Genomic DNA, 144,179 nt, shown 5'->3' with positions numbered 1-144,179 from the left:
TATACAGTTTGGGGTGGACAGCCTTGGAATGGTGTTGGGAGTAGGAATGGATTTCTAGAGGAAAAAAATTGCATACTATAGGAACCAGGAGCATCACTCAGGTGACCCTGAGGACACAGATAAACCTCCAAGTGGCCTCAATGACCCTCTAAAAGGACGCAAATGACCAGTTGTCTGCAAGGAATATAAATCCTTCCATTCCCCACTATCCTGTCGGAGCTGAAGAAGCTTCTTGGATGCGAAGAGAAACGCCCTCAAAGAAAAAAACAAGAAAGTCCAATTGCCTCCTGAAAAAGCAGCTTTGGGACAACCATGACCTGGATGACGGAGAATCTCTACAGATTTTCAAACGAAGAAAGAGGGGGGGGGGATCAGAAATATGTTTTCTTTTTTCCTCTCTGCATGCCATGATAATGGGAACCCAATTTCTTAGGCTGAGAAATATTTTACACGCTGTTGAGCCTGTTGTCATGACTTTCAGTGGGTTCTGGCACCTCTGCTTCCCGGAAAGATTCCTCGCCTTATTAAGTTGTCAGTTCACATACTCCAAAATCAGTTGATTTCCTGCTATATAGGCTGCTGATTTAAATGGTGGGAAAGATATTTTCCAATCTTTTGACCTTCACACCGGCTCTCTTTTCTACCTCTCCGCTTACTCTGTAGCATCTGTGAAACACTCACTGATGTTGTTTTTCGTTGTGGTATTTTTTTAATGACATTTGGCTTCTCCTGTAGTTTGCATTCGTTGTGTCTGAGCAACTGCCAAGCAGAAGTGTTGCTTCGTGTATCTTTGACCTTTCCTATTCGATCGGTAAACAACTGGAAAGAAGCCCAGAAATCAGTCAGTGCAGTAGCCTAGCCCTCACTGAAATCATACAGTATACAATAAATCGATATGTGATGATTTATAGGCCCCAACTCTCTGGGGCAGGAGGTTCCCTCAGAAAACTCCTGATGATGACAGAGGGATGACTAGCAAAAAAAAAAAAAACCTAATCCAGATCACATTGCCAGTTCTTCAATGCAGAATCTAGATCAACCGCTATCTTCTGTTGAGCCCTGCGTGACCTGGAATGTCATTTTTATTCTATTTTATATATTTAAGTATTTACCTTATTTTTTGGAGTATAAGACGCACCAGAGCATAAGACGCACCAAGGTTTTGAAGAGGCAAATGTAAAAAGAAAAGTTTTTGCACTCTACAAACCTCCCCAAAACAGCTCGTTTTTCACAAAAATGGACCCATTTTTGCCATAAAAAGGCATGAATAGAGTGCTCCTGGGAATGGCCCCCCCTAAAACGAGCAAAAAAAAGCCCATTTTTCACAAAACAGGCCTGTTTTTTGTTAAAAAATTGCATGTATAGCCTTTAAGAGGCTTACGGAGTGCTTCTGGGGGCTGGGGCAGGGGCAAAATTGAGCCAAAGCCGGCCTGTTTTTCACTCATTTCTGCCCTCCCCAGCTCCCAGGAGCTCTCTGAAAGCCTCCTACAGGTTCTGCATGGCCATTTTGGTGAAGGGGGCGGGGTTTTGGGAGGCAAAAAATGCTGCATTCAGTGTATAAGGCGCACTCAGATTTTCAGCCTCTTTTTTGAGGGAAAAAAGTGTGCCTTATACTCTGAAAAATACAGTAATTATTGTGTTTTATCCTATAACTATTGTATTGTACCCCACTCATATTTTAAATTGTTTGTTTAGAATTGTATTTGTACTATCGTATTTTTCAGAGTATAAGACGCACCTTGTTGGTGCGTCTTATACACTGAATAAAGCCATTTTTGATCTCCCAAAGCCCTGCCCCTGCATCCCATTTTTGCGGAAAAAATGGACCATTTTTTGCACAAATGGAGGCTTTTTTGCCTTCCCTCAGCCCCCAGCAGGCTGCAGCAGGGCTGGGGCAAGGTAAAAACTTTTTTTTCTTATTTACCGCTTCAAAATCTTGATGCGTCTTATACACCAGTGCATCTTATGGTCTTAAAAATACGATTTGTGTTTGAACCTGTACATTGATGTGACTCATGGTGAAATCTATTTTTTTGGCACCAGTTCTGTGGGCATAGCTTGGGGGTGTGGCTCATGTGACTGGGTGGGCGTGGTCATTCCACACACCCCCCCCCCTTTTAAAGCATTTTTCCTCCTGCCAGTTCGGATGAATAGGCAGGAAAAAAATGTTTTAAAAAGTGGGAGGGGGAAGCTTCCGATGATCGCACAGATCAGCTGTGAATTGCATGATTGTCGGAAGCTTCCCCCCCCCCATTTTTAAAGCATTTTTTTCCTGCCTATTTGCCCAAACTGGCAGGAAACAAAATGCTTTAAAAGTAGAGGAAACGCTTCTGACGATTGTGTGGCTCACAACTAAGCTGTGCAATCCTCAGAAGCTTTTTTTTTTTTTTACTAACGGTTCATCGAACCAATGATAATCGTTCCTACCGGTTCAGCCAAACCGGGCCGAACTGGGAGGATTTCACTCCTGATATGACCTATAGACAGTGGTGGGTTCCGGATCCCGTTGCAACCAGTATGGTGCAACGGGGCTCGGCGGCCACCACATAAATGTGTGCAATGCGCGTGCACTCGCACGCAACACGTGCATGCGTCCTTACCTCCTGCGATACTCCAGCGCACCTGAACGAAATAGTACTTGGTGCTCCCGGGAGGCACCGGTACACCTGTACCGGGGCGTACCACCTGCAACCCACCATGCCTATAGGCTGTATGGGGTAGGCCCATAACTGTCACCGAAGCCATGAAGTCTCACGCTACCTCACACAAGAAACAATGGATGGAAACTAATCAAGGAGAGAAGCAACCTAGAACTAAGGAGAAATTTCGTGACAGTGAGAACAATTAATCAGTGGAACCACTTGCCTCCAGATGTTGTAGATGTTTCAACCCTGGAGGTTTTTAAGAAGAGATTTGGACAACTCACTGTGGAAGATAAATTGAAGTCCATCAAGACAGGACTTCAAGGTTGGAAAAACCAATAGCAACCTGGTTATGGGGCCTTCCTCCTCCTCCTCCTCCTCCTCCTCCTCCTCCTCCTCTTCCTCTTCCTCCTCCTCCTTCCCCATCATCCTGCTTTTTTCTTCAGTAGCTTAAAGGTAATGAGAATGCCATAGCATACTCCTAACTTGCCAGATGCGATCAGCTGTACAAATTCACACAGGGAGGTTGCTATGCAGGAAGGAGGCTGGTACAGCAGCCACATTCCCAACCGATCCCTCTGTGAAAGGACAGGTTGTCTGCAAAATGAGCATCTCCTAGGCTGCGGGTGCCTTGTCCCTTTAAGGCTTCTCTTTTGTCAGCCCAGCAGCTGGAGGACTCCGGCAACTCATGGCTGCCAACTAGCAGCAGGGCAACTCACCGCAGGATAATTCAAACATGATAAATGTCACTTCAACATTAGTTCCATTTTTGTGGAAATTGACAAAAAAAACCCACAAAAGTAATGTCGAAGAAACAGCTCTGGATAATATTTAATGCGTTGAGTTACCCTGCATGGAATTGTCCTGTGGCGAGATGTCTCGCCAGCACGTTGGCTGTGGTCAGTTGTCCTGCAGAGAGTTGCTCATGAAGAAATGGCCATGCTGAGACGGCTATGGTGAGTTGGCCATGGCAGGTTGTCCTGTCTTGCAGCTGGTGGCTATAAAAGCTAAACAGAGCTGCAGTTGAGGATGGCAGTGTTAAGAGTTCCGGTGTTGGTGTGGGAGTAAGAGGGGAGGTGGTTTGTGTTAGTTTGGGAAGCTAAAACAGCTTGAAGCTGCCTCAATCAAATTTTTTAAAAAAAGATACTGTAGGGTGTACATAGAAAAGTAGTGGAAGAACAGAAGTTATAATAGAATTGAGGGAAGAGCAGTCTGGTAAACGGTACTATCCTTTGAGTGTTTTGAGTGTGTGTGTGTTGCCTAGAGACCTGTGTGGTTGTGTTGACCTGGGTATATGTGAAAGTACCCACGATAGCCTTGAACTCAACTTCTACAGAGAGTAGAAACAGTATAACTGTAATCTTAAATATAAGAGAGGAAGAAATACAGTGAAAAAGAAACAAGGAAAAAGAAAAGGAAAAAGAAAGAGAACAATATAGGGGCAGATACATCAAAGTTTTCTTTCTTTCCATTTATCCTTTCTAATCATCACACCCATAAATCATCAGGCCAATTTTTTTTTCCAGCAAAAAGTATGTAATAAATACAGTATTTTATCTCTTTCTAAGCAAACTAATTGTGGAATATCTACTAGTTCTGTCATCTTCATAAAGTATTCCTCAATTACAGGTATTTCAGAACTTGTCCATGTTTTTGTGTGTTTCTGTAGCATAGTAATCTTGCAGGAATAATCATATATAAACATTCTAGTTGTCCATTAATTCAATAAAATTATTTTGGTTTCAACTGAATCTTAGTCTTTAAAAATGTTGTATCAGTATATGTATTTGAATCCAAAGTTTTCTGTCTTTTTTTTAACCAAGCATAATAAAATACCCTTCATGTTGTCCACATTTGCAACATAAATTTGAGGTATCTTTACAGATTCTAGATAATTTTTCTGGTGACATATCAATTAGAATAGAACTGATAGGGACCTTGGAGGTCTTCTAGTCCCACCCCCTGTTCAAGCAGGAGACCCAATACCATTTCAGACCAGTGGCTGTCCAATCTCTTCTTAAAGTACATCTAGTCTAGTGAAAAGAAGGACTAGGGGGGCCTATGATAGCAGTGTTCCAATATTTGAGGGACTACCACAAAGGAGAGGGAGTCAAGCTATTCTCCAAAGCACCTGAGGAGGACAAGAAGCAATGGATGGAATACTGCATTCAATTTTGGTCGCCACGATGTAAAAAAGATGTGACTCTAGAAAGAGTACAGAGAAGAGCAACAAAGGTGATTAGGGGCAGTGGTGGGTTCCTGCCACTTCTAACCTCTTCTATAGAAGAGGTTCCACAAATCTACAGTGCCATTTAGAACCGGTTCCAGCTCTCTCCTCCTGCCTGTCCACACATCATCAAGATGAAGAGCAAGAGGAGGAATTCTGGGAGTTGAAGTCCACAAGTCTTAAAGCTGTCAACTCTGAACACCCCTGGAGTTTTTTTTCCTAAAGGGTTAGGGGTGCAAGGGTCTTGTAACTTGACAGCTTTAAGACTTGCGTGCTTCAAATGCCAGAGTTTCTGAGCCAACATTTTGGTTGCTAAGCAGGAGCGTTGTTAAGTGAGTTTCACCACATTTTACAAGTTGGCCATGCCCACCAAGTCACATGGCCGGCAAGCCACTCCCACCCGGTCACATGGCCGGCAAGCCACTCCCACCCGGTCACATGACCAGCAAGCCATTCCCACAAAGCAGGCCACACCTACAGAAGAGGTTCTAAAAAAGTTTGAAACCCACCACTGATTAGGGGACTGGAGGCTAAAACATAACATTCTATTATTCATATCAACATTAAAAAGCAGGCTTGACTTGAAGGAGATTCTACCAGTTTCTTAACATTGGATGATCCTTGTGTTCTTCATCCTGGTATTGTGGGTTTATTGTGGGTCTTGAGGATTATTGCTGATGTTTTGTGTTAGGGAGTCTGCTTCAGTCTTTGTTTCTGAAAGATTTGTCCTTCTTCCCTGACAGATGTTTGAAATTGTTCGGAAATGTTCCCACTGACTTCTTCATGCCATTGCTACTGAATTGGCTGAAATATTCAATTAGTTCCATCCCGAGACTTTCTAATTAATATGGCATTGTAGCTGTGGAATAGCATAATAACAGTGATCATTAGGATAATTTCTATCCTCAACTTGTTGACGTTCACAGCTGACAGCATATCTTTAATTATCACTTGAGATATAACTCCAAGATAAATCCTTCTTCTTTCAAGTGTATTTGATCTCTTTTTCTTGTGTGTATGTTTCTGTAGTATATGTAAGAAATAAACTGGGTTGGCCAGGATTTAGCCTCTGAATTGACCAGAGCTAAAGAAGCTTCTTGGATGAGAAGCGAAACGTCTTCAAAAGAAAAAACCAGAAAGTCCAGTTGCCTCTTGAAAAAAGCACCTTTGGAACAACCATGACCTGGATGACCAAGAATCTCCATAGACATCCTGAGTTTACTATATGGATTATTAATGTGTTTTTCTTGTTGTGTTCAATCAGACAGCAAATCAAAGAAACACTTAAGAAGGCTGAGGGATAACTGTAATATGTAACTGCAATTCTAGCAGTTTCCAACTATCTAGAAGTCTGGGTCCCTAAAGAGGAATGAATTGTATGTAACGGTGAGCCGTCATTTATTTTCAACCTCTGTGGTTTGTTTAGATCACGGCAGAAAAATTGGAACACCATTTCTAAGTGGTTTCTCAGCAAAAGGAATAAAAATAGAAATTGTTGTCTTAAGCTACCCTTAATACACATAAGGAAGGGGAGGGAATAGTAAGTCATCCAAGCAGCAGTGGGTCTCACATTTTGTTACCACCGCTTTGCTACGTGGGTGCATGCGCTCCTTCCACGCATGTGCCCGGCCTTCCACACATGCGCCTGGTCTCAAAAACGTGCCTAAATAGGATGGTATAGAGCCGGGGTGGGCCCACCTGTGATTTCCGCTACCAGTTTGGGCGAACCGGTCCGAACCAGCTGAATACCACCTCTGCATCCAAGGGAAGAAAAGGAGACCAGCCCCTGGCTAACATCATCATCAAAGAAAAGAGAAGATCAAGCCAGATTATAACAATGTGATTTTTGATCCTTTCAACCCCATGTTTTCCCATTGTTCCAATAATATGTTATGGAATGTCCTCTACTTATCACCACAGTTGAGTCCAACATTTCCATTGCTAAGCAAGAGAGTTGTTAAGTGAGTTGTGTCTCACTTTGGTATGCAGAGAGAGGGTGAAGGCGGACCCTCCTTAGTAATTCTCATAAGAATTATGTGGCTAAGTTGCTTTAGTGTGGCAAGATATCCGTCTATAGGCAAACAACAATAAATAAACTCCGAAGTTTGCAGTGTTCCAATATTTGAGGGGCTGCCACAACGAAGAGAAGGTCAACCTCCAAAGCACCTGAAGGCAGGCCAGGAAGCCACGGATGGATGGAAACTAAACAAGGTTAGAACCAACCTAGAACGAAGGAGAAATTTCCTGACAATGAGAACAATTAATCAACAGAACGGCTTGCTTCCAGAAGGTGTGGGTGCTCCAACACTGAAGGTTTTTTAGAAGAGATTGGACAACCATTTGTCTGAAATGTACAGGATGTCCTGCTTGAGCTGAACTAGAAGATCTCCAAGGTGGCCTCCAATTCTGTTATTTTGTGTTGCAATGCGATGACATTGCATCATCATCATCATCATGATATAAAATAAGATATAAGAGGAGAGGAGAGGTAAGTATGAAGAACAGTTCCAGGAACTGGGTATTTCTAGTTTAATGAAAAAAAGGACTAGGAGAGATGTGATAGCAGTGTTCCAATATCTCAGGGGCTGCCACAAAGAAGAGGGAATCAAACTATTCTCCAAGGCATCCGAGGGTAGGACAAGAAGCAATGGGTGGAAACTCATCAAGGAGAGAAGCAACTTAGAACTGAGCAGAAATTTCCTGACAGTTAAAACAATTAATCAGTGGAATGACTTGCCTCCAGAAGTTGTAGATGCTCCAACACTGGAAGTCTTTAAGAAGTTGTTGGATAACCATTTGTCTGAAGTGGTGTAGGGTTTCCTGCCTAAGCAGGGGGTTGGACTAGAAGACCTCCAAGGTCCCTTCCAACTCTGTTATTCTATTCTGTTCTATTCTATTCTATTAACATCTTCCCCAAAGTAAGATCTATGTTATTAGGATGAAATAGTTTCCCAGCTCCAAAGGCTCTATTGGCTGTGACTAACAGCCTGAGAAATAAAATAATGGTCAGATATTGTTTGAGAGGAAAGAAGGAAGGAAGGAGGGAGGAAAGGAGGGAAGGGGAGAAAGAAAGGAAGGATGGAGGGAAGGATGGAAGGAAGAAGAGGGAGGGAAGGAGGGAAGAGGAAGAGGAAAGAAAGAGGGGAAGGAAGGAAGGAAGGAAGGAAGGAAGGAAGGAAGAGACATTGCTACAGGAATTCAATATTAGTGCCATACATTATACTCTATATCCTTTTGTTTAATTTCCCACATTATAACTCTGCTAGTTAAGAACCCCCTGGGTGGATATATTTAACGCATACACATTCTATTGGACTGATGATGTTACTTCATTGGGAAATAAAACGTCTGCAGGCAAATAACCAAGCTGGGAGAGCACCGAGTGATAGAATGCATATGCATTGTATGCAAATCAATACTTTGTGCATATGATCACATAAAATGTGTTTTTGCAATGCTCAAGAGTAAAAAGCGTCATGGTGAAAAGGGGAAAAAATATGACTTTCTTTGCCTAAGGTGATAACTCATCTCTCCAACCACAAAAATTGTTCTAGGCTAGTATTTGTAAGATGTACATGAATTAACTGATATATGAGTCAAACTATGCACACTCCATTTCTGGAATTAATAAGTTGTGCCTTAAAAAAATGTTTTCAGGATAGTGTATTCATGAACCTAGTGGGGGGAAAATCAGGACTGTTACTTTGAAGTCCCTGCGAGGAAGGATGTTTCCATAGTGTGCCTTATTTACTGAATTGTAGGTGAAGATCATCTTGACAGCAGCTTGTCAATAATAATAATATGATTAAATATGCAAGACATAGGATGTAAGATGACTGCTATTCCCTCTGCTGAAAAATTAAAAAAGCGGAGATCCTTGCCTTAAATCTTAAAAAATAATTAAAAAGGGAACATTTCCTGCCTCTTCGACCCACTGCTATGATGGCACTGGAACGTTTTTCCAGAGGGCAATGAAGTTCTAATTAAACATTAAAAAGGCTAATAAAGTTAGAAATCAGGATGAGTGCAGTTCTGGGCTGAATCCATGTAACAAAAAGGAAATGGAATAGAAGAAAAAGAAAAAAATACAAAACCAGCTTCCCAATGCTAAGAAATGGTATAGTGTTACATGATATCTTTCTCCTCTCTATCATCCATCTTTTATTTCTTCTTTCTTTTTCTCCTTCCCTATCTTTTCCTTCCTTCCCTCTCTTCCTTTCCTTTCTTCTCCTCTCCTTTCCCCTTTCCTCCTCTCCTGCCCTCTCCTGCCCTCTCCTCTCCCTTCTCTCGTCGTCTCCCTCCCCTCTTTTCCTTCTCTTCCTTCTCTTCTTCCTTCCTTTTCCTCCCACTCTCCCTCCCTCCCTCTTTTTCCTGTTTTGCAAATCCTTAAAAAGGGCCAGAGCTCAGCTTTGCGACAGGCCTAATCCATCCCTCGTAGAGGAGGTTTGTTAATATTATTTTTTATTGAAGAATTTTATACAGAAGTAAAAAAAATGATATAAATTTAAGAAAAAGGAAAAAAAGAAAAGTGGTGAATAGAGAAAAAGAATAAAGAAGCAGCTTCCAATCTTCTTTATTAGCAGTTACAAATAAACTGATTATCATTCCTCTTCTTTAAAGTTATGTTGCAGAAAATGACAGGCTTAGACTTCTCAGGATACTGAGTTTATTTGGCAACCAGGTTCAGAAAGCTAACATGTAGCTAGCATTGGGAATTCTGAACAACCTTTATTATTGAAGCATGCATTCTTTCTCAAAGGCAGCGTAACACGGAAACACTTAACTCATTTCTTATTGGTTACCTTGAAGTAAAAGCCTTATAAGGAGATGGAGTCTTACTTCTCCTTTTGTCTTGGGACACAGGTACGGACTATGTGTCTTTATGCGAACTTTAATTGAACCTTGTGGTTTTGGGCTTTTGACTTAGGGACGTTTGCTGGAACATGTTGTGGTTGAAGGCTGATGACATTTCCCTGTCCCTTTGTAGGAAGTTATCACCCAGCCCTCTCCCAGAAAAATGAAATATCCTAGGAAATATTGAAAAGGCAGAATATTTATCTGGATGTGAAAAGGAAGAAACATGTTTTAAAAGACAGAATAGCTGCCTGCAGCTTCCTGCCCATCCCCACTTTGTCAATGGGCCATTAAGAAGCCTGAGCTAGTCCACTTTACATAATAAAGAGTTCTCCCCTTCAGCTCCAGAGTGATGGGATTAAGGCATGATAATATTAGCCCTTTACCCAACTCACCACATGGCATCTGAGAACTCAACCAAACCTGTATTCAAAACGCAGCCTATAGAGTTGCCCCTGCATGGCCCCATGGGAGTCTGACAACCAATCAGAATACAAGCTCAAGATCAAAGGCCAGAGAGGGCATAAAACCAGGGACTCAGCTTCTCTTTTTCCCTTCTCTTTTCTCCACCAACATTGAAGCATGTGATCCCCCTTTTCTGTTCAGGACTCAAGCCATGTGGTCCTGTCTACCATTAAACCATCTTTCCAAGCAGCCTCCATGTCTCCAGTGTCTTTTTTCCCACTTGGAGCCGAACCCAGAAGGACATTTCTTCCAACACTTTTAAGCAAGCTTCTAACTGTCCCTTTTATGCCATGTCTTCATTCTTATATTTTAATTCTACTTTAGTTAGATCATGGTTCCCTTCTGCCCGTATATTGTCTTTTCTAATCCTCAGATCCATAAATCACCAGTTGTTTTCCATTTTCAGCAAAAGTCCACAAAGGGGTTCCAGTGCAATAAATGTACTTATTGTTGAAATGTACTTGAACGTTAAGTGTTTAATCAGACAAGTCAAATTCTTCATTTCTGAAAATGCTGTCATCTTCAACAACCATAGGTCCCCCCCCCCCCTCTGAATCTTTCCCTCTTGGTGCCTCTAATAAATAGTCTTATTGCAATTGCCATATAAATAGAACTTTGTGAAGGACTTTTTAACATTAGAGTTGGTGTTTTGAAATGGTGGGCTTCAAAAATTTTAGCAAGGCTTCTCTGCCCAGTTGCTGGATGAGCGTGGCAATGGTGGGCGTGGCCTAGTCGGCTTCCTGCACTATGGTGGGGGGGTCGGGGTGTTTTTGCCCTCCCGGGGCTCCGGAGGCTTTCCTCCAATTGGCTGTGTGGAGACTCCTGGGAGGGGAGGGGCAGGATGGGTGGGGCCATCCAGGAGTGGGATTTTGGGATTCTCCGAACTGCACAGAATCTTAGCTAGAGGTTCTCCTGAATCCCTGTGAACCTCCAGCAGCCCACCCCTGGAAATGTTGTGTCCAGGTGGGACTTCTGTCCTTAGAAAATTATAGAAAACATTCTGTTCTGTCGAAATGATTTAGAGAAAATCAGCCATCAAATTTCTATATCTACAAATTTGGTTGAGAATTTCAGAAGACCATTGAGCCTTGCCTATCTAGACATTCACCCAAATGATCCCTGCCAAAAATCAAAGTATGAATTTCTTAACTTTCCCAATAGAAGGAGAGGAGGAGGAGGAGGAGGAAAAGGAAGAGGAAGAAGAGGAAGATGAGGAGGAGGAGGAGGAGGAGGAGGAAGAAGAAGAAGAAGAAGAAGAAGAAGAAGAAGAAGAAGAAGAAGAAGAAGAAGAAGAACAACAACAACAACAACAACAACAACAACAACATCTGGAAGAAGAAGCAATCCATTCAACAGTATTCATTCATTCATTCATTCATTCATTTTTATTTATCGAAGTTGCCCATCTCCTTCACAGAGTGGTTCTGTGACCAATTTAGCATATGTTCCAGGATGTGAGAATAAGTTCTCCATGCTAAGGTAGAAATTTGAACTCCAGACTTCTTCTCATAGGGCTTCCTGTTTAATCTTCATGATGATTTGGCCCTGCTTTATTAATTTCCCATTAAACCAATTCCTATGGAGATCTAATATTCACTCTAAAAGCAGAGCAATTCTAGGCCCATTAACCTCCACAAAATAGGACGGCCCCCCTCAGTGTCACCTCCCAAGAAACTAATATGTCTTTCACTGGCATGGAATATAATGAGATGTTCAAATATAGAAAACTGAGTTACTGCTCCTTTCACTTAGAACATTTATCTAGCCAGGTCCTTCCAACTCCTTAAGAGCATTGCTTATAATTTACTTTTGACCTTGTTTTACCGAGATCAATCTGTCAGGAGGGTATCTTTTCAAATCACCTTTATTTTATAAATGTTCAGTTACATTGCACATCTTCACATGTACAAATTACATATTACTGTAAGTTGTGTGTATTTGGGATATATGTATGTATGTCTCGTGTTGGTAGGTATGTGTAGTTAGTTGCAATATATAGAAGTTAATGTGTGTATGCATGTGTGTGTGTATGCACTATGTTTGCGTGCACTGTTTGTGTCTGTCTATCCATCTATCAATCTATCTATTACCATCCATCTATCTATCTATCTATCTATCTATCTATCTATCTATCTATCTATCTATCTATCTATCTATCTATCATCTATCTATCTATTTATCTATACATCTATATATCATCTATATATCATCTATTTATCTAACATTTATCTATCTATCTATCTATCTCTCTGTCTATCTCTACCTCTATTTATCTATCTGTCTATCTCTACCTATCTATAATTTATCTATCTATGTTTATCTATCGATCTATCGATCTATTTATCTATCTATCTACCTATCTATTATTATTATTATTATTATTAATCTATCTATCATCTATCTATCATCTATCTATCATCTATCTATCATCTATCTATCATCTATCTATCATCTATCATCTATTTATCTATCATTTATCTATCTATCTATCTATCTATCTGTCTGTCTGTCTGTCTGTCTGTCTGTCTGTCTATCTCTACCTCTATTTATCTATGTCTATCTCTACCTATCTATAATTTATCTATCTATGTTTATCTATCTATCAATCTGTCTGTCTGTCTATCCATCTATCAATCTATCTATTATCATCTATCTATCTATCATCTATCTATCTATCTATCTATCTATCTATCTATCTATCTATCTATCTATCTATCTATCTATCATCTATCATCTATTTATCTAACATTTCTCTCTCTATCTATCTATCTATCTCTATCTCTACCTCTATTTATCTATCTGTCTATCTCTACCTATCTATAATTTATCTATCTATGTTTATCTATCTGTCTGTCTGTCTGTCTATATGTCTGTCTGTCTGTCTATATGTCTGTCTGTCTGTCTGTCTGTCTGTCTGTCTGTCTATCTATCTATCTATCTATCTATCTATCTATCTATCTATCTATCTATCTATCTATCTATCTATCTATCTATCTATCTACCATCTATCTATGTCTATCTCTCTATATCCATCCATCTCTCTCTCTCTCTCTCTCTCTCTCATATATATATCTATGTCTGCCTGTATGTCTGTCTGTCTATCTACTGAATTCCCATTTAAGAGAAAAAAGGAAAAATTCCACTGCAAATGTGTAGATATTAATGAAATTTATTAATGAAATTTATTAATTATTAATTATTTCATAAATATTTGACCATATTGTTAGGATGATAATATTTGCCCAGTTTCAACGGCTGTGTTGAAGGAAGGAAGGAAGGAAGGAAGGAAGGAAGGAAGGAAGGAAGGAAGGAAGAAAGAAAGAAAGAAAGAAAGAAAGAAAGAAAGAAAGAAAGAAAGAAAGAAAGAAAGAAAGAAAGATGTTACTTGCTTTGGCTACTAGCTCATGGCTGGTTTAATACTCATCGGTTTAATAGTTTTCTGAAAAGCAACAGATCAGGGCTCCTTGGTTTCTCCTGCCTGAGCAAATAGGACGTCCCAAACATCCATTGTACCTTTAGCCTATAATCTGAAAAATTGTCAGGAGAATTCTTGTAAAACGGCCTCATTGGAACTTAGGGATAACGCAAGAAGCCAGAGAGTTTGTAGGTCCCCGGAGACCAATGAAAGTGGGGAAACTGTCTCATTGCAGTGAATGAAACTGCAGTCATTCACTTAACAAATGTAGCAAGAAAGGTCGTAAACCGGGGCAAAAGCTCACTTAACAAATGTCTCACTTAACATCAGAAATTTTGGGCACCATTGTGGTCTTAAGTCAAGGACTACCTGTATGCATGTAAGCTTAAACAGCCATAAATTCTTTTGGTGTTTTTTTTTAAAGGTCCCTTCTATCACATGTGGTGGACATGTCCCAAAACTAAGGAATTCTGGACAAAAATTCGAAAATGGTTGGAGGAAGTAACAGAACAAAAAATTGACACTTTCTTTTGGGAATAATAAAAGGAAATATAAGCAAAGAAATTCAATATATTATGCTTCATATAATTACCACAGCCAGAATCTCATTTGCCCAAAAGTGGAAACGAAAAACGATCCCCTCAAACACAAAGATCATAAAAAATGTGCTTGAATGAGCAGAAATGGATAAATTAATGATGGAACTAAGGGACAGAGAGGAAACAGAGTATTATAAGATATGGAATAGGGGGTATAATTGGCTCAAAAAGAGATGTAAAATTAATGCATAATGAGTGTTTAGAAAATATAACAAAAGGAGATGGTATATATTCAGAAATCAATAGAGATGTAAATGTATATATGTTGTATATATTCTAAAAATAATAATCATGAAACAAGGAGGTATATGTATGATACAATAGGCCATAGAATGCAAAAGTAGAAATTAGGAAAAAAAAATACTGATAGTGGAAAGCTGTAAAAGTGTAATTGTGATTTTAATGTTTAAAAATGCTGAATAAAAATGATATTAAAAAAGAAAGAAACTGCAGTCATTCACTTAACAACTGTAGCAAGAAAGGTTGTAAAACAGGGCAAAACTCACTTAACAAATGTCTCACTTAACATCAGAAAATTTGGGCACCATTGTGGTTGTAAGTCAAGGAGTACCTGTATGTATGTAAGATTAAGCAGCCATAAATTCTTTTGGTGTTTTTTTTTAAAGGTCCCAGCGTAGTTCTTTGTGTTCAATGTATGCCGACATTAATTTTTAAAAAATACATATGAAAATTACACATGTAAATGCACTGAGAGCATCTCAGCCGGTCTCGGCATTAGATTGGGAAATAATAATCGTAAAAAACAAATCACAGACAAAGACAGCAGTGAAATACTCTTGCATTTTTGGCCAAGAACACTATCGAGACATGTCCTCAAGTCACTAAAATTCAAGTTTGATTTAAAGGAGAGAGGTCTTTGTGTGCATAGCCAGATACACATCGTGTATTTAGTGGCATTTCAAAATGTCCCCTCTTTTCAGGGTGTTTTGGTTAAAATGGCAGATTGATGGGCGTTGAAATGGAACTGCATAATAAGCAAGCATTTGAGGGGAAACACTAAATAATTTGGGGGGGGGGCACATTCCTTAAAAGCTAAGCTGTGTTTTAACAAATAGAGCTTCCAGCACTTTTATAATGAAAGGGTCATCAATTGCTTTTCACAGATGTTTTTAGAATGCTAGCTGTTTTATATCTAAACCCTGTTGGAAGAAATGTCCTTCTGGGTTCACCTCCAAGTGGGGAAAAAGACACTGGAGACATGGAGGCTGCTTGGAAAGATGGTTTAATGGTGGACAGGACCACATGGCTTGAGGTCATGAAAACAAAAGGGAGATCACATGTGAGATTCCCGTGGGTCGACCATGAGGCCAATGTTGAGAAAAGACAGGACACGAACTTTCTCGAGATGGAGCGACCCAGATTGGGGTCTGAGAGCCCCTTTTATTGAGATAGGACAAAGGCAGGAGGAGCAATAGCATGTGAGTAAAAACAGCCTGTAAAAGTACAATTTGTAATCTACTGCTCAGTCTATATATGGTTAAATCCTGGACATCAATGGTAGGGCACATCTCAGAATGTTATGTTATGCATTATCAGGATGTTATGGGGTTTTAGGAGTTTGTTTTCTCCTGTGTGATTCAGTGTGACTCTGCAAGCCCTAGTATGAACTGGACAATGGGGGACACACACCTACACAAGGAACTATATTACAACAATCACATGCTTCCAGATGTTGGGTGAAGAAGAAAGAGAGAGAAGAAGGGGCTTGTTGGGATTTTTATACTTGGTTCGGCCCCACCTCTCTGTTTCCTGTTCCTGTGTAAGAAATGTATTCTGATTGGTTGTCATACTCCCATAGGGGCCATCCAGGGCAACTCTGTAGGCTGTCTTGGGTCCAAGTGTGGTTGAGCATTGCTTCTTCCCAGGTGTCTTGTGGTGAGATGGGCAAAGGGCTAATACTATCATGCCTTAATCCCATCATCCTGGAGCTGAAGGGGGATCTTTGTTATGTAGAATAGAAAGGTTTGTGCATTTTAATGGCTCATTAAGGAATGTGGGGGCTATTAAGAGTGAGTCTGTTTCCTACCTAAAAACATCTTTCTCCATTTCTGATCCAGGGAAATATAATATTCAGCATTTTCAATATTTCCCAGGATATTTCATTTTTCTAGGAGAGGGCTGGGTGCTAACTTCCTACAGTCCATTATAAGGAAAATCTCTGGGAGAGTTACTCCTATTCGTAGACTTTTGCTGTGAATTGATCTGGGATGAGGAGTGGGCTTCAAAAATTTCAGCAATGGGTTCTCTGCCTGGTTGCTGGGTGTGCCCTAGCCGGCCTCTTGCACCAGGGCGAGGTGGGGGGCGTTTTCACCTTCCCCAGACTCCGAAGGCTTTCCTTGAGCCTCTGGGAGAGTGAAAACTGCCTCACCAAGCTCCAGAGGCCTCTCGGAACCGGGAAACGGGCCCATTTTCCATCTTCCAGTTCCCCCCTCCCCATCTTCCCGTTTCCCCCCCTCCCTGAGCCTCCGCATGGCCCTTGTGACCTCTAGGCTGGAGTACTGCAATGTGCTCTACATGGGGCTGCCCTTGAAGAGTATTCGGCGACTTCAGCTGGTCCAGAATGCGGCCGCGCGAGCGATCGTGGGTGCACCTCGATTCACCCACGTAACACCTATCCTCCGCGAGCTGCACTGGCTGCCTGTTGATCTCCGGGTGCGCTTCAAGGTGCTACTTGTCACCTACAAAGCCCTTCATGGTATTGGATCTGGGTACTTGAGAGACCGCCTACTGCCAATTACCTCCACTAGACCGATAAGATCGCATAGATTAGGCCTCCTCCAAATTCCATCAGCCAGCCAGTGTAGACTGGCAACTACCCGGAGGAGAGCCTTCTCAGTGGCTGCTCCGACCCTCTGGAACGAACTCCCCGTGGAGATCCGGACCCTCACCACCCTCCAGACCTTCCGCGCCGCCCTTTAAATCTGGCTGTCCCGGCTGGCCTGGGGTTAAAGACTCTAACCCCTACTCGAATTGTATGATTGTTGAGTTCTTAAATGATGTAGTGCCCTTATGTTGTAAATTGTTTGTCCTTCCCCCCCCCCCTTTGAACTGTGAGCCGCCCTGAGTCCTCCCAGGGAAAAGGGCAGCATACAAATAAAGTGAAAACTAAACTAAACTAAACTAAACCCTGCACTTACCTCGCATCCAAAAGGGGCCATGTGGAGACTCCTGGGAGGGGAGGGGTGGGAGGGGAGATGTGGGAGGGGTGGGTTGGGCGGGGCCAGCTAGAGGTGAGATTTGGAGATTCTCTGAACTGGCCACACTGTGAGCTACGGATTCTCCCAAACTCGGGCAAACCCGTAGCAGCCCATCCCTGCCTGGGATCCTCAGTTCTCTGAGTTGCTCCAGGGGACAAAGTGCCAGAAGAGATGTTCAGAACACTTCTCACCCTCCTGGAGGCTCAAGGAAAGCCTCCATAGCTTGGAGAGGGCAAAAAATGGGTCTCCCAGAAATTCTGGAATTCCGTTAACGGGTCAGTTTCTGGCCTCCGGAGCCTGGGGAAACCCATTTTCATCCTCCCGGAGGCTCAAGGAAAGCCTCCTGAGCCTGGGGAGGGTGAAAACTCTCCCCAGGCTCAGGAGGCTGGAGGCTGACTAGGCCCAGTGGTGGGTTTCAAAAATTGTTCGAACCTACTCTGTGGGTGTGGCCTCCTTTGTGGGAGTGGCTTGCTGCCCATGTGACCGGATATGAAGATGCCGACGACACTTGTCAGAACCACCTTAAATTACCTCACACACAGCACTGGCATGAATAAGAATATGATGTAAACTTGTTTTTTAAAAGGCATCTTTGGTTTACGTTAAAACAACTTCAACACACGAAATGTTCTGATTGCACCACAAACACAGTAGTCATCCTTACCTTTCACAGAGGCACTGAGTTTTATAAACATGAGCATGATAGTGTAGAATAATTATATCCAAAGACCAGTGGTGGATTTCAAAAAAATTTGGAACCTCTTCTGTAGGTGTGGCCTGCTTTCCGGGTCCACTGGTGGAACCTCTTCTAACCGGTTTGGTAGATTTGACAAACCGGTTCTACCGAATAGGTGCGAACTGGTAGCAACCCACCTCTGACTAGGCCACACCCACCATGGCCACACCCACCCAGCAATGGGGCAGAGAACCGGTTGCTAAAACTTTTGAATCCCAGCCCTGGTCTGGCGTTAACCTTGGAGTTAATCTATGCTGATCTGGGTGTGTCCAATCTTATAATGACACTGAGAAAAGTGACTTACAATCAATTTCTGACTGCCACAGCACTTCCATGGTTGTGTGATCAAAATTCGGATGCCTTCCCGGTCAGCTTCCGACAAACTGAGTCAACTGGGGAAGCCAGATTGATTTAACAACCTTGTGACTCACTTAGCGACTGCAGTGACTCCCTTAACAACCATGGCAAAAAATGTAAAATCGGGTATGGCTCTCTTAATAACCACTTGCTTAGCAATGGAAATTGTGATAATAAGCTGAGGCCCAGCTGTACTGCATTATTTTAAACTGTTTTGCATTATATGGTATCCTAATTTGAGATAATGATCTGATAGCTTATTAAAGTAGTAAACTTTTCATGAGAGACATGCAACAGAAATAAACAGTGGCATATTCTGGTGGACTAATTAACTGACCCCACCTCCCCCCCTGTGCTTCCTACTCCCCCTCCATCCATCTTTCTAATTTCATATTATTGTACTCCCATTGTTTATTTTTATTATTTTATTCCTTTGCTATTATCTTTACCATTTTTTAATTAATTATTTCCCCATTTTCTTATTGTAAGCCATCCAGAGTATCCCCATGGCGAGATGGGCAGCAAATAAATTTAACAAATAAATTCTGCCTGAAAGCCGTAACATAAATTCAAAACACTGCCAGAGGAAATTCTCAAGAAATTCTCAAGCAATCCAGGGATGTGTGTGTGTGTGAGAGAGAGAGAGACAGAGACAGAGACAGAGAGATGGAGGGAGAGGGAGACAGACAGAGAGACAGAGACAGAGGGAGGGAAGGAGGGAGAGACACACAGACAGACAGAGAGACAGAGGGAGGGAGGGAGAGAGAGAGAGAGACAGACAGACAGACAGACAGAGACAGAGAGAGGGAGGGAGGGAGACACACACACACAGAGACAGAGACAGAGAGAGGGAGGGCGGGAGAGACAGACAGACAGAGAGACAGAGGGAGGGAGGGAGGGAGGGACACACACACACACACAGAGGGAGGGCGGGAGGGAGAGAGAGACAGACAGAGAGACAGAGACAGAGGGAGGGAGGGAGGGACACACACACACACACACAATAGACAGAGAGAGGGAGGGAGAGAGAGACACACATACATAGAGACAGAGAGAGGGAGAGAGGTGTGTTTTCTCCTCCATCGTTATCCTTCACGGGGGAAAAAATCATTCCAAACTTAAAAGTTGATTTTAACCTAGGTCAAGATTAAAAGGGGGCATAAGAAAAGCAGAGCTCATTGAAATGAATGTGAAAGAAATCAATGTTTTTTAAAAAATCGAACATTCTCCTTAACATTAGAGAAAGGAGGAAGATAATTCAGCCAATAAGTCTTTATTGCCTTTCTTTGTCTTCCTGTTGAACAAATCAATTGGAATTGTATAGTAGAAAGCATCTCCTTTAATGAGCATTTCTGTTATAAGGAAGTATTTCACAGTTTTTCGAAGGATTTTACAACTGCAGCCGTGACATTCGCTGAACTGAACAAGACTTAGGCAGAGGGGGGGACTAGCCAGATCTCAGGGGGAATCTGGGAATGAGTGCCCCCCCGCTCCCATTAGGATTGTTCTGTGCTGCTAGAATTGTATTTGCACAAAATTAGAAGAGTGAAGAGATACCTACAGATGAGAAGGTGATTAGGAAAATATTAGAAGGTGAGAAAATGAATAGATTTACGCTGGCCATTAAGGAGAAAGAGCAAACTGAAATCTATATGGTATGGGATCTATTTTACCAATGGTTAAATAATAAAGATGGAAGTTAGAAATAGGGAAACAGAAGTAACATTAGAAGAAGAAAAAGTTAAAGGTTGCATGATAGCGTGGGCCAAAAGCTTTGGTTACAACATAGATCTAGTGGATTGGGAAAGAATTTGGAACACAAATTATAAACTAACACAATCAGCAGCACTTAAAGAAAATATATACAAAATGTTTTATCGTTGGCATTTATCACCAACAAGATTGGCTAAAATGTACCCAAACATGAAGCCGACCTGCTGGAAGTGTAAAAAAGGACAAGGGACTTATTATCACATATTGTGGACCTGCCCGGAAACACAAAAATATTGGACAAAAATTTAGAAATGTGTGCAAGAAATTACAGGAGAACAGATAAAATACAAACCCTCGGATGAATTAGTGATAAAAAAACCTTTGGATTGTGCAGAGATGGACAAATTAACACTGAAATTAAAAGATAAAGAGGAGTCGGAATATTATGAAATTTGGAACAATTGGTACAAATGGCTACAAAACAAGAATAAAATTAATTAAGCCAGGTTTTTTTTATCACTAATTCATCCGAGGGGGTATTATTTTGTTTTCAGCATTGGGCAAATGCTATTCTAGCCGTAGTTAGCAGATGTGTTAATATGTACTTAATTTTCTTTGTATAGTGTCAGTAGAAAGATTTCGGGTTTGTATTTTATAAAGATGTGTAAATATAGAAGCGAAATATTATATACATGTACAGGTATGATGACATAACAATGTTGATGTAATGACTGTAAGGTGTTGTAGATGGGAAAAAATAATAAAAGAGACAAGTAAATATTATGACCAGTATGTTGAATATTATTATGTTAAAATTGTAGAATTAATATGTGAAATATTATTATGTTAAAGATTGCAGAATCAATATTAATTTAATATGTTGTAATTTTGATTATTGTTTAACAAAGATATTTGTACCCAGACAACACACTGTTCAACTGAAGATGGAATGATTATATTAAAAATAATTTTTTTAAAAAAAGATTGTTCTATGAGTAGAGATAATAGAGGTAGAAATTAGAAGTTGGAAGAATACCACTATGCACAAGATAATAATGTTATTATTACTATTACTATGTATAACTAAATTGATCCACAGTACACTGTTCATTAAGCACTTGTGTATGATAAGTTGGCTCAGTGGCTAAAATGCTGAGCTTGTCGATTAGAAAGGTTGACAGTTTGGTGGTTCGAATCCCTAGCGCCACGTAATGGAGTGAGCTCCCATTACTTGTCCCAGCTTCTGCCAACCTGGCAGTTCGAAAGCATGTAAAAATGCAAGTAGAAAAAATAGGAACCACCTTTAGTGGGAAGGTAACAGCGTTCTGTGCACCTTCGGCGGTTAGTCATGCTGGCCACATGACCACGGAGACGTCTTCGGACAGCGCTGGCTCTTCAGCCGTGAAACGGAGATGAGCACCACCCCCTAGAGTCGGGAATGACTAGCACACACGTGCAAGGGGAATCTTTACCTTTAACTTATGTTAAAGAAAAATGTATGAATGTTTTTTTTTTAAAGATTGTTCTGTGAGAATGAAGGAAAATGTCAAAAAATAGGAAGAGCTGATTTGCAATGAAATCTTGGAACACACTCACTGAGTTTCTTGGCTGTGGGGTCCCTAAGTTAGCTTCAATGGCACCACATGCCCACACACACACACCCCTCCCGCAATTTCTCTGGAATCCTCTTCTCCTTTTGAAAGGATTTCTAAAGCCAATTCTTTCCCATCGCATTGAATGAGAATTGATTGGGGCACGGATTTGAGTCTTTTGAGCGCTGTTGTTGCTGGAGATGTGTTGGACAGGCAAGCCAGTTCGTGATTTGACAGCACTATCTTTAAAGGAATTGATTAACACAGCAAAGATGAATAAAAAAGATAGGCTAGCGGAATAATTAAGTCAGCTCTTTCCTCTTTTGTGTTTCTGTTTTTTTTTTCTAAGTAGAAAAGTGGGTAAGAGTCCTAGCCTCTGACACGGCAAAATGCCCTGAAGGATGGCTTGCAATGGTTTCTAATGTTCCTTTTTGTGGAAAACAAAGACAAGTATTACTAAAGCAATAGCTAAATTTCAGTCTCCTGCATGAAAAAGCATGCAGAGGGCTATGTTTTGTCCTGGGTCACTGAGCTGGCTGATCATTTCACTTGCCAGTGTCTGCCGGATAATTTGGTTATACTGAGATTCATGCTTTTAACTTTGGCATCTCAGTGCTGGGAAATTTCTGAAGGCCTGTGATCTCCATAAAAGGATTGATTGCGCTAGAAACTGGTTGAAAATGTTAACACATTCAACCCCTGCAAAAAGCTGAAGGGGCCGTTAGAAAAAGGCTTTGTCTCCAGCATTTACCCCAGGGGTGGGCTGCTGCAGGCTCGCACAGGTTTGGGAGAATCTTTCCAGTTCGGAGAACCCACAAATCCCACTCCTGGCTGGCCCTACCCAACCTGCCATGTCCCTCCCATGAATCCCCTGTGGCCCATTTGGGATGCCAGGTAAGTACAGAATCTGTACAGGCTCAGGGAAGGCAAAAAATGGTTTCGAAAGGCCGGAAACAGGCCTGTTTCTGGCCTCCAGAGGCTTGAGGAATGCCTGGGGAGGGCGAAAACGCCGCCTGTGCATGGTGCAGGAGGCCGACTAGGCCACACCCACCATGGCCACTCCCACCCAGCAATTCCGGCAGGCCTGGGGCTGTTGACCTTATTGCTGAGGTCCGGCCACAATCAGATTGGGTGCATGTGTGATGTTTTTAAATTGTTTTCCTTTATTTTATTTTTAAATTTCTCTTCTTTTCGCTTTGTAAGCCGCCCAGAGTCCTTCGGGATTGGGCGGCCTATAAATTTACTAAATAAATAAATAAATAAATAAATAAATAAATAAATAAATAAATAAATAAATAAATAAATAAATAAATAAATAAATAAATAAATAAATAAATAAATAAATAAATAAATAAATAAATAAATAAATAAATAAATAAACAAACAAATAAATAAATAAATAAATAAATAAATAAATAAAATAAATAAACAAACAAACTCAACAGGGAACCCGTTGTTGAAATTTTTCAAGCCCACCCCTGCTCTACTCTAGATATTTTATTTATCTAGATCCTGGGTGTCAAACTCGATCGGGTAGCGTGACGTATTGCAACGTATCACAATCTTTTTTGCCTTTGCAGAGCCGGAGGGGGTGTAACTTGCACGTGACATATCTGGTCCACAGGCTACCAGTTTGACACCCCTGATGTAGATCATAGAATGTAGAATAATAGGGATGGAAGGGACCTTGGAGGTCTTCTAATCCAAACCCCTGCTCAAACAAGAGATCCTATGCCCATGATGGCAAACTTATGGAACACATGCCCCATGTGGCATGGGGAGCCCACTCTGCGGGCATGTGAGCCATCACCCAGCTCAGCTTCACCATGCATGTGTGCATGCCTCCTGGCAGCCAGCTGATTTTCGGGTCTCTGCCGTGCATGCAGTAGACACATGTGCATGTGTGGGGTTGCATGGGGGAGGCAGGGGGTTGCATGTGTGGGGGGTGGGGTATTTGGTTTCAGGAAGCTTCAGGGAGGAAGTCCAGGCCCAAAATGAGATGCAGGGGGAGTCATCGTGTGCGTGGGGATCACACAGGGGTCGTGCAATGCACGGGGGAGCAGGAGAGCGTGATGGGGTCATGCATGTATGTACAGGAGGTGGGGCAATTTTGGCACACGAGGACAAAAATGTTAGCCATCACTGCCCTATACCATTCCAGACAAATGGCTGTCCAGTCTCTCCTTAAAAGCTTCCAGTGATGGATCACCCACAACTTCTGGAAATAAGCCATTCCACTGATTAATTGTTCTGTCAGGAAATTTCTCCTTAGTTCTAGGTTGGGTCTCTCCTTGATAAGTTTCCATCTATTATTTCTTGTCTGGCTGGGGAATTCTGGGAGTTGAAGTCCACATGCCTTAAAGTCACCAATGTTTGGAGGCTCCTGTTACAGATAATTGAAAACCTATTTTTTTACTTCCATTTTCAGAACAGAAATAACTGCTCGGGCATATTTTATCTAGAAAATTCAAAGGGTCAAAACTCATAAAATCCACAAAGCCTCTTGAAAAAGCAGCTTTGGGACAGCCACTCAAATATTTTCTTGTTTGCAATCCAGATGTGGCAACTCTCTAAGCTGCTTCATACAACAACATAAGCATCTCAATCCGCAACCGTTTCCCAGACCAGTGCAAAGCCTCCATTGCTCTCCAGCAGTTCTAAATGTTGCAGGATATGCTTCTTTCATGTACCTTTCAAAAGCAGAAGCTTTTGAGCTGCTAGAACAGGCTAGATCCGTGATGGCGAACCTATGGCACGTAGGTCAGAGATGGCACGTGGAGCCATTTGTTAGGGCACGCGCATGCTCACTGATCAGCTGACTTCAGCCTTCTTTTAAGGCCATTTTTCACCCTCTAGAGGCTTCCCTTAGGAACAGACTTCCGGTTTGCCCATAGGGCCATTTTTTGCACTGTGGAGGGCCTCGGGGGGGCGGGCTGTTTTCGCCCTCCCCAGGCTCTTAAAAAGCCTCTGGAGCCTGGGGAAGGCGGAAAACAGGTCCATCATGCGCCAAAAGTGGGGGGGAGGGAGGGTTGCGTGTGCATGCACGTGGGGAGTCGTGCACATAGCATTATGGGTATGGGCATGCCTGCGCACGACCTCCTTGCGCTCCCCCACTTTTGGCACGCGATGGGAGAAAGGTTAGCCATCACTGGGCTAGATGGTGTTCCAAAAAAACCCGGGATCAATTGTACTACATTTTCACAGGACGAATCATGTTGCCTTTGGTATGCAAAGCAGCTTGTTCAAAAATATTGAAGCCCTCTTTCCTAAACCTAATAAGGATCAAAAGGATAGACAGTTTATAACAGTGTGTTGTTTATGCTGGCTGGGGAATTCTGGAATTGAAGTCCACGCATCTTAATGTTGGCTTCGTAATCAACGTTTCCTAAACCTTTATGGCAACACAAGAGCTGAGTTGAAAATTCCACTATATTTTGGATTATTGGTTTCCATAAGCATTGTCTACTGTTTGAACCACAGTTGTTTAAATAGTGAAAATACATTCTTCTTAATTTTTGTAAAAGATGTTGAATTATTTCTCCTTCTGATACATTGACAGTATGGTTTGTGTGGTCTATGGCAAGGATTTTGCATGCTCTGTTTTGCAAATGGCCATTGCCAATTAGGTGCTTCTTAATGTCTGCATCTTCTGCTTTTCATTTCTCTGTTATTTCTCAATGTAGAACTTAAGAGCCTAAGCCATGGGTGTCAAAGTTGCTGTGTCACATTGCCGTCATGTGGCGTTTGATGAAATTTTTCCCATTTGTGGAGCTGGGGTGGGCGTGGCCAGCATCTGGCCCAACGGCCAGCAGTTTGACACCCCTGGCCTAAGCAATTGGCAGTACTTAGCTATCCTTGATTGTTCTCAGAATAGAATTGGACCTAGTCTTTAGTTACAGCTTGGTCTCTTTTTTGGAGCATGCTGCTAGTTGTTACTCATGTTGTAATCATATACTATTTTTTTTTATTTTTTTTTACATTTTACCGGATCTTGCAGTGCTGAATAAAGTTTAGGTGGGAAATACTGTCTCCTTTACTGAATAGCAGGAAAGGTTAATTGCTCAGATAGCTTTCCATAGAGCCACAGGGTTACAAATTAGCGAATCCAAAGTATTCAAAAGTCCTTATTCAGTGTCATGATCCATGTCTCGTAAAATGAAAGCACTCCTCTTATTTAAGGGCCTGTGGGCTGGATGCGTCACAGGCTGGCCACGTCCACAGCCGGTTTAGCGAAAGTGGGGGGAAGTAGTGATATGTCACATGGTGCTGCCATAACAATGCTTGTTTGACACCTGTTATAAACCAATTAAAGTAAGTTTAGGAAAATAATTTCCACCAAATTAATTTCATTGCTAAGCCTGTAATCCCCAGCATACTTACCTGGGAGTAAATCCCATTGTACTTGTCAAGATTTACAGCTAAATTCACACATACAGGATTATCCTGTAAATAAGAAACAGCAAGAAGCAATGCAATATCTTCATGTATCATGTCCCATACTAGCTGGATTCCCATTGTCAGATCCCTAAAAGTGATACTGCCATTCAATTGGGAGGAGGGGGCCTCGGAATTAAATCACTAGCTGTATCTATAATGACCGAATTTTACAACTTTACAACTGGTTTCCTGTCACCGGAAAACTGAAGGTCCCACCACCTCTGAAGAGATGTTTATGATGGCCATGTGGGATATCTTACTTTAATGTCTAACTAGAGATAGCCGTGGGAACATGTGTTATTCGACTCTCAGGGCAGAAGAGTTAAGGAAACATCTTCACACTTGTGTATTGGTCGGAATCTGCATTCGGACAAAGGGGAGGGGTCATTATCAGTTTAATCCCACTTGTATTGCCTAAAAGGTTTCAGATGCTGCTTTGCCTCTAATGGTTTTTCATCCTGCTTGATTAAAGGTTCCTTTTGAAATAATCAATTTCAAGAGTCTTTACTTTCTTAAATTAGGAGGGGAGCTATTACACCTGTGCTCCACTACAAAACAATGTGATCGGGCTTGATAAATCAACACTTACAGCTTGAAAATTAATGAGTAGTTAACATTGGCCTCTCCTCTCCCTTTCTCTGCCTCAGGCTTGCCCCACAGAGACCTCTCCTATCTTATCCCCTTCTCTCCTTCAGGCTTGCCCCACAGAGGCCTCTCCTATCTTATCTCCTTCTTTCCATCAGTCTAACTTCTTAGCATCAGAGTGTTTTTGAGATGGGGAGAGGGAGTTAAATATCTAAACTCCCAGCCCGCAAGCTGGATGAGTCATGCGCTGGCCACGCCCACGTGGCAGTTGGGACAGAGCTTTTTTTAGGTGGGAAGTGGGAGTAGAAGATCTAACTTCTTAGCATCAGAGCATGTTAATAATAATAATAATATAAGAAATAATAATGATCTGATGGTCATTTTGAAAAATCCCTCCTTAGCGAGCACCTAGAAACCAAGAGGCACATACGTGCCAAATTTCACATTTGTAGGCTTTACAGTTCTGGAGATTTCCTGATGATGCATGAGTGGTATTTTGCTTTTATATATATAGATGAAACGGCGGGGAAAAAAAGACAAAGACGGTTATTGTTTTTTTCCCATTAACTTGCTTCACTAAAAATATTTATCAGGATGAGTTTTGAAACAAAAGAACCAACGAACCAAAAACCCAGGGGAAAAATACACATTTGAATTGCCAAAAAACTCTATAAAAATGTTTGATACTCTTGAGAAAATATTGCTAGTAGGCAGTAAGGATAAGAGAAAGGACACTGTTGCTTCCCGCCCCCAGCCACATTTCCCAGAATTAGCAGTGCACAAAAATGTTAAAATTCGTAGCCATTTATAGAGAAAAGGACACACACAGGCAGAGATGCTAATGGCTTTTGCCTCGGTTTATAACCTAATTTCCATCCTTCATTGCTTGCCTTTCATAGCACTTAGTACCCTGAAGACTGTCCAAGTCTTAAGAATTTGCATTCATCAGCAGACTCTGTGCAAATCTTGCTTTTAAATGCTATAAAATCCTGGCCTTTTCTTTAATTTCATTATTCGGTCTTTCCTTAACAATGCAGCAAGCTGGCTGCAGGGCATCATCTGCGCAAATACATTTTTGGCAGCCCCGTAAAGTTCCTCTCACGTAGGGCTTTGTCCACGATCACAATAAACTGATCTATCACTTCTTTCATTTCCTTTGTGAAGGGTTCAAACCCTTTCTGCTTGGCTCCCGACCGCTTGAAATTCCCATCTCGATTGTTTTCAACGCAGAGGAGCTGGTCGTAAGTCACTGTGACGTTCAGAAATTCAACCATTTCCCTCAGCTTGGGAAGAAGGGCTTCTTCTAAGTCTTCGTAATGAACCACGAGGAGATGCCTGCCGTATTTAAGCCAGTCGAGCACATGAGAGGCCCACCATGAAGCATAGCTGTTTACAAAATCCGGCCATTCTGCGGGGCAAGAAAGATAATAAAAGATGTTTTATATGGCTTTTTGGAACCCTGTGCAGGACATAAAATTGTTACATCTTCTTATATCTAGTCAACTAATGGTCAGCACTAAATGGACACTAGATAAGAATGAACAGAATTCAAGGGGGCTGGACTTGGGCCATTTCTGGCAACATAACGATTCTAAGCTAATTCCTCATTTGATTCTGCCCCAAGTTTTGCCTTCTCTTCTCCTAAAGTAGATAGCCATAGAAGAGTCAGAGTAGAAATAACATTTGAAATAAACGCTGGTTAACCTAAGAGAGAGGGCCCCACTTGTCTGGAAGGGTTTGCTTAAAGCAGGGCTATCAAACTCAAGGCCCATGGGCTGGATCCGGCCCACAGGATGCTTAGATCTGGCCTGAGGGGCTACCTGGGAAACAGCAAAGAACGGGCCAGTGGAGCCTCTGCCAGTGAAAATGGAGTCGCAGCCCTCCTGAGCTCCATTTTCACTGGCAGAGGGTTGCAGGAGGCTGTCCCAGCCAAAAATGAAGCTCGGGAGCCATTTTCTCTGGCAGAGCACTTGGGTCACCACAGGCGCCCCCAACACAAGTGACATCAAGATGGCCACAACTACCATGGCCACATACACCCCTGCCAGAGGTGGGTTCCTACTGGTTTGGACCGGTTCAATCAAACCAGTAGTAACTTCACTGCCTGAGTCGCTGGAACTGGCAATGACCCATGCCTGCCATGCCCCCGAACTCATTCTCCTATGGGGCTGCCATCTTGTTTTTCGGTTCTGCGCATGCACAGAACAATTTTCAGTGGATTTTTTTTTATTTTTTAAGGTTTTAGTGTACAAAATGATGTGCAAAAATTTTCAGGCACCGAACCGGAAGCAATGCCGGCAGCAACTCCACCTGACACCCCCCCCCCCCGGAGATCAAACACAACCCTGATGTGGCCCTCAACGAAATCAAGTTTGACACCCCTGGCTTAAAGGTTACTCATGGGAAGGATTCAATGAAGTCTAATCTATGTTAAAAGTGATAGCAGCTCTCAATTTATCTGTGGGCAAGAAACCCTTTACATTCTCGTTCCAGAATAAATCAATCATCTGAGGAAGTTGCAGAGAGATGCTATGGGTTGATTTGGCAGTGATTCTAATTGACCCTTCTCCGTTGCGATCCCAAACTGACCCCAATCCTTCCATGGCGGGAAGAAATATTCCCAGGGCCAAAATGATCACAAGAGACCTAGCTATCCTAGTTACCTTTACTTTTCCAGTTTTGGTCTGTGGCATATCCAAGATGGCCAGCACATTTCCTGTTGAATTCTGCCACCAGCGATTTGTACGGGTTGCGTATCAGTAAAATGGCCGCATCAAACATTTCAATTTCCTTTCTGCCACTCTCATGTGTTTTGACACAGAGAGTTCTTCTGCTTCTCCAGTGGTCCTTTTCTCCTTTGAAACCTGGGCAGGATGTAAAGACTGGGGTTACTATTTTCAGAGTCTTAAAAAGTCTTGGATATATGTTACGTGAGAAAATAGCTTCTTCTCTATAATTCCTCCCCATATAATGAAATCATCTGAAGAAATTCACCTATAAATGACATCATTGACATCAGGTGATGACCCAGGTCAAATATTTTCTGTAGTTATCCGAGTTTCCATTCACAGAGCAAAGTGAAGTTCTTATTGACATTAAAAATAACCATAAAAAGCTTGGTTATTAAAAATGGTGGGGTGTCTAATTGTCTATGATTTAAATTAATTTTCATTCTGAATTTATTTATTTACTAGCTGGATACCCGTGTTTCGCGATGAAACTATATGATTTGGCTATTGAGGAGAAATTCAGTTCGCAATCTGTTGGCTCAGTGATGGTTGGTGATTGAAACACATAAGGGAATATTGCTCCCACCAACTTGAGTCTGGAAGCAGTTCCATAGGTGAAAGGGGTAGACATTTTCATGAGGTACCAATGTTTAGTACTGTAAGGATCCCCAGGCCACTCCTTAGTGAAGGAGTGGAACGTCTGCCAGTTTGAACTGAGGTAATGGAATGTGAGATAATTGGCAGTTGGAACAGAGTTCTTTTCAGGAGGGGAGGGGGAGTAGAATGTCTAACTCCTTAGCATTAGAGCATGTTAATATGAGGCAACTGTCAGTTTGTACAGAGTTTTTTTCAGGTGGGGAGGGGGAGTAGAACTCCTTAGCATCAGAGGGTATTAATTATTGTATAAGAAATACTAATGATCTGATGGTCATTTCAAAAAAATCCTTTCTTAGTGAGCACCTAGAGCCTAGATGCCAAATTACAAGTTTGTAGGCTTTATGGTTCTGGAGATTTTGTGCTGAGTGAGTAGTTCTCAGTTTTTATATATATATAGTTTAAATGTATTTGCTGCCTATTGTGTGGCTAGGCTACAGCATAAAAATATTTAAATCACCAAAAATAAATATTCCTGATACAATAAAATGAAAACATCATCAAAGTCAAATCATAGTTACAAGTTGGGAATGTCAGCGTTCTGAGTAATGCATCGATTGAAAGCAGAACTCCAAGGTAGGTATATTCCTCAAAGAACATATTTATTTGATACATCATATAAGATATTCCAAAGGGCAGGAGCCATGGCAGAGAAGGCTCCCTTCTTGGATCCCACCAGCCAAAATTCCTTGGCTGATGAAATTTGCAGTATAGCCCCTCTGCCAGCGTGAGTAGGGCAAGCCAATCCCATCAGGGTGAGTCAGTTCCTCATATAACTTGCAGCCATGCCATGCAGGGCTTTAAAGGTAATAACCAACACCTTGAATTTGCACCCGGAATTGATATTTAAATATTTTCAGAGATTCTAATGATATGCTTGCATAGTATAATTGGTGAGCATTATTTAGCAATGTAAGCATGTGATGGCAAATGAGGAACTGAATAAATGTAGGCCTCCAAAATTGGAGCTAAAGAGAAGGGTGGTCACATTGAGAATACACAATCTTGGGTTTGATCGAAAGAGGGTTTGAAAGAGGCTTTTCAGAATGAGCGGAACGCAAGGATACATCTATTCAAACTGGAAACCTCACTAATTAGACAATTCATAAAAGCAACCATATCTTTATGTTATTATTTTATTTTATACATTTATTATTTTATTATTATTATACAATTGTATCACAGCGGCCAGTTGTTTCGCCGGATTTGGCATTGGTTACTAGTCTGGCCCCACCCAGGGGCCTAGGACGTCGTAACGTATTTTCGTAATATGCGTGCAGATCCAAGCAGTGCGGCTTTTTGCATTTGACTGATGGTGATTTTGTCAATTTTTAACTGTTTTAAATGTAATTCCAGTGCTTTTGGAATAGCACCCAGTGTGCCAATTACCACTGGAATTACCACTGCTGGTTTGTGCCATAGTCGTTGAATTTCGATTTTTAAGTCCTGATATCTTGCGATTTTTTCATGTTCCTTCTCGGCGACCCTGCTATCACCTGGTATTGCGATGTCTATGATTGTGACCTTATTTTTCTCAACCAGTGTGATGTCTGGTGTATTATGCGCCAGTATTTTGTCGGTTTGTATACGGAAATCCCACAAGATCTTGACCATCTGATTTTCGGTTACTTTTTCAGGCTGATGTTCCCACCAGTTTGTTGCTGTTTTAATATTATAATTTTTGCACAAATTCCAATGGATCATTTGTGCTACTGAATTGTGCCGCAATTTATAATCAGTCTGCGCGATTTTTTTACAGCAGCTGAGTATGTGATCAACAGTTTCATCAGCTTCTTTGCAAAGTCTGCATTTGGCATCATCAGAGGATTTTTCGATTTTGGCCTTAATGGCATTTGTGCGGATAGCTTGTTCTTGCGCAGCCAGGATTAGTGACTCTGTTTCTTTCTTTAATGTACCTGTTTTTAACCATAACCAAGTTTGTTCACTGTCCACTTTATCTTTTATTTTTTCCAGAAATTGGCCATGCAGTGCTTTGTTCTGCCAACTCTCCATTCTTGATTTTATCACATCTTTTCTGTATTCTTGTTTTGTCTGTTGGGCCTTCAGTAGATTTTTGTTCTTTACTTCGATTAATAGATGTTCTTGAGTGTCTTTTAAATAATCAGCCAGTGCATGTTTTTCTTCTTCAACTGTTTGCTTCACTTGTAATAATCCTCTGCCACCTGATTTTCGTGGCAGATACAGTCTATCAGTATCACCACGTGGATGTAAACTGTAGTGCATTGTCATTAGTTTCCTGGTTTTTCGGTCCAAAAGGTCCAAATCAGCTTGTGTCCAGTTAACTATGCCAGCTGTGTATCTTATAACTGGTATTGCCCAGGTATTTATGGCCTTGATTGTATTTCCACCATTCAATTTAGATTTCAAAATTTTCCTAACTCTGTTGGTGTACTCTTGCCTGACAATAGTTTTTACTTCTCCATGCTTGATGTTATCCAACTGCAGAATGCCTAAGTATTTGTAGGCTTCATTTTCTTTGCATTTAATTAGTTGGCCATTGGGCATTTCAATTCCCTCAGATGCAGTGATTTTGCCCCTTTTTATGGATACAGTGGCGCATTTTTCCATGCCAAACTGCATTGAAATATCGGTGCTGAATACTCGGACTGTATTTGTCAATGATTGGATTTCTATTTCTGACTTTCCATAGAGTTTCAAATCATCCATATATAGTAAATGCGAATTTTTTTCAGCTTTTTTGGCTGTTTGGTAGCCTAATTTCATTTTTTTTAAGATTACTGATAGTGGGATCATTGCGATGATGAAGAGAAGAGAATAATAATAATAATTATTATTATTATTATTATTATTATTATTTTAATTTATTTTATTTATTTTATATTTATTTATTATTTTATTTATTTTATTTATTTTGTTTTGTTTTATTTATTTATTTATTTTATTTATTTATTTTATTTTGTTTTATTTATTTTATTTATTATTTTATTTATTTTATTTATTTTATTTATTATTTTATTTATTTCATTTATTTTATTTATTTTATTTATTTCATTTATTTTATTTTATTTGTTTATTTATTTTATTTTATTTGTTTATTTATTTTATTTTATTTGTTTATTTATTTATTTATTTTATTTTTTATTTTATTTTATTTTTTATTTTTTTATTACCACAGGGACACCGCTCAGTGGCTAAGACACTGAGCTTGCCGATCAGAAAAGTCGGAAGTTTGGCGGTTCGAATCCCTAGCGCCACATAACAGAGTCAGCTCCTGTTACTTGTCCCAGCTTCTGCCAACCTAGCAGTTTGAAAGCCCATATAAATGCAAGTAGAAAAATAGGGACCACCGTTGGCGGGAAGGCAACAGCGTTCCGTGCGCCTTCGGCATTTACTCATGTCAGCCACATGACCACAGGGACGTCTTTGGACAATGCTCTTTGGCTTTGAAATGTGAAAGCACCGCCCCCTAGAATTGGGAACGACTAGCACATATGTGTGAGGGGAACCTTGACCTTTACCTTTAACTCACCACAGGCCAGATAAAAGCAACCTTGTCTTTAATATGATTCATTAATACAGCCATTCTTACTCCAGGCTCAGATATGGATTAAAATTTTTCTTCTTTTTTTTTTTATAATGCTTGATTGGATTGATTGGATGGTTTTTAACTCCATTTAAGGGTTATTTTCTTTCTTTCTTAAGCTTGGAATATAAAGAAGATAATAAGAAGGATTATAAAGAGGGTTGTAACAACAGGAGGAAAAGCACTGCCACTTAGAGGCTGGAGGCTGGATACATTGTTTTTTCTTCTTTCTCTTTGATCACTTGAGATTCAAGGTTCTTTCAGTTTGTTTACTGAGAGTGATAATAGGAAGAGCACAAGTTGTTTATACAGGTGCTTTTGGGAGTTGTATCACTAGCTTTTGGAGGAAAGACAACATTTTGACTTGAAAGATAATAAATGAACCTGTTTGAAGTTTATTAAAATAGCCTTGAATCCTATAGTGGCAGTGCCTGTAAAATTGGAACAATGGCGCAGCAGGAAAAAGAAACTGTAACATTGCAAATGATGTTTGAAATTCAAAATCTATTAGTTGTGACAGAGAGAATCGAAAAGAGATTGGAGAATATGGAATACAAAACAGAAAAATTTGATGGAAAAACTGAGGATGTTTATCAAATGAAGAATGTGGAGGACAGCATTCAAAAAAATGGAAGAAAAAAATGAGCAAAAAGATAAGAAATCTGTGGATACTGACAACAAAGTGAGTGTGGTTGGTAATGGCAAAAGCGGAATATGGAAAGGAGAGATAGAACTCTACCCCAGACTTCAAAGCACAGAAGAAGAAGAAAGTGTAGGCCGAGGTGGCGCAGTGGTTAGGGTGCAGTACTGCAGGCCACTTCAGCTGACTGTTATCTGCAGTTCAGCGGTTCTAATCTCACCGGCTCAAGGTGACTCAGCCTTCCATCCTTCTGAGGTGGGTAAAATGAGGACCCGGACTGTTGTTGGGGGTGATATGTTGACTCTGTAAACCACTTAGAGAGGGCTGAAAGCAGTATATAAGTCTAACTGCTATTGCTATTGCTATCCATTGACTTCCAATAGATTGCCTGCTTTTAATCCACAGCTTCAGTCTAGCGAAGAGTCAACACATACCTTTATTGTACAGAGTTCCATCAAAGTAATAGCTCCCTGTGTAGACTCCTGTGGCATGCTCTATCAAATGGCGAACCCACGTATTTCCTGCTCCTGGGAAGCTCGACAAAGCAACAAGGGCTTTTGATTTGGTAGGGAGAAAATTCCGGTCAATACAACGGGTATCTGCAAGCAAACATAGAAGACATATTTGACCACAGTCAAATCAATAACTGCCCCTCCCATTACTTCTTAAGTTGCTTCCACCACCCCCTAATACTTTATTTTTATTTATTTATTTATGTTGTCAAGTATGTATTAGATAACAGATATAAATATAAACATGATTATGAATACATGAAATGGATACGAATAAAAGGGAACATTAGGACAGGGACAGTAAGCACGTTGGTGTGCTTATGCACGCCCCTTACAGACCTCTTAGGAAAGGGGTGAGGTTGACTGTAGACAGTCTAAGGTTGAAGTTTTGGGGGTTTGGGGAAGAAACCACAGAGTCAGGTAGAGCATTCCAGGCATTGACCACTCTGTTGCTGAAGTCTCATTTTCTGCAATCGAGTTTGGAGCGGTTAACCTTGAGTTGTATCTATTGTGTCCTTATGTATTGTTGTAGCTGAAGTTGAAGTAGTCATTGACAGGTAGGACATTGTAGAAGTTATTTTATGTACTATGCTTCGGTCAGACTGAAGGCAGCATATTTTTAAGATGTCTAAGCCCAAAATTTCACGCCTGGTGGCATAAGGTATTCTGTTGCGAGCAGAGGAGTGGAGGACTCTTCTCGTGAAATATCTTGGACTCGTTCGATTGTATTAATGTCCGATATGCAGTGCGGGTTCCAGACAAAATGTCATTAAATAACAGAATGACAGAGCTGGAAGGAATTATGGAGGTCATCTAGTCTAACTCTATACACAAGCAGAAAACAACTATATCTTTTCAGACCAATGGTTATCCAATCTCTGTTTTAAAAACCTCCAGTGCTGGCACACCCACAACTTCTGAAAGCAAGCCTTTCCACAGGTTTATTGTTCTCACTGTCCGGCATTATAAAGTGGTAATAACACTTCACGTGATTTTGATTCTATCTCTCTCTGATTGCAACCTAGGACTGCATTGGCTTTTTTTGGCATCCGCAGCACACTGTTGAGTCATATGTTATCCATTAGGACTTCAAGGTCCCTTTTGCAGGTACTACTGTTGAGCCAGGTACTTGTGCATTTGGGTTTGTGGAGCCCAATTGCTGTCTTGAGATGCTGGATGAACCAAGCCAATATGTTAAGATGTGGTGTGTGTGTGTGTGTGTGTGTGTGTGTGTGTGTGTGTGTGTGTGTGTGTGTGTAGCATGCTATGTAAAGATAGCAGTTATGTGGTATAAAACCAGGTTAAATGCATTGCGTGAACCCAATTGGACTCTATAGGAAGTATTGTTTATTTTTAAAATGTTGACATTTATTTATATCTATTTACTATTTAGTAAATTTATAGCCTATCTTTCTTCAGGGGAATTGGCTTCCTTCCTTCCTTCCTTCCTTCCTTCCTTCCTTCCTTCCTTCCTTCCTTCCTTCCTTCCTTCCTTCCTTCCTTCCTCTCTCTCTTTCTGTCTCTCTCTTTTTCTTTTTCTCTGTCTCTCTCTCTCTTTCTCTGTCTCTCTCTGTCTCTCTCTCTCTTTCTTTCTCTCTCCCTCTCTTTCTCTGTCTCTATCTGTCTCTCTCTCTTTCTCTCTCTCTCTCTTTCATTCTCTCTCTCTCTTTCATTCTCTTTCTGTCTCTTTCTTTCTCTCTTTCTCTGTCTCTCTCTGTCTCTTTCTTTTTCTCTCTGTCTCTCTCTTTCTCTCTCTCTCTCTTTCTCTGTATCTCTGTCTGTCTCTCTGTCTGTCTCTCTCTCTCTCTCTCTCCATGATTTTTATTCTACTTGAGCCACCCAGAGTCACATGACAGCAAGATGGGTGGCCTATAAATCTCATAAATAAATAAATCATTTTGTTTCCGGGCTATTGGTCAAAGGGGCAGACGGCTGACATAACAATGGGAAAACTGGAATTTAAAAATCTTGGATTTTTTTTTTAAACAAAAGCAGTTGGAGATCTTTTTACAGATAAATGTGTTCACACCTGGACACACAGGGACTTACAGACTCTGGTTTATCTTTCCCTGCAAATGGCTTCCAGGCAACATTAAAGAAGATGAACATTGATAAGACACAGTTTCAAGGGGAAATGCTCAGAAGTTCTGAAACCATGAAATGAATGCAGTTCAACCAGAAAAAAAAAACAGTTCTGAAAACTGCATTAAAAACACAGAACAGGATGGAATACAGGATGAGCGATTATTTACTTATTAGATTTAGACTCTGCGTTTCCTCCAGAAGTTTGTCATGGGAAAAAACTAAAACCTTTTTTTCTTCAATGTTAAGCCCATAATTGTCAGGCATAAAGAACCGAACACGACACAATGAATGGATTGGAGAGAAATATTTATTGTTGCTCGCCTACAGACAGGAATCTTGCCAGACTAAAGCACACACTGCATAACTACTGCATAAATACTGCAAAGTTCTAGGAAGGATCTCCCTTCAGCCTCTTCCTCCTGACAAGGGAGTCATCTGTTTCATTTTCCACCTCTCCCCAATGCCAGATTCCATCACGACTTCACAAAGATAGTTGAGCTAAGAGAGGGAGAGACTGTCCCTATGTCATCCAATTTGACCTTTCTCTATCTCATGTCAGATTTGAAACTGGGTCCTCTGGTCCCTTTCAGTGTAGTAACTGCTACAACAGAGCAATTTCAATTCTGCCTCACTCTACCTTACCACATAGGCCCTTGGATACTTTTATAGTGGTATGTTAAATTGTACCCTAAAAAGAGGGTAGGACCCCTAGAAACAAACCATTCCTAACCATAAGGAGGTGAACATGATGAAATGTGTAGTGATGTCCACAATGCAAGGTCCACCTTTTTCTATTTGTGTTGCATATCTATCTATCTATCTATCTATCTATCTATCTATCTATCTATCTATCTATCTATCTATCTATCTCTTTATCATCCATCATCAAATCTATCTAGATCTATCTATCTATCTATCTATCTATCTATCTATCTATCTATCTATCTATCTATCTATCTATCTATTTATCTATCTATTTATCTACCTCTTTATCATCCATCATCAAATCTATCTATCTATCATCTATCTATCTATCTATCTATCTATCTATCTATCTATCTATCTATCTATCTATCTATCTATCTATCTATCTATCATCTATCTATCTCTTTATCATCCATCATCAAATCTATCTAGATCTATCTATCTATCTATCTATCTATCTATCTATCTATCTATCTATCTATCTATCTATCTATCTATCTATCTATCATCTATCTATCTATCATCTATCTATCTAACTATCTATCATCAACTACTTAACTTTCTCTTATATCTATCTATCTATCTATCTATCTATCTATCTATCTATCTATCTATCTATCTATCTATCTATCTATCTATCTATCCATCCATCCATCCATCCATCCATCCATCCATCCATCCATCTATCCATCTAATCTATCTCTCTATCTCTATCATCCATCATCAAATCTATCTAGATCTATCTATCTATCTATCTGTCTGTCTGTCTGTCTGTCTGTCTGTCTATCTATCTATCTATCTATCTATCTATCTATCTATCTATCTATCTATCTATCTATCTATCTATCATCTATCTATCATCTATCTATCTATCTATCTATCTATCTATCTATCTTCTCTCTCTCTCTCTCTCTCTCTCTCTCTCTCTCTCTCTCTCTCTCTCTCTCTCTCTCTCTCTCTCTCTCTCTATCTATCTATCTATCTATCATCTATCTATCCCTGTGTGTCTGCAAGAGTGGCAATAAGGGGAAATGACAAAAGTCAGGCAATCTCCAGAACTTTATTTCATGCAATTATCCTGCCAGGATGACCATTGGTGACAATTCTGGAAGCTGAAATGTGGAAGTGTTAGTCTAGATCAATGCTTCCCAACCTTAGCCATTTTAAGATGTATGGACTTCAAATCCCAGAATGACAATAGCAATAGCACTTAGTCTTATATACTGCTCCACAGTGCTTTACTGCATTCTCTGGATGGTTTATAATGTTAATATATTGCCCCCAATGATCTGGGTCCTCAATTTACCACCTCAGAAGGGTACAAGGCTGAATCTACCTTGATCCGGTCAGGATCAAACTGCTGGCAGAGGGCAAAGTTAGCCTGCAGTACTGCATTCTAATCACTGTGCCACTACAGCTCTTATTTAATGACATATTTCTTATTTAAGAACTTCAACAATGCTGACATACATCTCAAAATGGTTATGGTTGGGAAACATTGTTCTAGCATGTTTTTGAAACAAATCAAATTTCTGTCTTCCTTCCTCCATCCCTGGGTGTTTGTCTGTATGTGTATTTACTATATAAATATTAATATGATGATAGATGATATGAGTATGAGCAATGTAGGTCTCAATGCACTCTCTCCTACCTTGGACTGGAGTCTGATAAACAAAGCGATGGTCTCCTGCATTTAAAACTTCTGCCGTCGTGTTGACATTTTCAAGCCTGCTGCAAAACGATCTGTCAGAACCATTATGCAGTGGGAAATTAATTGTTGCAAACCCACAATGGCATTGAGGCCTTCTAATAACCGCCAAAGGGAATTCCTAATCAGGAAGAAAGTGAAGAAAATCAGGCTGTCATCCATAGTGGTAAACATCAGTAGATATTAACTACTTTAAAAAAAAAGTATTTATCCAACGTATATAGCCACCTGTGTCACCACTATGCAACTCTGAGCAGCATTCAATCATCAAGTAAAACCACAAAATAAAAACAATCATTATAAAAATATAGACAATAATCATTTAAATCATTGAAAAATAAGTAGGCAAACCATAAACAAAGAATTACAGTTACCACATATTCAGTGGTGAAATTCAATTTTTTTTACTACCAGTTCTGTGGGCATGGATTGGTGGGTGTGGTGTGGCTTGGTAGGCATGGCAGGGGAAGGATACTGCAAAATCTCCATTCCCTCCCCACTCCAGGGAAAGGATACTACAAAATCACTATTCCCACTCCACTCCAGGGAAAGGATACTGCAAAATCTCTATTCCCACTCTACTCCAGGGGAAGGATACTGCAAAATCTCTATTCCCACCCACTCCAGGGGAAGGATACTGCAAATTCTCTATTCCTACTCCGCTCTAGGGAAGGATACTGCAAAATCTCTATCCCCACTCCACTCCAGGGGAAGGATACTGCAAAATCTCTATTCCCACCCATTCCAGGGGAAGGATACTGCAAAATCTCTATTCCTACTCCACTCCAGGGGAAGGATACTGCAAAATCTCTATTCCCACCCACTCCAGGGGAAGAATACTGCAAAATCCCCATTCCCTCCCTACTCCAGGGGAAGGATACTGCAAAATCTATATTCCCTCCCCACTCCAGAGGAAGGATACTGCAAAATCTCTATTCCTATTCCACTCCAGGGGAAGGATACTGCAAAATCTCAAATCCCAGTCACTCCAGGGGAAGGATACTGCAAAATCCCCATTCCCTCCCCACTCCAGGGGAAGGATACTGCAAAATCTCTATTCTCACCCCACTCCCCAAAATAAACGACTGCAACACAGCAGCAGCCATAAGGTGACCATGCTCGCCGCTGCCTGCACCTCGAAAATAAGACCAAGTACATATGGGGGGGGGGGGATGACCCTGTCTTATTTTCAGGGAAACACTGTAGAAACAACAGTACTCATATTCTTTTATTCAATCAAAACAGTCAGTTTAGCCTTCTCTGTTAACTCCGTCAACTTTGACAGCCATTTGTCCATGGTGGGAATCGATCCGTCCTTCCAATATAACCCAGATCCTGAGGGACCTTCCGAATATTAGCAAGGATGAAGCTATCCTAATGAATGAAATTAAGTTCTCCACTCTTTTCAACTTCATTTTCAATATATTGGGGGCCTTTTGAGATAGATGGTGTCAGATGAAGAGGATTAATGAGACTGTCTGTTGGGATATTGAATTTAGTAGCTGGAACATTAACCTGTATAGGAGGCCAGAACACACAGTTGTAGTTGATTAATTAGAGAACGCTGACTGTAGCAATCTACGCTACGATTGTTTGATGTGGGTGTAAAGAGGGAGTTTCCCTTTCCCCCCTCATTTTCTGTGGGTTTGGTATATAGGTAGTGCTCAACTTATGACCACTATTGACTGTCCAAATTTATGTTGCTAAGTGAGACATTTGTTAAGTGAGTTTCCCCCCATTTTACAATTTTTTTTGCCATAGTTGTTAAGTGAACTACTGCAGTTGACCCCGTAATCCCTTGCATCGGGGTGGAATCCGGGCAACTCAATGGAGCTGATGTTTGGTGGTGTTTACTGGCCAGATGTCCTTCCCATCGCCAATGCAGAGTGTATTGTGCCCAGAGAGAGAAATATCTCCCTCTACTTAGCATTGAACTCATAGCCTCCTGATTGTGAGGCGAGAGCTCCACCTCTAGGCCACAGTACCACCCATGTTAGTAACACGGTTTGCCCATAGGGACAGTTTTTCGCACTCCGGAGGCTTCAAGGAAGCTCCTAAAGCCTTGGGGGGGGGGGAGTCCAGGGGGGAGGGGAGGCTGGTTTTGCCCTCCCCAAGCTCCTAGAAAGCCTCTGGTAGCTGCGGAGGGAGAAAAAAAAGTGTACCAAAAGAGAGGGGGAGTGCTGATTGTATGAGCATGTGTGTGGGGGAGAATGCGCACATGCACGCTGGGTTCATGCGCACAGCATTATGGGTGTGGCACACCCATGCACGACTCCCGTGTGCTCCCCCCACTTTTGGCACATGACCCCAAAAAGGTTAGCCATCACTGTTCTAGTCCAACCCCTCTGCCTAGGCAGGAAACTCTACACCACTTCAGACAGATGGCTATCCAACATCTTCTTAAAGACTTCCAGTGTTGGAGAATTCACAACTTCTGGAGGCAAGTTGTTCCACTGGTTAATTGTTCTAACTGTCAGGAAATTTCTCCTCAGTTCTAAGTTGCTTCTCTCCTTGATTAGTTTCCACCTATTGCTTCTTGTTCTACCCTCAGGTGCTTTGGAGAATAGCTGGACTCCCTCTTCTTTGTGGCAACCCCTGAGATATTGGAACACTGCTGTCATGTCTCCCCTGGTCCTTCTTTTCATTACACTAGACATATCCAGTTCCTGCAACCGTTCTTCATATATTTTAGCCTCCAGTCCCCTAATCATCTTTGTTGCTCTTCTCTGCAGTCTTTCTAGAGTCTCCACATCTTTTCTACATCGTGGCGACCAAAACTGAATGCAGTATTCCAAGCGTGGCCTTACCAAGGCATTAGGAAGTGGTATTAACGCGTCACGTGATCTTGATTCTATCCCTGTTTATGCAGCCTAGAACTGTGTTGGCTTTTTTAGCAGCTGCTGCACACTGCTGGCTCATATTTAAATGGTTGTTCACTAGGACTCCAATATCCCTCTCACAGTTACTACTATCGAGCAAGGTACCACATATACTGAACCTGTGCATACTGTTAAGGGTATTTAAATAAATACCTGTGCTAGAGATAAGAAGAATTTTTACTGATCTGCATTTAATGATAGGCGAGGCAATATTAAAGAATGCTGAAATTATCAAACAATTGCACACCTTGCAAATCCTTATAAAATACTCCTCAGGGTTTTACAAAACAGACTTCACGGAATAAGAACTGACAAGGATAAAAGCTGAATTCAGAAAAGGAAAGGATCATATTGCTTAGCATCTGATGGATAATAGAACGAGCAAGGGAATTCAAAAATATGCCTACTTTTGATTGACTATTGGACAGATTACAACTAATTATGCCTGGTGTTTAAAAACATGGATATAACAAACCAGTTCAACAGCTTATTATACAATTTGGATGATGAGCAGGAAATGAATCGTGAATCATAGTAATTAATTTGACCTATAGTTAGAATATAAAAGTGGCAATGAGTGTACCATTGGAAGACCTGGAAAATAAGGTTAGAATAGATCATTAAAGTCTACTTATGTCTGCAATCTTAAACACTCAAAGACCCATTTGAACCCGTTCCCCACAGAAAACACTGGGAGCCACAAAACCTGGGTGGGCATGGCCAGCTCAATCTCACTCTCATCCAGTCACATGGCCACCACCCACAGCCACGCCTACCTAGGGTTTGTGGCTCCGTGTTTTTGTGGAAAATGGGTCTCTCTCTCCCCCTCCCTCTCTCTTGTTTTTCTCTTTCTTCTCTCCCTCTTGCTCCCTCCCTCACTCTCTTTTTTCTTTCCTTTCTTTCTCTCCCCCTCTCTTTTCACACTTTTCCCTCATATTCTCTCCCACCAGCTCTCTCATTTCTGTGTGTCTCACTCTCCCACTTTTCTCTCTCTCATTTGTTTCTCTTTTTTTCCTCTTATTCTCTCCCTCCATCATTTTCTCATTTCTCTCTCCACTTTTCTCACTCTTAATTCTATCTTTCTTTCCCTCCCCCTCTCTCTTTCCCCCCCTCTCTCCCTCTATCTCTGTCTTGTGTGTGTGCAGCGGTGGGTTTCAAATTTTTTTTAGAACCTCTTCTGTAGGTGTGGCCTGCTTTGTGGGTGTGGCTTGCCAGGCATGTGACCGGGTGGGAGTGGCTTGCCCACCATGTGTGGGTTGGAGTGGCTTGCCAGCCATGTGATTGAGTGGGAGTGGCTTGTCAGCCATGTGACTGGGTGGGCATGGCCAACTTGTAAAACGTGATGAAACTCACTTAACAACGCTCTTGCTTAGCAACCAAAATGTTGGTTCAGAAACTCTGGCATTTCAAGCACGCAAATCTTAAAGTTGTCAAGTTACAAGACCCTTGCATACCCAACCTTTTAGGAAAAAAACCCCAGGGGTGTTCAAACTTGACAGCTTTAAGACTTGTGTACTTCAACTCCCAGAATTCCTCCTCCAGTCATGTTGGCTCAGGAACTCTGGCATTGAAGTGTGCAAGTCTTAAAGATGTCAAGTTACAAGACCCTTGCACCCCTAACCCTTTAGGAAAAAAACCCAGGAGTGTTCAAACTTGACAGCTTTAAGACTTGTGTACTTCAACTCCCAGAATTCCTCCTCCAGTCATGTTGTTTCAGGAACTCTGGCATTGAAGTGTGCAAGTCTTAAAGCTGTCAGGTTACAAGACCCTTGCACCCCAATCCTTTAAGAAAAAAAACCCAGGGGTATTCAAACTTGACAGCTTTAAGACTTGTGGACTTCAACTCCCAGAATTCCTCCTCTCACTCTTCATCTTGATGATGTGTGGACGGGTGGGGGGAGGGAGCTGGAACTGGTTCTAAACGGCACGGTAGATTTGTGGAACCTCTTCTATAGAAGAGGTTAGAACTGGAAGGAACCCAGCCCTGTGTGTGTGTGTGTGTGTGTGTGTGTGTGTGTGTGTGTGTGTGTGTGTGTGTGTGTGTTCCCTCTTGAACCGTTTCCAAAAAGAGGCAAGGGTTGATTGTTGGGGCTTTTTTTTTTTGGTGATTTTCTTTCTTCTTTTTGGATGCTTTTTACCATATGACTTAAATAAAGAGTCATTTCAGGCTCTCAGATAAATGAAGCTCTTTCATTGCTGCTGCTTTCGCCACCTCCATGGCCTGCTCAATGCTTTTGCAGCGCCTTGCGCAGCACACTTAAATTTAGCGCACTTCACAATGGGGTAGATGGCGTCCCCTCCTCCTCCTGGAGCCCATTATGATGTGGAGCATCGGCTGCATCTCCCCGAGTGACCGAGGTACGCACAGCACCAAGAAGTGCCAGCCGAAGCACCTGCGAGATGAGAGGCAAGTACAGGGGCACTTCCCTCCCGCTCTGGAATATGGAGCGAGTCTACATCCCTGCCATCGCCCTTACCTTCTCAGGCCACATGAGGAGTGATTGGGAGGGGAGGGCAAGGAGCACGGCCAGCCAGCTGACAGGGAGCCATGGTAGGGGGATGAAAGAGCCACATGTGGCTCAGGAGCCGCATGTGGCCAACACCCAACCTATATGGTCACTAGGAGTCAACAACGACTTCATGGCCCTTAATAATCAGATGATTTAAAATGGAAAAGGAATGTGTCAAGATTGCCTACATTCATTTTTCTTCTGTAATATATGTATGTATGTATGTATGTATGTATGTATGTATGTATGTATGTATGTATGTATATAGTGTCACAACCCCTGGTATGCCCCAATTATGGGATTATCTGTCAATCGGCTCGTCACAAGAGTCCATCACGACAGAAACCCAATATTTTTACTATTGCCTTTGTTATATTTGTGTTATATTTGTGCTGATAAATAAATAAAGGGAGACTAGTATAGATCTATTTCAAGCTATTTAGCTCTCATCAGCTAGCCATACCCTTACTGGGATTTGAACTGGGCTGTATTACATGATAGGCAGATGTATTAACCACTAAGCCACAGGCTGTCCTCCGTTATAAGAGACATCCAGACACAAACCCAATATTTTTACTGTTGCCTTTTTGTTACATTTGTGTTGTATTTGTGCTGATAAATAAATATCATATCATATTTGGGCATACCAGGGGTTGTGACTTTAAATATATACCTTTCTCCCTGGCTCAGCTGATAACGGAGGACAGCCTGTGGCTTAGTGGTTAATACATCTGCCTAACATGTAATACAGCCCAGGTTCAAATCCCAGTAAGGGTATGGCTAGCTGATGAGAGCTAAATAGCTTGAAATAGATCTATACTAGTCTCCCTTTATTTATTTATCAGCACATATACATATATACATACAAATATAACCTCACTGAAAACAATGATTTATGGCTGGTTTTCACACTCACAAGCAGCATCTTCATGCTCACATGATCAAAAATTCAGGTGTTTGGCAACTGGCTTGTATTTATTATGGTTGCAGTTTCCTGAGGTCATGTGGTCCCCTTTTGCAGCCTTCTGACAAACGAAGTCAATGGGGAAGCCAGATTCACTTAGCAACCCGGTTACTAATTTAACAACAAAAATGATTCACTTAACAACTATGACTGGAAAGTTCATAAAATGGGGCAAAAATCATTTAATAATGGTCTTGCTTTCTGAAAGAAATTTTGGGCTTAAGTGTGGTCATAAGTCAAGGACTACCTGTACATATTGTCAAGGCCAGGATTCTCCCAATTGTGGCATAGAGGTGTAAGAGTTACATTATTAGAAACAGTGAACAGAGACAGTGATGGATGTCTTTGAATTGTGGTGCTATCCTTGGACACCAAGAAAAACAAATCATTCAGTGCCAGACAAAGTAAAATCGGATGGCAGTAGTAATAAAGCTAAACTTTAAATACTTTGGGCCCAAATTGTGAAGGAAAAGAGTTATTGGAAAAGATCTTGATAAAAACTGAAAGCAATAGAAAGAGATGCCAAAAGATGGGTGCTACCGTATTTCCTCAAAAATAAGACCTAACTGGAAAATAAGCCCTAGCATGTGTCAGGATTCCAAATAGCACCCAAAATTGAATCAGAGTCCAAGACAAAGTATTGCTCAAAGTTCAAATTTATTAAGAGAGCCATTTTGGCACATCTGGGAAAACCCGAATCTGAAAGCTTCCCGGTTTTTCCCACTTAGTTGAAAGTTCAAGATCTTTCCCCCACACCCACAAGTCCATCACATGGTCCAATCTTCCACTGTCACGCTGGCAGTTCCACCCATCCCGGTCAGGCTCAGAGATGCAGAAGCAAAAGATGACCTTGGCTTTCTAGAAAGGAATTTTGTTTTGGCTACATAGTATGTGACTCCTTACAATCCCCCCTCCCATTTCCCCACAATAGGAAAGGAATAGTAGAATAATAGAAAGTGTGGCCAAAGATCCAAAAGGAATATGGCTGCAGGCCTGACAGCATGATTTTTCAGGATGATCATAAGATAAGCTGCAAAATAAGGCCCAGTTAAGGTGGTCAGCCAGACAGATGCATTTATCACATTTCCCTGAAAATAAGCCCTAATGCAGGAGTGTCAAACTCAAGGCTTGCAGGCTGGATCCAGCCACGGGGTGCTTAGATCTGGCCCTTGGGGCTCCCCTGGAAACAGTGAAGGACCTGCCTGTGGTGCCTCTGCAAGTGAAAATGATGTGGCCAGCTTGTCTTCTGCCAGCAATCCACCTCACACGGTTGTTATTGTGAGGCAAATAAAAGTTAGGAAGCTAGGATGTGTTGAATACATTTGCCATCTTGAGATATTTGTAAAAATAATGCAGGTGGGATACATTTCACCCCCTGTAATCCCTTACATTGGGGTGGAGCTGAGCGGCTGAATGGAGCTGAACATTTACTGGCCGGATAACCTCCCTGACACCTATGCAGAGTTCACAGCAGACAATTACTCATTGAGCCCAGAGAGAGAAATATTTGCCGCTATATACGATCGAACTCACAGCTTCCTGGCTGTGAAGCAAGAACTCCACCTCTAGGCCACCACAACACTCAAAGGTGGGATACAAATTAAATAAAGAAAATGTATGTGAACTTGAAAGGAAGCCCCATAATGCAGTGGGTGTTATGACTGAGAAGGTGTGCCTAGGATCAGGGCATCGGGAATAAATAAGTCTATTCTTTCTCCTATCTATTTCTGCACCAACTCCTATTTCTGCGCCAACTCAAGAAGCTCAAACTGCCCAAGCCGCTGATGATACAGTTCTACAGAGGAATTATTGAGTCTGTCATCTGCACCTCTTTAACTATCTGGTTTGGTTCTGCAACCCAGTAAAACAGACACAGACTTCAGAGGATAATCAGAACTGCAGAAAAAACAATTACTGCCAACCTGCCTTCCGTTGAGGACCTGTACACTGCACGAGTCAAAAAGAGGACCGTGAAAATAACTACAGACCCCTCACATCCTGGACATAAATTGTTTCAACTCCTACCCTCCAAGCAACACTATAGAGCACTGCACACCAAGACAACTAGACACAAGAACAGTTTTTCCCCAAACACCATCACTCTGCTAAACAAATAATTCCCTCACCACTGTCAAACCATTCACTAAGGCTGCATTACTATCACTATTAGTCTTCTCATTGTTCCTATCACCCATCTCCTCCCACTTATGAATGCATGACTGTAACTTTGTTGTTTGTATCCTCACAATTTATATTGATATTGTTTCCTGATTGATTATTTGTACCCTATGGCTACCATTAAGTGTCGTACCTTATGATTCTTGACAAATGTATCTTGTCTTTTTATGTACACTGAGAACTTATGCACCAAAGACATATTCCTTGTGTGTCCGTTCACACTTGGCCAATAAAGAATTCTCTTCTCTTCTATTCTATTCCATTCTGTATTTTATTGTTGTATTCCATTCCATCCCATCCCATCCCATCCCATCCCATCTATTCTATGCAAAACAGAAGGCTAGTTCAAAGCAGGCAACAGCTATCAACTACCCTAAATGTGTCTGATGAAAAGGATCCAATGCTATTCTCCTAAAGAGAACTTTCTCGGTAATGATCCCCTCCTAATGAGGTAATTTATGGAGAGTCCCTAAGGCTTTTTTTTCCTAATGTTCCATCAGCATGACAAGGCATTAAATAGTTGTCAACATAATTGGGTTCAAACTGTCCCCTTCTGACTTTCCCTTTAGGTTAAAATCATGGCGGGGGAGAAAACTGTGGCTCTCATTAGTCCATTTTAACAGGATAGAAATAAATTCAGTTTGATTACATGTAAAAAATCCATTTTCTAAGAGAAAGGCATTAGCAGATTTTCCCGTTTCCTTCGTGGAGATGAAGTCTGGGAAAACAGTGAGGTTTATCTAAGCAAGCCAGAGCTGTGATTTGGACTGCTAAATTGCATCTTCTGGATACACAACACAACTAATCTCAGTAGAAAAGCTTGTAGCTGCCTTTGCATAATAGGCTAAGTTTGGTTAGTATTAACCAAAATTGAGTTTTCTGTGGCTTAGCGTATTATCTTACTTATTGACTGGATTATGGTCCAGTGTGTAGCACAAATCCAGAAAACAGGTTACTTTAGAAATGAGGTTAACAATAATGTTTGAACAACACCATTGAATTAGAAGAGACTACAGGTAGTCCTTATGAGCCACGGTGGCGCAGTGGTTAGACTGCAGTACTGTAGGCTACTTCTTCTGACTGCCAGCTGCCTGCAATTTGGCAGTTCAAATCTCACCAGGCTCAAGGTCGACTCAGCCTTCTATCCTCCCGAGGTGGGTAAAATGAAGACCCAAATTGTTGGGGGGCAATAGGTTGAGTCTTTAAACCACTTAGAGAGGGTTGCAAAGGACTATAAAGCGGTATATAAGTCTAAGTGCTACTGCTTAACTTCCAACAGTTCGTTTAGTGACAGCTCAAAGTTAAGAGAGCACTGAAAAAAGTGAGTTATGACTGTTTTTCACACTTACGACCGTTGCAACATCCCCATGGGGATATTTGGCAACTAGCATGCATTTATGATGGTTGCAATGTCCCAGGGTCATGTGATCACCTTTTGCAATCTTCTGAAAAAGTCAATGAGGAACTTAACAACTGCAGTGATTCATTTAACAAATGCGGCAAGAAAGATCGTAAAAGGGGCAAAACTCACTTAAGAACTGCCTTGCTTAGGAACAGACATTTTGGGCTCAATTTTGGTCAGAAATTGAGGACTACCTGTATTTAGGTCATGTACAGGGCGGGGCATAACCTTTTCCTAGGGGGTCACAGCAAGATCGACAGCAGTTTACAACTTCCGCGACACCTCATTTTAAAGCCCATAAAAAACTGAATTGAATGAGCTATTAAATGTTAAATTTGCTTTAAGAATGGCTGGAAAATTCGATTCGGAAGAACAAAGGATCATTGACAGAATAAAATTCATTGCCTTTCGAGAGGCTCGCGATGCTGGAGCGACGTTTATCAATCGAAAATGGATTGCAAACAAATTGAAACGTCATCCGGATTGGGTTACTGATAATTGGAAGTGGAAGCTCTGATGATTCAGGAGCAAGGTCAAAATCGATATTCGGTTGAAACTTTGAGAATGAATTTGGAAACTGTGTTGAAAAATCTGGAAAATCGAACGGAACTGTTTGAAGATTTGTTGTGTTCTTATCCACCTCGTTTGAATGCTGTTCGAAGGGCTAATGGTGGTCATACTGACTATTAAATCGTGTCAATAAACTCAGTTTTTGATGGGCTTTCGAATGGTGTATGAATTATTTGTGTTGTTATTACAAGTGTTGCTGTGACCCCCTAGGAAAAGGTTATGCCCCGCCCTGTAGTTCAACTTTTTATTGAGCACAGACTAAAGCATCTCCTATAGAAAAACACACTCATCAAAGGGGAAATCACCTCCAATATTGGTGGTTCAGTTGTTCTTAACACTGGGGTGTGTTTCCTAATGTTCATTTCGACTCTGCCTCCTTGTAACTTAAAGACATTATTTTGCATCCTGCATTCAGCAAAGATAGAAAACCGTTCTGATCTTTTCCCATATGATACCTTTTCTTTCTATAGCAATAGCACTTAAGACTTATATACTGCTCCACAGTGCTTTACTGCACTCTCTGGGTGGTTTATAATGTCATACCTATGCCCCCCCAACAATCTGGGTCCTCATTTTACCACCTCAGAAGGATGGAAGGCTGAGTCAACCTTGATCCGGTCAGGATCGAACTCCTGGCAAAGTGGAAGGGGGCAAAGATAGCTTGCAATACTGCATTCTAACCACTGTGCCACCATGGCTCTATCATTGTCTTTGCTCAAAATTAGTGCCTTTCAAGAGTGTGGCAAGACATCAAAAAATTGATAGTACTGATTTTCAGATCTGAATGGATTCTTTGGACATCTCAGTGGGCTTCTGATACTAATCAGGACATCCTGGATGTGTTCTGAACTCCAACAGCCTCACTGTTCCCCAGTGGAACAGCCCCACTTCCAATTCAAAGTAGATGAACTGGAAATTTCTTACGCTTGCTATGAAAATATTTCTATCAGGAAATATTGAAACAGAACAACCTGCTTCAATTGTTCTTCTGACCTAAGCTGCCCCAACAGCAGCACGAAGCCGAGTCCTCATCCCGATAAACCCTTTTTATTTAATTTACAGTCAATTTCTCTCCAGCAAAGTCTTTCCTCTCCCACAGTCTTTCAAGATAGTTCACAATTACCGACATTTACCAGGCTTGGAGTGGTCAGGCTGACATCTTTCAGACGCCGATATCTTTTAGATGCCGCAATACTTGGCAAGAATGCAGGAACGAACTAATTGTCTCCTGCAAACACCCCTCCCATTTCACTCCTCTCTTATTCCCTATGTAAGGTCCACCTGTGGCCTTACTCCCAAGTCAACCCCTGTTCTTTAGCTGTTCCCTTCATCTGGCAACTCTGCCCATGTACACACTGGGAACAGGCTCCAGCTGTTTCTCTGCATCACTGATGTCTGACTCCGAAGGCAGCTGATAACAGTCGACGGCCCTGGCCCCCTCTCTGCCTCCGACACAGAGCCCTCATCAGAGCCTTCCCCAGACTCCAGGACTGGCCCATGTTCCTCCCCAACCTCCTCACTGTCCGACTCTGCTGCAAACTCCGCTGGGCACTAGCAGGCCACAACAATTGTTTCCTCCTCAAAAGAGATGTTTCGAGCCCAAAATGTTTCGAATGCAAAATTCCTACAGGTAGCCCTTGATTTAGGATCACCAAGGAGCCCATTAAATTGTTGTTGCCATTAAGCAAGACACCAGTGCAATTCCCGCTCTCCCCTTGCAATCATTACGCTGAACATGGGGTGCTTCAGAGGGTGGGGGAAGCTCTAGGTTTTTGAATGAATAGTCATGTGGGAAGTTATCATCCAGCCCTCTCCCAGAAAAATGAAATATCCTAGGAAATATTGAAAAGGCAGAATATTTCTCTGGATGTAGTAGAAAGAAGCATGTTTTAAAAGACAGAATAGTTGCCTGTAGCTTCTTGCCCACCCCCACTTTGTCAATAGGCCCATTAAGACTAGCCAGGCTAGCCCACTCTACATAATAAAGACTTCACCAGCAGCTACAGAAAGGCATGATAATATACTCAACTGACCACAAGGCATCTGAGAACTCATCACAGCCTAGAGAGTAGCCCCCTGCATGGCACCATGGGAGTCTGACAACCAATCAGAATACATTTCTTACCCAGGAACAGGAAACAGAGAGGTGGGACTAAACAGGGTATAAAAAGCCTAGCCAGCCCCTTCCTCAGCCCTTTTTTCTTCTTCTTCACCAACATTGAAACATGTGATCACCTTTTCTGTTCAGGGCTGAAGCCATGTGGCCCTGTCCAACAATAAACCATCTTTCCAAGCAGCCTCCATGTCTCCAGTGTCTTTTTCCCCACTTGGAGCTGAACCCAAAGGACATTTCTTTCAACAGTCATAAGTTGAGGCCTGCCTGTACGCTCCCCTCCCTCGATCTCTCCCAACAGGGCTCTGATCTTCTTAACCCTAACCTTATTAAAAATTCCTGGAACCACATAAAATTGGAACTCAAGTTTTATTAATCCTTTTTGTTATGTAATCCTCTTTGCAGAGATTAGTAGGAAGGGTCAAAAAAGATGATGATCAAAACCCACACAATTAAAATCCTGCCTACTTTTGTGGGTCTGTGTGTTTGTTTGTGGGTGTGTTGCATTAAAGAAAAGAATTTTTTTTAGTGCAATTGCCATCTTGGTATTTTGACTGCGCCCAGAAGGACTCCCCACAAGGTAGGGATTGGGGTTAAAAACAGAACTGGTTCCAATTATCTGCCTTGACATTTTGATGGACGTGATGATGGCTTCTTTGGGACTGTCTGTCACCCTATTCAGCCACAGGCAAAGCAAAGGTGTGTTATTCCAAAGACTTTGTGTTGCCTTTTCTTCTCAAATTTGAAATACAGCATCGTTTTCTCAAAGAAAGCCATGATCTGACATTAAACACATTCAACATGAATCACGGCAGGAGCAAACTCACTTTTTGCTTTCATGGAAACAATGAACAGAAGAATGTTAAGAATGTATGTTATCATGGAAACAGTATTGAAGGTGAAGTGAACTCCAGACACCTGGGGACCTGGGCCATTAGGAAAATCAATCTATCTATCTATCATCTACCTACCTACCTACCTACCTACCTACCTACCTACCTACCTACCTACCTATCTCTCTGTTACATCACCCATCTCACTGTGCAAAGGTGACTCAGGGTGACTTACAAAATAACAGGAACTGAAATATAGAAACAATTATAAATATAAGAACAATTAAAGTGACAAAGGATACTTCTAAAATTAATTGCATGGGCCTGTAAGTGTAAAAAAGGGGGCTGGATGTCTTCTTCAGAATAATGAGTTGGAAAGGACCTCTTGGTCCAACCCCTTGGCTCAAGCAGAAGACCCTATACCATTTCTCTTCTTAAAAAGCTCCAGTGTTGGAGCACCCACAACTTCTGAATACGATCCCTTCCACTGATTAATTATTCCAACTGTTAGGAAATTGCTTCTTAGTTCTGGGTTGGTTCTCTCTTTGATTAGTTTCTATCCATTGTTCCTTGTCCTGCCCTCAGGTGCTTTGGAGAACAGGTTGACTCCCTCTTCTTTGTGGCAGCCCCTCAAATATTGGAACATTGCTATCATATCACCCTAGTGACTAGTCCCCCCCACCCCCATTGAACTAGACAAGCCCAATTCCTGCAACTGTTCTTCATATGTTTTAGCTCCAGTCCCTTAATCGTATTTATAATCATCTTAACATCAATTCCAGATATGTTTTCTATATCAGAAGCTCCTAGCTTTGAGGAGAAGTTAGGAATCTGAAGACCTAGAACCAGAGGTAGGTTCCTACCAGTTCGCACCAGTTCAGTAGAACCGGTTCGTCAAATCTACTGAACCGGTTAGAAGAGGTTCCACCAGTGGACCCGGAAAGCAGGCCACACCTACAGAAGAGGTTCCAAAATTTTTTGAAATCCACCACTGCCTAGAACTTACAAACTTCTTTCATAGATATATCCAAAGGCCCTTTGACCTCATTTGCCTTGGCAAATTGCTGTAATTTTGTAGCAGAAAATATAGGAAATTGAAATGTTCTGTAATAATAATAATAATAATAATAATAATAATAATAATAATAATAATAATAATAATAATAATAATAATAATAGCCCAGAGAAAAATGCCACTGTAGAAATAAATTGAAGTAAAACCTCGAACAATAACACAATTGAAATGCTAAATGGCCAAACCATTAGGAGCCATCAATCTGAAGCCAACAAGTATCTGAGCATTTTACAGTTGGATAATATCAAGCATGACAAATTTAAAAAGTAATTAGTGACAAATATATCCAAAGAGTGAGAAAAGACAAAAATGAATGGTGGAAATACCAAACAAAGACATCAATATCTGGGCCATAGCAGTGACTCAATATGCTGCTGGAATTATTAACTGGATACGGGCCGGACTGGACAATTTGAATAGAAAACAGGAAAGCTAATGACTGTTCACTATGTATTACATCCCCATAGTGATATTGATGGATTATATCTGCCCTAGGACTACACAGCCCTAGGCTGCATAAACAGAAGTCTAGAATCAAGACCACATGAAGTCTTTATTACCATTTTATAATACTTTGGTAAGACCACACTTGAAATATTGCATCTAGTTTTGGTCTCCGTGATGTAAAAAAAAACATTTTCAGACTCTAGAAAGAGTGCAGAGAAGAACAAGAAAAATGATTAGGAGCCTGAAGGCTAAAATATACAAAGAATAATTGCAGGAATTGGGTATGTCTAGTTTAATGAAAAGAAGGACTGGGGTAACACAATAGCAGTCTTCCAATATCTAAAGGACTTGGCAATGAAAGCCAGCTGGGTGTCCTTTCTCTTAGCCCAACCCACCTCACAGGGTTGTCATTATGGGGAAAACAGGAGGAGGATATGTTTTCCATTGTGAGTTATTTGTAAAAAATAATACAGGTGGGATATACAGTGTGCATGTGTATTGTATACACAGTATTACCCCACCTTTATTATACACACTATACACAAACACTACACACATGCACACGACTGTTATATTATGAAATCCTAGGGTCTTGGGAATTATTGCATGAGCCGTGGTGGCGCAATGGTTAGAGTGCAATATTGCAGGCTAATTCTGCCAGCAGTTTGCCAGTTCAATTCTCACCAGGCTCAAGGGGGACTCACCCTTCCATCCTTCCTTGGCGGGTAAAATGAGGACCCAGATTGTTGGGGGCAATAGGCTGGCTCTGTAAACCGCTTAGAGGGGGCTGTGAAGCAGTAAATAAGTCTAAGTACTATTTCTATTGCTACTCGATGTGTTTGAAGGCACATGGGCTAAAGAACTTGCAGCTGTGATTTTAAATAATAATAATAATAATAATAATAATAATAATAATAATAATAATAACAACAACAACAACAACAACAACAACAACAACAACAACAACAACTCCGCCATTGCCGGTCCCAAGTGTCTTTTTCCCCACTTGGAGCTGAACCCAGAAGGACATTTCTTTCATCAGCAGGTAACAAAAAGGCCTAGGGATGGATGGGTAAGAGCAGGAAAGCTGACGAAAGAAACAGAGGAGCTAACTCTGGCTGCATAAGATCAAGTCTTAAGGACAAATGTATACAAAGCCAGAATTGAGAAGGGCACAACAGACAGGAAATGCCGCCTGTAAAGAAGCCGAGGAAACAAGAGGACCAGGAAACAGAGGACCGTCTGGTTAGCTTGTGCAAGAAGATCACATGGGGTGACTGCAAACAATGGCATAGGAAATCTCCAGGAAATACTACTTGCCGGAAAGCAAGAATTGATGGGATCACAAATAAGACGAAGCAATACGAAATGAAGAGGCTAAAGTGCTCTGGGAACACCCCAGACTTAACAATTGTTGATAAGAAAAAAAAAAAATGTCTGTCTAATGGATATTGCATTTCCTGGAGATGATGGGATGGAATAGAATACAAAGAACTGGAGAGAGAGAGAAAAAAATCACAAAATATACAGAGTTGCAAACAGCGGGAGAACAATTGTGACAATAGAAAGCAAAGATAGTGCCAGTGGTAATAGCGGTCTTGGTTGCAGTTCCAAAACATCTGGAATACCGTTGGCATTGACAAAATCACCAGTGGTCAATTGCAAAAGGCAGCTTTAAAGGTAGTCTTCCAACTTACGATCACAGTTGAGCCCCAAATTTCGGTTGCTAGGTGAAAATATTTGCTCAGCGTGTTTGCCCCATTTTGCGACTTTTCTCGCCACGCTTGTTAAATGAATCTCTGCAGTTTGTTAAGTTAATAAGACGGCTGTTAAGTGAATCTGGTTTCCCCATTGATTTGGCTTGCCAGAAGGTCACAAAAGGGGGATCGCGTGACCCCGGGACATTGCGACCGTCAAAAATATGAGCCAGTTGCCAAGCATCTGAATTTTGAACATGTGACCATGGGGATGCTGCAATGGTCATAAGTGTGAAAAACCTCACAAGTGTGAAAAACAGTCATAGGACACTTTTTTCAATACTGTACTAACTTTGAATGGTCATTAAATGAACTATTGTTAAGTCAAAGATTACCTGTACTTGGAACAGCTTAAATCCTGCAGCAATATCTTATTAAACAGCATTCAACTATGTGACCAACCATAATAATATATTAAAGAAGATAGGAAGGGAGGGGAGGAAGGAAGAAAAGAAGGTAGGAAGGGAGGGAGGAAGGCAGGAAAGAAGGGAGGGAGGGAGGAACAATAAGGAAAAGGAATTCTTACCTTTTTGGAGCAAAATTCAGAGCACATCTCCACTGTCAAATTGGAATGTATTAATGAGGCTGGCAAGATGTTTGTTAAATTTTCTGGTACTTTAAAACATCCTCGATAGATAATATTTTGCCCTGCAAAGAAAGACAGGAAGTTTGTTCTTAGGTAATAACAACCAGGAAAACCTCCAATCACCACAAAGAATATAACCAAACACACACATACATACTCAGAGGGAGGGAGGGGGAGATAGAGAGTGGGAGAGGGGGCTGGGGGAGGGAGGGAAGGAGGGAGAGAGAAATACATCTGGTTTCTATTAAGCCTAGTCACAATTCTTGATTTCAAGCTTGGCCCTAAGGTAAAGGTAAAGTTTCCCTCCCACATATGTGCTAGTTGTTCCTGACTCTAGGGGGCGGTGCTCATCTCCATTTCAAAGCCAAAAACTGTCCAAAGACGTCTCTGTGGTCATGTGGACGTCATGACTAAATACCGAAGGCACACGCAACGCTGTTACCTTCCAACCAAAGGTGGTTCCTATTTTTCTACTTGCATTTTTACATCCTTTCAAATTTCTAGGTTGGCAGAAGCTGGGACAAGTAACGGAAGCTCACTCCCTTATGCGGTGATTCGAACCGCCGAACTGCTGACCTTTTTGATCGACAAGCTCTAGATTAGTGTGTGTGTGTGTGTGTGTGTGTGTGTGTGTGTGTATGGGTATGGATATAGATATATGTTGTGGCCCAGCAGGAGCCGCTGGGAGCTGCTGATGGACTCCAATAGCGAGGAACCCTATGAGTCTGCTATGGAAGATGTGAAGGACCCTGAGCAGGGTTCAGACTCAGAGCAGGGACCAGAGAGGCTGGTTGACTACCAGGAGGCACCTGAGGCATGGAGCAGTGGGGAAGATCAAAGAGAGTTTGTCCCTGATGCCAGGCAACGGAGGGTGGAGAAACAGAGGCAGCAGTTACAGAGACTGACTCATAAGAGATAATCAAGTCTAGGTGGTTGTGGCTTGGCCCCTCCCAAGAGAGTATATAAGAGGAAACTTTGGGAGGAGTCCTTTTGCAGGACACAACCGTTTGTAATAATCTGGAGAACTCCTTGTCTGGAGTTCTTGTGTCTGCCTTGTGTTCCGTGTGTGTTGGAGTCTGGGTTGTTGCCAACTTCTTGCCAGTGAGTCGTGTCTGGGCTTTCAGCCAACAGGATTATAATTGCTGTGAATGAAGAGTGGCAAACAGCTAAGCCTGTGTCTGCGTTCATTACTGGACGGAGGGGGCCCCAGAATATACATATACATATACATATACATATACATATACATATACATATACATATACATATACATATACATATACATATACATATACATATACATATACATATACATATACATATACATATACATATACATATACATATACATATACATATATATATATATATATATATATATATATATATATATATATATTAGAGAGATAGAGAGAGAGAGAGATAGATAGAGATAGATAGAGATAGATAGATAGATAGATAGATAGATAGATAGAGAGATAGATAGATAGATAGATAGATAGATAGATAGATAGATAGATAGATAGATAGATAGATAGATAGATATAGAGAGATAGAGAGATAGAGATATAGATTAGATATAGATATCCCCAAAAAATTCCTCTTCCTGGAAAGATCTCAAATTTCAATGATTTGCAAAAACAGCTTCTGGAAGCCTTCTGTATACTTGTGCCAGGAGGGGAAAGGGGATTTTTTTTTTACCAAACACATTTCTTCATCTTTATTCCTTTTCATGGGCAGGAAAGTTATTTCAATGTTCAAATGCTAAACAGATTTCTACTGTGGTGATCTGTCTCTGGAGATTCTCAGTTCATCCAGGTCATGGTTGTTGCAAAGGTGTTTTTTTTTTCCAAGAAGCAACTGGAGTTTCTTGGTTTTTTCCTTGAAGATATTCGGCTTCTCATCTAAGAAGCAGTTCTGTTAGAAGAAGTTTGTTGGATGAGAAGCAACATACATCAAGGACAAACAAAAAAAGTAGAGTTGCCATTTCAAAAAAGCACTTTGCCATACGGTGATCATTATCATCATCGTAGGGATGGTTGCAGCAGGAAGTACTGCTGATTCACTCTTGGGCATGCATGCATGTTTGATGTGCATATGCAGAAGCAAAAAACAAGATGGCACTGCCTATGGCGCCTATGGCGCTACCTATGGCGCTGCCCACAGAACCAGTTTGGGAGCGCGGCAGGCCTGGGTCGCTGTCCTGCATCATCGTCTTTAATGAACCCATAATCCCATACCGGATGGAGTCTGAGCAACCGAATGAAGCTGAGTGTTTACTGGCCAGATGCCCTTCCTGTCGCCAATGCGGAGTTGTATTCAATACAATACAATAGCAGAGTTGGAAGGGACCTTGGAGGTATTCTAATCCAACCCCCTTCTAGGCAGGAAACCCTATACCGTTTCAGAAAAATGGCTATCCAACATCTTTTTAAAGACTTCCAGTGTTGGGGCATTCACAACTTCTGGAGGCAACTTCTGTTCCACTGATTAATTGTTCTAGCTGTCAGGAAATTACTCCTTAGTTCTCAGTCGCTTCTCTCCTTGATTAGTTTCCACCCATTGCTTCTTGTTCTATCCTCAGGTGCCTTGGAGAATAGTTTGTCTCCCTCTTCTTTGTGGCAACCCCTGAGATATTGGAAAACTGCTATCATGTCTCCCCTAGTCCTTCTTTCTATTAAACTAGATATCCCCAGTTCCTGCAACCGTTTTTCATATGTTTTAGTCTCCAGTCCCCTAATCATCTTTGTTGCTCTTCTCTGCACTCTTTCTAGAGTCTCCACATCTTTTCTACATCGTGGCGACCAAAACTGAATGCAGTATTCCAAGTGTGGCCTTACCAAGGCATTATAAGGTAGTATTAACACTTCACGTGATCTTGATTCTCTCCCTCTGTTTATGCAGCCTAGAACTGTGTTGGCTTTTTTGGCAGCTGCTGCACACGGCTGGCTCATCTTTAAATGGTTGTCCACTAGGATTCCAAGATTCCTCTCACAGTTACTACTATTGAGCAAGGTACCACCTATACTGTACCTGTGCATTTTGTTTTTGTTACCTAACTGTAAAACCTTACTCTTTTCACCATTGAATTTCATTTTATTAGATAGTGCCCAATGTTCGTTTGTCAAGATCCTTTTGTTTCTTAAGCCTGTCTTCTGGAGTGTTGGCTATTCCTGCCAGCTTGGTGTCATCTGCCCAATTTGATGAGTTCTCTATTTATTCCCTCATCTAAATCATTGATGAAGATGTTGAAGAGTACTGGGCCTAAAACAAAGCCTTGGGGTACTCCACTGCATACTTTCCTCCATGTAGATGCAGTTCCATTGAGGACTACACGTTGAGTGCGGTTGGTCAGCCAGTTACAAATCCATCTGGTGGTGATGCTGTCCAACCCACATTCTTCTACTTTATCTAGTAGTAGGTTATGGTCTACCTTATCAAATGCCTTACTGAAGTCCAAGTAAACAATATCAACAGCATTCCTCTGGTCCACTAATATTGTCACTTTGTCAAAGAATGCAATAAGATTAGTCTGGCATGATCTGTTTTTGACAAACCCATGTTGGCTTTTGGCTATTACTTTGTTTGTTTCTAGGTGTTCACTAATTCATTGTTTGATTATCTTTTCCAGAATCTTTCCTGGTATTCAACAGATAGAATCTCAATGTGCCCAGAGAGAGAGAAATATCTGCCTCTACCTAGGATCGAACTCACAGCTTCCTGATTGTGAGGAGAAAGTTCCACCTCTAGGCCACCACAACACTCTTTGGGACACTGTGATGGTCAGAAATAAAAACAGCTAAATCCAGGGGCACCCAAAACTTTCCAAAAGTTTGAATGATATTCAGTTATAAAAAAATAATAATGTTCCTATAAAGATTTGCCAAAGATCCTTGAAAGCTAGGAGACTTTAATGAAGGAGGAAGCCATGGATTGTACATAGAGGTAATGTTATATACAGATAGTCCTTGATTTGCGGCCACAATTGACCCCAAAATCTATGTCGCTAAGTTAGACAGTTGTTAAGTGATTCTTGGCCCATTTTTGCAACCTTTCTGGCCACTGTCGTCAAGTGAATCACTGCAGTTGTTTTGTTAGCCACACGGTTTTTAATTGAATCTGACTCCCCCATTGACTTGGCTTCTCAGAAGGTCAATACATGCAGGGGTGGGCTTCAAAAATTTCAGCAACGGGTTCTCTGCTGGGTTGCTGGGTGGGCATGGCCTAGTTGACCTCCTGCACCATAGCGGGGGACGTTTTCACCTTCCCCGGGCTCTGGAGGCCTTCCTTGAGGCTCTGGGAGCGTGAAAACTGTCTCCCCCAGGCTCTGGAGGCCCTCCGGAAGCTGGAAACAGGCTCCTTCCGGCCTTCTGGAACTTCTGTGAGGACCCCTTTTTTAAAGTGACCAGATTTTAAAATTGGTTAAGCGGTACACCATTGACGGGGAGGCGGGGCGATGTGTTCTTGATTAAAAATTTTGCCGCCTGGCGCTGCAGCTGAGGTGAAGCCGCCAAAGCTCCCGCTGGCGCCCCTGTCCGTGGCTGCCTCCCCCTCCGCTTGGAGCACCTGAGCTGGGCACCACGTTACTCTTGCCCCCTCCTCCTCCGCCGTGCTTTTGAGAAGCCATAGGGCCTTTTGTTTCCTGCTCCCCTCGTACCCTCCACCGCCTTCCTACTGGCTCCCGTGGCCTCATGGCTCCTCAAAAGCACGGTGGAGGAGGAGGGGGCAGGAGTAATGCGGTGCACAGCTCAGGTGCTCCGAGCGGAGGGGGAGGCGCCACTGCCATGGGCGGGGGTGCCGGCAGCAGATTGGTGGCTTCACCTCAGCTGCAGCACCAGGTGGCAAAAGTTTTAATCAATAACACACACACCCATCCCATTCCCACACAGAAGAAAGAGACTCTGGGGAGGAGAGCTTGGCCAGTCATTGGAAGGCGTTTGAGAAGGAGCAAAGCAGGCAAGGAAACTTCTCAAGAAGTTCCAGAAGCAGCTGCTTCTCCTCTGGGCTGGAGGGAGGGGAGGAGAAGGAAGGAAGGAAGGAAGGAAGGAAGGAAGGAAGGAAGGAAGGAAGGAAGGAAGGAAGGAAGGAAAGACGGGAGGGAAGGAAAGAGGGGAGGGAGGCGAAAGGGAGGAAGGGGAAAGGGAGGAAGGGAAGAGAAGGGAGGGAGGGAGGAAGAACCCGGCTTTCCCGAGAACGGTCTGCTCTGGGCCGGGGATGGCAAACCAAGAAGTTTAGATGGGACTTCACTGGCGGTTGCAAAGCAGCCTTCCCCCAATTGCCTTCCCCCAACGCCCCCCAACCCTTTCAAAAGTCACCCCCATCGCCAGCCTCTCCCAACCGGATCCCCGCCTGCCTCCCCTCGGCTCACCCATACCAGTTTGCTGACGGCGGCTTGCACGGCATGGCTGCAGGGAGAGTGGCGCCCGAGAGAAGCGGGCAAAAAAAAAAAACTTCTGACGGCTGAGCCGCTTGGCCCGGACCAAGCCTCCTCCTCGCCGCACTGCCACCGCCGGAAAGCCATCGCTCTCCCTGCAGAAAAACGGCACGCGTCAGCACGCGCACGCACAGGAGGGAGCCTCGCCCCTCGTTGGGCGCTGCGAGCAAGGCGAGTGGAGAGACGGAAACCACTGCCCTCTAAGGCCACATCGGGAACGACATTTCAGAGAAATAAAAACTTTTTTTTAACGGCATCCTTTTTAAAATTGATGATTCGACGTCTTTTCTTTCTTTTGGAAAATCGGGACTTTTTGAACACGCCGTGGGACACGGGACAAATTATTAAAAATCATGACTGTCCCGCCAAAAGCGGGACATCTGGTCACCTTACCCTTTCCCCCCCTCCCCGAGCCGCCGTGCAGGCCCTGCACATATCTAACATCCAAAACGGGCCGCATGGAGACTCCTGGGAGGAGGGGAGGGTTGGGGGGGATGGCAGTGATGCATGATGGTTAGGGCCAGCCAGAGATGGGATTTGGAGGTTCTCTGAACCGTCTGTAATGCTAGCTATGGGTTCTCCCGAACCCGGGCGAACCCATAGCACACCACCCCTGAATACATGCCAGTCGCCAAGTATGTAAATTTTGATCATGTGACCACAGGGATGCTGCAATAGTCATAAGTGTGAAAACAGATGATAAGTCACTTTTCCAGTGCTGTTGCAACTTGGATAGTCACTAAAGGAATAGTTTTAAATCAAGAAGTATCTGCATTTCATTCTGACTTTTGTCCTTTAAAGGGGGAACACCTAAGGACCGGAGCTTCTGCATTTTCAACCAAAAACAAAAGGAAACCTACAAAGAGGTCAAATTCTTCTTGATCATTATTCTTTTAAATGAAATGTTCAAAAAAGTCCTGGCTTCATTAAAGAGGAAGCGGGCTCCCTTATTAGAAAATTCTTAAGCAACTGATTTTATGTGATGAATCAATTAATCTTGATTAAATCTGCATATGGAAGATGACAAAAATGCATTCTCTTCCACATCAGGAGAGTCAGCCAGAATGTGAAAGTACCTTTTTGGGTGATATACTATGCAGAATATGTAAGTATCCCGATTAAGAACAGTTTTCAAAAAAAGAAAAAAATTAATTAATTGGGGCATACTTTAAGAAAAATGCAGAGCCTGCAATTCTTCAGCCAGAAATTTTGGGATTAAGTTACATTGCAGACTTTATTTCTAAGTCAAGAATGAGATAGTAAATGCCAATCATTTAATCCCCCCCCCCCCAATTAATCAATTAATTGTTCTGGCTATTTTCATCAATAATAATGTTTTTGGTTTTTTTTAGGCATTTCTTAGAGCCGAATTGGTATCAATCAGAATTTTGAAAGCTTCAGGTATTAGTCCCCAACTTATGACCACAATTGAGCCAAAAATGTATAGTGTTAAGTGAAACAAATGTTAAGTGAATTTTATGACTTTTCTTAGCACAGACGTTAAGTGAATCACTGCAGTTGTTAAGTTAGTCACACAGTTGTTAAGTGGATCTGGCTTCCCTATTGACTTTGCTTGTCAGAAGGTCGCAAAACAAGATCATGTGACACCCCCCCCCCCAGGACACTGCAACCGTCATAAATAAGAGTCAGTTGACAAGCATTCAAATTTTGATCACGTAACCGGGGGGATTCGTAAATGTGAAAAATGGTTATAAGCCACATATTTCAGTCAAATGTTCACTAAATGAATGGACTACCTGTATTTCCTCTTTCCACTCAAACATTCCGAATTCTGGGAACAAATAATTAAAGCAATCAATAAACATTTGTACTTGAAGAAGTGTTAACACTGATGCAAATTTGGGAAATGCGCCAAGAAGAAGGTTAAACTCTGCAGGTTAAAAGTCCTTTTTATTAGCAGAGGGAACAGTGTTAGTGTTCCTTCTTCACAAATGGCATTCCTAGAGTGTTTGAGAAAAATAAGAATGAATCAGAGGTTTAAAATATGTTATTTCCCACTCGTAACAGGATAACTAGAAAAGGATGAAAAAGGAAATGTTGTTTTTTCTTTAAAACCAAAAAGGATAAACAAAGTTTACCCTGAATTTTATTTTCATTGCAAAATCAACTCTTACTCATTACAGGTTTTTTTTAAAAAAGAATCTTCCATTTTTTTTCCTCTTGTTTGGTCCCTTAATGCTGGACTACAGCTAGGAGGGATGTGGTGGCTCAGTGGCTAAGATGCTGAGCTTGTCAATCAGAAGGTTGGCAGTTCAGCGGTTCGAATGCCTAGAGAGGATTGAGCGGAATGACGGAGTAAGCTCCCGTTACTTGTCCCAGCTTCTGCCAACCTAGCAGTTCGAAAGCATGTAAAAGTGCAAGTAGAAAAACAGGAACCACCTTTGGTGGGAAGGTAACAGTGTTCCGTGCTTCCGATGTTTAGTCCTGCCAGCCACATGAGCACGGAGACATCTTCGGATAGCACTGGCTCTTTGGCTTTGAAATGGAGATAAGCACCACCCCCTAGAGTCGGGAAGTGCGAGGGGAACCTTTACCTTTACCTTACAGCTAGGATAGGAGCTAAGAATCCCTCAACAGAGTTAGTTGTGGAAAGTCCTGATCTATATGTCCCTAGGGTCAAAGTGAGTTGATGTGAACATCAGCAAAGATACAACCTAGAATTGTACTAATGAGGCAAATATAGAGTTCAAAATACAATCCCATCAATTTCCCAGTTCCATCTCCTGAACCCATCTTCTGTACCAGAGGTGGGTTTTTGTCGGTTTTCCCTGGATCAGGTGAACAGGTAGTAGTGGTGGCAGGAGGCTCCACCCATCCAGCCGGCCGTGAACACTCATGCGCATGAGCGAACCAGTAGTAAGATAAATAGAAACCCACCACTGTCCTGTACCCATCATAGAGATTTAGAAGCATTTTTGGGTCCCACCCATTAAAGCCTTCTGCTTGATTGTTTGTCTGGTATTAATCCCTGCTTATCTACTTACTTACTGCTTATCCCTGCTTATCTATTAACACCAGACAAACAGTCAAACAGAAAATAATACATGCATTCGGTTCCCCATCCCTATTGGGAATAAAATACTCACTTAAGAAGCTTACATCACTTACGTCGTTTAGGCCCTGCCCCCGATTCCTCCACCTGGTAAACAGAGAGCCTGTTGATGCCTCCACAGATGGTCCCTTTCTCCCCTTTACACTCATTGTTACACTCTTCCTGCTTTGCAATATTCACTGGCAGCTGGTTTCCACAATAGCATTCTGTTCCATATTCCAAGCCGGCATATTTATAAGTTCTGGACAAAACCAAAAAGAAAATTCTTCTTATATCATCATTGCAACCTATACCAAAAAAACCACATTTTGAGTGATGTTCAAAAGCAGAGGGAGGTGGGGTCCTGGGAAATGGTGGTGGAGGAAATCAAAGGGAAATTGAAAGGTGAGAAGTTGAAGAAGGAAAGGTAGAGCTTTCAAGGACTCGTTATAAAGCCCCAGTCAGGCCACACTTGGAATACTGCATCCAGTTTTGTTCGCCATGATGTAATAAAGATGTTGAGACTCTGGAAAGAGCGCAGAGAAGAGCAACAAAGATGATTAAGGGCCTGGATACTAAAACATATGAATGGTTTCAGGACAGGGGTGGGTTGCTGCCGGCGTTATTGCCTGTTTGCAACCCATGTGCAATGTGCACAAGTGTGTTTGTATGCTCTTCAATGTAAATTGTTCCGTGCACAGTCATTTAAATCCAAAATGGCGGCACCCAAGCAGAAGTGAGGGAACCAGTCCAGGGGCGTGGCAGGCCTGGGTCGCTGCCAGTTCTGTGAGCCAGGCCTGAATTCCATTACCGGTTCAGCCGAACTGGACCGAACCAGTAGCAACCCTCCTCTGTTGCAGGAGTTGGGTATGTCTAGTCTAGGGAAAAGAAGGGCTAGGGGCGACATTATGGCAGTGTTCCAATATTTGAGGGGCTGCCACAAAGAAGAGGGAGTCAAGCTATTCTCCAAAGCACCTGAGGGCAGGACAAGAAGCCATGGATGGAAACTAATCAAGGAGAGAAGCAACCTAGAACTAAGGAGAAATTTCCGGATAGTGAGAACAATTAACCAGTGGAACAACTTGTCTTCAGAAGTTGTGGGTCTTCCATCACTGGAGGCTTTCAAGAAGAGTCAGGAAAGCCATTTGTTTGAAATGGGATAGTGTCTCCTGCTTGAACAAGGGGCTGGACTAGAAGACTTCCCAAATCTCTTCCAACTCTGTTATTCTATTAATCTGACTCTGCTGGATCAGCCCAAGGACATCTAGTCCAGCATTGTTTGTCAGACTTGGCTAAACTCGCAACAGACATTTGGGAGGGCTTTGGTGGCTCAATCACACATTTTGATGCTGTTGACCCAATGCCACTGTGTAACAGAATATAGAACATAGAATCCTAGGGCTGGACGGGACCTTCTCCTCAAGGATACCATCCTAGTCAAATAGTTTTCCAGTCAATATAGTATTTATAGTGTAGTAGTAGTATAGTATATAGTGTCAACCCTGAAGCTGGCCTGACTGAAGCCATCTTGGAGCTTCAGTGCTGCCACACTGGAGCTAAGGGAAAGTGAGGGGGGAATAGAGATAGCTGGGGTTCTGCAGCCAAAACAAAATGCTTTCTCCTGGGAACCAAGGTCATTCTTACATCTGGAGTGTGTGTGTGTATATATGTGTGTGTGTGTGTGTGTGAGAGAGAGAGACAGAGAGAGACAGAGAGAGGAGGAGGAGGAGGAGTGACTTTACCAGCCAACCAGATAGCAACTTGATTGGACCATGTGACTGACTGTTTGTAGAAGGGGGGGGAAAGCTTTTACTTTTAATTAGGTGAAAACAGCAGGAACTTTCAGAGTCGGTTTTCCCCAGAACTGTGTCAATGTGATATACCCAATAAAACTATTCTTTGAGGAATCTAACTACTTTGGAGTTTTTCTTGCTATGGGTATATTACTTGAACCCCGACATATAGTATATTTGGGGATAATCTTGGGGAGAAAGAAGCAAGATCTGCAGACAAATCAAACAAGCAGCTGCTAAGCCCACAGAAGGAGTTGAGGTATGGCAAACGCCTCAGAAGGGAATCCTCTCTAGTTTCTTCAGTTGTAAAGGGGGGGGGGGGAGATGTACTTTCAAACTTGGATATCTGCCTTCTCAGCAGAGGTGGTATTTAGCCAGTTCTAGAGAACCAGTAGCGAAAATTTTGAGTAGTTTGGAGAACCGGCAAATAGGCTGGCCATGCCCCCGCTGCCTCCCAGCTGATCTTCTTTTGTTGCTCTGAACAGTAGAACGGAGCTGGAAAGCAGGCTAGCGGGGTGGGGTGAGAATGGGGCAGTGGTGGGTTTCAAATTTTTTGGGAACCTACTCTGTGGGTGTGGCTTCCTTTGTGGGAGTGGCTTGCCAGTCATGTGACCTGGTGGGAGTGGCTTGCCAGTCTTCCTTCCTTCTTTCTTTCTTTTTCTTTCTTTCTTTCTTTCTTTCTTTCTTTCTTTCTTTCTTTCTTTCTTTCTTTCTCTCTTTCCTTCCTTTTGTCTCTGTTCCTTTTTTCTTTTTTTCTTTCATCTATCTCTCACTCTTTTTCTTTCTTTTTTTCTTTCTTTCTTTCTTTCTTTCTTTCTTTCTTTCTTCCTTTCTCTCTCTCTCTCTCTCTCTCTCTCTCTCTCTCTCTCTCTCTCTCTCTCTCTCTCTCTCTCTCTCTCTCTCTCTCTCTCTCTCTCTCTCTCTCTATATATATATATATATATATATATATATATATATATATATATATATATATATATATATATATATATATATATATATATATATATCAGTCTGTCTGTCTGTCTCTGTGTGTGTGGGGGGGGGGGCAGTGGTGGGTTTCAAAAATTTTTGGAACCTCTTCTGTAGGTGTGGCCTGCTTTCCAAGTCCACTGGTGGAACCTCTTCTAACCGTAGATTTGACGAACCGGTTCTACCGAATAGGTGCGAACTGGTAGGAACCCACCTCTGGAATGGGGATGTTGCAGTAACCTTCCCCCAGGAGTGGGGGAGGGAATGGGGATGTGGCAGTATCCTTCCCCTGCCATGCCCAACAAGCCATGCTCACAGAACCGGTAGTAAAAAAAAAAAATTTGAATGCCATCACTGCTTGTGAGGTAGTCTAAACAACAAGCATATCTATAAATACTACCTCCATCTTTATTGTAAGGCTACATTAATAGATTCTTTGCAAGAACGAAAGCACATCTTTCTCTCCCCTCATCTTTACAGACCAAGAAAGTAAGGAGAGTCCCCCTTGAGACATTTGCCATGCTACCCATTCCTTCTGTGCGCTCAGCTGCCTCTTATCTGACTGTTCTCCAGACTGTGGCTCTTCCTTTTGTCGTCCAAGGTCATTCTCACATACCTGAGTCAATACATATAAAAGAAGGACCAATTCATGTTAGATTGATTTCGCCTTTAGGAGCAACAGCATGTAGGAAAAAAAAATACATTTTTTTCTTTTATTCTTTTACCTCTCAGCACAGGCTTCTTGGCAATGGGAAATTGTCATTTTTCTCAAGTCATAGAACACGGCTCCTTTCAACGTCCTTTTCCTTGAGTCGTCGCCAAAGCAGCCAATATAAGTGCCTTCAGCATATGAAAATACAATCGACAGTTAGAAAGAATCCTGAGAATCCTGAGAATAGAACTGAATACAACCCCCCCCTCCCCTAAAGGTAAAGAGTTAGGACAGCAATAGCGAGGAGAGCATGAGGGGGGGTCATGCTTGGGCGTGCCACACCCATAATACAATGCACACAACCTCAGCATGCATGGCCGCATGACCAGTGCTCCCCCCACATTTTTGGCGTGCTTTTTTCACCCTCCCCAGGCTCCAGGGGCTTTATAGGAGTCTGGGGAGGGTGAAAACATCCTCTACACACACCCACGCACCCCCCCCCCCGCCCCAGAGGCCCTTTGAAGCCTTCAGGAGTTTCCCTGAAGCCTCTGGAGCGCGAAAAACCACCCCTACGGGCAAACCAGAATTTCGGCAACAGACTTCCGGTTTGCTCGTAAGGCCGGTTTTAGCCCAGTTTAGCCTTGAAAGCCTTCCGGAGTCTTCCCTAAAGGCTCCGGGGGGAGGGGGGAAAACCCTATGAGCAAACCAGAAGTCACTTACAGTTTGTTTGTAGGGTCATTTTTTCCCCCTCCAGAGCCTTCGGGGAAGCCTCTGGAAGTACCCTGAAGGCTCCGGACAGCTAAAACCGGCTCCATGAGCAAATCAAAAGTACGTCCCCAAACTTCCGGTTTGGCCATAGGGCCAGTTTTTCACACTCCAGACAAATGGCACCCCTGACAAATGGCTCCGCGTGCCATAGGTTCGCCATCACGGCCCTAGCACATATGTGCTAGTCATTCTTGACTCTAGGAGGTGGTGCTCATCTCCCTTTCAAAGCTATAACGGGAGCTCACTCTGTTACGCGGCACTAAGGATTTGAACTGCCGAACTGCTAACCTTTCTGATCGACAAGCTCAGCATCTTAGCCACTGAGCCACAGCATCCCTTTTAAAGTACACCCTTGCATTCCTCTCCTATAATAGCTGTAGACTCATGTTCTGCCAGGGAGAACTAATAAAACATGATTAAGAACTAAACTTCATGTAAGAAAATATGTAGCACTTTTATGAGTAGCCCTTGGCTCACCACCATGCATTTAATAACCATTTGAAGTTACAACGGCATTGGGAAGAAAGTGACGTATGACCATTTTTCACACTTATGACCATTGCAGCATCCCTGTGGCCACATGATCTCATTTCAGAGGCTTGGCAACTGACTCATATTTATGACAGCTGCCGTGTCCCAGGGTGATGTCATCACCTTTTGTGACCTTCTGACAAGCAAATTCAATGGGGAAGCAAGATTCACTTAACAACCACTGCAGTGATTCACATAACCAATGTGGGAAGAAAAAACGTAAACTGGTTCACAACTTGTTGAACAACTATCTCGCTTAGCAACAGAAATGTTGGGGTAAATTATGGTCATAATTCAAGAACTACTTAAGCCATGCAATTTTTTTTTCTCTTTTGCTGCTTCTCTGTCTCGTGCATCATTTAGCAATGACAATATTTTTTAATTCTCACACATAATATTTATTATTTATTGAATATTAACAGAACTCAAGTACTTGCTCCAAAACTTACTGAGAGTGGAGCTTATCAAGGAAAGAAGCAACTTAGAACTTAGAACTAAGGAGAAATTTCCTGACAGTAAATTCTCCAACCCTGGAAGTTTTTAAGAAGAGATTGGACAACCATTTATGTGAAATGGTATATGGTTTCTTGCCTGAGCTGGGGGTTGGACTAGAAGACCTCTAAGGTCCCTTCCAACTCTGTTATTCTACTTTATTCTAAAGTGCCATTGTAACTTAGTGCAGCTCCTAAATGATTTGTTTTAAGTTGAGGACTAACTACTGTATATTTTATTTTTGTTCCCAAACTATGACCATTTACAATCAACTTTCTCACTTCCCCCGTAAAGGTTGATTGGAGTGTTTATGAAACTTCTCATGCCAGTTGCAAACCATTATTATACATTCCCCAATTCTAGTCTTTAAAGCATACCCAATTGGAGAAATGAGCCAAACCGGAAAAAAGAAATCAGGGCTAGAAAGCAAAAGTGATATAATTTATTCTGGCATTATTGAGGCATGTTTCCTGCTTTTCCCTGACTTTGACATCCTACTTGGAAAATCTTCAAGCAATGCAACATTTATTTAAAACCAATCTTCCCTCATTCTCCGCACTGCCCCTCCCTCCTTCTGTAATGCAAAATTAAAATGAAACCATCATATTTGCATCTCCTTGATAAAGCTTCTGAATTCAATCTTGCGAACTGTCAGGCAAATGTAGAAGATAGGGGGGAAACGACCTATGTGGAGAAATGAAGACTAGCCATTTATCTGATTTCTTGTGAAAGGACATGAAAATGATTTTTAATTATGTACTACCTATGCAAAGCCTAAAAGGAACTTTTGGGCTGGTGAAAAAATAATAATAATAATGATCACCTTTTGGTTAGCGTGTGACAGCAGCCCTGGCCATTGATTAGCTGACATTTTCTGTAAGGGTTGCCAAACTAAATACTTATGCATTGCAGGTAGTCCTCGACTTACAACGGTTCATTTAGTGACTGTTTGAAGTTACAGCGACACTGGGAAAAAAGTGATTTATAACCAGAAGTGGAATTCAGCTGGTTCAGACAGGGTCTGGGCCAACTGGATGTTAATTTTATATCCGGTTCGCCGAAACAGTAATGGCAAGAACTGGTAGGCCCCGCCTACCCCATCCCGCCCCTCCCAGGAGTCTCCATGTGGCCCATTTTGGATGCCAGGTAAGTGCAGGGCCTTTGTGGAGCCTCTGAGAGGGCAAAAAACGGGCCTCCCGGAAGTTCCAGAAATGGGCCGGTTTCTGGCCTCCAGAGGGGTTCCGGAGTCTGGGAGAGGCCGTTTTCACCCCCCAGGAGGCTCGAGGAAATCCTCTAGAGTAGTGTTTCTCAACCTTGGCAACTTGAAGGTGTCCGGACTTCAACTCCCAGAATTCCCCAGCCAGCATTTGCTGGCTGGGGAATTCTGGGAGTTGAAGTCCGGACATCTTCAAGTTGCCAAGGTTGAGAAACACTGCTCTAGAGCCTGGGGAGGGCAAAAAAATGCCCCCCCACCATGGTGCAGGAGGCCAAGTAGGCCATGCCCACCATAGCCACACCCACCCAGCAACCGTCCAGCGAACCGGTTGCTAAAAAAATTTCAACCCCACCCCTGCTTATGACTGTTTTCCACCCTTACAGCTACTGCAGCATCCCCATGGTCACACAATTAAAATTTAGGCGCTTGGCAACTGATTCATATTTATGACGGTTGCAGTGTCCTGGGCTTATGGGATCCCCTTTTGCAGCTTTCTGGCAAGCAAAGTCCATGGTTCGCTTAACAATCATGTTAGTAACAACATTAACAATTGCGGTGATTCTGCAAGGAAGATTGTAAAATAGGGCAAAACTCCCTTAACAAATGTCTCACTTAGCAAGAGAAATTTTGGACTCAGTTGTGGTCATCACTTGAGGACTACCTGAGTTACAGCACTCTATCATATCAACTAGAAAAAGCATCGAACTCATAAATATCTCCTTTTCATTTAAGAATATATTGTAAAAGCTTTCGAAATGGATTGGTTGATGGTTTGTAAAGTCTCTTGTCTCATGATAGCTAGCTGCCTTCTTGAGTTTCTTAGAAATCTCTTCAACTGTGTGTGTTATCCTACACAAAATCTGACAGCGACACAAATGTGCCCAGCGCACTCTGAAAGCAGAACTAAATATTTATCTGATTGATTTGAATCACGGAAGATAAAGGCAGGCAACGAGTTTTGATGCAAAAGGAAAGCACCGCGCAAAGTGAACATAACCGATAATTATAATAATTTTTTTAAAAAGGTACTGAGACTTCACTAGAGAATTTTACTCATGTGTGCATTTGTGGGTGAAAATTATTACTGACAGACCCTCTTTGCGCCCTTTCCATGCACACGTCTTGGTGAACAATTTCATTTCCATGAATGAAGGATTCACGCAATGTAGTTAAAATTATTTCTGCAGCGAGGACACGTTACAGAATTATCCTTCCACTCCCTGCCATCCAGGCAGAGCTGAAGAAGCTTCTTGGAGGAGAAGCGAAACATTTTCAAGGAGAAGCAAAGAAAGTCCCTGCTGCCTCTTGAAAAAGCACCTTTGGGACAACAATGACCTGGATGACTGAGAATCTTTGTAGCAGTGGTTGGATTCAGCCAGTCCATACCTATCCGGGAGAACCAGTTGTTAACTTTCTAAGCAGTTCGGAGAACCGGTTGTTGGAAGAAATCTTATTTTATTTTTTTTCCACTTTGCAGGGCTAATCCTGTAAGGAAGGCAGGAAGGAAACATTCTGGTGTTGTTTCTAGCCTAATCTTTCTTGCCCTGCTTACAGAAACTGCCTCTCCGGTTAACCCTTATTACATTGTAACAGCTAAGGTGAAGCGCCCATCGACATGAGTGACGTTGAGTTGGCCACGCCCATCCGGTCACATGACCATTGAGCCACGCCTACCCAGCTGGTCATTAGGGAAGAGAACCGGTTATTAAATTATTTGAATCCCACCAGTGCTTTGCAGACACACATTACAGAAATTTCTAGGCGAAGGGTGTCAAACTCAAGGCCCATGGGCCGGACTCAGCCCACCATATGGTCAGGTGGAAACAACGTGGTCGGGTCGCCATGTGGAAACAATAGGCCTACATGGCATTGGCCCCGGTCTAATCTCATCACTTCAGCCTGGTCTACCCAATGCAAAGTGGAAACATGCCAGCAGTTTGGGGAGTGGCCTCAAGCTGGCCATGACCACCCATCTGGCCACACCCACCCAGTCAGCCATGCCTGCCCAGCCCGAGATCCACCACAGCCCTCAATATTCTAGGTCATTGTATTTCAAACTTGGCATCTTTAAGATGTGTGGACATCAACTCCCAGAATTTCCAGCCAGCCTGGATTTTTCCAATCAAAACCTAGTTCTCTAGTCCAGCAACCCTCAATCTTTTAGGGGCAGGGTCCAGTTCCATGGAGGCAGGGGTCAAATCCTCCCGGTTCGGCCTGGTTCGGCAGAACCGGTGTGTGTGTGGGGGGGAATTAAGTTTCACCACAGCATGGAGGGCGTTTTTTTCTTTTTCTTTTTGTAAAAGTTTTTATTTTTTTTCACTTTAAAACAAACATTTCTTCATTCCTTAATCAGTGTGTCATCTGAGAGGAAATTTGTTTTTGTGTCATAACACTTATAGCTTATCACTAAATTCTTTACATACACCCAATGTTCCCTCTAATTTTTTTTCAGTGTGAGCGGAAAAGTATAGTGTTTGAGCAGCACATTTTCATGCCTGAGCACCTGAATTTTTTTCATAGATGTCACCCAAGACAACGAAATCAGTGTTATTTGAAACTCAATTCTACCATGTAAATATCCATTAAGTAAAGAAATCTCCCTATACAGGTAGTCCTAAATCTCCGACCATAATTGAGCCCAAAGTTTCTATTGCTAAGTGAGACATTTGTTAAGTGAGTTTTGCCGCATTTTACAACCTTTCTTGCTACAGTTAAGTGAATCACTGCGGTTAAATCAGTAAGCTGGTTGTTAAGTCAATCTGACTTTCCTGTTGACTTTGCTTAGCAGAAGGTTGCAAAAGGTGAGCCCAGGACCCTGCAACCCTCATAAATATGAGGCAGTTGCCAAAGATCCAAGTTTTGATCATGGGGCCATGGGGATGCTGCAATGATCATAAGTATGAAGAACAGCTGTAATTCACTTTTTTTCAGTGCTGATGTAGTTTTAGTCATTAAGTGAACTGTTGTAAGTTGAGGACTACTTGTATTCAAGTTCAATGGATGACTCTCTATGGGAAACGGATCAAAACTTCTCTCTATCCATACTATGAATTACTTTATATGCTTTATACTTTCCTCCTTACTATCAATAGTCTGCAGTGATATTAGCAAGTTATAAATAAATTACCAACTGATGTAGATTAGCAATTGGGGCACATAAAGAAACAAACAAAGAGGGGAGAGGAGGGAGGGGAGGAAGGAAGCAAGGGAGAGAGAGACAGAGAGAGAGACAAAAAAGGAAAGAGGAGAAAGAGAAAAAGAAAGTGGAGAGGAGGGAGGGAGGATAAGAAAAAGAGGCAGAAAAAAGAAAGAGAGAGAAAGAGAAAGAGGAAAGGAAGAAAGAAAGAAGGAAGGAAAGAAAAAAAGAAAGAAAAAAGGAAGAAAGAAAAGAGGAGAGAAGAGAAGGAATAGGGGCCAAAAAAGCAAACAAGGAAAAATAGGGGAAAAAACTTTCACTGGGAAACACTATTTTTCCATAAGCACAAAACTTTCCTAAACAAGGTTAATTTTCCAGATTTTGACTTTCCGGTCCAGGTGGACCAAGAAGCCTTTATTTTCTTTTTCTTTTCGAGAAATAAAATCAAATAAAATGCGCGGAGCACCAGCTCAACTCCCCCTTCCTGCGAAAAAAACCTCGAGTCCCAATGCTCCGAACGCAGAGGCTGGATTCAGACAACATGTGCACACCCAGCGTGGGTTTCCACTTGCTTGCGTGGCAAGCGCCTCCCACACACCTGCATCTTGGAAGCGGAGCCAACTGCGGGGAGCCGAGCCAGCCTTGGGAGCTTAGCCGACAAACCACGATGGAAGCATGCTCTGCACGTCACGCGGAGAGTTGGCTACTGCCATTGCTGCTGCCGCCGCTTCCCTCCTCAGTAACTTTGATCCAGGAGGGAACGGCCTCCCTGTCAATCAGCCACACGCCAGCGGAGGGAGCCCAATCGTAACCCTAGGCGACCACATTTCTGTTGGCCAAAGGCCTGCCCTCCTCTGGGTGTGTCCAGGCACTATAATATCCCGGCCCAGCTGACAGAAGCCTCCTAGCTGCTTGCAGACTAAAGTCCATCATGCTAAAGATCACTGCGCGGCAGTTGGATACTGATGCGCTGTGTTTTGTTGCCCCCTGCGTGGCCGTGCACCCGCGCAGCATAGAAGGAACAGTGCATACATCTATACATATTTTAACATTACAACTTAATATATATCCTGTTATAATATTTCTCTTCCTAAATTATTTAATTTTATACTTTTTATAGCCAATAATAAAATAATCCCATATATTATAATAATCAGATTCTTCTTTTCCTTTAGTTGCTAGGGTGAATCTACTCATTTTTACATAATCTAATATTTTCTTAATCAAGCTTTCATCTTTAGGGATTTCTTCAGCTTTCCAATTTTGTGCAAATACCATTCTAGCTGCAGTTATTACATGAATAATCAAATATACATTTTCTATACTGTATTTCCCTGGTAATATACCCTGTTTCCCTGAAAATGAGTCCTCCCCAGATAATAAGCCCAATTGGGCTTTTGAGCACATGCGCTAAAATAAGCTCTCCCCTGAAAATATTGCAACACAGCAGCAGCCATGAGGTGACCACGCTCGCTGCCTCCTGCACCCCCAAAATAATAAGACCTCCCTGAAAATAAGGCCAAGTGCTTATTTTGGGGGTCAAAGAAAATAAGACTCTGTCTTATTTTCGGGGAAATATGGTAGCAGAGGGTGGTTTTTTTTTCTGTGGACCAGGAGTATGCAATTTCACCTGATGCCTGGTCCTATGTGTGTGCAGATGGGGCTTCCCTCACTTGCATGGCCCGGTTCCTGGTGGGCCACAGACTTGTGCCAGTTCACAGCCTGGTGGTTGGGGACCCCTGCTCTAGTCCAGATATCTGGAAATCGCTAATTTTTGAAAAACAGTTCTAGGTACAAGGAGTCTCTGACTTACAACCATTCATTTAACAATGTTTGAAGTTAAAACGGCACTGAAAAACCTCTTCTTGCACTGACAGCTGTTGCAGTGTCCCCATGGTCAGGTGATCAAAATTCAAATGCTTGGCAACTGGCATGCACTTATGCCTGTTGCGGCATCCTGGGGTCACCATTTGCAACCTTCCCATGGGCTTCCCACAAACAAGTCAAGGAGGAAGCAGGATTCACTTGACAACTCCATCTCATAGCAATGAAAGTTGCCATCCCACTTTTGGTTGTAAGTCAAGGATTACCTGTATTTCATATACTCCCAGTCTGAGAACTTTAAAGTAGGGGAAAGATATTTGAAGATAGATCAATATTTTTTTTCCTGTTTCATGTTGTTATTTCATTATTTATTTCACTTCAAAACAACCTGTAAACCCTGCCTGGTTTAACCTACTTTTTTTTTCTTTTCTTTCTTTAAAAGAGAGCGCAGTGGAAAGAATTGTATATATGAATGGCATACCTAGTCCTGTTTCAAAAAGGCTCTTGAGTTTCACACTTCTACACACCTTTCCCATTTCCTTGTTATTGTAGAGCTACATAAGCCCGATGTCAACGTCCCGACTGTCGATCCCAGACAAATCAAGCTCACTCAAGACCTGCCAATGTCTCATTGCAAAACTTTGTTGAGTGCATCATTTCGGCCAGAGGTGGGTTTCACATAATCTTACCACCGGTTCTCTGCGTACCGAAAATGTGAGTGCGTGCATGGCTTGCACGCATGTGGGCAGCTTAGAAAATATGGCTAAATAGGACGGCAGGTTTGCCTGAACTGGTCTGAACCGGCTGAAAACCACCACTATCAAAGGCAAAACCAGCTCTACCAAATTCCCGCAGAAACCCACTGTGGGAAGAAATATCCACTTGGTCCAACCCAGGGGGGGGGGGGAGGTATTGGAAATAAAATGGGGGGTGATTGGAAAGAGGGTCCATTTATTGATGAAGCAGGGTTTGTGGTTCTGGGCAGCTGACAAAATGGAGTTGAGAGTGAGTGCCAAGGTTGGATACCCCTGTCGTAAAGCAACATAGTGTTAACAGATTGCTTATATTACAGGTGTCAAATTTGCAGCAGCATATTGTCATCACATGACATATCATGACATTTTCTCCCTCTGCAGAACTGGGGAGGGCATGGCCTGCATGCGATGTATCCATCCCGTGGGCCACCTGTTTTGACACCCCTGGCTTATATCTTCCCCAAAGTCAGTTCTGTGTTCCTTTATAGCAGGGGTGTCAAACTTGTGGCCTGCAGGCCGGAAGTGTTATGTGCTGGCCATGCCCGGTTTAGTGAAGGGGGAAAAAGTTGTGATACATCATGTGACAATGTTGTGATGACATGAGTTTGACACCCCTGTTTTACAGGGAACAGAAGCAAGAAATTCAAGACGGCAGCTTTGAATAATTACAGCTGCCATCCTGACTTTTTCTGACATATACCACTTCCAGAGGTGGGTTCCTACTAGTTTGCACCTATTCGGTAGAACCGGTTCGTCAAATTTACGGGCCACACTTACAGAAGAGGTTCCAAAATTTTTTGAAACCCACCACTGGTCCTTGGATATGATTATTCTACACTATCATGCTCATATTTATAAAACTCAGTGCCTCTGCGAAAGGTAAGGATGACTACTGCGTTTGTGGTGCAATCAGAACATTGCGTGTGTTGAAGTTGTTTTAACGCAAACCAAAGATGCCTTTTAAAAAACAAGTTTACATCATATTCTTATGCATGCCAGTGCTGTGTGTGAGGTAATTTAAGGTGGTTCTGACAAGTGTCGTCGGCATCTTCATATCTGGTCAAATGGGCGGCAAGCCATTCCCATCCGGTCACATGGGCGGCAAGCCACTCCCACAAAGAAGGCCACACCCACAGAGTAGGTTCGAACAATTTTTGAAACCCATCACTGACCACATCCATAAACACTTCTATACACAAGCTTTTTAGACTTAAATGAAGGCTTTGCGTTCTTCTGTTCCCACCCCCTGCATTCTTTCCCATCTCATCTTCAGTCTCTGAACGAAAGCTTTTCACAGATGAATCCAAAATAAATCATTCAATCTTCAGCGCTTTTTTTTTTTTGCTAAAAATAAGCAATAGAATTTACACCACTCTCCCTTTGAAAAAAAAAAGTGAAAAAAAAAGAGTAAAGAAGAAGAAGAGAAATCAGCAAAGTAGGAGGGAAAGCTAGAACTCTTGAATTAAGATGTTGAGACAAGGTGAATGGTATGTTTCTTCTAAAGAGGTGAACATTGGCACTTTCCAAACATGCAATTAGGAAGTTCGCAAGCTGTGAACAGGCACCCACAATAAGCCGCTAAGAAGGTGGGAGGTTCTCTCTCTGAGCTCCATTTCACAGGTTTGGAGAGGGTTTTTTTTATCGTTTGCAGCTGCATATTCAAAGCCATCTGGGCTTCCTCAGTTGTTGTTGTTTCATTGCGAGGTAGATAGAATATTGTGGTTTAACCTCTTTTCCTCCTGCTGTCAACTCTGAAGCGAACCTGGCTGAAGCCATCTTATGCTGTCTCATAGTTGCCACGAACTCTGAGAGTGGGAAGTAGATAGACTGGGTAACAGTCAAAACAAAAAAAAATTCTTGTAGGAACCAAGGTCATCTCAGCCTCTCAGCTACTTACAATGTAACCGGTGACATTTGGGGAAGGAACTATTTGTTCTTTAAATTAGTCTAAAACTGCGGGAATTTTTAGAGTTCGTTTTCACTAGCTGTGTCGATATGATGTATCTAATAAACATGTTCTTTGAGGAATCTACCTGCCTCGGAGTTCTGCTTTTGGCAGATGCATTACTCAGAATACTGATACCTGCTTTAAGGTTTTTTTTTTTAGCAATAGCAATAGCAGTAGACATATACCGCTTCATAGGGCTTTCAGCCCTCTCTAAGCGGTTTACAGAGAGTCAGCATATTGCCCCCAACAATCTGGGTCCTCATTTTACCCACCTCGGAAGGATGGAAGGCTGAGTCAACCCTGAGCCGGTGAGATTTGAACCGCTGAACTGCTGATCTAGCAGTAGCCTGCAGTGCTGCATTTAACCACTGCGCCACCTTGGCTCTTAATTAAGATGACAGGTACTTCTTGACATATGACCAAAATTGACCCCAAAATTTCTGTTGCTAAGCAAGACAGTTGTTAAGTGAGTTTTGCCCCATTTTGAGACCTTCTTGCCACAGTTATTAAGTGAATCACTGCATTGTTCAGTTAGTAACACAAATGTGGTATTGTAGGCGAATTCTGTCAATTGTTAGCAGTTCGATCCTGACCAGATCAAAGTTGACTCAGCCTTCCATCCTTCCGAGGTCGGTAAAAGGAGGACCAAGATTATTGGGGGCAATATGCTGACTCTGTAAATGGCTTGGGCAATCATTCATTTAGTGACCGTTCAAAATTACAACATCACTCAAAAAATGACTTGTGACCATTTTCACACATATGACTGTTGTAGAACCCCCATGATCATGTGATCAAAATTTGGACTGTACCGCCACTCCCTAAGCATCATTTCTCTCCCTGAGCAGCTCTACAATGTACGGTCTCCAACTCACAACATGGTGTCTGGGGAATTCTGGGAGTTGAAGACTAAACATTTTCAAGTTGACACAGTTGAAAGATGCTGCCCTATGGTACAAAGGATAGGAAGAGAGAAGACGAGGGGCAAATATGCAAGAATCTGTTACTATAGACTATCACAATAAAATATAGTTGTAGTCATCATGTGGAATCAATTTCCTGGTCTATCTATTTATAAAGTTGACCAGTTACTAACCATCATTTAACCTCATGGAGGTATTGTGAAGGTAAAAGGACAGATGGTGAATTGTGAGCCACTCAGAGGAAATGTGAACATAAATTAAATGCTTTGCTCATTTTGGCCTGTTGTGCCTTAAAATGGCTTCTACTGTACAGCACGGTGGAGTTGCCATGATACCGGCTTCACAGTACTCCACAAGGGAGCTCCCTCTGGTAAGGGGGAAAATCCAACATTAGAAATTACATTTGGTCCAGACATTTCCCCCCTATAAATAAATACATGGACAATGCCAGGTTATCAACTAGTATTAATTTAAATTTTGATTTGACTCTTTGCTGATTTCTTGACAATGTTTCTTTAATATTTTCTACGTCATGCTATTGTAAACTGCCTGGTGCACTTTAATAAGCAGAAAGGTGGGAAATAACAACAACAACAACAACAACAACAACAAATTGAAGATAAACAGCAAGAAAAAAATCATAAAATACCGGGACTTGCAAATAGTGGTTGACGACTGTGGAAAAAGAAATCATGTGTTGTCCCAATTGTAATTGGAGCCCTTGGAGCAATACCTAAAGAGCTACCTCACTATTTGAAAATTCTACATTTACCTGACTTACCTGTACTAAAAAAGGTCAATGAGGCTGTGCAAACCATTCAAACCACTACATTAGCTGAAACAAACCAGCTGATGTATGCAGCAGCCTTCATGACCACCAAAGAATTGGATTTGAAAATACAAAAGAACCAATGGGGCAAGAAGAGGAAGCCTAAGTGGAAAATTCGGTTGGAATTGAAGATCAAAAAATTTCGTGGAGACTTGAGCAACTTGAAGAACCTAAGGCAAGGTCAGCTAAAGCAGGTCAAAAGCAGCCTGGAAGTAAGATATGATTTGGAGAATAAGGAGATTGCGGTAGTAATTGAAGAGCTGAAGCAGAGGATTGTTGCCGTTGCTGAAAAGATTAAAAGGTATGAAAACCGAGTAACTCAGTTCAAGGAAAACTCACAGTTCAGAGCAAATCAGCACCAGTTTTATAAAAGCTTAGAAAGTGGAGATGGAGTAACAACAAATGAAAAGCCTGATAAAGAGAAAGCTCTGAAATTCTGGAAGAATTTGTGGGAAAACAACAAGAAGGACAACAGAAATGCAAAATGGATCAAACAGATTGAGGATTCTATTAAAGTGCATAAAATGGAAGATGTGAAAATAACAAAAGAAATGGTACAAAGAAAGTCAAGAAAAGTGAAGAACTGGAGTGCACCTGGACCAGATGAGTTACATGTAACTCATCAGTGGTTAAAGGCACTTACAAGTGTGCACAAAAGATTGGCAGCCCAAATGAACCAAATCTTAAAAACACCTGAAAATGATGAATGGATGACAACTGAAGGACATTTTTGATCCAAAAAGATAAAGAAAAAGGAAAGGACCCCTGGCAACTATAGGCCAATCACCTGTTTGCCAACAACATACAAGTTCCCTACTGGTATCATTGCAAACCAAATTTATGGATACTTGGAAAGAAATAACCTGCTTCCTGTAGAACAGAAAGGATGCTGCAAAAATTCAAGAGGAACAAAGGACCAACTGCTAATTGACAAGCTAATCCTAAATAAGTCAAAGAAAAGACAAAACAACCTGTTCATGGCTTGGATAGACTATAAGAAAGCGTTTGATTCAGTTCCCCATAGCGGGATCAAGAAATGCCTGAAAATCTTTGGCATCAGCAGCAACATACAAAAATTCATGGAAACTTCAATGAACCTCTAGAAAACAAAGCTTATAGCTAATGAAGAAGAACTGGGTGAAGTTGAAATTAAACAAGGCATTTTCCAGGGTGATTCCCCTTTCACCTCTACATTTATACTCTCAATGCTACCACTGACAATCATTTTGAAGAAGATGGACTGTGGATACGAACTTGCAAAGAAAGGACTGAAAATTTCACACTTGGTGTACATGGATGATTTGAAGCTGTTTTGTAAAACAAAAGCTGAACTGAATTTATTATAGCAGTTATAGCAATAGCGGTTAGACTTATATACCGCTTCATAGGACTTTCAGCCCTCTCTAAGCGGTTTACAGAGTCAGCATATCGCCCCCAACAATCTGGGTCCTCATTTTACCCACCTCGGAAGAATGGAAGCTGAGTCAACCCTGAGCCGGTGAGATTTGAACAGCCGAACTGCAGCTAACAGTCAGCTGAAGTAGCCTGCAGTGCTGCATTCTAACCACTGCGCCACCTCGGCTATTAATTGAAAGCACAAAAGAATTTAGCCAAGACATTGGTATGCAGTTTGGAATTGACAAATGTACAATGGCAACCAAAGCAGGCAAGATCATAGAAGATGATGGAATAGAACTTGAGAATGAAGAAATGATAAAGGCAATAAAACCAGAAAAAGGCTAGTACTTAGGGAATTTAGAGGCCTCTGACTTAATGCATAATGAAGTCAAGGAATTAACTTCATCCAAGTACATTTGATGAATTTGCAAGATATTAAAGTCCAAATTGAATGGAGGAAACATCATAAAAGCCATAAATACCTGGGCTATACCTGTGATTCAATTCTCTGCAGCAATAATTGACTGGACCCAGATGGAGTTGGACAATTTGGACAGAAAAACAAGGAAGCTTATGACAATGAATCATGCTTTGCACCCTAAAAGTGATGTTGACCGATTATATCTACCAAGAGCAGAGGGTGGTCGAGGACTCCTACAAGTAAAACAGACTGCAGAAGAAGAAAAACACAGCTTGAATGATTACATCCAGAAAAGTGAAGAACCAATGATTAAGGAAGTAAATAAAGGAGGTCTTTTAAAGAGAACTAAGTCAAAAGCTGAATATAAGAAAGAAGTAATTGAGAAGCGAGCTGAAAATTGGAAAAACAAAGCTATGCATAGCCAATACTTGAAAAGTATTGAAGGCAGAACTGACCAAAAGCTAACTTTATCAGACTTGAACATTCTGATTCTACAAAAAACCACCCTACTTGGAATAGCTTATATCCTTCGACGTTACCTTAACAGTTCCTAGGTCCTTGGTTAGGACTCGAGCTGTTGAACTACCAACCAGCCCCAAAGGCTGTGAATCTCACCAAAGATGATGATGATGATGATGATGATGATGATGATGATGATGATGATCATCATCATCATCATCATCATCATCATCATCATCATCATCATATCATCATCCCACGGTAGATATTTCAATGTATCTATGTCTCCTTTCTGAAATGCTTCTGCAAAATCTAGCACAAATCAGATTTACCTTTGTTTTTGGAGGTGTGCTTCAGTGTTTTTGTTCCAGAAGCCAGAACAGGTTCTTGGTCATTTACAAATCGGAGAAACCAACGTCTCCGTAACTGTCTCAATTCAGAGTTTCTGGAGATCAACCACCGTGGTCCATCTTTCTGGTCCGGGTTGGACCCATACACTGTGTGCATGTTGACCAGAAGCTTAGAAGTCAGGCGAGGCATCTGAACTGGTCTGCTCTCTGCCTTTGCATCCCCCGGCAAAGTCTCCACAACTGGTAGGCCCTGATTCCTGGAGAAGCCCCGGGAGCCTTGCTGGAGGACCAAGCGAGATCGCTGTAGGAGGAGAAGGCTACCTGCCATCAGATAAGCGGCTGTGAGGAAAAAGAGCAGAAACTGGGTCCTCCGAAGAAACTTTTGTGGTCTGAAAAAGGATCTGGCCATACCCTTCCCAGGAAACTGAGCCGTTTACGCCTTTAGAACAGCTTTGAAGCCCCACCCTGGCTTCCCGCTAGGCCCTCCCATGGGTTCATCAGATCATCTTAGGACTTTCCCCGTCTCCAATACGCTTCCTTCTGAAGTCAGGCTGGTCGCCATCGTTCTCTGCACTGAGGAGGTTTCAGAAGGCCAGAAACATCCAGTCAACCGTTCACAAGCATCTTTCTCGATCACGGCCCATCACACTTCGGAGACTCTGCTCCTCAGATCTGCAAGAAGAAAGCACAATCTGTTCAGTTCCAGTTTACCAATTTGTTCCTCCTTAATCCGTTCCATTCCTCTTTAGCTGAAACCTAATCTGTAATTTACCACAGTCTGTTTCTATTGCAGTCTGTGAAACAATAATCCTTTGAAAAATGCTGGATGAGACACCGGGTGGGAGAGAAACAAAGCAGAGACTTTCAGCTGGTTGTAGCAGCTCCTTTCCCTTCTGCTTTCTCGGAATTTCACCAAAATTCACACTGAGAAAGTTTGGGATGATAAGAAATGTATTCTTTGGGCAACTACGAACTCAGAAAGCTCAGACTGCCCAAGGAGCTGCTGATACATATCTACAGAGGAATTATTGAGTCTGTCTGAATTATTGAGTTGCACTTCTGTAACTGTTCGGTTTGGCACAGCAATCAAACAGGACAGGTACAGACTCCGACAGATAGTTAGGACTGCAGGAAAAACAATTGCAACCAACCTGCCTTCCACTTAGGACCTGCATATTGCATGACTCAGAAAGAGGGCTGTGAAAATATCTACAGACCTCTCACATCCTGTTTCAATTCCTCTCCTCGGGACTCCACTATAAGGCATTGTATACCAAAACAACACAGGTTCTTTCCCTTGTGCCATCACTCTGCTGAATATCTAATTACCATATTTTTCAGAGTATAAGACACACTTCCCTCCCCTGTTCTTTTCTTTTCTCTTTTCTTTTCTTTTCTACTCTACTCTTCTGTTCTATTCAACTCTACTCTACTCTGCTCTCTATTCTGTTCTGTTGTTCTCTTCTAGTCTAGTCAAGTCAAGTCTAGTCTAGTGTATTCTATGTTCTGTTCTTTCTGTTCTGTTCTATTCTACTCTCTATTCTGTTCTGTTGTTCTGTTCTAGTCTAGTCAAGTCTAGTCTAGTGTATTCTATGTTCTGTTCTTTCTGTTCTGTTCTGTTCTTTCTGTTCTGTTTTGTTCTACTCTACTCTTATCTACTCTACATTCTGTTCGGTTCTATTCTATTCCTATTCTATTCTAGTCTACATTCTATTCTATTCTATTCCCTTCTATGTTCTGTTCTATTCTATTCTATGTTCTGTTCTGTTCTACTCTACTCTACTCTACTCTACTCTACTCTACTCTACTCTACTCTACTTTACTCTACTCTGAATATTCTATTCTGTTCTACGATGCTTTGATTTTGGTGCATAAAATGGAACCATGGAAAAATGGATTCATACCCTGTTTTAAAACTGGCTACATAACCTACTTTCAACCAAAATATCCTTGGAATTTGGGTGGGCCAGCCAAGAAAAAGTTAAAACTTAATTTAAATTAAAGCCTAATTAAAACTTAGCAAAAATTAATTGAATAGAGTTGAAAGGATTGTTCCCCATGTATTTAACAATTATCCCCTTCTGGAATATTAAAATTACATCACTGCCAGTTGTTTCAGGAGCTCTGAACTGCAACCAAGTCTCAGATGAGGCTGTTGCCTGTGTGTTCTTCTTTTAAAACAAAGCAGTTCATTTGCATTCCAGGATTCATAAATCAGAATATAGTTATCCATATTTCACATTCCTCCACGTTTTTCATTTCACTTTTTTTCTGGAAGACAATGTGCACAAGCATCTATATTTTAGGCAAATATTGATAAAAAGGAGTACTTTAGGGGAAATGCAAATTTCCGAGAATAAATCTATGTTTAGAGAGTAAATGCAGATGTTCATACTATCTGAGCTGCTGAAACAGTTCTACAGAGGAATTATTGAGTCTGTCATCTGCACCTCTATATCTGTCTGGTTTGGTTCTGCAACCCAACAAGACAGACACAGACTTCAGAGGATAATCAGAACTGCAGAAAAAAACAATTGCTGCCAACCTGCCTTCCATTGAGGACCTGTACACTGCACGAGTCAAAAAGAGGGCTGTGAAAATATCTACAGACCCTTCCCATCCTGGACATAAATTGTTTCAATTCCCACCCTCAAAGCAACGCTATAGGGCACTGCACACCAAGACAACTAGACATAAGAACAGTTTTTTCCCAAACGCCATCACTCTGCTAAACAACTAATTCCCTCACCACTGTCAAACCATTCACTAAGGCTGCATTACCATTACTAATAGTCTTCTCATTGTTCCTATCACCCATCTCCTCCCACTTATGACTGCAGGACTGTAACTTTGTTGTTTGTATCCTCATGATTTATATTGATATTGATTGTTTCCTGGTTGTTTATTTGTACCCCATGACTGTTAAAGTAGGACGTAAAGTGAGATTTGCACATTAAGTGTGAAATCTACTGGGTCAGGCTGGACAGTCTCTCAGGGGCCCTTTACTTCTATATTAAAAAGCCACATAGGCAGAGTTGCAGCTTGCAAAAGAACAGGAAGCAAGTGCCTAACCGCAGAGTTCAATAGTCTCACAAGACCATAAGGTTCAGCTAAAGTTCGCTTAGAGACACGTACTCAGTACCTATGACAAAAGGAGAAGTAAGACCCCATCTCCTTATAAGGCTTTCTCCTCAAGGTAACCAATAAGAAATGAGTTAAGTGTTTCTGTGTTACTGTTTGAGAATGTATAAGAACGCGTGCTTTGATGATGAAAGTTGTTCAGGATTTGCAATGTTAGCCATTTCGCTAACTTTCTGAACCTGGTTGCCAAATAAACTTTTCCTGTATCCAGAGAAGTCTAAAGCTTGTCATTTTCTGCAACAATTCCATTAAGTGTCGTACCTTATGATTCTTGACAAATGTATCTTGTCTTTTTATGTAAACTGAGAACTTATGCACCAAAGACAAATTCCTTGTGTGTCCGATCACATTTGGCCAATAAAGAATTCTCTTCTCTTCTCTTCTATTCCATCTATTCTATGCAAAACAGAAGGCTAGTTCAAAGCAGGCAGCATCTATCAACTACCTATCACACTTGGGCAATAAAGAATTCTGTTCTATTCCATTCTTTGAAAACTCTGTGAAAAAGAGTTTTGTGTTTGACTTTATGTAATACTGACACAAGCTGGAACTAGATTGATTTAAAGTAGTAAATATGCCCTTGTGCCAAGCTAGTTAATGATAATTGAATCCATATAATTTTCTTGGAAATAACACAGGCTTACCATTGCCTTTCTCTAGGCAGTTTTTCAAATTCCTGGACTAACCTATGGGGATTTTCGGATGGGCACTCAGCCAATGGCAAACTAAGTCCAATTCTGCATAGCTTCCTAAATAAACAAAAAAGTGACCATAATCCCCACCAAAGGCACTTCGAAAAAAGAAAAAAAACTTTTTTCCCCTCTAAGGGAATTTTCCTATGGTCTTGATTTTCAAGAATATAGTTTCTAAGTGTTTACATCAGCTCCAATGATCAAATAAACTACCAAAATCAATGTCTATGGAGATTCTCAGTCATCCAACTGGACTTTCTGCTTTTTCTTTGAAGATGTTTTGCTTCTCATCCAAGAAGCTTCTTCAGCTCTGAAGAAGCTTCTTGGATAAGAAGTGAAATGTCTTCAAAGAAAAAGCAGAAAGTCCACATATCTCTTGAAAAAGCACCTTTGGGATATCCAAAATCAAATAAGACTACCAAACGTTTGAGTGGCTTGTGTTTAAAATAGAAAGACTTGTCCAGAGATATTCCATACAATACGTGTAATCCTTGATTTCTAACCATAATTAGGATCGGATCGTCTGTCGTTAAGTGAGGTGATTGTGAAGTGAGTCATGGCTGATTTAATGACTTTTTTGTCATAGTTGTTAAGGGAATCAGCATGGCTGTTAAGTGAATCCGACAGTTGTTAAGAGAATCTGGGCTCCCCATCAATGTTCCCTCTAATTTTTTTTCAGTGTGAGCAGAAAAGTATAGTGTTTTTTGAGCGGCACATTTTCATGCCTGAGCACCTGAATTTTTTTCACAAACGTCACCCAAGACAACAACGAAATCAGTATTATTTGAAACTCAAAGTTATGTTTATTCAAGGTACCCGCTTAATTAAAAGTGTTATATAATATCAGTATCACTTAACAACATTTCTGCTTAGCAACCAAAATGTTGGCTCAGAAACTCTGGCATTTGAAGCACGCAAGTCTTAATGCTGTCAAGTTACATGACCCTTGCACCCCTAACTCTTTAGAAAAAAAAACCCAGGGTGTTCAAACTTGACAGCTTTAAGACTTGTGGACTTCAACTCCCAGAATTCCTCCTCCAGTCATGTTGCTCTTTTGCCTCGGCGCCGCTCTGGCTACCTCCATCCAGACCTGGCAGCTGCGGCGATGTCATCTGCCTGGATCTGCTCCATCTTCAGTTTTTTTCACCAGGGGCAGGGTCATTGCTGAAGATGCCGATGAGCCCCCGCTGCCACCAGAATAACTGCTGCCTCCTCCTCCTCCTCCAACAGCACCACTGCATTTGTTGCCCGGCGCTGCAGCTGAGGTGAAGCCGCCAAAGCTCCAGCTGGAGCCCCCGCCCATGGCAGCGGCGTCTCCCCGTCCACTCGGAGCACCTGAGCTGGGCACCGTGTTACCCCTGCCACCTCCTCCTCCTCCACCATTCTTTTGAGAAGCCATGAGGCCTTTTTTTCCTGCTCCGCCCCCTCCGTTGCCTTCAGAGCCGAGGTGGCACAGTGGTTAAATGCAGCACTGCAGGCTACTTCAGCTGACTGCAGTTTGGCTGTTCAAATCTCACCGGCTCAGGGTTGACTCAGCCTTCCATCCTTCCGAGGTGGGTAAAATGAGGTGGGGGCAATATGCTGATTCTGTAAACCGCTTAGAGAGGGCTGAAAGCCCTATGAAGCGGTATATAAGTCTAACTGCTATTGCTATTCCTACTGGCTCCTGTGATGGCGCCACCATCGGGTTCGTTCTCGCCACCTCACCTTTGACAGCTGTAGGAATGTATTACTATTATCCTTATCATTTTTCCTATTACCTATTTCCTTAACTTCTTACGATTATAATTTTGTTTGTATCACGTTTTATATTGATTGTTGGTTTTTTTTACTATCCTAGTATGATTTATGTTATAGGGACATGGTGGCTCAGTGGCTAAGACGCTCAGCTTGTCGATCAGAAAGGTTGGCAGTTGGGCGGTCCAAATCCCTAGTGCCACATAACGGAGTGAGCTCCCATTACTTGTCCTAGCTTCTGCCAACCTAGCAGTTCAAAGCCATGTAAAAAATGCAAGTAGAAAAATAGGAACCATCTTTGGTGGGAAAGTAACAGCATTCCATGCGCCTTGGGCATTTAGTCATGCCAGCCACATGACCACGGAGACGTCTTCGGACAGCGCTGGCTCTTTGGCTTTGAAACGGAGATGAGCACCGCCCCCTAGAGTTAGGAACGACTCACACATATGTGTGAGGGGAACCTTTACCTTTACCTTATGATTGGTGTTGATTGCTTATTTAGTATTCTATGATTATCACTGTGTTGTATCTTACGATTTATGAGGATTGTATTTTATGATTATGATCATGATTTATCACGTTGCTTGTATGTACACTGAGAGCATATCAGGGGTGGGTTTCAACCGGTTCGCGGCGGTCCCTGCGAACCAGTTGGTCGGTGAACCCGGAAGTAAGTAACTTCCGGGAAGGGCGAAGGGCCCACACGCCCGCCCGTGCTCCTTACCCGGTTTTGACGAGTTCTGCGCTTCCACGCATGCGCAGGACGCATACAGCGCCTGTGCGATCCTCCAGGAGCAGCTGAAGCATCGCACAGATGCTAGTACGAATGTGTGCACCGCGCGCATGCACGCGTACGCCGCACGCGTGCATGAGGACGCCGCCGGCCCCGTTCCAAGCGAACTGGTTGGAACGGGGCGAGAAACCCACCCCTGGAGCATATGCACCAAAGACAAATTCCTTGTGTATCTAATCACACTTGGCCAATAAAAAAAAATCCTATTCTATTCTATTTATCTCCCTTTCCAAGCAGCACCTAACTTTTTGCCTGACATCTTTGCGATCAGAGAATGGAAGAAAGCTCCCACTGTGGAAATGTTCCCTGCCTTCTTCATACACAGCTGAACAAGGAACATGTTTTCTTTGCCTTCCCCCAAGCTGCTTTCACAGAAAAGATGCTCCTTGGAAACCCAAGACAACTCCTGGCCAGAAACTGCCTTCCTTTTGCAACAAAAGGTTAAAGGTTACCAGAAACATAAAACAGTTTTCTTTTCATTCTAGGACAGGCCTTCTACTGTTCAGAAACAAATTGCCCAGTGATATATTTCAAGCCTTCTGAGGTTTCCAGAGAGGAAGGAAGTTTTCTAATTACCATATTTTTTCAGAGTATAAGATGCTGCGAAGTATAACACACACCTAGATTTTGGGGAGGAAAACAAGGGGAAAATATCTGCCTCTGCCTCTCAGCAATTTGCCTCCTTGCAACGAAGAGTACAGACAATATACACTGTTAGTAGTGTTATATTTCAGATTATACTTGTACAGATGCTGTTAAAGTTGATGTGCTTTCTGGAAGTATAGTTATTCTCTGCTATTTAAAAGAATAGCACTTTTTAAAACAATAGCATGGGACTTCTTCAGATCAAACATTTATTTTAAAAAGCTTCTTCCTTTTGTTAAGATGTCTAGAATAATAATAAAGCAGTCTTTAAAAAATAAGTCTTAAGAATTTGAACATTCTGTAGGCATTTATAGTTGTTGACTTACCTCCTTGCAGCAAACAACCTGATTAGCACAAGAAAAAAAAAATCTGCCTCCCAGCAATTTGTCATGTGGAGCAAACAGCTAGTTTCACTTTCAATTTCTCCAGATCATCAGCTGTTACAGGCTGCAGGGATTGCTATAGCTTATTGAAGCCTCCTTGCAAACCCCCCACCCCTCTTTGCTGCAAAGAGGTAAATTGCTGGAAGGCAGAGGCCAAAGGGTTGTGGCCGGTGGGTGGGTGGGACTACATTCCGTGTATAAGACGCACACACATTTTCACCCTCTTTTTTTTGGGGGGGGGGCGAAGGTGTGTAAAATACGGTATATGCATGGATGCTCAAATTCTCCACCCTTTCAAATCCATATATAAGTACTGTATTTTTTCAGAGTGTAAGACGTACCGGAGTATAAGACGCACCAAGATTTTGAAGAGGTAAATTTTTTTAAAAAGTTTTTTGCACTCTGCAGGCCTCCCAAATCCTCTGCATGCCTCATTATTTTGTGGAAAAATGGGGCATGCAGAGTTTGAGAGGCCTGCAAAGTGTTCTTGGGGGATGGGGGGGGGGCACAAACGAGCAAAAAAAAGGCCCATTTTTCACAGAAATGGGTCCATTTTTTGCCAAAAACAGGGCATGCATAGGCTTTAGGAGGCTTGTAGAATGCTCTGGGCGGCTGAAGGGGGGGGGGCAAACATGAGCAAACAACAGCCCATTTTTGGTTCATTTCTGCCCTCCCCAGCCCCCAGGAGTACTCTGACAGCCACCTAAAGCCTATGTGCATCCATTTTTGTGAAGGAGGCAGGGTTTGGGGAGGTCACAAATGCTGTATTTAGTGTATAAGGTGCACCCATTCTTTCTCCCTCTTTTTTTAGGGAAAAAGGTGCTTCTTCTCCAAAAAAAATACGGTAGTCCTCGACTTACAACCATTCATTTTTAGGCACTGAAAAAAGTGAGGAATAGTTGTAATTGTGAGGTACCTGTATCTCAATAGGTTGTGACAATAGCCTTTCTCTCCCTAGTGGTAGGGCTGATCTTAGATGTGTCCAAGACAAAACAGAGGGTGTAGAGCAGTGTTTTAAGACCACACATGGGATACTGCATCCAGTTTTGGTCACCACACTATACAAAACAGGGGTGGCATTCACTTACTTTCCCTACTGGTTTGCAAATGTGAACGCACCGTCAACGCATTTGCACGGCCTTCCACGCATGAGCTTTGCTTGTGTGCGAGGCTTGCACGCATGCGCACGGCTTGAAAATGTGCCTAAATAGGACGGCATAGAGCCAGGGTGGGTGGGCAGCCCATCCACAATCTCCATTACTGGTTCGAGTGAACCGGTCCGAACCGGCTGAATACAACCTCTGATACAAAAGAAGTTGAGACTCTGGAAAGAGTACAGAGAAGAGCAGCAAGAAAGATTAGAGGCCTGGGGGTTAAAGCATATGAAGAACCGTTGCAGGAATTGGGGACATCTAGTCTAGTGAAAAGAAGGACTAGGGGGTGACACAACAACAGTATTCCAATATTTGAGAGGCTGCCACAAAGAAGAGGGAAGGGAGTTCAACCTATTTTCCAAAGCACCAAAAGAAAAGATAAGAAGCAATGGATAGAAAATAATCAAGGAGAGAAGCATCCTAGAACTAAGGCAAAATTTCCTTACAGTGAGAACAATCAACCAGTAGAATGGCTTGCCTTCAGATGTTGTGGATGCTCCAACATTGGAAGCTTTTAAGAAGACACTGGACAGCCACTTGTTTGAAATGCTTGGTTTTTTTGTTTTTTTTGTCTGTACCCCCCCCCCCTTCCCAGATTTGATTTGTTAGCTGCCCTGAGTCCCCTTCGGGGGGAAAGGGCAGCATATAAATATAATAAATGAATGAATGAATGAAATGAAATGATACAGGGTTTCCTGTTTGAGTAACGGGTTGGACTAGAAGACCTCCAAGGTCCCTTCCAACTGTTATTCTAGACTGTTTTTCAAACTTGGTGGCTGAAAGATGTATGGATTTCTGCTCCCAAACTAAAGATGTTAAGAATGACTACTTAGTAGTAAAGTTAATCCTTCATAGTGATTTTGAGCAGATAGCTTGTCAGATGCCATTTAACGTCCTTCGTTTGAAATGTAGGTCAAGTTAGCTCTGTAACCAGATAAAAGGGTTTAGAACAAATTTATGGAGAAGAACAGTCTGCCTCCTTAGTAACCAGAGCAGCACCTCACATTTTTCTCCCTTATCATTTACCAACATATTTCCTCTCGGTGTATCCTACTTGCATCATATGAGTCTGTTTCTTTTGAAGATATATTTGATATATATATTCTTGCCACCTCACTCTGACCCTGAATCCAATGGCTCAGTGTTATTTACCAAGCTAAAGCAGTCACTTAGGTCCTCGCCTTCTCCAATCTGCTGGTTTTTCTTGGTCAGATTTGCACCATTACAGGAAATAGCAATAGCAATAGCAGTTAGACTTATATACCGCTTCATAGGGCTTTCAGCCCTCTCTAAGCGGTTTACAGAGTCAGCATATTGCCCCCAACAACAATCCGGGTCCTCATTTTACCCACCTCGGAAGGATGGAAGGCTGAGTCAACCCTGAGCCGGTGAGATTTGAACAGCCGAACTGCAGAACTGCAGTCAGCTGAAGTGGCCTGCAGTGCTGCATTTAACCACTGCGCCACCTCGGCTCTCACATCGGAAAGATGTGATGGTGGTGCCATGTTCTACCCTCCCGGCCTTCCGTAAAGCTACCAAGTCCTGACTGTTCCGACAGGCCTGGGGCTGTTGAAGCATCCAGTCCCACTTTAATTGTGAATGTTGCTGTATTTTAAATTGTTGTATCATCTTATTCATCCCCCTCCCCTTCTTATTGTAAGCCGCCCGGAGTCCTCCGGGAGTGGGCGGCATACAAAACCAATAAACTAATAAACTATGTTCAAGGAAGACGGTGCAGAAATATGGAGAGCCAAGGTGGCGCAGTGGTTAAATGCAGCACTGCAGGCTACTGCTAGATCAGCAGGTCAGCGGTTCAAATCTCACCGGCTCAGGGTTGACTCAGCCTTCCATCCTTCCGAGGTGGGTAAAATGAGGACCCAGATTGTTGGGGGCAATATGCTGACTCTCTGTAAACCGCTTAGAGAGGCCTGAAAGGCCTATGAAGCGGTATATAAGTCTACTGCTATTGCTATTTGTCCAGCTTTTCCCAAATAGTTTATTTTTTTGGGAAGAAATCACTTGAGGCAGGCAATTTTCAGCCTGAAACCAAGATAAACTAGATCATCGGAACACTTCAGTGTCCTTCCAATTAGAAACAAAATCATCACTAAGGTGCATCAGGTATATTGTGTCAAGCTTGAAGCGAGCTTATGCTGTTGCAAACTATTATTGCTTCTTGGCTTGCCAAAGAACCATGGGGGGAGGGAAGGGTGAGATGGAATGCAGGTCCCAGACTTCAAGAAGAAGGGCCTTGAGAACCAAGGACACATTGGCAGATGTTTGCCAAGACCAGAGACTTCTTCTCATAACAGTACAATGACACTCAATTGGACAATGTGACCTGCACTAATGGGTGGGGTGGGGTGGAATCGATACTGTAATTATGTGGAGTTGCGCAGGAATTAGGTAGAGTTGGTTTTGAATTCTTTAGTGCCGAAATGATGTACTCAATAAAGTCTTGCATTCGGACATCTGAGAATTTCAAAAGTGCTTGCTTTGGTTTTGTTAATCAGAACGTTGACATATTGATTGAAGAGTGTGTCAGGCTGTCCATGGTTTGAACCCCTAAATAAAAGCGATCCCTGGCTCCATTTTATGGGGAAAGTATAGCACTTAGAGCAATAGCACTTAGACTTATATACTGCTTTACAGTGCTTTGCAGCCCTCTCTAAGCAGTTTACAGAGTCAGCATATTGCTCCCAACAATTTGGGTCCTCATTTTGAACTGCCAAATTACAGGCAACCAGCAGGCAGCAGAACCCTGCAGTACTGCACTCTAACTAATGCACTCAGCCAAGGCTCAGCTTTATTTGAGATCATGTGTATTGTAGCATTGCATAGCAATAACCAAGAGTGGGTTTCAAACGGTACGGACCAGTACGGCCATACCGGATGGTGAAATTTAGCATGTCTTCCCATCCCTGGTGTTCCGGAGGCCCCACACCACAATGTCCCCTCCCCTGGCCTTCCCCCCCACTTGATTCCCTCCGCTCAGCCGCTGCTTGATCGCTCGCCCTGCCTGTCAGCACCAGACTTGCCCTGCCCACCCACTTCCTTTGCCAGAGCAGAGGACTGGGAGAAGCCCAGTGGTTTGCACTTCCTTCTCTTTGACAGCCGCCTGGTTTCCAATGGGGGTGGGGAAGAAATCCATGCATTTTTCCTCCCTCTGCATGGATCCCCCCCTTCATTGGAAACGAGGCAGCTGTCAAAGAGAAGGGAGCAGCGTGCGCCATGTGGGCTTGTCCAACAGCTGAATCCTCGCCTCTGTTCCTTCTTCGGCTGTTGGACAAGCCAGTCACATGACTGCTGAGTCACTCCCACAAAACAGGCCACACCTACAGAATAGGTTCTAAACAATTTTGAAACCCACCATTGGTCAGAACTGAGAATCACGTGCCAAAATCCCTGAGTTTAACTGTCTCTAATTGCCCATCTCAGTGTAACCAATCCAGTTCATGCAAAATGTTTTCATAACAATCATTCCAAACATAGGTTGGAATACAACTACCTCCTTCTTCCAGATGGGTGGCCTTTAGGCCAAATCCTGAACAAGTACAGTTTCTACTTTCTATTTTCCAGCCATTCCCCTTTTTCATTCCCCCTCCCCAGAACTCATGGCAACCTGTCATCGCATAGTAGCGAAACACAGCAAGCATAGTAGAGAGCCAGTTTAGTATACTGGTTTAGGTGTTGGCCTAGGAACTAGGAGACTGGGAGTTCTAGCACTTAAGGATGAAAGCAATATGGATGAAGTTGGGCTAGTCACTCTCTCTCTCTCAGCCCAACAGGGTTATTGTTGTGGGGAAAATAGGTGGAGGAAGGAGCATCTCCCCCCTCTCTCTCCTATCTGTCCACCCGCCCGTCCATCCATCCATCCATCCATCCATCCATCCATCCATCCATCCATCCATCTATCTATCTAAATTGCTGTGTATATGTATATTCCAGCATAACTCTGGAACACCTCGAGCAATTTCAACCAAACTTGGTACTTAGAGGCAAATAATGTGGGGGTAAGACACCCTAAGACCCCTCGGGGTGTGTGTTCAGATATAGCCTGTTGTGCCATACTGCTGTATTGGCTTCTACTGCACAGTGCAGTGGAGTTGCCATGGTAACAGCTTCACAGTATTCCACAAGAGGACTCCATCTGGTAAGGGGGACAATCCAACATTAGAAATGACGTTTGGTCCGGACCTTTTCCCCCTATAAATAAATACCCAGACAATAAGTAATAAAGGTGGGATAACAATCTAACTTATAGATAGATAAATATAAAGCAATCCTCCTGTCAGAAGAAACAGAAATTTCTGTCTTGCAGAAGAACATTTAATAACTGAAACAACAAACTCCAATTGTGTTCATTTGAAACGTTTCCTCCTCCTGCCACTGGTTTCCAAATGCAATGAATTCTACATTATGGTCAGAAAACTTCTCAGTTCCATTAGTTGATTTTAACACGATTCCAGCAATGGTGCAGAAATTAGCCGTACGTTTATTTCGGCTCAAAACCGTAGTTACAGAAAGTAATTTGTTCCATTACAATTCCTTCCCTCTACCCACCCTCTATATTTGGAATAACCGCAGTAAAAGTGTCACTAGTAAAAAAAGCTCAAATATACACCTATACAACCGAGCACTGCTATTAATAGAAAAGGTCAACTTAGCTAACAATAGGTTACTCCAGGAGGCACACCGTGGAGAGTTGTCAAGAATAATTGAAGAGTTTCACACACTGTATATGAAAGCATCCACAGATATGAACAGGAAAGTTTGAATTGATATCAGTCTGGCCCATTTTGGCTGCTTTCCAAACAAGCATTTCTTCCCGGATTCTTAGTGTAAAATAACCGGATCCAGGAAAACAAAACAAAACAAAAAAAACTTCGAAGGGAATATTTGTAGTTCATAATTCAGCCGTGGAGTCCTTGGTACTCTCTAAGCTTGCTTGCAAACATTTCATTGCCAGACTAGTGTAGGAAGTTAGCATCCACCCACCTCTCCTAGAAGAAGGAAATATTTTGAGAAATATTAAAAAGGCAGAATATTATATTTCCCTGGATGAGAATTGGGGAAACAAGCACTTGGAAAGCATCCTCCACCTTCCTTAACTGCCAGAGGACTGGGAAAGAGCTGATATGGTTCCCATCTTCAAAAAAGGGGGAAAAAACAGATCCAGGAAACTACAGACCTTTCAGCCTGACCTCAATACCAGGAAAGATTCTGGAAAAGATAATCAAGCAACGAATTAGCGAACACCTAGAAGCAAACAAAGTAAGAGCCAAAAGCCAACATGGGTTGGTCAAAAACGATCATGCCAGACTAATCTTATTGCATTCTTTGACAAAGTGACAAAATTAGTGGACCAGAGGAATGCCGTCGATATAGTTTACAGTAAGGCATTTGATAAGGTAGACCATAACCTACTACTAGATAAAGTAGAAGAATGTGGGTTGGACAGCATCACCACCAGATGGATTCGTAACTGGCTGACCCATCGCACTCAACGTGTAGTCCTCAATGGAACTGCATCTTCATGGAGGGAAGTATGCAGTGGAGTACCCCTAGGCTCTGTTTTAGGCCCAGTACTCTTCAACATCTTCATCAATGATTTGGATGAAGGAATAAATGGGGAACTCATCAAATTTGCAGATTACACCAAGCTGGCTGGAATAGCCAACACTCCAGAAGATAGGCTAAAGATACCAAAGGATCTTGACAAACTTGAACATTGGGCACTATGTAATCTGCTCACAGCAGATGTCAACACTTAAGAGATAAAGAGATAGATAGCTCTACTCATAAGGAAATACACTCACCCAAGATCCAACAAAGGTAGGATTAGCCCTCAGCCCAGAGGTGGGTTCCTACCAGTTTGGACCGGTTCAACCAAACCAGTAGTAACTTGGTGGCCTGGGTCGCTGGAACCGGCCGCAACCCAGGCCTGCCATGCCCCCAAACCAGTTCTCCTACGATGGTGCCATCTTGTTTTTCGATTCTGCGCATGCACAGAACCATTTTCATTGCAAAAATTTATTCATTCATTCATTTTATAAGGTTTTGTGCATGCACAGACATTTTTATTTGCAAATGCGCATGCATGTGGAGCAAACGTTTTCTGTGCACCAAACTGACAGTAATGCCGGCAGCAACCAACCCCTGCCTCAACCACAAAAGGAATTTCCCAACAAGCCCCTTCATTGCATCAGCAGACCAAACTTCAACCAAACTTAGCTCAGATAACCTACAGAGCCAGCTATGACCCCTACAACAGTCAATAGAATATATGTTCAGGAACAGGGAAGTCCCATCAGATCGCACAGGGTAGGCCTCCTCCGAATTCCATCCGCCAGTCAGTGCCGACTGGCGACTACACGGAGGAGAGCCTTCTCAGTTGCAGCTCCGACGCTATGGAACAATCTCCCCGTGGAGATCCGCACCCTCACCACCGTCCAGGCCTTCCGCACGGCCCTTAAGATCTGGCTATCCCGTCAGGCCTGGGGATAGGACTTTACTCTCTCCCTGCCCGAATGCCGAGTGAATGTTGTGCTTTTATTGTTAATTATTTTTACTCACATTTTCTTTTATGTCTTGTCTTGCACTCCCCTCCCTCATGATTGTAAGCCGCCCTGAGTCCCCTCAGGGAAAAGGGCGGCCTATAAGTGTTCAATTAGAAAAAAAAAAAAGTTCAAGTGCAAAGCCCAAGAGAAGATATTAAAAAAAAACCCTCATTCTCAACTCCATGTGATCAGCTGATCAAAACCACTCATGTGCTTCTACTTCATTAATAAATGAAACTCTCTTTCCAATCAGCCTCCAGCCTCCAGCCTCCATTTTGTCTCCAGTGCCTTTCTCCCGGCTTGGAGCTAGACCCCGATATTTCTTCCAACACTACATAACATCTGTCAGGCCTGCATTTATATTCCTTTTAGAGTTTTGGCCTGCCACACTTTCTCTTATTTCATTATGCTGTTTCTTTAAGGATACTCAATGGGAGGGGGGATTAGAAGGAGTAGGATTTTGGAATGTATTGTTTTTCATTCTTTGCTAGAAGCCTTGGAGGTCTTCTAGTCCAACCCCCTGCTTAGGCAAGATACCCTACATCATTTCAGACAAATGGTCATCCAATTTCTTCTTAAAAACTTCCAGTGTTGGAGCATTCACAACTTCTGGAGGCAAGTTGTTCCACTGGTTAATTGTTCTACCTGTCAGGAAATTTCTCCTCAGTTCTAAGTTGCTTCTCTCCTTGATTAGTTTCCACCCATTGCTTCTTGTTTAACCCTCAGGTGCTTTGCAGAATAGTTTGACTCCCTCTTCTTGGTGGCAACCCCTGAGATATTGGAACACTGCTATCATGTCTCCCTAGTCCTTCTTTCTCTTAAACCCAGTTCCTGCAACCGTTCTTCATATGTTTTAGTCTCCAGTCCCCTAATAATCTTTGTTGCTCTTCTCTGCATTTTTTCCAGAGTCTCCACATCTTTTTTACATCGTGGCAACCAAAACTGAATGCAGTATTCCAAGTGTGGCCTTACCAAGGCATTATAAAGTGGTATTAACACTTCACGTGATCTTGATTCTATCCCTCTGTTTATGCAGCCTAGAACTGTGTTGGCTTTTTTGGCAGCTGCTGCACACGGCTGGCTCATATTTAAATGATTGTCCACTAGGACTCCAAGATCCATCTCATAGTTACCACTATTGAGCAAGTTACCATTGGACATTTTTTTAAAATCATTTTGATCATATTTAAAATATATACATGTTTGCATCACGTTCGGAATCATCACATTGAGGAATGACAACATTTTGACAATCCAGCATGTTTCTACAAAATGGGATTGACACAAAGTTTCTCCTATATATTGTGGTGCTTCTGTCTGATTCTTCCAATAGAAATTGCGATGACTTATTTTACTTCGCTTTTAACAGGAGTGATGTATCACCCAAACTTATTTTAAAGACTGGTCAATAAAAGCACTGGGAAATGGCTGTCAAGGGAGGTCACCAGGGGCACAAGGGATCGATTTGTTATTCCTTGTATTAAATGTCTAGACTACCATTTCACAATCTCAGCATCTTTACGATATGTGGACTTCCAACTCCCAATATGCTGGTTAGAGAATTCTGGGACTTAAAACGTCTGCACATGTTAAAGTTGCTGAAATTTGGAAACACTGATCTAGATAAACATCTGTAGAGATTCTCAGTCATTCAGGTCAAGGTATGTCGCAAAGGTGCTTTTTCAGGAGGCAACTGGACTTCCTTGTTTTTTTCTTAGTCCAGTTGCCTCCTGAAAAAGCACCTTTGGGACAACCATCACCTGGATGACTGAGAATCTCTACAGACTTTTAGCTGTACAATTTGGGATGAACACCCCCGGAATGGTGTGGGAATAGGAATGGATTTCCAGAGGGGAAAACAATTCAGACTATAGGAACCAGGACACAGGTAAACCTCCAAGTGCTTCATCTACCCGCTAAAAGATCTGCAAGGAAAATAAATCCTCCCATTCCTCACTATCCCGTCAGAGTTGAAGAAGCTTCTTGGACGAAAAACGAAACGTCTTGAAAAGGAAAAAAAACAAGAAAGTTCAGTTCAGTTCAGTTCAGTTTATTAAATTTCTATGCCACCCTTTCCCCCCGAAGGGGACTCAGGGCGGCTCACAACTCGAACCGGGGAGGGGGATACAGACAAAAGATTTAAAAACAACAACATAACAATATATAATTTAAAACTCACAACAGTCATACCATTTGAGATGGGGGCAACAGCTCTTTAGCCCCAGGCCTGTCGGAACAACCAGGTTTTGAGGGCTTTGCGGAAGGCCTGGAGGGGGGTGAGGGTTCGAATCTCCACGGGGAGTTCGTTCCAGAGGGTCGGAGCAGCCACAGAGAAGGCTCTCCTCCGGGTAGTCGCCAGTCGACACTGGCCGGCGGATGGAATTCGGAGGAGGCCTAATCTGTGGGACCTAATCGGTCTAGTGGAGGTAATTGGCAGCAGGCGGTCTCTCAAGTACCCAGGTCAAGTCAATTTCCCCTTGAAAAAGCATCTTTGAGACTGATCTGGGAGTCAAGTTATTGTCCAAAGCACAAGAGACAATGGGTGGAAACTTCTGTAATCAAGGAGAGAAGCAACTTAGAACTGAGGAGTAATTTCCTGACAGTTAGAACAATTAATCAGTGGAACAGAATTGCCTCCAGAAGTTGTGAATGCCCCAACACTGGAAGTCTTTAAGAAGATGTTGGATAGCCATTTGTCTGAAATGGTATAGGGTTTCCTGCCTCTGCAGGGGGTTGGACTAGAAGACCTCCAAGGTCCCTTCCAACTCTGTTATTCTAAATTATTCTATTCTAATTGTTTCCATTCCTGGTAGACAGGGAATAGGTTTTGTTACCCAACTAAATAACATCTTCAGGGTTATTTAGCACTGAAGATATTGCCCTAAACAGATAACAAAAATCTCTGCAAGCAAACAACTCAAGCCCAGAGAACAAAAAAGACCCCACAGACTAAAATCTACCTAGCATTTTTAAAATGCTGAACTTAGCCTGAACCTCACTATAGTATTTACTTTACTATAGTGAAGTTCTAAAACTGCTAAAGTATGGAAGACAAACAGATCAAAGGAGATTACGGGCTTACATGCCCTAAGAGTTTGCTGTGTGTGTATATGCCTGCACATGCATGGCCAGACACACATGTATTCATGTGCACACATGCACACCTTCAAATTAATGTTGATTCCTGGTGACTGTAGGAATTATGAGATGTGAAGTTTTCTATCTTGAACCGTGTTAAAACAAGGGTGTCAAACACAAGGCCCGGAGCTGTCCTGGGAAATGTAAGGGGCCAATCAGTGTGGCTTCGGCCCAGTCTACTCAGTGCAAAGAGGAAATATGGCAGCAGTTTGGGGAGTGGTGACAAGCTGGCCATGCCCACCCAGTTAGCCACGCCCAGTGAGTGGCGTCAAGTTGCCCATGCCCACAGAGTCAGCCATACCCACCCAGTCGGTCACATCCACGCAGTCGGCCATGCCCCCCCCCTCAATGAAATTGAATTTGACTGCATTCAGTTTTGGTCGCCACGATGTAGAAAAGATGTGGAGACTCTAGAAAGAGTGCAGAGAAGAGCAACAAAGATGATTAGGGCACTGGAGGCTAAAGCACATGAAGAACGGTTGCAGGAACTGAGTATGTCTAGTTTAATGAAAAGAAGGACCAGGGGAGACATGATAGCAATGTTCCAATATCTCAGGAGCTGCCACAAAGAAGAGGAAGTCAGGCTATTCCCCAAAGCACCTGAGGGTAGGACAAGAAGCAATGGGTGGAAACTAATCAAGGAGAGAAGCAACTTAGAATTGATGAGAAATTTCCTGACAGTTAGAACAATTAATCAGTGGAACAGCTTGCCTCCAGAAGTTGTGAATGCCCCAACACTGGAAGTCTTTAAGAAGATGCTGGATAACCATTTGTCTGAAATGGTATAGGGTTTCCTGCCTAGGCAAGGGGTTGGACTAGAAGACCTCCAAGGTCCCTTCCAACTCTGCTATTGTATTACTGTATTAATACCCCTGTGTTAAACGTTGACTAGCACTGATGATGTTGCCTAGTTTGTGCAATGAAACATCTGCAAAAAACCAACCAAGCTCGGGGAGCATCAAGGACCCCTCAATTGAGTCCTCCTATGGAAGCTAAAGCTTTAAATTAAACATAGAAATAGGCAATACTTCCACATATTTTGGACTATCATTCCCATAATATATAACCCATTGTTCCTATCTTAAAATCTCCTGAAAGTATCACCATGCCCAGTCCCACTACTCTATGCCAGCCTCACTGAGGAATTCTGGGAGATGAAGTCCACACATCTTAAAAGTTTTGAAGATTAAGAAATGCTGGTCTATGTGACAGCTGCAAAAGACTAAAGTCCCTGTACATTTTTTTATAAATACCAACAAGCTTGGACAATTTTAGGTCCAGTGAGGATCCCTGAATGATGTCCATTCAGGTTTTCTATTCCCAGAATAAATAAAGCTGTTTCTGAAATTGTTTTTTTTTTTAAAAAAATAATAATAACTGAAAGTAACATTGATGCATTTTTCATCATCCTAACCTTAAAGAAAGCCTCATTTAAAACCTGGAAAAAATATGAATCACCCAACGTTGGACAGTGTGGGTGGCAGGAAACACAACAGAAAGCTATACTTCCTGTCTTTATCACCACACCATGAATCTAGAATCATTTCAAAATCATTGTAAGAGTTACATAATTAATTTTGATTAAGCAGAAACAAGATTTCAGAGGGGCACCAAACTTTCCCCCATTCATGTTGGGTGAGAAATGACAATTCTCACCAAGCATGAATGATGGTGAGAACAATTAATCGATGGAAGGAGTTGTCTCCAGAGGTTGTAGATCCTCCAACACTGGAGGTTTTGAAGAAGAGACTGGCAACCATTTGTCTGAAATGATAACTGAGTTTCCTGCCAGAGCAGGGACTTGAACTAGAAGATCTCCAAGACCTCCCTTCCAACTCTGTTATTTTGTTTTATGGAAGTATTCTGTACATACTCAGAAGATTTCTCCACATCAGTCTTTCTCAATCTTGGGAAGTGTGTGGACCCAAAAAGGGGTCAAAGAAGCCCTCTTGAAACAGAAGGGGAGGGATACAACATAATCTATCTCCAGTTTACAACACAGTCCTTTCAACAGTTCCAAGAAGGGTCCACCCACCCCCCCATTTGCACTATTCAGGTGACCCTGAGGACAAAGATAAACCTCCAGGTAGACTCAATAACTCTCTAAAAGAATGCAAATGACCAGCTGTCTGCAAGGAGTATAAATCTTTCCATTCCTCAACATGCAGTTAGAACTGAAGACTGTTCTTGGATGAGAGGTGAAACGTCTTCAAAGAAAAACAAGAAAGTAATACAATACACAATACAATAGCAGAGTTGGAAGGGACCTTGGAGGTCTTCTAGTCCAACCCCCTGCCTAGGCAGGAAACCCTATAGCGTTTCAGACAGATGGCTATCCAACATCTTCTTAAAGACTTCCAGTGTTGGAGCATTCACAACTTCTGCAGGCAAGTTGTTCCACTGATTAATTGTTCTGTCAGGATTCTTCCTTAATTCTAGGTTGCTTCTCTCCTTGATTAGTTTCCACCCATTGCTTCTTGTCCTACCCTCAGGTGCTTTGGAGAATAGTGTGACTCCCTCTTTTTTGTGGCAGCCCCTGAGATATTTGAATACTGCGATCATGTCTCGCCTAGTCCTTCTTTTCAAAGTCTTGAAAAGGGATCTTTGGGACAACCATGACCTGGATTACTGAGAATTTCCATAGACATTCAATTCCCAGAATTCCCCAGCCAGCATGCTGTCTAGGGCAGAGGGCAGCGGTCTACAAACCATGGCTCTGGAGCCACATGTGGCTCTTTCATCCCTCTCAAAATATGCATCACAACTGCCTATGTGCGATACCCGCCGGCATGCGATTTATTGAGGTTTTTTACCTATCTTTTTTTTTCCAGAGTTCAAAATGTTTTTGTTGCATGCAGAAATAAAAAAAAATGTTTTCTCTGTAGCATTTTCATAAATGCAACACGCTATAGGTTTTTTTTTATACATAGCATAAAGGTAAAAACATAATATATTCAATGCTATCTTCATTGTAGATGTCAAAAGGGTTTTGTGGCTCCCGGTGTTTTTTCTTCTGTAGGAGATGGGTCCAAATGGCTCTTTGAGTATTTAAGGTGGCCGACCCCTGGTCTAGGGAATGGTCAGATAATGGGGGCATAGCCTGCAGCTGCATAATGGGTGGACACCAGGGGTGGGTTTCTCGTCCCGTTCCAACCAGTTCGGTTGGAAAGGGGCCGGCAGCGTCCTCGTGCACGCGCGCAGTGCACGCATGCGTACTAGCATCTGTGCGATGCTCCAGCTGCTCCTGGAGGATCGCGCAGGCGCTGTATGCGTCCTGCGCATGTGTGGAAGCGCAGAACTCGTCAAAACCGGGTAAGGAACGCGGGCAGGCGGGTGTGCCCTTCACCGTTCCTGGAAGTTACTTACTTCCGGGTTCGCTGACCAACCGGTTCGCGGGGACCGCCGCGAACCAGTTGAAACCCACCCCTGGTGGACACAGAGACTCAGAAAGGACCCCCCCTCATTTCTTAGTCTGTAAAGGAGACAGTGGGAGATTTGTACTTTCAGACTTAAAGGACGCTGTTCGCCTAACCTTACTAGAAAGTAGAATTAGCTCATCTAGTCATGTTTCCTGTCTGGTTTACCTGGGAACACTGACATCAATGTTGCAAGTCTGAAAGTCCAAATTGGTTAGAGCAGAGCTAAATTAGCCCTCAAACCCCATCCCAGAATTCTGCATGATTTGCCACACAGTTTTTAGTGGCTTTAGTTTTACCTCAATTAAACATGATAATGTCCTTATTCAGTTTGGTGCCTTGACGTTACAGATTGTTCTTGACTTACAAGTACAACTAGAGCATAATTTCTGTTGCCGTCATAAATTGAGGCACAACATGACCGGACTCAATTTCAGCACTGTTTTTAGGTAAAGGTTCCCCTCGCATATATGTGCTAGTCATTTCTGACTCTAGGGAATGGTGCTTGTTAGGAATATAATTCTAACGGTTGGGTTAGCAATATATATATATATCATGTAACAATGCTGTACCTGTTTCTTTAAATCATACTGTAAAATGTGATTGGTTGCTGTTTTCCTCAATCGGCCATAAGAGGGAGCCAGAACGACTGTTAGTTCTCTCTCTGCTTTGTTAGATGCTGGGCTGAACTGATCTGAGTGCCGTGAGCTATTGTAAGTTTTGCAACTGCTAGCAAACTTTGAATGCCGAACTGATTATATGATTACTCGACTATGTTATTTGGATTATCCCTTAACTGAAAGACATTGATGACTGACTGAATTATCTGTGTATGACTTGGACTGTTTGATGGATTCTGATACCTTTATTTCCACTAAAGTAAAACCCTATTTAAACTGTGGTTTGCTGGTTTGTGTGTTCTCCAACACAACTCTTACAACGCTTTGTTGCTCTCCCAACGGGGAGCTTGCCTAACAATGATCATCTCCGTTTCAAAGCCGAAGAGCCAGTGCTATTCGAAGAGGTCTCCGTGATCAAGTGACTGGCATGACTAAAAGCCAAAGGAACACGGAATGCTGTTACCACCCCACCAAAGGTGGCCCCTATTTTTTTACTACTTGCATCTTTACATGCTTTCAAACTGCTAGGTTGGCATAAGCTGGGACAAGGAATGGGAGCTCACTCCGTTATGCGCCACTAGGGATTCGAACTGCCAAACTGCTGGCCTTTCTGATCAACGAGCTCAGCGTCTTAAAAAGTCACCATGATTCTTAAGCCAAGCCCCTGGTCATTAAGCAAATCGATTCTTCCAAAGGGGCACATTTTGACCAGAAACCATGCCAGAAACTGGCAAAAAAATTTTTTGCAAACTAAAGTTACTTGTCCGTAGGATGCTACAGCTGATCGTAAGTGTGAGCCAAGTATCCAAAATGTAATCATAGGAATGAGGTAAGCAGTTGTAACTTCAAAGATGGGTCATGAGTAGTTCTTTTTTAGTCCATCTTAAGTTTGAATGGTCATTAAATAACTCGGTTGCAAGAAAGGACTGTAATCTTGACACCTGATGATTTCATGGAGAGGTTTCTGCAGCTTTCTAGGCAGAATGTGATTTTCCCCAGGGGTGAAATGCTACTGGTTTGGACCAGTTTGCCTGAACCGGTAGTAAAAATGCTACCAGTCTGCCTGAAATGGTAGTAAAAAAAATGCTACTGCTTCACCCAAACCGGTATTTCCAATGATCAACTATGACACGCAATTTACATTAGCTGGAATCATCGGATTTCCTGCTTTCTAGCTAATTGAAATTGTGTGTCACAGCTGATTGTCGGAAATCAAAGATCCTGTACATGCGTGGAGGTAAGCCCGCGCACACTCACATTTGCAAACTGGTAGCGAAGATAAATTGATTTCACCTCTGATTCCCCCCCCCCCAATCATTTATTCCTGACTGGCTTTGTGTCTAAGACAGGACTAGAACTCACAACCTCCCAGTTGCTAACGTGGTACCTTTAATCATTGTGCCAGGCTGGCTCTTCTCATTGAAAGTGACTAAGGCATACATAATACTTTAGGTAAAGGCGAAGGATCCCCTCACACATATGTGCTAGTCGTTCCTGACTCTAGGGTGCAATGCTCATCTCCATTTCAAAGCCGAAGAGCCAGCATTGTCCGAAGATGTCTCTGTGGTCATGTGGCTGGCATGACTAAATGTCAAAGGTGCACGGAACGCTGTTAGCTTCCCACCACCAAAGATGGTTCCTATTTTTCTACCTACATTTTTTATGTGCTTTTGAACTGCTAGGTTGGCTGGGACAAGTAATGGGAGCTCACTCCATTATGCGATACTAGGGATTCGAACTGTCGATCTTTCTGATCGACAAGTTCAGCATTTTAGCCATTGAGCAACTGCGTCCCCCTGACTGAGGCATACATAATGCTTTAGCAATGGATCAAGAAATCAAATGCCCTTCTTTAAAAGACCTGGTTTTTTTCTTCTTAAGAAAACCAAATTACAGTGGCGACAATTTTGCTTTTATCTGATGGGCAAGAGCAATATTTATTTTATAATGTATTTTATGAACATCAGAAAGGGAAAGATACAAGTGAACAAAAATAAAAGAGAGTTGCAAAAAGCTCTGCAATTTGCAAAGAGGAAACTAAACCAGAATTAAAGAAAGCAGGCCTGGTAAATACAGGTGGTCCTCAACTTACGACCACAATTGAGCCCAAAATTTCTATTGTTAAGTGAGACATTTGTTAAGTGAGTTTTGCCCCACTTTACGACCTTTCTTGCCACAGTTGTTAAGTGAATCACTTCAGTTGTAAGCTAGTTGTTAAGTGAATCTAGCTTCCCCATTGACTTTGCTTGTCAGGAGGTCACAAAAGGGGATCACATCACCTTGGGATACAGCAGCGGTCATAAATATGAACCAGTTCCCAAGCATCCAAATTTTGATCATTTTGATAATTGAAGGGATGCTGTAACTTTTGACAAATGGGCATGTCACATTTTTCAGTGCCGTTGTAACTTTGAACGGTCACTAAATGAACCGTTGTAAGTTGAGGACTATCTGTAGTACACTATCTCTCTGGTCCCAGTGACCAACCCAAATTTGATCTCACATCATTATTCTGGGACACATTTATTTGTCTCCATTCATGAAGGCGAGGTGACACAGTGATTAGAGAGCAGTACTGCAGGCTACTTCTGCTGACTGCCGGCTGCCTGCAATTTGGCAGTTCAGATCTCACTGGCTCAAGGTTGACTCAGCCTTCCATCCTTCCGAGGTGGGGAAAATGAGGACCAAGATTGTTGGGGCAATAGGCTGACTCTGTAAACCACTCAGAGAGGGCTGTAAAGCACTGGGAAGCAGTATATACGTCTAAGTGCTATTGCTATTGCAGTCTAACTGCCCACTGCTAGGAGTTCGATCTTGACCTGCTCAAGGTTGACTCAGCCTTCCATCCTTCCGAGGTGGGGAAAATGAGGACCAAGATTGTTGGGGCAATAGGTTGACTCTGTAAACCACTCAGAGAGGGCTGTAAAGCACCATGAAGCGGTATATACGTCTAAGTGCTATTGCTATTGCAGTCTAACTGCCCACTGCTAGAAGTTCGATCTTGACCTGCTCAAGGTTGACTCAGCCTTCCATCCTTCCAAGGTGGGTAAAATGAGGACCCAGACTGTTGGGGGTAATAGGCTGACTCTGTAAACCACTCAGAGAGGGCTGTAAAGCACCATGAAGCGGTATATACGTCTAAGTGCTATTGCTATTATTCTGCCTAGCCTGTTGCTCTCATCCAGCTTCAAATTAAGCTTATATCTAAGATACTAGTTGTCCTTATTTTCAAAAAAGACCACCATGTTCTTGAGTCTTATTTTTTCTACATTGAAACAAGAGATGACCATATATATCTCTGTTGTATGTACTTGTTTCAATGTAGATAAAATAATAATGAATAATGAAAAAATCGCAAGATACCAGGACTTAAAAATCGAAATTCAACGACTATGGCACAAACCAGCAGTGGTAATTCCAGTGGTAATTGGCACACTGGGTGCTATTCCAAAAGCACTGGAATTACATTTTAAACAGTTAAAAATTGACAAAATCACCATCAGTCAAATGCAAAAAGCCGCACTGCTTGGATCTGCACGCATATTACGAAAATACGTTACGGCGTCCTAGGCCCCTGGGTGGGGCCCGACTAGTAACCAATGCCAAATCCGGCGAAACAACTGGCCGCTGTGATACAATTATATAATAATAATATTAATTTTATACATATATACAGTACATTCCTTCAAACATAACTTGTATGTCCATGGTGGGAGGAGTTAAGTTGAGTCTAGAGTCAAAAGTAAAAAAAAAAAAAGAGTAATTGATTTTGTCAATGTTTGTCAACAGTTCCTTCCCGAGCAGAGTCTGGGAGTATCCACATTGGGAGGGTCAGAATTATCCAAATAAAGGTGGACAGAACATCACTGTGCAAGCCTCACCCTTCTCCAATGTCCATATTTAACAGGGGAGGAGTTTTCAGTGCCTTGGTTCTGTCCACCATTTTGCTGATTTTGACCCTCTCAATGTGGACTGCCTTGTTTTCCCCTCATCTTCTCTTTTGTGAGTCTTTCTTCTGTCACTTGCCACTCTCTTCATCCTACTTCTCCTTAGTCCTATAAAAAAGGTTCTTCTTGCCAGTATAATACATGTAGGGAGGACTTTAAAAAAAAAACAGACTTAGATGGACAGACTAAATATTTTAGTTCTTGAACTTAAGTGGGATTATGCCAAAGACCACCCAGTCAAGTTTTCTCATGCTTATGGCGGTCAACCAGGTCTCTTCTGTTGCTTAAGCCTGGCCCTCAAAGCTGGACTGAAACGGAGACTTTATCTCTCAAACATCCATATAAAATTACCAGAATAACAGAGTTGGAAGGGATCTCGGGGATCTTCTAGTCCAACTCCCTGCTCAAGTAGGAGACCCCATACCATGTTAGACAAGTGGCTGTTCAATCTCTTCTTAAAAGCCTCCAATGAGAGAACACCTACAATTTCTGAAGACAAGCCATTCCACTGGTTAATTATTCTGACAGGAAATTTCTCCTTAGTTCTAAGTCAGTGGTTCTCAACCTGTGGGTCAGGACCCCTTTGGTGGGGGTCAAACGACCCTTCCACAGGGGTCGCCTAAGACACATATTTTCGATAGTCTTAGGAACCGAGACATCAATTTTATGGTTGGGGGTCACCACAACATGAGGAACTGTATTAAAGGGTCGTGGCATCGGGAAGGTTGAGAACCACTGCTCTAGGCTGAGATCAGAGGTGGGTTGCTCCTGGTTCAGCCTGGATCGGGCGAATCGGTAGTGGCAGCGGCGGGTGACTTTGCCCACCTGCCTGGATGCTTATACACATGTGCAGAAGAGTCGTGAGTGAGCACCTACGCACACGAGCAAACCGGTAGTAAAACAAAATGTCCAAAACAATGGTTGCGATCTCTCTCTAACCAGCTTCCATTCATTGCTTCTTGTTCCATCCTCAGGTGCTTTGGAGACTAGCTTGACTCCCTCTTCTTTGTGGCAGCCCCTCAAACTTTGGAAGACTGCTATCATGTCACCCCTAGTCCTTCTTTTCATTAAACTAGACATAGCCAGTTCCTACAACCCTTCTTCATGTGTTTTAGCCCCCCAGCCCTCTAATCATGTCCGTTGTTCTTTTCCCCACTCTTTCCAGAATTTCTACATCTTTTTTTTTGGGGGGGGGATACTCAAAACAATTTTACTTTTAGGTGGATTTTTTTTGGGAAGGGTAGTTTAATGTTTAAAAAATTATTTAATATGCAGTCCTCAAATAGAGGACACATCAGATATTAAACTGATAAGAACAGATACTACACTTGATCTTAGCCAACAGGCAGAGAAGCGAGCTCTACATCTTTTTTTATAATATGGTGACAAAAACTGGATGCCGTATTCCAGGTGTGATCTTAAAACTCTGCTCTACACAATTACCTACTGCTTACTTTGCCACCTATTGGCAAATCTCATTTGGTTCCCTTCGACTCTTGTCACCTTGCATAGGGACATTGGGTTGGTTGCAAATACATTCTAGGTCAGGTTTTGTATATTTACTTATTATTCTGTCCTGTCTTTCTGCCTGTATCTATACCCCTACTGAACCCTATCCCATACATGTACATCAAATCGGGGTCACCTTTTTCTATGCAATTCCCCCATAATATCTTTGTAGACAAAGTTCCCAAATATACACACCCTGTTTGACACGCTGTTTCTTCATAATTGTTTGTTTTTTACTCAAGCATCTATCATGACTCCCTCACCTGGCTTCCTCTCCCCAGCCCGGGGGTGGGGGAAGAGGAAGGATGTGCGCCTACCTCCTTTTTCAAACACCCGTTGTTTTGCATAAAAAGTTTTGAGGACATTCTGTATATTTCCACCAGCCGTGCTTATGACTCAGACTGTACTGGTGGACTGTATCTTTCTGTTCTAAAGGAAATAGGCAATTATTTCTTTTACATCCTGAATGTCCTGGACCCCTTAAGAAGAATAGTTATTGATGGGCTGATGTCCTCTACGGAAACCCAATTTGATTTCAATTTGCCTCTCCATGTAATGACCTAATTGGCTCATTTGCACTCTTTTCCTTGTTCCCAGGATCATTCACCTGCATGAATGGGTAAGCCTTAATGACTTAAAGGGCACCCTATAGATACTGAAGTGGCATAGGGCAATCGGGGGGGGGGGGGGGCTATGGAGAATACATATGTGGAGCAAAACAGTGGAAGGAAGGCAGATGCCACCATAAGAAGTGCAAGAAATTGCAAGGATGCCCAAGGAGATGGTGAAAAGCAGTAAACAAACATGGTATCGTAAGAGGAACAGCCATCCGGTAGTATCCATCAGCAACAATTTGAGATTTCTCTTATTCATCATAGTCAGGGTTCAATTGGAAAAGGGGGGTTTGGAGAAGGAGACATATTCATGGAATTACTTTTCAAGAACATTGCCGTTACCCTGGAGAAATGAAGATAAGAGACTGGCTGAAGTGGAAGGGAAGAATGCTTTCCTTCCTTCCTCCTTGTAAAGTAGAACTATAGGCTTGCTTCCTGCAGTCTTACAATGATCCATTATGAGTCAACCACAACATTGGAAGATTATGGTGTGAAAAATTAAGATTAAACCCTACCGGTTTAATAGAAATAAACTTGAGCTGTGTGTGTGTGTGTGTGTGTGTGTGTGTGTGTGTGTATGTTTGTTTTGGTATAATTATGACCATCGGTGCTCTATTGTCTTTTATATCAACATTTTAAAAAGGGGGGGGGAGGAAGGCTGCCAAAGAATTCTTATCAAATTTAAGATCAAGGGAGCTTTCAAAATAATAATAATAATAAACAACTCTCCCTTTGGATCTTCCTGGAACAGCATGCAAAATACTTCCCGGCAAGCCAATAGGATTTTCAGAGGTGAAGGAATAAGTTTTTTTTTTTTTCCCTCCTGAAGAAAGAAACCCCTTAGAACAAGCTTTGCATAACACCAATTTCAGAAAAGCAGCTTTCTCCAGCCGGGAGAGGACACGGTTTCCAATACATCTCGATACATTCTCGAAAGAGGCCTGAGCACTGAAAGCACCCAAAATGCCAGAAGACACCCCCCCTACTCCCCTCCAGCCATCGAACCCCCCCCAAAGCAAAAATAGGCTATTGATAAAGTCTTAGAAAATATCTCTGATCACGAAGAAGGGTGCTTGGAAGAGAAAGTGGATTGTACCTGTTTTTTTTCTCTCTCTCCAAACCTAATCAGGCAACCTCTTCCGGCAATAGACCCAGATACAAAATTGGTCCTTCCAAGCCTCCTTTGGTGCCCTACATATGAGAGATGATGAACCCTGATCCACTAAGCCAAACCTTCGTGAGATCGCCCTGTCCGTCTACTCTACCTCCCCTCCCCAATTGAAAAGGATGCTTTTCATCCTTCCTTGAGAGAGGCTGCCTTCCTTAAAAATAAATAAATAAAGGCACGCAATCCCTTAAGGCTGGGGGGGGGGGGACCCAAAAAACTGTTGGCGAGGAAAAAGCCCGGAAAAGTTCTCCAGTCCCGAGCCAAGCAGTGGAGGATGGGAAAGTGCCAAGGTTTTTCCCCCATGTGCCAGGAAGGAAGGAAAGAAGGAAAGAAAGAAAGAAAGAAAGGAAAGACTCACCTCTGGACAACAATATTCCCAAAACTCCGGATTCAGCCAAGAGAAAGGAAAAAGTCCCTGGCAAAGCCCAGGGAAGACAGACAGGGAGGCAGACAGCCTACAAAGTGGACGGCAGCGTCGAAAAAGGGTTGCCCTTGACTAATCCTTCTTCTGCCAGCCCGACGGAAAGCCCGCAGAAGCCGTAATCCTCCCCTCGCATCTCCTCGCTCCGGCGGCTCTGCTGGGTCTCTACAACTCAGCCTTTTGAATACCTCCAGCTGTTTATATCAGTAACTAACCCAGCCTTAAGAGAGCAAGCCTCGCTTTCGCACATGCTCAGTGGGCACCCAGCTTTTGTTCCTGCACTCGCTGAAAGCTCTCCCGGGGTCCTAAGTGACTCACTCGACCACGGCTCCAAACGGCGAGCCAGGAGGATGCAAAAATATCTCCCGGGAGCTGGGCTTTTGGGGATGTTCTTGCCCGCGGGCTGCAGGATAAAAAAGAGCGATCCTGTGGGAGCAGCTCTGGGAGACGGAGACGATGACATATAAACTGTGAATCCTTCCTTCTTTTCTTTTAATTTTAAAAACACAATTTCACCACCGTCGCTCTATACAGCTCTGGATGAATTCCTTCAAACAGTCCAAACAAACAGCTTGGAGGAGCTGTGCCTATACTCCCCTCTGCCTTGCTTAACCTCCAACTCAAATAGAGCAGAAGCAGCACGTTGTCTAATTTATTACTTGAAACCATTTCAAGGGTAGGTGGGAAGGAAGGAAGGAAGGAAGGAAGGAAGGAAGGAAGGAAGGAAGGAAGGAAGGAAGGAAGGAAGGAAGGAAGGAAGGAAGGAAGGAAGGAAGGAAAAGGAAGAAGGAAGGAAGGAAGGAAGAGGGGAAAGGAAGAAGGAAGGGAAAGAAAAGGAAGGAAGGGAAAGGGAAGGAAGAAGGAAGGAAGGAAGGAAGGAAGGAAGGAAGGAAGGAAGGAAGGTTGGTTGTAGAGAAGAGCAACAAAGATGATTAGGGGACTGGAGACCAAAACATGAAGAACGATTACAGGAACTGGGCATGGCTAGTCTAGTGAAGAGAAGGACCAGGGGAGACATGATAGCAGTCTTCCAATATTTGAGGGGCTGCCACAGAGAGGAAGGGGGTGAACCTGTTGTCCAAAGCACCTGAAGGCCAGACAAGGAATAATGGATGGAAAATGAACAAGGAGAGATTCAAACTAGACATAAGGAGAAATTTTCTGACAGTGTGAGAAATCAACTAATAGAACAGCTTGCCTTCAGAGGTTGTGGGAACTTCATCCCTGGAAGCTTTCAGGAAGAGATTGGACTGCCATCTGTTGGAAATGCTGTAGGGTCTCTTGCTTGGGCAGGGGGGTTAGACTAGATGACCTACAAGTTCCCTTCCAACTCTGTTAATCTGTATCTAAGGAAGGAAGAATCCTGCTGAGTTAAATTCTCAAAGTTTCATTTGGTCCATGCACTGACATTAAATTAAAAATGATTTCTTTATTTCAAGGAGAGGGAGGATGAGGGGTGAAGATTTGTTGAAAGGTACTTTAACTGGTGTGGAAAACGAGTTTCTCTAATGTGTAGAGAAGAAAAGAGATGCATACAGCAGAACGAAAACCACAATTACTGGCATTTTCCTAGAGAAATACAGGGTTTGCCGATGTATTTTTTTTTCTAAGTGCCAAAATCTGTACCCTTCAGAAATCCCAATTTAATGCACAATTCAAAATATACACACAAAACATGTACATCCAGGAGAGAGATAAATGGATGGACAGATGGACAGACCTGAATTCATCAAGTATGCACAAACGTGGTTTATCATGGCAAAATGTTTTTTAAAAAAAAGGTGATTGTGTTGTCCCCAAAACTGGGCTCTTGCTTGGTGTCGAAGCCAATAAGTCACCAGACATAAAGTGTGATATAGAATTATACTTTTATTTTGGTATCAGTTTGAAAAGCTAATCAAGGGTCAAGATTAGAATCCTACAGCCGCTTTTATAATCAAGGGATGGTCACATTCAACCCTTTGCCCTTCCCCTTAATGATGCATGCATAACAGATAATATTGATTGGTTATTTGGATTTCAGTCCCCCCCCCCCAACCCTTACACTTGTTATGTTAAATAACTAAATGTCACGTAACCTGTTTTTCACCCCAGGTCACGGGTATCTTGCAAAGTGTGACAGCTATGTGGGTTTTGGAGGTTTTCTTATAAGCGAGCTATTCTTGTTCCTAATATCCTGGCTAGTGGTTTTAAGATGCTAACATCTGTCTCGCTGTTAATGTGCAGCCCCCACTTCCTATTGCAGAGCAGAATTAAAAAACAAACAGTTTTTTTTCTGAGGCAGCCTCCCCCCCCCCCATGACCCCCCTCTCCTTCCTCAGTGAGAGAGACAGGAAAGGAGCAAAGCTTTTAATTGCCAAGGCAAATAAATGAAGACAAGAAAAAATGTTTTATCAGAATTCATATTCCCACCAAGATAAAGGTTCCCCTCACACATATGTGCTAGCCGTTCCCAACTCTAGGGGGCGGTGCTCATCTCCGTTTCAAAGCCGAAGAGCCAGCGCTGTCCGAAGACATCTCTGTGGTCATGTGGCTGGCATGACTAAATCCCAAAGGCGCATGGAATGCTGTTACCTTCCCACCAACGGTGGTTCCTATTTTTCTACTTGCATTTTTACGTGCTTTTGAACTGCTAGGTTGGCAGAAGCTGGGACAAGTAATGGGAGCTCACTCAGTTACACGGCACTAGGGATTCGAAGCGCCGAACTGCCGACCTTTCTGATCAACAAGCTTAGCGTCTTATGCTAATATACATGTGATTGCTTGTTTTCTCTCTCCCCCCCCCAAAAAAAAATTGGTAAGCAAGAGGCGTGAACAGACATTGTGGTGAACCAAATGAAGAATGCAAAGAAAACGAATTGACAGTATTGTGTGTTGCTAGATAGGAGTAGTAAATTGCAGTTTCTTGTGTGATAAGAGAAAAGCATTCTTAATAAAAGCGTTGGGTAAGGAAATGTATCCGTTTCACTTCTTCCCACCTTCATAGTCTTTTAATCTCAAATTCTTTCTGTCTTCTTTATGAAGAAACATGGAGGGATAATAAGCATGTTGCTTTTAAGGGAAAACAATAAATAAATAAACCTTTAACGTCCTGAGCCAACTGCACTAAAGTGAACGGAATAGCTGAGTCCTTTTCCAGTGTTTTAAAGAGGAGCAAGTCAGGGAGAAATGACCACAAATCTAATCCAACCTTCTTAACATGGTTGATTACCCCAGCATTCAGAGATTCATTTAAAAGCTAAGTTAGAAGTGGGCAGCTATCGGGGAGTGGGCTGCTGGGAGGTTGGCAGGGCTTCGGGAGAACTTCTAACTAAGATTCTGTGTAGTTCGGAGAACCCTCAAATCCCACTCCTGGCTGGCCCCGCCTGCCATGCCATGCCCCTCCCCTCCCAGGAGTCCCCACGTGGCCTCTTTTGGATGCAGATAAGTGGTCCGTTTTAGATGCAATAGCAATAGCAATAGCAGTTAGACTTATATACCGCTTCATAGGGCTTTCAACCCTCTCTAAGCGGTTTACAGAGTCAGCATATCGCCCCCAACAATCCAGGTCCTCATTTTACCCACCTCGGAAGGATGGAAGGCTGAGTCAACCTTGAGCCGGTGAGATTTGAACAGCCGAACTGCAGAACTGCAGTCAGCTGAAGTAGCCTGCAGTGCTGCATTTAACCACTGCGCCACCTCGGCTCTTGTTGATGCAGGTAAGTGCAGGGCGCACACAGAGGCTTGGGGTGGGCAAAAAACAGGGCTACCAGATATTTGGGAAGTTGGGCCCATTTCCGGCCTCCAGAGGGCCTCCAGAGACCCAAAGAAAGAGACTCGAAGAAAGCCTCCGGAGCATGGGGAGGGCAAAAACACAAACATTCCCCCCCACCCCCACTGTGGTGCAGGAGACCAATTAGGCCATTCCCACTATGGCCATGCTGACCCAGTAACCAGGCAGAGAATCCCTTGCTCAAATTATTGAAGCCCACCCCGGCTGATTACCCCAGCATTCAGAGATTCATTTGAGTTAAGCTAGCAATAGCAATAGCAGTTAGACTTATATACCGCTTCATACGGCTTTCAGCCCTCTCTAAGCGGTTTACAGAGTTAGCATATCGCTCCCATAATCTGGGTCCTCATTTCACCCACCTTGGAAGGATGGAAGGCTGAGTCAACCTTGAGCCGGTGAGATTAGAACCGCTGTACTGCAGATAACAATCAGCTGAAGTGGCCTGCAGTGCTGCACCCTAACCACTGCGCCACCTCGGCTTTTTTCCCATGTCAGCCACCAGGATGGGATTAGCAATACCACATTCTCAGAACCTCAGAGGGATCCAAATTCACCGCAGCATTTCAGTTAGGAAGAAAAATCCTCCGATCAACAGCATAAGAGAACACAGGCAGGATTCTCTTACGGCCACAATCGACCCTCAAATTTCTGGTGCTAAGTGAGTCCCTTGTTAAGTGAATTTGGCCCCCAGGTTATGTCCTTTCGTGTTAAGTGAATCACTGCTGTTCTTAATTTAGTAATAACGGTTGTTAAGTGAATTTGCCTTCCCCACAGACTTTGCTCGTCAGAAGGTCGCCCAAGGGGATTGGTTGATCCTGGAAGCCTGCAATCATCGCAAATATGAGCCGGTTGCCAGGCGTCTGAATTTTGAATATGTGACTGTGGGGATGCTGCAATGGTTGTAAGTGTGAAAAATGGCCATGTCACTTTTTTCAGTGCCGTTGTAGCTTTGAACGGTCACTAAATGAACATGTACGTCAAGGACTACCTGAAATAGAGTGTCATGCCCCCCATTGGAGCCTGAATCTGCAGAAAAGGACGACCTGGAGCTGGAGCTGATGAAGATCAAGGGGGCAGATTTGTTGGCTTCAGGGGAATGAGGAGAAGGAGCAGGATGAGGCAGCCCAGGGCCCCTCAGGATTCTTATGGCTTGCTAGCAGGGAGGAACTCAGGCAGGATGACCAAGAGTGGGCAAGCAGTGGAAAGAGGAGCGACGGAGCTCAAGCAATGAGCAAGGACTGCCCCCTCCTGATCAGGAGTGGGTTCCAGCAGGCACGACTGCCGGTTTGCTTGTGGAAGCACTGCACGCGCATCCACAGTGCACTAAAAATTGTTCTGCACATGCGCAGAAGCCAAAAACAAGATGCCAGTGCTTACAGCGCTGCCCGGAGAACCAATTCAGGATCGTGGCAGGCCTGGGTTGCTGCCGGTTCCAGCGACCCAGGCTGCCAAATTACTACCTGTTCAGCCAAACCAGTCTGAACGGGTAGGACCCCTGCTCCTGATCCCCGAGCATGGACAGTGGAGAGAAGGCAGGAACAGTGCAGGCCGACCTAACGACTCGGGAGCAGAGTGCCCTGCTCCTCTCCACCTGGGGACTGAGATTTAAGGAGACATGGGGAAGGCAGTTTTTGCAGTGGTGGGTTCCAGATCCTGTTGCCACCGGTACGCTGCAACAGGGCCCGGCATCCACCACGTGAATGCATGCAGCACACACGCAATACGTGCATGCGTACTTACCGCCCACGACGCTCCAGCTGCTCAGCGGAACGTCACTCAGGTGCTATACTTTCCATGCGCATGCGAGAAAGCCCCGATCGGCTCAAATAGTGGTAAGGAGCATGGGCGGGCAGGTGGGCCCTTCGGAGCACTGTACCAGAACAGTACCTGGTGCTCCCAGCAGGTGCCGGTATACCTGTACTGGGGAGTACCGGTCGTATCCCACCACTGGTTTGTTAGGAACAAATGCCGAATTTGTGGAGTCTTGTGTGTCATTTGCAGACATCTGGTGTTTGCAAGACTGCTAGCCTTCTTCTTTGCTTCGTAGACTCATTGTTTCTTCCTTGCTTTGTGGGCTCAGCACCTTGTTCCTTTCTTCGTAGATTCATTTCCCTGTTCCTTTGCTTTGCTGGACTGCTCACAGCCAGAGGCTGCTGTGTGTGTGAGAGAGAGACTGCTTTGCTCTGGGACTTGCCATGAACATGGGAGCATTGGGGGAAAGTTGGAGCATTAAAGGGGATTTTGAACTCTCAGCTAGCTGTGTGGCCGGTTCCACCACAAATCCACGAAGCCCTTCTGCGCGGAGACATAAGCGCGAAGACTAAATCGCGCCATTCTAAGCGCTATGGAAAAACGCGACCCTACCGTGATGACATAATCGCGGAGGGCAAAATCGCGCATTCCCAAGCACTCACTACCCTAAACCTAACCCTAAACCTAACCCTAAACCTAACCCTAAACCTAACCCTAAACCTAACCCTAACGCTAAACCTAACGCTAAACCTAACCCTAACCCTAACCCTAACCCTAACCCTAACCCTAACCCTAACCCTAACCCTAAACCTAAACCTAAACCTAAACCTAAACCTAACCCTAAAACAAACCCTAAAACAAACCCCTAAACCTAATCCTAACGCTTACCTTAAATGAAGTCGGCTTTCTGCCGCGGCGCCGTTTTAAAGCGCCCTTATGTTGCCGCGCTGTTGTCGCGGCAGTGATGACGCGCGGTGATGACGTCGCGGCTTTATCGCCGCGATTTTATCGCCGCGATTTTGACCAGCGCGGTTTTGTCGTGCCACGGTGTGGTCTTCATGCGTTTCCCCAGGTCGTCACATATAGTTAGAAGGGATGTTGGAGGTCTTCTAATCCAAACCACAACTCAAGCAGGAGATCTTATATCTCTTCTTAAAAGTGTCAAGTGACGGAGCACCAGTGGTGGGATTCAGCCAGTTTTCACCTATCGGGGAGAACTGGTTGTTAACTTTCTAAGCAGTTTGGGGAACCGGTTGATGGAAGAAATCTCCTTTTATTTTATTTTTCCACTTTACAGGGCTAATCCTGTAAGGAAGGCAGGAAGGAAACATTCTGGTGTTGTTTCTAGCCTAATCTTATTGCCCTGCTTACAGAAACTGCCTCTCCGGTTAACACTTGTTACATTGTAACAGCTAAGGCGAAGCTTCCATGGACCTGAGTGACCTTGAGTTGGCCATGCCCACCCAGTAACATGACCACCGAGCCCCACCTACCCAGATGGTCATTAGAGCAGAGAACCGGTTGTTAAATTATTTGAATCCCACCACTGCAGAGCACCCTTATAACGTCTGGAGGCAAGGCATCCCGCTGATTGCTCTATTTGAACATTTGATTTGACCCGTCACTGTATCCTAAAGAAAGGGGGGCTGTGGAACATGTGCTCCCATGTACCAAAGCCCCTTTTAATCCTCTTGGATCAAAGTTACACAGCACCGTCAATGTTATGCTACCATTGGGCATGCTTTGAACACATGAGGGGATGGAAGATTCATTAATTCAAAGTGCTCCTTTGAAACTCAGCATAGTTGCACCGATCATTGTTCTATATTCCTGTGGTTTCTTGTGTAGCGAGTATAGAAAATATTAAATGGCCTAAATCTTTCAAGACCACCAATTTATTTTTTTTAGAGGTTTCAGCTCAAAAGATCTTTCCTGTCATCTTAAGAGACTTCAGAACTCAACTCACCAGGAAAGCTCAACATTCAAATGCTCCTGTCAATATTGCTTTCTTCCGTATTTTGTTTTTGAAGCTGGTTTTTTTTACATCTTTTCTAATATTAGTTCTTTTTTTAAAAAAAAAAAACCAAGACATTCCTTAGTCAACATTGCCTCCAAATGAATGTGGGTTTCCTCTTTCAGAACTCTTAATTACCGAGAATTCTAGGAGTTGAAATCCATAAATGTTGGGGTTATTTAAGTCGGGAAGGCCAAAGTGGCCTAGTGGTTAAGACTCTGGGGCTGTTGACCGGAAGGTTGGCAGTTTAAGACCCAAGCACTGAGGGGTGGGCTCCTGTCCTTGGCCCAGCTCCTGCCAACCTAGCAGTTCGTAAGCATGCAAATGTGAGTAGATAAATAGGTACCACTTTGGTGGGAAAATAACAGCATTCGGTGTGCCTTGGCGAATAGTTGCATTGGCCACATGACCACTGAAGCATCTTTTGACAATGCTGGTTCCCTCACCTGAGAAATACAGATGAGCATCGCCCCCCTGGAGTTGGACATGAATGGACAGAGGAAATCTTCACCTTTTTTTTAAAATGAGAAATTGGAGAGATAGAAGAAAATCTTGTTTGGACCACCATGCTTTTTACCTTCTAAACAAATTCCTCAGCTATTGCAAGTGTGGTATGTATAATTTTCCCACAATGGTCATTCAATTCTGAACTTTGTGATGTAGTTTTTCAATCAAGGAATGCCTTTAATGACACACTAGAGAAAATGGCATTCGAAAGGTCAAGTATCAGAGAAATTATTTTGCAAAAACATGTACAGTAGGAAAAACTCTATATAAAATATGCATACGAGGAAACGTGTCCCGAAAACTCCTATATGAAAAGGACTGCAGACAATACGACATAAAAAATTCATGATGACATTTAATAAAAATATGCTCAGATGGATGCAAAAACACGAAATGGCACGAAACAAATGTAGGCTTTAAAAGAAAAACTCATCGAAAACCAAATAGTTTTTCCCATTCTTAGTAAGATGTATTATTCTACTAGTTATAGAGATACCTAGAAGCCTTGAAAAGAGAAAACCAGGCAATAGATACAGTGAGGTACAGTGGTGGGATTCAACCGGTGTAAGAACTGATTTGTTGAGCGCACATTTCTCTGGTGCTTTGGAAAATAAATTAATCTCTTTGTAGCAGCCACTCAAATACTAGAATTCTGCCATCAGGGCCGTGGTGGCATAGTGGTCAGAGTGCAGTACTGCAGGCTACTTCTGCTGAGTGCCAGCTGCCAGCAATTTGGCAGTTTGAATCTCACTAGGCTCAAGGTTGACTCAGCCTTCCATCCTTCTGAGGTGGGTAAAATGAGGACCCAGATTGTTGCGGGCAACATGCTAACTCTGTAAACCGCTTAGAAAGGGCTGTAAAGCACTATGAAGCGGTATATAAGTCTAAGTGCTATTGCTATTACTATCATGCTCCCTCTCCCCCAGTCCTTCTTTTTTCTAGACTAGCCAAACCAAAACTCTGCAACTATTCTTCATATGTTTTAGTCTCCAGGCCTATAATCATCTCAGTTGCTGTTCTTTGCATTTTTTCCATGGTCTCAACATCTTTCTTGCTAATGTGACCAAAGCTGGATGCAGTATTCCAGGTGTGACTTTACCAAGTAATGTTAATATTTGTGTCGTTTTGATTCTATGCCTCTGTTTATGCAATCAAGGATTTTGTTCGCTTTTTTGGCTGCTGCCAACGAAATGCTTCTGTCTGGATTTCTATACTGGACGATGCTTGGATAATATAATTATTATCTTGGAATACTGCATCCAGTTTTGGTCGCCACAATGTAAAAAAAGATGTGAAGACTCTAGAAAGAGTGCAGAGAAGAGCAGCAAAGATGATTACGGGGCTGGAGGCTAAAACATAAAAAGAAGGGTTGCTGGAATTGGGTATGTCTAGTTTAATGAAAAGAAGGACTGGGGGAGACATGATAGCAATGTTACAATATCTGAGGGGGGCTGCCACAAAGAAGGAAGAGTCAAGCTATTCTCCAAAGCACCAGAAGGCAGCATAAGAAGCAATAGATGGAAACTAATCAAGGAAAGAAAAAACTTAGAACTGAGTAGAAATTTCCTGACAGTCAGAACAATTAATCAGTGGAAGAGCTTGCCTCCAGAAGTTGTGAATGCCCCAACACTGGAAGTCTTTAGGAAGATGTTGGATAGCCATTTGTCTGAAATGGTATAGGCCAGTGTTTCTCAACCTTGGTGACTTTAAGTCCTATGGACTTCAACTCCCAGAATCCCCCAGCCAGCATAGCTGGCTGGGGAATTCTGGGAGTTGAAGTCCACAGGACTTAAAGTTGCCAAGGTTGAGAAACACTGGTATAGGCTTTCCTGCCTAGGCAGGGGGCTGGACTAGAAGACCTCCAAGGTCCCTTCTAACTCTGTTTTTCTATTCTAATGCTATTCTATTCTATTCTATTCTATTCTATTCTATTCTATTCTATTCTATTCTAATTCTAGTCAGGATTGTAGATTTGGCTTGAAAGCACAATGAGTTTTAGTTCTTACGTTTTTAAAACTAAGTTGATTCTAACTCTCAAAAATCATTTCCAGAATGAAGGTGGAGTGGGTTGGAAGCGCATTTGAAGATAGATGATTCCATCTTCTTTCCCTCTCTTACCACACACCTGCATCCATCTTTACATTTATGATTGCTCTACATCCAAAATCCTTTTCCAAGAAATTTCTGCAGGGATGTTTATAAAATCTCATGATGGGAATTACAAAGTAACGATGTCGTCAGGTGTGTGAATTTAATGTGTTGATTTCTGGGTTTTTTTAAAAAATTTTTTCCTGAAAATTGTGTGTGATAAGATAGATGTGGAGAGAGAGAAAAGAAAGAAAGAAAAAGAAAGAAAGAAAGAAAGATAGACAGACAGATGACAGTTGCTCAATCAATAATACACTGGCTAAGGAAGGAAGTAATACTAAGAAAATAGGAAGGAAGGAAGGAAGGAAGGAAGGAAGGAAGGAAGGAAGGAAGGAAGGAAGGAAGGAAGGAAGGAAGGAAGGAAGGAAAATATATCACTCTCTTTGCTCAAATATTCTCTAAGCAGGAGAGCCAGGGTATTGATTTATAATAAATGAACGAGTTGTTAATAATGAAAACACTTACACTGTGTTCTGGCAACAGCCACTGCAAAGTATGTCTTAACCATTTTGCAACAAACCTCCCATATCTATAATGATTACTTCAGACCTTGCAAGCTTGCATTTATTGTTGCCAATGAACAAGCCATGCCCAGGAATAGATATGAAAGTTTCATGATGATCGTGAAGCACATTATGAAATGTTCTTAGGAGTACCAACTCCTCACCCTCTCAAGTTAAGTTATAACAGTCGCACTTAGACTTACATACCGTTTCACCGTGCTTTACAGCCCTCTCTAAGCAGTTTACAGGGTCAGCATGTTGCCCCAACAATCTGAGTCCTCATTTTTCCTACCTTGGAAGGAGGGAAGGTGGAGTCAACCTTGAGCTGGTCAGGATCGAACTGCTGGCAGTCGGCAGAATTAACTTGCAGTACTGCATTCCAACCACTGCACCACCACGGCTCTTATGAAGGAGTTATGAAGGTTATCCCAGCTGCCCATTCAAAACAGCCAGGCACCTATGTTGGACAGCAGTAATCTAGGAAGATGCAAAAGCAGAAGGTCACTTTAGTGACCTGTTCTGATCCCGCTCCGTCTGGGGATTAACGCCGACACAAGCTTACTGTTAGCCACACTTTATTCACAGCCCACACACGACTCACAGGCAAGACATTGGCAGCAACCCAGACTCCCACAGACAAGAGATACAAAACAAACAAGACCTTCTCCAGCTTGTTTGAACGGCTATGTCCTGCAAAAGGTCTCCTCCCAAAGCCTCTTCTTATATACTCTCTTGGGAGGAGCCAAGCCACAACCACCTGGGCTTGATTATCTCTTATGAGTCTGTCTCCGTAACTGCTGCCTCCGTTTCTCTGCCCTTCGTTGCCTGGCATCAGGGACAAACTCCCTTTGATGTTCACCACTGCTCCATTGTCTGACGTCAGGGACAAACTCCCTTTGATCTTCCCCACTGCTCCATGACTCAGGCACCTCCTGGTGGCCAACCAGCCTCTCTGGTCCGTGCTCGGAGTCTGAACCCTGTCTAGGGTCCTCCACATCTTCCAGAGCCGATTCATAGGGTCCCTCGCTATCGGAGTCCATCGGCAGTTCCAATGGGTCCTGCTGGGCCACAACAGTTACCACAGCAAAGACATTTGTTTATATAGATTGCAGCACTGCAGGCTACCTACTTCAGCTGACTGCTGGCTGCAGTTCAGCAGTTCAAATCCCACCAGGCTCAAGGTTGACTCAGCCTGCCATCCTTCCGAGGTGGGTAAAATGAGGACTCAGATTGTTGGGGGCAATGTGATGACTCTGTAAACTACTTAGAGAGGGCTATAAAAGCACTATGAAGCAATAATAAGTCTAAGTCAGTGGTTCTCAACCTTCCCAGTGCCATGACCCTTTAATACAGTTCCTCACATTGTGGTGACCCCCAACCATAAAATTGGCGTCTCAGTTCCTAAGACCATCAAAAATATGTCTTTTCCGATGGACTTAGGTGATCCCTGTGAAAGGGTCATTCGACCCCCAAAGGGGTCCCGACCTAAGTGCTATTGCTATTGCTGTACTCTGCAGGCAAAGACAGTGGTTAGTCCCTTCTCTATTTGGCCCAAGAAAACCACGTGAAAAGAAAATATAAAATTATGGATGATAGTGTGCCAATTGATAAGCACCTAGAGTCAGATCGCAGTCAACCTGATACTGAGGAATTGCTGAAGATCTTTTGGAATACAGGCAGTCCTTGGCTCGTGGCCACAATTGAGACCAGCATTTCCAGTGCTGAGCAAGACAATTGTTAAGTGAATTGCAAGCAGACTGCAACTTTCCCCCCCATGGTTATTAAGTGAATCACTGCCGTTGGCTTAAACTGAGCACTTCTTTGTCTATGCTGATTGCCACCAAACAAACTTTATCCAAACACCCAAATCACTTCTTCTATACTCTCTCATCTTGTTCCCTTCCGTACATTCATGTCACTTACCAGAATGTTGTTTCCTCCCAAAACCTTTTCATTCATAATTTTCCTGCCAATTTTCAATAGACCTGTCTTTAGTTCCTGTTGTGGCCTGTCAGCCGCCAGTCCCCCCAGCAGCCGAATCAGAGGAGGCGGCGTGGGAGTCAGGGCCAGCATCAAGGCAACCTGAGAACTCTGAGAGGGAAGAGAGAGCGGAGCTGGCAGAGAGAGGCAGAGGCAGAGCCTAGGCTGTCTGTCAGCCCTCAGATGGAGAGTCAACAGCCCCCAGGTCTGGAGGTGACTGATGAGGAAGAGGAGGAACAGCCAGGTCCAGTGCCTGACACACAGATGTGCAGAAGGCAGAGGAGAGGAGAGCAGTGGAAATCTATGGGCCGATCCTTGGGAAGGAAGAGCTATCACTGCTAGCAAAGCCCCACCCTAGCTCTGGGGATAAAAGGGAGGGGGCGGAGATGAATAGATGTGGCAGACAACTATTCATTTTCTAGATGGACAGACTTGTTAGCCTGTGTTGAGAGAGAAATTTTTTGCCGGGAACTGCCAGCACTCCTAATAAAGGAATCTTTGATTTAACTTCAGAGGGTTTGTCGTGTTTGGGGAGCTGGGTCAGAGCAGTTCTTTTAGCAATAGCAATAGCAATAGCAATAGCAATAGCAATAGCAATAGCAATAGCAATAGCAATAGCAGTTAGACTTATATACCGCTTCATAGGGCTTTCAGCCCTCTCTAAGCGGTTTACAGAGAGTCAGCATATCGCCCCCACAGTCTGGGTCCTCATTTCACCCACCTCGGAAGGATGGAAGGCTGAGTTAACCTTGAGCCGGTGAGATTAGAACCGCTGAACTGCAGATAACAGTCAGCTGAAGTGGCCTGTAGTACTGCACCCCTAACCACTGCGCCACCTCGGCTCTGTATGCAATGCTGTGATACATGGGAGAGTAGCATGCCACTGTCACCAACCCGGGTGCCAAGGTTCCGACTGACAAACCCAACCAAATGACCGACATGATCCAATCTCTTAAGGCTAAACTTTATTGAGTACATCATTTCAGCATCGATGAGGGCAAAACCAGATCTGGCTATTTCCTGCACATACCCACATAGTCAAAAGTTCAGGTTCTGCCACCCTTCAATGAGAGCAGGTCACATTCTCCAGTTGAGTCTCCTGGTATTGTTGTGAGAAAGCCTTTCTGGCTCTGATAAACAAAAAGTCCTTTGTTTTCACACCTGGCATCTTGATGTCTGAAATCTAAGTTCTATCTCCCCCTTCCCTCCTCTCATAGTTGGATGGCAAGTTGAGAAGCGATATTAGTTGCAGCAGCAAAATGCAGCTTTTGAAGCTTGACACTAGGAATATCCCCACTTCCATAAGCATCCAATCTAAATAACATCTAGATAAAAAGTTTTTCTGTCGATGCTCATCTCTGTTTCTTAGCCATGCGGCCAACATGGCTATACACTAAAAGAGGCGTGGAACATTGTTACCTTCCCACTGACATGGTACCTATTCATCTACTCTCATTTGCATGCTTTCGAACTGCTAGTTCGAGGCAAGTAACGGGAGCTCAACCCATTGCACGGAGCTTGGGTCTTGAACCTGGGCTAGCAGCTCTCCAGCTCACAAGCGAAACATCTTTAACTCAGGAGTGGGCTTCAAAAATTTTAACAACTCTGCCCAGTTGCTGGGTGGGTGTGGTCATGGTGGGTGTGGCCTAGTCGGCCTCCTGCACTATGGTGGGGGGAGGATTTTTGCCCTCCCTGGGCTCTGGAGGTTTTCCTTGAGCCTCTAGGAGGGTGAAAATAGCCCACCCTGGAGGCCCGTTTATGCCTTTCCCAAACTTCTGGTACACCCATTTCTTGCCCTCTATGAGCCTCCATGTGCACCCTGCACTTACCTGCATCCAAAATGGCTGGATAGGGATTCCTGGGAGGGGTGAGGTGGGGTGGGCGGGGCCAGCCAGGAGTGGGATTTGGGGGTTCTCTGAACTGCACAGGATCTTATCTAGAGGTTCTCCCGAACCCCCGCAAACCCATAGCAGCCCACCTCTGATAACTATGTGTATTGTGTTCTATGTTCCCCCTTTTTCCCCCTTTGAGTTGTTCGCCGCCCTGAGTCCCTCCCGGAGAAGGGCGGCATACAAATAAAATAAATCTAAATCTAAATCTAACTGTTAGCCATTGTGCCCCCAAATAACATCTAAATAACATCCATTCATGCTTTCTCAGATTCATTTTAGCCCTTGCATGCATAATTATGCCTGTAACTTCACTTCCATACACCTGTTCATTAATTCCTTTGCACAAGTTCAGAGGTCATTGTTAAAGTCTCTTGCATCTACTCCTGTTTTAGCCTCACAAACACACAACATACCTGCTTTCTTTCATTTCATTGGTTAATTCGTGTTCTTTACCATTTTATCCGCTTATTTTCTAAGCTTCAATCTTCTACAGTTTATACCATGATCATCAACCTATAAATATTGACCTCTGCTTCCCAGTGAAATTGAATTTTTGACAGGTAACTCAGATTCCTCAATTTAGTAGTGCTACATTCCCTACTAACCACAAGGACTGTTCATTCGGAACAGGTTTTATCCTTTGTGCCATAAGCACAACCATACCTCAAGTTTATCCCAAGAACTAACATACTATGTATTTAGCTGGAGGCTAAAACATATAATAGGGACCCGGTGGCTCAGTGGCTAAGACGCTGAGCTTGTCATCAGAAAGGTCGGCAGTTCGGCAGTTCGAATCCCTAGCGCCGCGTAATGGAGTGAGCTCCCGTTACTTGTCCCAGCTTCTGCCAACCTAGCAATTTGAAAGCACGTAAAAAATGCAAGTAGAAAAATAGGAACCACCTTTGGTGGGAAGGTAACAGTGTTCCATGCACCTTCGGCATTTAGTCATGACCACAGAGACTTCTTCGGACAGCGCTGGCTCTTCGGCTTTGAAATGGAGATGAGCACCACCCCCTAGAGTCAGGAACAACTAGCACATATGTGTGAGGGGAACCTTTACCTTTACCTAAAACATATGAAGAAGTTGTAGGAATTGGGTGTGTCTAGTTTGAAGAAAAGAAGTATCTAAGGATATCATATTGGAATGCTAGGCGTGTTCCAATATCTAAGGGGCTGCCACGAAGAAGAAGGGGGGATCCAACCTATTCTCCAAAGCACCTGAAGGGAGGATAAGAAGCTAGAAACTAATCAAGGAGAGATACAACCTAGAACTAAGGAGAAATTTCCTGACAAAACAATTAATCAGTGGAACAGCTTGCCTCCATAAGCTGTAGGTGCTCCATCACTGGAGGTTTCTAAGAAGAAAACTGGATGGCCATTTTTCTGAAATGATATAGGATCTTCCTGTTAGAGCAGGGGGTTGGACTAGAAGACCTCCGAGATCCCTTCCAGCTCTGTTATTCCATGCAAGCTAGTAGTTTCTGATCTAAAGGCTGCCTACAAGCCAACGTATGTTACCTAAATCCTACCAGCCGGAAAACGGACGCAATGTAGTGACACATTCAGGGTATGCATAAAAATGCTCGCAAAAATAAATACCTAGGGATTTTCTGCTTAGGTGCATTACAAAACCCATTATGTGGGGTTTTGGAACAAGTAGAATGCATTCTCAACACAAAATAGACCTATAGATCCTCATTTGTTGCTGAGGAAAAGAAAAAGAAAAGTCCATTCCATGGATGAATTTTCCATTGCTCCAAGCAGGAAAGGATGAATTTGAAATGCTAGAATCTCCTACGTTGATATCAACAACATATATTCAGACTGATATACATATTCAATTTTTTTTCCCCTTATAGCCGCTGCGTGTGTATAATCCCATTGCAATTTATAATTCTGAGCAGGTGGAAGTAAATTATTTATAAACAACAAGAGCCCGAAAGAGGTTGCTTCTTGCCTCGAGGGTGGGCTTATCAGCGATGCTAGTCCATTCCCTCTTTCCCTTCAACTTCGAAGCTTTTCTACACGGAACTGCCTCTGGGTCAACCAGATTTGTGAAAAGTGGCATGAGAAGATTGAGGTGCCCCGCAGGAGATAACACCAGATGCTTGTGGTGTCAGTCAGAAGATAGCATTGGAGATTTGGAATGTCAGTCAGGGGCTCTGAAAATGTCAGCTGTCAGAAGGTAGTGCTACAAGTCTGAGGAATCGCTCAGGAGCTGGCCCAGGAGGCTACATGTTTCAAATGGAAGGTGGCACTGGACACTTGAGGTGTCTCTCAAGAGCTGACACTAGAAGTTAGAGGTTCCAGTCCAGTGGTGGGTTGCAGGCGATACAGGAGCACTGGGTACTATTCTGGTACGGTGCTCTAGAGGACCCAACCGCCCGCCTGATATTCTTACCTGTTTTTGAGCTCTTTGGTGCTTCTGCGCATGCGCATGGAGTGTACAGTACCTGCACGATGCTCTGCTGAGTAGCTGGAGCATTGTGGAGGCACTGTGGAGGTAAGGACGTATGTGCACACTGTGCGCATGTGTGTACGTGCTGCGCGCATGCATGTGGGGGACGCTGGACCCTGTTGAACCCTACCAGTTGCAATGGGATCTGGAACTCACCAATGTTCCAGTCAAATGATGGCATTGGTGACTTGAGCAGGGTTGGGCTGCTACTGGTTCGCCCAGTCTCTACGCAGTCTGTTTTGGATATGAGGTAATTGCAGAGCCCATGTGGAGGCTCAGGGAGGGGGAAAAATGACCTCTTGGAAGTTCCAATAGTCTGAAAATGGGGCCATTTCTGTCCTCCAGAGGGCCTCTGGAACCCGGGGAAGGAAGATTTCACTCTCCCAGAGGCTCAAGGAAAGCCTCTAGAGCCCAAGGAAGTCGAAAACGCATGTACCCCCCCCACCACAGTGCAGGAGGCCGACTAGACCACGCCCACCCAGCAACCGGGCAGAGAACCCATTGCCGAAATTTTTGAAGCCCACTCCTGGACTTGGGATATCGGTTACCATTCTTGGGGCTCCTGAAATTCTTCTCTGAGGCTCAAGAGGAAGAACCTGGAAAAAGAAGGTGCTTATAAATCCAGAGCTTCGGAGAAATGAAGGACATCTTGAGAAGTGTTTTAAAGATGAGTCACAACGATGCCTACCAGAGATTTATATTGCTATTACTGGTAGTAATTTTATTCTTTCAAGCATTCTTAGTTCCGTTCTAGAACTGAAGATTTTCAATAGAGGCGTCCCCTTTCTTATTTTTTTTCTTATTTTTTCTGGCTTTCCCTATCTCTTTGAATGTTTTGACCTTGCATACAGGTTACTACTAATTGTAGAAGCAATTGATATCGGTGTCCTGAATAACCTGAGCTCCCAATTTTTTAATTAACCCATTTTCTGAGTTTGTTCAATATGGGATAGCCATAAATCATAAGTTGATCAAAAATGTAAAAGTTAAACCCCAAAGATCCAATCCAGGTTAACACTAATTAAAAGAGCCACGGTGGCGCAGTGGTTAGAGTGCAGTACTGCAGGGTACTTCAGCTGACTGCTAGCTGCAGTTCAGCAGTTCAAATCCCACTGGCTCAAGGTTGACTCAGCCTTCCACCCTTCCGAGGTGGGTAAAATGAGGACCCAGATTGTTGGGGGGCAATAGGCTGACTCTGTAAACAGCTTAGAGAGGGCTGTGAAACACTATGAAAGAGTAAGTCTAAGTGCTATTGCTATTGGTTATCATAGGATGTTGTGTCATTGAAACTATTTGGGTGTTAGCCAGAGGTGGGTTCAGGCTTCTGTTACTGCTGGTTCGCTCAAGGAGGTGCTTAGTGTGCACTACGCATGCATGCAGAGTAGTGAAAAAATTGCTTCTCTGCATGCGCAGAAGCAAAAAACAAGATGGCGGTACCTACGGTGGCACCAATAGAACCGGTTCGGGGGTGTGGCCGGCTGAGTTACTACCTACTCAGTCAAAATGGTCCAAACCAATAGGAACCCACCTCTGGTGTTAACAGACCTGATTAAAATGTATCAATACATGCACTTAAGTAAACTAGAAGGTTGAAATTATTTTGTGGGGGTGGAGGGTTGCAACCATTCAATGAGAGGGACTAAATTTTCTAATCCTCTTTGGGAACTATGTTATAAAAATCAGTTTACCCATAGGCAAACTGATTTTGAGGTTTATTGTAATGGAAAAGGACACAGGAATGGTTTAAACTAACAAATAGACGTATTTGTGGGAATCTCAGTAGTTGTTCACAGTCATGTTTTCTACATGTTTCTTTTTCTTGGCACAAAGCTAAAAAAATGTAACTTGAGTGAATGAGAGATGGATTCAGCTAAGAGAGAGGTTATCTCCAAACTGAGTGATCATGCTGAAAATTCAGTTCTTGGTTTTATAAGAGGTGAAGCAAGCCATGGAAATGCCTTCAGCCTGATTGACTAAGAGAGGAATAACCTCTCTTAGGAAGGAGAGGAAGGAGATTCATAATAGAAAAATGAGGATCAAGATATAAAGCAAAATACAGATGGGACCTGGGGGCTTAGTGGCTAAGACGCTGAGTTTGTCAATCAGAAGGTCGGTAGTTGAGTGGTTCGAATCCCTAGTGCTGCGTAACGGAGTGAGCTCCGTTACTTGTCCCAGCTTCTGCCAACCTAGCAGTTTGAAAGCATGTAAACATGCAGGTAGAAAAATAGGGGCCACCTTGGTGGGAAGGTAACAGCATTCTGTATGCATTCGATGTTTAGCCATGCCAGCCACATGACCATGGAATTGTCATCAGACAGTGCTGACTCTTTGGCTTAGAAACGGAGATGAGCATCGCCCCGTAGAGTCAGGAATGACTAGCACATATGTGCGAGGGGAACCTTTACCTTACAGATGGAAACTTTATGCAAACAGATCTAGAGAGCTATTGGTTTGGGGGGTTGTTTTGCTTTATAGTTCAGCCTGTGTGGGTCACAGGAGCAGGAATTGTGTGACGGTTGTGAGAATGGGTAAGACTAAACCTCCCTCAATAGCCTTCTCTGTTGATAGTGAAAGCAAAAGATGTTTAGCCTAGAAAAGGTAGTCAGTTATCATGATTTACATCTTTTTTGTACACTGAGAGCATATGCACCGAAGACAAATCACACTTGCCCAATAAAGAGTTCTATTGTTCTGTTCTGTTCTGTTCTGTTCTGTTCTGTTCTGTTCTGTTCTGTTCTGTTCTGCTTGCTCTGCTCTGCTCTGCTCTACTCTATTCTATTTGAGTTGAACTCAGTTTCCCATGATTGCACTTAAGTAACCATGTAGTTATCGTGATAGCAATGAAGAGAGTAATGCTGTTCTCTTCGGCTGGGATGTGGTCTTTCCCCCCCACTTTACAGACTGACCTAATCTACTGAGATTTCCTGGTAGGTCTTCCATACACACATTAACCAAAAGTGATCCTGCTTTACTTCTGACAAGGTGACTCAGGTGCCCTTACTTCATTTGAGAAGATAAAGGAAAGGGAAATTGAGTTGACTTCTACTTTTATTTATTTTTATTTATTTGAAAGACACTTTCCTAGTCAATGAAAGAGCAACCTTCAAAGACTTTTATTAAAGACCATCTATTTATGGATTGTATTACAAAAGCAGAACTTGATGATGAAGCATTTTAGTGTTGAAACAAGAAGAGAGAATGGAAAATTCAAATAGTGTTTACAATGGTATAACAAACTGAAAAATGTTTTTCAGAATAACAGCATGGAAGGGACCTTGGAGGTCTTCTAGTCCAACTCCCTGCTCAGGAAACCCTATACAATTTCAGAGAAATGGCTGTCCAATCTCTTCTTAAAAATTTCCAATGTTGGAGCATTCACAACTTCCGAAGGCAAGTTGTTCCACTGATTCATTATTCTAATGGTCAGGAAATAAATGATTAATAGATCCATGAGGAAAGTGAAGGGCAAAAGTGGACTGTGTTTTTGTAGATGTTTATGTTGTTGTCTGATTTTCTAATGTCTATTTTATGTGTAGAATTTTAATAAAATTTATGTACCTGAAAAATGGGGGGGGGGGGGAGAGAAACAAATGTTCCAGAAAACTGGATGTCTGCTTAGATTCTGACCAGTGGTGGGATGCTGCCAATTTAACAACCGTTTTTCTGAGCATGCGCTTTGCCAGCGCGCACACGCCTAAAACGCTTACACGCAGCACTGAGAATGGAGCATTTAGAAGCTCAGCTGCTTACCTTCCAAGTCATCAATGGTAAGTATAACAGCAAGTGGGGGGGGGGAATTAGCTGTGCTGTGCAATTGAGATGAGCTAGAAAGCAGGAAATAAAGGACAAGATATGGCGGTGTGCGTGGGTGGGGCCAACTGACCATCAGAGCTACCAGCTCACCTGAACCAGTCTGAACCGGCTGAATACCACCTCTGGTTCTGCCTCTCTGAAGCTATAATCAAATGAAGAAAAATAAAAATAAAGATTAAGTAGACAGGCCCTTTTAGAGGGCCATGACAAAGAGAGATGTCAACTATTTTATAATGCAACTCATCTGCCATGGGTTGGATCTGGAATGGATCCTTCTTCTTGCCTTAACACAGTCAAAGTGCTCCGAGTTGTGTTAAAAATTTGGAAACCAACAGTTATTTCTGTTGATCCCCAGGTGGCTCCCTACTATCATCCGTCAGGTCTACCAATTTGGTGCTTCACATAGATAACTGCAACAACATCTTTATACTAAAATACTGTTAAGGAAATGACCCCACAGGAAGGAGGGAACTTATAGATGGGGTGGGAAAATGAACAGAGGGAACTTAAAAGGAAACATTGTGGGCAAACATTGTGGGCATTGTGGGCAAAGCTTCCTTGGAAGTAAAAGACTTCTGAAAAAGGAGATAAATCAAAGAATAGAATAGAATAGAATAGAATAGAATAGAATAGAATAGAATAGAATAGAATTATTTATTGGCCAAGTGTGATTGGACACACAAGGAATTTGTCTTTGGTGCATCTGCTCTCAGTGGACATAAAAAGACAAGATACATTTGTCAAGAATCATAAGGTACAACACTTAATGATAGCCATAGGGTACAAATAAGCAATCAGAAAACAATCAATATCAATGTAAATCGTAAGGATACAAGCAACAAAGTTACAGTCCTGCAGTCATAAGTGGGAGGAGATGGGTGATAGGAACAATGAGAAGACTAATAGTAATAGTAATGCAGCCTTAGTGAATAGTTTGACAGTGGTGAGGGAATCATTTGTTTAGCAGAGTGATGACATTTGGGGAAAAATGTTTTGTGTCTAGTTGTCTTGGGGAGAGATTAAGTGTTGCCCTGATAGACTGGTCTCACTGGAAAAAACACTCTGAGCCTGATGGTTTTCTTGCAGATTATTTCATTACCAAACTAGGTAACATCATCAGTGCACAAAGGACTCCACATTTTTAACCCTGAACTGCAAATCTTCTCCTCTATCAGTTTTGGGTTTGATTTTAAATTCAACCTTCCAAATTCACAGGAATATATGGAAGACTGCATGATTTTTGTCAGACTGGACAGAGCCAAAATATCCTCCAAATTGCAGGGAGTAAAAGGATTTAAGAAGTGAAATGGATATTGCAAAACTCATGTATGGTTAAAGCACCTGTGTTGTTATCTGAACCCCTGAAAGGGCTGATATTGTGTTGTAAGAGTGAAACAAAGAATGCCAAAGTCTTTCAGAGTTTTCAAAGTCTTTCTATCTGCCACTGTTCCAATTAAAAAAAAACAGTCTGAAAAGGGAAATTGGAGACTGGAGAACCATTGTCCAATTCGGTCAAGTCAAAAAATGGAGGTGAATTGCCTGCTCCTTCAGGGCAGGTGGAATTAAGAGTTTTCATTAAAAAGAATAAGCCATGATGATGATGATGATGATGATGATGATGATGATGATGATGATGATGATGATTATGCCAACCATCCTTTGCTGCTACTAATAACAGAGAAGGCAAATGAGTGAGGTTTGGTTTTGCTTATTCTCACAATCATCAAACAGCTCCTGGCCACTTACAACCACTCGAGGCCTGCCAGGTTCCTTCCCAGAAGACCAAAAACCAACAAGGTGTGGCATAGATCTGATACATGGATAGCAGAATTTAACTTTTCAAGGATCTTGTCCAGTTTCTCAGATATAACTGGATTGAACTTGCCCAGATAAGTAAACAAGTTTGGAGGTATCTGTGAAGTCCAATTGTGGTATCTAAATGTAGAAGGAGGAGGAGGAGGAGGAGAGGAGGAGGAGGAGGAGGAGGAGGAGGAGAAGAAGAAGAAGAAGAAGAAGAAGAAGAAGAAGAAGAAGAAGAAGAAGAAGAAGAAAGAGGAAGAAGAGGAAGAGAAGGAGGAGGAGGAGGAAGAAGAAGAAAGAGGAAGAAGAGGAGGAGGAGGAGGAGGAGGAGGAAGAAGAAGAAGAAGAAGAAGAAGAAGAAGAAGAAGAAGAGGAAGAGGAAGAGGAAGAGGAAGAGGAAGAAGAAGAAGACGTTGACATTGTTGATGATGATATCCAACCAGTCATGCCTGACTCTTGGTGATTTCCTGGGCCAGGTCTCTCCACAACTTCCAATCTTGCACTAGTTCTTTGAGTTGTTCTATTCTCTGGCCGGTGTCAGCTTTGATGGTGTCCAGCCACCATGTTCTTTGGCAGCCTGAATTTCTTGACTGTCCATCCAAAGGGAGCCATTCGAGTCTGTATTCCTGTGAAGCCAGCTTAAATGCTTTCTGCCCAATGGCTGTGCTCAAACATCCTATATAACAGTGATGGTGAACATTTTTGGCACCGAATGCCCGAACTGGAACACACGTGTATGTGATGGAGCCCCAGAAATTTGAAGACCAGCTGACCGATGCGCATACACGTGTCAGCCAGCTGGTCTTTGGGTTTCTGTGTGAAGATCAGCTGGCCAGCATGCGTGCCGGAAACTAGAAGACCAGGTGATGACGGTGTGCATGCCCACAGAGAGGGCTATGTGTGCCACCTCTGGCACATATGCCATAGGTTCACCATCACGGCTATATAACATACTCTAGGTTTGAATGATAAACTAAACAACCAACCAACCAAGCATGTTTAGGAAACATTCTACCACAACAAAATAAAGTTCAGTTGAACCAAGCTTTGTCTGAATGTATCTGCTGAATAATAGTAGTAACTGTGAGAGGGATCTTGGAGTCCTAGTGGACAACCATTTAAATAGGAGCCAGCCGTGTGCAGCAGCTGCCAAAAAAGCCAACACAGTTCTAGGCTGCATCAACAGAGGGATAGAATCAAGATCACGTGAAGTGTTAATACCATTTTATAATGCTTTGGTAAGGCCACACTTGGAATACTGGATTCAGTTTTGGTCACCACAATGTAGAAAAGATGTTGAGACTCTGGAAAGAGTGCAGAGAAAAGCAACAAAGATGATAAGGGAACTGGAGACTAAAACATATGAAGAACGGTTGCATGATCTGGATATGTCTAGTTTAATGAAAAGAAGGACTAGGGGAGACATGATAGTAGTCTTCCAATATCTCAGGGGTTGCCACAAAGAAGAGGGAGTCAAACTATTCTCCAAGGCACCTGAGAGCAGAACAAAAAGCAATGGGTGGAAACTAATCAAGGAGAGAAGTAACTTAGAACTGAGGAGAAATTTCCTGACAGTTAGAACAATTAATCAGTGGAACAGCTTGCCTCCAGAAGTTGTGAATGCCTCAACACTGGAAGTCTTTAAGAAGATGCTGGATAACCATTTGTCTGAAGTGGTGTAGGATTTCCTGCCTAGGCAGGGGGTTGGACTAGAAGACCTCCAAGGTCCCTTCCAACTCTGCTATTGTATTGTATTGTATTTACTTGAACTAGTGAAGTGTGCCTAGAAAGAATCCCATTAACATTGCAGTTTGAGCTTTAATGCCGCCCAGGATGCAAAGGTTTCATATGAAACATGAACCTATTCTCCAGCATTTATAAAAACCACTTTTTACAACAGAAAGTGAAGGATTTAAAAAGTACAGTTCGGTAAATACGGTTGCTTTTTACATCACAGGTGCTTTTATTACATTTTTTAAAAGTTCTATTAAAAATTAGCATTCATTTCTGTTGCTTTCCCCAGTGTTCCTGGCTTTTGCCTGTGGCATATAGGTTTTCTCAGAGGAAGATTTCTAACTTATGTTATTGTCTTTTTTATGTAAATATCTGCACTGCAGATTCCGGCTTTTAAAATACACAATTCCCTGATCTAATCTCTCTTTCTTGCTCGTTTAGCATTTTCATAGTATGCACTTTACATAAACATATTTTTTCCAGATGCCTTGTCACAAATAAATATTTGGGTTTCTTGTGGGCACATGTTAGTGCACATGTGTCTGTATGTGTATTTTTAATGAAGATCAAAGGAACACTCTTCAGAAGTTCTGTTTCATGGATTGAGATTCCGGTTCCTTCTTCATCCATGTGCTCTTCTTAGGGTGAGGCCAGAAATAAGTTCACTTGCAACCACAGAGGAAAGGAACCATGTCAAAGAGAGTCCACTGTTGCTGTTAGTCTAACTGGGAATTTCCTTTTAGAATTTTCAAGTTTACGTTTTTAACTCTTACTTGCAAGGTCACATACAGATGAACCGGGGTGGGATCCTACCAGTTGGACAACCGGCTCACTGAGCGCGTACTTTGAGCGTGCATGCATTCACTTTGCTAGTGCACAAACCAGTACATAAGCGGTGGGTTCCGGATCCTGGTGCAACCAGTACGGTGCAACGGGGCCGGGCGTCCACCACATGAATGCACACACATGCACGCAGCGTGCACATGTACACTTACCGCCTGTGACGCCTCTGTGACGCTCCAGCTGCTCGGCGGAGAGTCACGCAGGCGCCGTACGCTCCATGCGCGGAAGCCCTGAAAACCTCAAATACCAGTAAGGAACGCGGGCGGGTGGGTGGGTGGGCCCTCCAGAGCACTGCATCAGAATGGTACTTGGTGCTCCCAGCTGGCACCGGTACACCTGTACCGGGGCATACTGTTCGTGACCCACCACTGCAATAAATGCACGTGCACAGTTCATTTACCTACCGGATTGCTGCTTGGGAAGAAAAAAAGCTGAGGCGCAGCAATCCACTCTGTTGCGTGAGTCAGGTGAGAAGATAAACGTAGGTAAAGCGCAGGGGCAGGTGGGCCCACTTGATCGTGGGAGCGAATGGGTTCGCTCCCAGCTGATGGTTGAAGGTATCGGTTCATGCAAACCAGACCGAACTGGTAGAATCCCACCAGTGGTATCCTATTTTCTTCACTACCGGTTCGATAGCAGAACCACATGCACCTAGGAGCATGCATGCTTGGGAACCTTCTGCACATGATGACGTCTAGGTGGGCGGGCGGAGCCTTGCACCTCCACCACTGCTGGTTTGCCTGAACTGGTGCAAACGGGCAGAATACCACCTCTGAATCCCACGCCTGGAGACGAACTACATTTACATATCTTTCAAAACTGATAATTAAAAAAAAAAAAAGATCTAGGAGGAAAACAAGAAGAGTAGAAAACCTTCCTCTTGCCCAGCAGCCAATTCTCAGATAAGCAGGGATTGATACCAGACAAACAATCAGGCAGAAAAGCAATGCTCCAATCAAGGGACCACTCAGGAGAAAACCACACACGAAACTTTACAAGACAGGCTACTATAAGTAGGTAGCAAACTCTACACTTGTTTGCAATGCAAATGTTTCATTGGACAATGAAAGGTCTACAAACAACCAAGCTCGGCATCAAGAATCCTACAGTTCAAACCTAAGCTACAAATACTCTCTTCTATTGGAAGAATACTTCTTCTTAATCAATGTGTCAGGTCTGCAGCCATCTTTTCTTCTGGGTCTTTGGCCTGCCGCACTTTCTATTATTCTGCAATGCTTTTTCTATTGTGGGGAAATGGGAGGGGGGATTGTAAGGAGTCACATACTATGTAGCCAAAACAAAATTCCTTTCTAGAAAGCCAAGGTCATCCTTTGTCTCTGCACCTCTGCACCTGACTGGAACTGGACGGGTGGAACTGCCAGCATGGCAGTGGAAGTTTGGACCATGTGATGGACTTGAGGGTGTGGAGGCAAGCGTCAGGGTTCCAAATATCATCCAAAATTAAATCAGAGTCCAAGTCAAAGTACCGCTCAAAGTTCCAATTGATTAAGAGAGCCATGTTGGCACATCTGGGAAAACCCAAACCTGAAAGCTTTCTCGTTTCCCCCACGCAGTTGAAAGTTCAAGATCTTGCCCCCACACCCACAAGCCCATCACATGGTCCAATCTCCCACTGCCATGCTAGCAGGTCCACCCATCCAGTTCCGGTCAGGCTCAGAGGTGCAGAGGCAAAAGATGACCTTGGGCTTCTAGAAAGGAATTTTATTTTGATAACAACACATTCTACTCCTTACTATTCCCCCTCCCAATTCCTCACTAATGAAACATCCTAGTAAAATAAGAGAGAGTGTGGCAGGCCAAAGATCCTAAAAGGAACCGGCTGCAGGCCTGACAGCAAGAGCTTGAACTTTCAACTGGTTGGGGAAAACTGGGAAGCTTTCCCGAGGTGGCGCAGTGGTTAAATGCAGCACTGCAGGCTACTTCAGCTGACTGCAGTTCTGCAATTCGGCTGTTCAAATCTCACCAGCTCAGGGTTGACTCAGCCTTCCATCCTTCTGAGGTGGGTAAAATGAGGACCCGGATTCTTGTTGGGGGCAATATGCTGACTCTGTAAACCGCTTAGAGAGGGCTGTAAACCACTTAGAGAGGGCTGAAAGCCCTATGAAGCGGTATATAAGTCTTAACTGCTATTGCTATTGCTATTGCTATTGCTTTCAGATTCGGGTTTTCCCAGATGTGCCAACATGACTCTCTTAATAAATTAGAATTTTCAGCTATCTCATAATGCAGGGAGGAAGGGGAGGTAGTAGGAGGAGAATAAGGAGCAGCAGGAGGAGGAGGTCCTTCTAAATATAATGTTGTTACTTAATGTGGTCTAAAGAGAAATCCACAAGGCAGGGGGATTCAAAAACTGCAAGATCATCACATCAGCGTGGTGGATCCTGTGTCTGCCATCTTGAAAATGTTGAGATACAAACAGCCATGAACTCTGCTGTGGCCATATGAAACTTCCATTCAGTGATTCAGTTCAAATGAGATTCAGCTAAATCTTGAAAGTGACATCCCCAGATGAGACGGGTAATTCAGACTAAGTCACGGAACACATCTGGATCCATCAAAGCTTTCAGACGACTCTGCACATAAACAAGAACCTTTCTTTTCCTTTCTGTATCACTTGAAAACATCAGGTCCACCCCAATCACTCTGATTGGATTATTCTCACTGATTTTGAACAATCAGATGGCACGGATGATCTAAATCCCACCGGTAATCAGTGCTCAATCTACGTACTCCGGTTTCTCGACGCAATCAGCTTCTTGAAGATGTAGTGATCCAAAAGGCAGTAAAACAAATTCGTGAGCACAAGGCTAGGACAGCTGCTGAGATCATAAATGCTCATTCTTGAAGGGAACCAAAATTGAGTAGAAACTTTCACATTCAGATATATTTATGGATGTGGCATCCGAGATACCTGAACAGAATTGGTCACCACACTATAAAAAAAGATGTTGAGACTCTAGAAAGAGTGCAGAGAAGAGCAACCAACATGATTAGGGGACTCGAGGATTAAACATATGAAGACTGGTTGCAGGAACTGGGCATGGCTATTCTAGTGAAGAGAAGGACCAGGGGAGACATGATAGGAGTGTTACAATATTTGAAGAACTGCCACAGGAGGGGGTCAAGCTATTTTCCAAAGCACCCGAAGGCCAGACAAGGAATAATAGATGGAAACTGATCAAGGAGAGATTCAACCTAGAAACAAGGAGGAACTTTCTGACAGTGAAAGCAACAACCAATGGGATGGCTTGCCTTCAGAAGTTGTGGGAGCTTCATCACTGGATGTTTTCAAGAAGAGACTGGACTGCCAGCTAGCAGGACCATGATGGCGAACCTAAGGCACGTGTGCCACAGGTGGCATGCAGACCCCTCTCTGTGGGCATGTGAGCCGTTGCCCCCAGTTCAGCTCCACCGCACCTGTGCGCGCCTCCCACTGGTTTTCGGGTCTCTGCCACGTATGTGCAGGGAAAAAGGCGCATGTGGGAGACACATATGTCTGCACAGGGGCCATGCATGCATCTGTGGTGGTCATGTGTACATGTGTGGGGGAAGCATGGGGTGTTGGGTGCACATGTATGGGGGTCAACGCACATGCCAGGGGGCCCACATGCATGCACAGGGGGAAGGGCATGTGGGGTGGTTGCACGCGCATTGCATTACAGGTGCATGCACACTTACGCTTTTGGCACGCAACAACAAAAATGTTAGCCATCATTGGAATAGGATCTCCTGCTTGGGCAAGGGGTTGGACTAGATGACCTACAAAGTCCCTTCCAACTCTTTTAATCTATCTGTCTGAAACAGCATCTGGGCATGTGATATCCAGCTTTTACATAACAGGAAAGGCATTGGCAAGTCCCTGGAAGCTGAGATATGTGGATTACATTTGCAAAGTTTGTTTAAACTAATTGCTAAATTTGGACATTTTCTGGGTTTGCAGAGTGCATTAATTCTAACCTACATCGCAATAAGCCAGGAAAAGCTACCTGGGTGGAACTGAAGTCACTCCAATTGACCTGAGTAGATTAGTAGTACGAACGTAGTCTTCAGGGGACAGGAAAAAAAAAAGATGAATTTGTGCTTATCTACAATGCGAGTTTCCTCAAGAGTAACAGACATTCCCAGTTAGAATAACATTTTAATCATGAATAATGTTTCTGGTTTATTGAAGCGTAACTGTTGAATCTGAGTAGCTTTGTGCAAATATGGTCATAAATGCTCTGTCTACAAAACGACGAAAACTTCATTGTGTTTGTTGGTTGTTTATATCCTCAAGTTAGCCCAAACGGTACATTATTTTGCAACAATTTTTGTGTCAAGGCAACCAAAATCCACTACCTTAAAGAATGCGTAAAAAAAATAAAAATAAATCCTGGCCCCATTAATTACAATTTGGAATTAAAATTTCTCCAGTGTTAGATCAGTTTTATCCACAAATGTATGGCTGTTGAGCAGCCCCGTGGCCATGTGTTCATGATTAGCAAAGTCAATGGGGAAGCCAGCAGGAAATCGGAAGTTACTCCCACTCCAATGCTTTTTTGCCCATTCATGTTTAAGTAAGTACACGTAGTCTACAATTTACAACAGTTTGTTTAGTGACTGTTCAAAGTTACAATGGCAATGAAAAAAGTGACATGGCTGCTTTTCACACTTACGACTGTTGCACATTCCCTTGATATTGTGATCAAAATCCAGATGCTTAGCAACAGATTCATATTTATCTGACATCGGTCTTGCAAGTCTGCAAATCCAACTCTCCCACTGTCTCATTTACAGCCTGATAAGCTAGGAAGGATCCCTTTGGATAAGGTGACCAGATTTTAACATTGGTAAAGCGGGACACCATTGACGGGGTGTGTGGGGGTTTCTTCATTAAAAAATTGGTCTATATGGATTCTCTCCTCTCCTCCTGGCACGCACCCCACTGACTAAGGTGCTTCCTTTCACCCGCCTGAGCTCTGCTGCGGGCAAAAGAAAGCACTTTAATCAGTAGGGTGCGTGCTGGGAGGAATCTCTCCTCTCCTCCTGGCACGCACCCCACTGATTAAAGCGCTTTCTTTTGCCCGCCCGAGCTCTGCTGCGGGCGAAAGAAAGCACTTTAATCAGTGGGGTGCTGGGGAGAGGACTGCGTCGTGCATTCTTTCCCAAAATTGGGAGTTTTTTAAAATGCCGCAGGACGCGGGACAAATTGTTAGAAATTGGGACTGTCCCACCAAAAGCGGGATGTCTGATCACCTTACCTTTGGAGCAGGTGTGAAATGCTACCGGTTTGGGCTGGTTCACTCAAACCGGTAGTAAA

General features: G+C 42.8%; 1 protein-coding gene and 1 pseudogene across 1 annotated transcript; both read right to left on the bottom strand.

Annotated features, from left to right (window-relative positions):
• Positions 1-27,386: 27,386 nt before the first annotated feature.
• WSCD1 (WSC domain sialate O sulfotransferase 1) lies at positions 27,387-113,889 on the bottom strand. Its single transcript, XM_087717190.1, has 9 exons — positions 113,581-113,889; positions 83,688-84,377; positions 68,729-68,843; positions 65,316-65,500; positions 56,693-56,814; positions 39,382-39,559; positions 34,863-35,027; positions 29,504-29,704; positions 27,387-28,248 (listed from the first exon to the last, which is right to left on the bottom strand). Exons 2-9 carry the CDS (start codon positions 84,112-84,114, stop codon positions 27,896-27,898), a joined length of 1,746 nt encoding a protein of 581 aa, XP_087573316.1. The 5' UTR covers positions 84,115-84,377; positions 113,581-113,889; the 3' UTR covers positions 27,387-27,895.
• On the bottom strand, positions 111,167-111,289 carry LOC148044852 (U2 spliceosomal RNA; annotated as a pseudogene).
• Positions 113,890-144,179: the final 30,290 nt, after the last annotated feature.

The sequence above is a fragment of the Thamnophis sirtalis genome, unplaced genomic scaffold (genome assembly GCF_051295495.1).
Source record: "Thamnophis sirtalis isolate CommonGarterSnake01/CBP01778 unplaced genomic scaffold, rThaSir2_p1.2 scaffold_6, whole genome shotgun sequence".
Lineage (NCBI taxonomy): Eukaryota > Metazoa > Chordata > Lepidosauria > Squamata > Natricidae > Thamnophis > Thamnophis sirtalis.
Note: the sequence above shows the minus strand (reverse complement) of the source record. Positions and strands in the feature narration are given on the sequence as shown.

Bases quoted from the DNA above. Each gene is read 5' to 3' on its own strand.
- WSCD1 (XM_087717190.1), bottom strand. From the start codon at position 84,114: ATGGCCAGATCCTTTTTCAGACCACAAAAGTTTCTTCGGAGGACCCAG. The intron at 65,501-68,728 runs GTAAAAGAATAA...GGTTTTGTCCAG, and splicing joins CAAGAAGCCTGTGCTGAGAG to AACTTATAAATATGCCGGCT. The intron at 56,815-65,315 runs GTAAGTGATGTA...CTTTCTTTGCAG, and splicing joins GGGGGCAGGGCCTAAACGAC to GGCAAAATATTATCTATCGA.